At 44.3% G+C, this 121,896-nt stretch overlaps 2 protein-coding genes and 1 long non-coding RNA gene across 4 annotated transcripts; 2 read left to right on the top strand and 1 right to left on the bottom strand.

The window, feature by feature from the left end:
• The first annotated feature begins 15,320 nt into the window (after nucleotides 1–15,320).
• Nucleotides 15,321–53,986, top strand: LOC124085750 (uncharacterized). Its single transcript, XR_009225810.1, has 3 exons — nucleotides 15,321–15,846; nucleotides 33,762–33,833; nucleotides 53,904–53,986. It is a non-coding gene; the product is annotated as an uncharacterized LOC124085750 (long non-coding RNA).
• Nucleotides 42,723–59,650, bottom strand: LOC124085749 (1,25-dihydroxyvitamin D(3) 24-hydroxylase, mitochondrial). Its single transcript, XM_046433682.2, has 12 exons — nucleotides 58,985–59,650; nucleotides 58,575–58,765; nucleotides 57,337–57,430; nucleotides 55,423–55,519; nucleotides 52,972–53,063; nucleotides 52,187–52,298; nucleotides 50,822–50,967; nucleotides 47,646–47,812; nucleotides 46,825–46,903; nucleotides 46,175–46,372; nucleotides 45,965–46,083; nucleotides 42,723–44,091 (listed from the first exon to the last, which is right to left on the bottom strand). The coding sequence occupies exons 1-11, from the start codon at nucleotides 59,264–59,266 to the stop codon at nucleotides 45,973–45,975; spliced, it is 1,569 nt and encodes a 522-aa protein (XP_046289638.1). The 5' UTR covers nucleotides 59,267–59,650; the 3' UTR covers nucleotides 42,723–44,091; nucleotides 45,965–45,972.
• Nucleotides 59,651–80,269: 20,619 nt separating this feature from the next.
• Pfdn4 (prefoldin subunit 4) lies at nucleotides 80,270–102,868 on the top strand. Of its 2 annotated transcripts, none has more exons than XM_046433951.2 (4): nucleotides 80,270–80,530; nucleotides 85,804–85,911; nucleotides 86,692–86,832; nucleotides 88,990–89,671. In XM_046433951.2, exons 1-4 carry the CDS (start codon nucleotides 80,507–80,509, stop codon nucleotides 89,119–89,121), a joined length of 405 nt encoding a protein of 134 aa, XP_046289907.1. In that variant the 5' UTR covers nucleotides 80,270–80,506; the 3' UTR covers nucleotides 89,122–89,671. The 2 variants fall into 2 exon arrangements, with proteins under 2 accessions (XP_046289907.1, XP_058431515.1); XM_058575532.1 differs by lacking the exon at nucleotides 88,990–89,671 and adding an exon at nucleotides 102,677–102,868 and having other exon boundaries at nucleotides 80,271–80,530.
• Nucleotides 102,869–121,896: the final 19,028 nt, after the last annotated feature.

Genomic DNA, 121,896 nt, shown 5'->3' with positions numbered 1-121,896 from the left:
TCCATACACCCACCCACCCACCGCTCCACTCATCCATATTCCCATCCACCCGCCCACCCATCCACCCATCATCCATCCATCCATCCACCCACTCTTCCATCCATCCACCCATCCTCCCTTCTTTCCCCCAACACTTGGTACCAGGTACCAAGTGTTAAAAGTACAAAAGGAAACAATGATAAAAAGAGTTCATTTCCTGTCTGGCTTTTTACAGGGAGAAAGACTGTGTAAAACTGAAAAGACAAAAGTTCTAATAGCAGGAAACCAAGAGGGGATCCGAGGCTGGGGAGAAGATGGCCTACTGCGCCGGTGGGGAGAAAGGTCCTTGAGGAAGCATCCTATAAAGTTAGTAAAGGAAACAGTGACCTTTGGTCAGGGGAGGCCCCAGGTCTGGCAGGGAGGAGGGGCTGCTGCAGAAGCCCGGTCATACAGCACTTTGGGTGGCACCGTGTCCCCCGTCGCAGGTTCCGAGGGGACTGGCTGGCCCTGATCAATCCCCTGGAAGTTCCGATTCTCCCTGGAGCCTCCTCCCTGCCTGAGGAGCTGGATTTTCCTTTGTGTTTGCACTCTGATGTTGGCTGATGCTTGGTCAATATTACCCTGGTTTGTTTGGCACCAGGATTAAATGCCATGGTCTTACTCAGAGCAATCAACCTCTAGTATTCAGCCAGCGTGTCCACCCACAGGTGAACAGGGCCTGGGTTTTCCTCCGGCTGCTTTCTCCTGGCCCAGGGCCATCTGTTGGTAGATTCTGGTGCACAGTGACTTTGCCTGTAGACAAATGGTTGGAGGCTCTCGAGGAAGCCCGAGGTGAACCAGCCCAGTTTGCTTTTCCATCTTCTCGGCATCCCCTCTGAGCTCATTAGCCATCCCCATTTTTTTCTGTCGAGGATGAGGGTTGAAAACCATTATCTGTTTCCTTCAACCCTGCAAAGTCACAACTCTGCAGTGTGACGGTACTTAACATTTCCATCAACGACTGCAGGCAATTCAGAAAGTGTTGCTTTCAAAATGCCATAGTCTCCGACATTGGTTTTGTTGGTAAACCTAAGAAAGTGCGAATTTGGGTTTGGGCAAGTTACTTAACATCTCTGGGCCTCTACCTGTAACATTGGACATGATATAGTAGTCACATCCTGGAAGGTTTAAAAGCATACAAGTTAATATTTGAAGTATTTAGAACACGTTTTGTCATAGAGTAAGCATAGAAATATTTATTAAATATAATGACAATAAGGAAGGGGTATATGGCAGTGCTTAAGAACAAATGTGTAGGAGCCAGGCACACTTGGGGTCTAATGTGAATTCTGCCATCTCTTTGCTGTGAGCCTTGGGCATGTTACTTAACATCTCTGATATTCCATTTATTCTCTGCTAAAGTGGGGATCCCGATAGTTCATCCCCTTAGGGATGTCATGGAGTTGGCATAAAACTAATGCCAGTGGGTTTGGTCACAGTTATTGTTATTCCTCAACTTGTGCCCCAACCTGGTGGCCAAAACAAAGAATCACAACATCAGATGTGCAAAAGCAGGGAGGCCCTGCACTTCCGCAGGTCCAACCCTCGCGCACACAAAGCACCACTGAGGGTCGGGCTGTGTGCGGGCAGCGGCTCCTCTGCTCACCTGGGCAAGCCCTGGAACACAGGTAAGAGCAGTTTCGTTCCATCAGTGTGGAGGCTGAGTGAGGACCTGCCCTGGGTGGCCCAGAACTAGGTGACAAAGAGCATCTGCATGCCCACCCCTGGTCCAGCTGACAGTCTTGCTTTTGAGTCCCTGCTTTGTTACCCGCTAGATGGGTAATAGGTCCTGAGTCACCTCAGCCCCGTCAGCCTCACGTTTCTCCTCTGCACAGTGGGAGCGAGGACAGCGGTGCCTAGGGCTCCTGCGAAGGTCAAGCCAGGCGAAGGCGATTGGTGCCCTACTGGACCCCAGGGAGTGGGGCATTGAGCTTTGCCAGCAGGCCCCCAGTGTTTGCGGGAGTCAGGGGGTTCTCAGCGCCCCCCCAGGTTTCCAGAGCAGGCGTTTTGAGAGCCAGGACCTGCCTCTCCCCACCCTCCTCGCCCTCCCGGGTGGCACGTTTATGGGTTTCCAGTGAATCGGGCGTCAACTGTCTCAAGAGGACTCTGTCCTGTTGGGAAGCTGGGGACAGCTGTATGGGACAGAAGCCTGGCGAGGAGCTTCTCAGCCGCACGCCCTTGGCGCCAGGTTGTTTCTGAAGGGTGGCTTTGGACTCTTGGTGACACCTACTACTGAAGAAGGCTTGTCAGTTCCTGGGTTGTCCCCTGGCCTTTTCTCTGCCTGTGGCATTGGTGGTGCAGGTGAGCAAGGAATCCAGGAAGCATCCAGCAGCATCTCAGTGAGGGTCGAAGGGAAGTGAATGGCACATTCGAATGTGCGGGTGATTCAAGGAAGATCTGCTTCTTGAGAGGCTGATCGCCAAGGTGAGTGGCCGCACAGGTGGCAGGAGACCCCCGGGCAGCCATGCACCAGGAGAGAGTGGGATGAGGCTGGTTGCCTTTGTTGAAGGATGTGCCAACCTGAGGACCCTCAGCCACAGCCCTTCCTCTGATTTCCTGCCTGGGGTCCCCATTGGCCAATCACAATGGGAAGCCCAAGGTCACAGCATTGCATCCTGTGTTGGTGCCTTTCATTCGGGTTGGCCTCAGCAAGAGAGGGATGGAGAACGGACCCTGCTGGGCAAATGGAGGAAAGGCAGCCGGAGAGCAGAGGCCAATGAGCTGCCTGCACTGGATGGCCCTGGAGAAGCTGGTCCTGCGAGACCAATTGTACTGTTGATTGACTATTGAGCTAGCCATTCCAGGTGCCAATTAAAACTAAGCAAATCTTCTAAAACTAGAATACCAGGCTGCATTGCAATCCAAGAAACACCATTTCTGCAAGGACATGTATTGAAAAGCCCAGATAATAGAATTATTGTCTAAGGCAAAATGGACCTTTCATTCTTTTCTCCCTACAGGGTCACGGGAGGCACATCTCTTCTGTTCCCTCTGCAAACATGTGGCTCTTGTCTGGGCACACGCCTGCAGCCTATGCCGAGGACCCCAGCAGCCAGCAGCACCTGGGGTGGGGATTCCACCCTGTGGGTGCTCTTCCTTCCCCTGCTGAATCTTGTCTTCTTAACAGGACTCAGTTGTCTCTTCTGCCTGCAGCACCTGTTGGTGATCTTTGAAATAAATAATTGAGCAAACTCTAAGGACCAAAATAAAGAAAGATGTTGCATCAGGGAACATTCAGTTAAGTTGCTTTGGGGGAATGAAGCTCAGCAAAGGCCAGCCATTAAAAAATAACTGCTGTCAAATTAGTTGTGAATGTGTGTTAGGGTCTGTAAACAAGTCAAGATGGCGCCTGGCATTTTGCCAGGGGGAGTGGTTTGTGAAGTAACCAGCGAGCCATTAAGTGGGGAGATTCCTTATTGGTTGACTGCTGTATCTAGTTTATGTTAATTAAGATAAGCTGTGTGTAATGTATATATACCCCTCCTGTCCTACAATAAACGGCTCCCACTCCTGCTGTATCAATCTACACAAGTTGCTCGTCACCCCCCGGTTAGTTTGCCTAGCCAGCCGGGCTGCGGCAAACGTGGCAACTGTTAAGTGGGGAATCGTGGGCTCTGGAAGGTTCTGTTTATAATGTGTGGCCATCAGCCCCACAGTCCCCTGTACCCTCTCTCCAGCCAGTGCTGGCTTTCCATGTTGTCCAGGGTTATCCAAGGTTTCCTTCTCTCTTGGGGCTTTAAAGATAGGCTGCAGCTTCTATTCAGGGTGGGTGTTGAAACAGCAGAGAACCCCAGCTCTGCTCATCTCCCAGGGACTTCCACACACCTTTCCTTTCAGCCCAAGATGTATTCCCCTTTCCCTCTTGCACCTCAAGGAAGCCAGGGAAATCTCTACCTTGGTCTGTTAATGATACCAAGGGTGGGACACGTCCTTCCTGCCTCACCAGGTCTGCCATACTTAAAATTCCCTGAGGAATTCAATGGGAACTTTGGGAAAGCCTTCCCTCCTCTGCTCACCTGGACATTTCTCCACTTGCTGTGAGATTTGAGATGATTTCCTCCCATGCCCGTTTCTCTGCCAGACAGCCAGGTCCTTGGGGACCAGGAGCGCATCAATGTCTGGCGTCCTCTGCTGCGTTCTGTGCAGCCAAAAAATACTGTACAAATCTCTGCAGTTTCTAGAGTGTCTCAGAGAGGCAATAGCATGTTATCCAAAGTCTTTAAGTTTGAAGGAGGCTGGGGATCTAGGCTTGTTGAGGGTCAGGCTTTAAATGAATAAATAATCAAAGGCAGAAAAGACCAGAACACTAGGTCAAGGACAATGGCACCCTGAAGTTTGTTCCATTTTTCCTTTCTAATGATTTATTTCTCCACTTTGCCTGAAAAATTTATGTATCTGTAGGGAATTCTCTTGGCTACAAGTAGCAGAGTGCTCCCTTCCACCAAAGAAATAGTCAATTAAACCTTAAATCCACTTATCTATTTCTGAAGAAGTCTACAGATTAGCAGTCCCGGGACGATAATGATGTCTTAGTGATATCACTCAGGAAGGAACGCCTTTCTGCTTTTCCAAGGAACTGAGCTCAGAGCATGTGTTCTTGTCCTTATTTAATGGTGGCCACTGATCTAATGTTGTTTCCTGACAGTATCTAAAGCAGGAATGAGATCCTTTGGGACCTCCCTCGTGTGACTCTCTCTGATGCAGGAAAAGAGTCTTTCTAAGAAACCAAACAGGGTTTCCTTCTCTTGATGGTCACACCTGGACTTCCTGCATTCCTGGCCCACCTGCAGACAAGTCAGTGACAACTGTAATGTGTCCCCACATGCCAGGGTTGGCTTGAGCCAAGCCAGACCCATCCCTTAGGGCCAGATGCATCTTTGCCTGGAAAAATAAACAGGGCTCTGTTTGCAAAGAAGAGGGAAGCCAGCTGTCTGCTGCCTTGGCGAGAATCTGTATTGAAACATTTGCTTTGATGTCGGAGTTTTGTAGCAATGAGAGGGTCCTCTTTGTTCAGGTTTGCATTTCCCTGACATCAGGGTTTATGTCTCAGGATCAAAGACAGAGATTTCCAAACATTCACAAGACAACATTTAGGCTTTTCCTGGGAGGTGGAAGTGTACAGAGGCTCAGAGGAAGGAACCAGGGCTGGTGGGGGGAGAAAGGGGAGGTGAGTCCACTGTGGCAGACAGGGACAAGAAAGGGACAATCTTTCTAATGGGGATGTTGTTTCTATGAGGGCCATAGGCCAGTGTCCCCTTTGCCCTCAGAATTCCTAAAGGGGTCAGCTGTGGGAGGTCAGAGGGATCCAGCTTCTGAATGGAAAGTTCTAGAGCAGTAGCACTGGGCTGGACCTGAGCCCATGGTCCTGAGAAATCTCTGCCACGCAGGGCCACTTGGAGGAACATTCAGCATCAGGATTCTGCAGACGGCCCAGGGCCTGTCAGGAACAGAGACAATAAGCAGAAAATCAAGGTGACCTTATCATGAATCCTTGGGACTGAGCCTGTTTCCTCACCTCTAAAATGGGAATTATAAGAGCATCTCTTTCGTATAAGGAGGAATAAACAATGTGCTATGAAAGCGATTAGTAAAGTATTGGCACATGATACATAAACAGCTAAGATACTATTGGTGTTATTTTCTAATATTGTTGGATCAGCAGAAACTCCAAAAGCAAGACTGAAGTTGAATTTCTCAGCAAGTGAGTTGGTGATGTCTTGGAGCTGAAGTCATTTTATTGAGAGAAGGAGAGGTGTGACTCTCAATGTCGTGGAGCAGAGTCCCTTCCATCACAGCAGGGAATCATTCGACGTTATAAGTCCTTGTGGAAGTCATGCTCTCAGGGGCACAGCCCTGCCAATGTGACTACTCATGGTCCCAGGGCTGAGGCCTCACCCTTGCATCCAGCTGTCCTGTAGCCTGCACACTGAATTAGTCACATTATGGGTTAGCTAGTCCACCTCTCCACCTCTTTTTCCATCTTTCTACCTGTCTGGTACTCCATCTGGGACAGGCACTGTAGCATTATCCCATCAGACCTCATAGAAGCCCTGCAGGCTTGAGCAGTGGCCTTCAGGCTTTTTGAAAAAGTATCAGGACATACCTTGTTCATAGAGATGCGCATGCACACACGCACACACCTGAAAACGATGCTATGTTTACTCTGTGTGACACTTTCCACTTCAATTCTATTTCAATGTATCCAATTTTGATCTGATAAGAATATTTATTATAAGCCACAATATCAATTTCAGGAATCACGATTGGATTGATTAAGTATTCTCAATTTATGGAGAGAAAAGGGTTGGGGGAGGTTACAGACAGGATTAAAGAAAACCAAGCAGTCTCGAGAGAACTGGAATTGACCAGGGACTCCTCTGACACCTGAGCATTGACCATGATGCCCTGGGGCCTCCCACAATGCACCACTGTGGCTCAAACCTGTGTGCTGATTGATCCCAGCTTCCTTTGTGATGGACAGCTCTCAAGTCCCACCTCCCTACCTTGAACTCCGCGGTTCCTGATCCTGGTTGCATGGTGGAGCTGTCTCCACTTCCTCCCAGGAATTGAGATTCCTGCTGGATTCGTGGTGGGCCTGGCAGGGAGAGGCTATGATTTTAAGTTTCGCCAGGTCATTTCACTGTGCATCTAAGGCAGAATCTCTGAAGGGAGAAAACTTATCAGGCTCTGGCTTCCTCTTCTGTCAGTGGGGGCTGAGATTGCAATGCAGGCGAGCTAATTTGCCAGGGCATTTATTACCAAAGATTAAACAATAAGTACAAGCAGAAACATAAGACATATTATTAAAGCAGGCATGTGTGCAAAACACAGCGCTCTTTCAATTGCAGTATTGTTTCCCTCCTCCCCAGTTGGCGCAGGGGCATGTAATTCCACCGCGTAGTAGCCAGCTGGGGAGGGAAAGATGAAGCGCACTTTCCTGATTTGTCTGGAACGGTCCACTCTCCCTGCACCTTCCCTCTGGGGGGGAAGAACAATGCCATCATTGAGCTGGCTTTGTGGCTTGAATCTGAATTTTCTTTAATAATCCTGCTTTCTGTTTGTGTGTAATATTTAAATGCCCTGGGTCATGGGGTCGTCCTTGAAATTGGGTGGGGGAGGGGGCTTAGGCTCATATCTGCCATAAAAGGCCCAAAGAATATAATCGAATTGAATTTCCTCCTCTGAGTAGAATGAAGAATTTATGAATTCTAAGCAGTTTCTCCCCACGAACGATTGATTCTTAGAGCAGGAGAACTGCCCTTCGTGAATGATGAAGGAGACATCCTCAGTGAGGCCCAGTCCGATTCCGTCTCAGGCAGCAACATTAAGAATTCATGGTTTGTTTGCTTCCTGATATGGAAGAAAATATTCACTTAGCGGCATCAACTCCCGCCGCATATATTTATGGCAAATAGGAGTGACCACCTTTTACTGCTGTAGGTGTGAAAATGCCCCATTCCCATGGAGCTTTGGGAGCTCATCTTGATGGCTTCTTAGCAATCCTCCGTGTGTCCGGCTGTTAAGTGGATGACAAAACCCTTTTCCAAAGAAAGATCCAGATTTTCAAAGAAAATGGTAAATGCCAAATTTATGGCTAACCTGGAGATTCATGGCTCTGCACTTAAAAAGAACACGATGTAATGTCCTGCTACTGTGGTCTCCGCTGCACCGTGGAGATGTCTGCTGTGGAGGACTGCCTGTCATTCTGATATGGCTCCTCTTATCCTGTCCCCATCATAAGCACGTGAGATGGAAGCTACCTTAGCCCACTGTTCAGGTGGTAAAGTCGGGACTGAGCAAGATTAATGACCATTGCCCGGTCACACACCTGTACACACACCTTGCCAAGAGGGACGCACCGGTCCCAGAGCCACTGAGATCCCTGGCTTCTCTCCAGAGTATGGGGAGATGTCACTGGGGAAGAATAGGACGCTTTTGGACACCACACAAGTAAATCACATGTGTTAGAGTGAATCTAACAAATTTATCAAGTTAAGTCATACACGCAGTTTGGCAAACATTACAACCTGGGGCAAGGACTAATAAAAGCAAAATATATGGATGATAGGGAAAATCTGGAGCAAATAATAATCCAGGCAGTACCTGTTGAAAATTTTAAGAGTTTATCTGAATGACTAGGAGATAATTTTTAAATTGTCAGATAGAGAAAGTGGTGGGTCCTTGATAATATATTTTTTAAATGGTAAATTCATTATTTCTGGAATAATAGTCCCCCAATATAAGCAGAATCCCTAACTGTTTAGGGGTATAGTCACTGTTATGCTTTATCTGCAGGGCACAGTCCAGTGCTGGAGGCCTCATGGACCCTCAGAATTGTGCAGCAGTTTGTGGATGAAGGAGTCTAGGTACCCTCTGATCTGTCACTAACTTGCTGTGTGACCTCAGGCAAACCACATCATCTCTCCGTGTCCTCATTTTTTTTTTCCTTATAAAGTAAATGGGATGGGAAAAAGCTCAGTTGGTAGAGTGCTTGCCTCATATACACAAGGCCCTGGGTTCAATCCCCAGCACCCCCCCCCCAAAAAAAAAAAAGAGAGAGAGAGAAAGTCTTCGTTTAAAGTATATTTTAGAGCTGTTTCTGGCACCTCTTCCCAGGATTTTTTCCTTTTAGTGAGGTAGGAGAGCTCAAGAGCAGGGACCTTGGAGGTAGATTCCCTGGCCTATTGTGCTGTGTAACTTTAGGCAAGTTACTTAAACTCTCTGCACCTGGTGTCCCTGGGAAAATCGTGTTCACACTAGTCAACTGCCCAAATGGGAACACCTGGGATACCGCAAATGTTAGCTATTAATTTAGTTAATATGCACCAGGAACTATTGTAGGTGAGAACGGCAGCGCTGATTTCCTACCACCAAATCAATTCATCCTCCAAGGGAATAAAGAGAATGATGATAGTCAACATCTGGCTTCACTGTTTGCCAAGGTTAACTTGGCAAGGGCCCTTCTCAAGCAGGATGCTCAGACACCACATGTACTTTCAAAAATCGCCAGCAGGTGGCGGAGTGGGATTAGGTTTTAGATGGTGAGGGTTTGCCGGTATTCCCCCCTGGGGTTTTGTAAAACAAAAATTAAACAAACAAACAAACAAACAAATAGATAGGTAGATAAGTAAATAGTTTGGTTTTCTTTCTTAATACCCAGAACTATCAGCCTCTGGTTTAAATAGAGGCTCGGCTTGTCACTGCTATAGACACATGGGGTGGGAGCTCTGCCGCTAGTGGCTAGTGCTCTTGTTCTAAATCATCAGAGGTGTCAGCACCTCCTGGGTGTAGCCGGTAGGGGGGCAGCTCCAGACTTCTTGTTAAGTAAAAGACAAATGTCCCCTGTTTATGTTTCTGAGGGTTGAGTATTCTTCTATGTTATTGATAATATCTGTGATCAGAAAATCTGTGGAGTTCTGGATCCCGGGGGGAGGCTGAGTTCAGCTTGAAGCCCCTGGGTCTGGCTAAGAAAGCTCCACTCTTTGAATAGAGGAGGTGGGCTCAGGATGCTGCAGCAGTCACCCAGTGGGCCTGGGGAGGAACCCCAAGGGTAGGGCAGCCCAGAGGCTTATCAGGCTGGGAACACATCCCTCACAGAGGCAGTGTCCTGCCCACAATGCCTTGCATCCCCCAGCCCATGGGGCCCCTTGAAAAACCAAAACTTGGGTCCAGAGGCCCTCACCCCAAGACCCCTGCCTGGTGTCCTGTGGCCCCACACTGTAGCTCAGCCTCACCTGTGATAGAGACTGCTCAGCCTGCCCCAGGTGCAGATCTTTGTTTGCAAAAGAGAGTTCTTGACACACGCCCTGCAGGTGGCGCTTCACAGCCTGCCCGTCCCAGTCCTGCAGAGCCAAGACGGGCCTCATCCGTCCCCTCCCTGTGTGTCAGCATCTCCTCTGGCAAACAGGCAGCAGGTAAGGCCCTGGGACCTGCCTCCAGCTGCTCTCCGCCCAGCCCAGCTGGAGCTCTGGAGGTCTTGCTCCATCAGCTCCTCTGTCCCTGTTGCCCTGGGGACCCCCGTGGTCCATGGTCTAATAGGCAGAGACCTTATTAGCCTGCATTGCGCTAAGAGCCACCAACACTTCCGCCCTCCCCTCTGGGCCCAGTCCTAGACTGGCAACTTGATAACTGCAACATGTTGGAGAGAAATGGGGAGTGAGAAAGGAAGGAAGGGAGGAGAAGCGGAGGTGCAGGTGGGAAGAGAGAGGCACAGACCCGGCTGGACTCCACACAATCAGGACAAAGCATGATTTAAAATATATATATATATATATATATATATATATATATATATATATATATATATATAAAATAGGCTTGTAATGTTGGTCCACTTTGTGCTTTGAATTCTGTCCTTGCTGCTCTGCTACTGGGACTTAATTTTAAAAGGACATGTTTCTTTCTCTTCCTCTCTCCCTCCCCCTCCCTCACCTCTCCCCCTCCCTAATCTCAGGGGAGACAGGTGTACCTTTCTTCCCTACCCTAGGCCCTAGGCCATTATAGGTCCTGGAGCACACACCCACCATGGGGACAAAGGAATTCAGACTTGGGGACAGTACCAGAAGATCTCAGAAAGGCCATCTCCCAAATGAACAAGTGAATTACAACTGTGACACAGAACGAGTGAAAGGAGCCTTTGAATCACCTCTTTGAAAACTCCCTGTTCCCCTGGATGGGCAGAGTCACAGCCTCTGGGTCAGGAGTCCCCTGTGCTTCTCCTTTGCCAGCAGAGCAACAAAACTTCTTTTTCCTTTTCCTCAAAACCGTGTCCTCATTATCAGATTGGCTTCAGGGACAAGGATGGAGCTTTCGGTAAAGGATGATCTCACGGGTGTGGGATCAGTCACAGATTCCCTCCCAGCCCAGCCTGCCGAGGCAGACCTTTAATTCCTAGCTGAGTTTCCCCAACTGCCACCCTATTCTACTCCTCCCTCAGTCTTCAGCCTCCTGCCTGGATTCTGGAACATTCTCATCCATGTACTTCCTGACCTCACTTCGTCAGGTCTCTGCTCAATGCCATCTCTGTGCTGGCCACCTGCTCCGTGTCCACTTCCTGTCACCCAGCTCTCCTGTCCTCTCCCCTCTCAGTCATTCCTCTGGCCACTTGGCAGTATATTAAACTTCTGTATGCTCACTTTTTATCACCTGTATTTCCTGACTACAATGTCATTTCCATGAGAATGGGGGCTTGCTGCCCTCTGTCCAGAGCCCAGGTCTCAGACTGGTCACCCTTTATCACCTGGGAACTTGTTAGGAATGCAGGCTGCTGGGCCCCATCCAACCCGCGGCCAGCCCATTCAGACACTGCGGGGTACGACAGGCCTCCCCTTGGTGAGGCTCTGATCAGGTTTGACCTGAGCGCTCTGTTCCTAACGAGGGCTCAGCATATGGCTGTTTGAGCGAGGGCACAAGTGACATCCAGAGCTGCTCTTAGTTTTTTACGATGCAAGATGAGGGGATCAGCAAGGAGGAACTGGGTGTGAGCTGGAGAAGGCAGGTGACTTCTCCAGGGACAGGACCAGGTGGAGCTTCAAAGTGAATCCCCGGGAACAGGAAGCAGGATGTAGGAAGAGGAAAGAGTGGGAGTGGGGTGTTTCAGAAAGATGTCCAGAAATGACCCTGTTTTGTGAGACTATGGGATGAGGACGTCATGACTACATGTCATGACATTTGTACAGAAGAAATTCTGTATAAAAAAGTCTTGAACTGTGCAGAATTTTCCTCAATTGACAGACTTTGTCTCTGGTCCTGTGACTCCCATGGGACTGAGCCACACTGTCATGATTGAACAGAGCTCCACTATATAGGCTCCAGCATCACCGTCTTCTCAGTAAGACCTGGCCCATAGCCGACGGCTTCTGATACTGACTGTCTATGGGGAGCAAGGGCCTGAGCTTTGATCCATGTGGACTTGGGGCCAAATCTGGGACCCTTGCTTGTTCCCTGTGCCCTTGGTACTAGCTGCACACTTTGGCACTTGACTTGGCTTTTGTGAGCAAAGTGAAGCTAATAATACCGACCTCGGCGAGTTGATGTGAGGATTACCCATGTCACACCCCCTGGCACCGAGACCCATTGGCACCACTTGATGAATACTACTCCCCTTTCCCTGACCCTCATTTCCCTCTCTTAGCAAAGCTTAGCGATTGTACAACTAGGACGATTAACAGACCCCAGGTGAGATGCAGCCGACCACGGTCATATCTGCACCAAACTTCAAGCTGAGCAGACCGAGAACAAACAAGACCGGCAGGACATGGTGGCATCATCCTTTGGATATGCTTAAAAAACAAGTGAGCAGGTTTCCTGAAAGTTCTAGCAGGCGACTCCCGAAGAAACAGGGTCAGCCCCTGAAACCAGGGAGCTGCTGTGACCTTTGGAAGCAGTGACCGTCTGTCCTCCTCCGGCAGGCGCGTGTTCTCGAGGCCAGCTGGGATTTCCTGATGTGCCGCAGCGGGGAGCATAGCACATCCCCACGGGGTCACTGAGTGTTTTAGGCAATTGCTTTCTCCAGGTCATTGTGGTCACTGAGGCGTGGGTGGCACCGTGTTCCAGCCTGAGATTGGTCTGATTGATAGCAATGAGGCACGCCCTTCGTCAGTGCCCACGTGGGCAGGGAAGTGCCAGCTGCGAGGGCACCGAGAGCAGAGCCAGGTGGTGGGATGAGGAGGCAAGGATCTCGGGGCGTGTGGGAGGAGGAGCAACCCCATTGACCGAGGGCTGCACGTTGGTCAGGTGCTCCTGGGAAGCCCGGGAAACTGAGTCTCAGAGGCTCCACAAACGAACCCAGGGCACACAGCCAGGACACGATGGCACCAGGATCCCAGAGTTAGCACCACACTCCAGGACCTTCCACCAGGGGATGCTGAGAAGTGGCCTAGAAGGTGGCCGGAATGTGGCTTCAGTATTCCCCAGTGCACTGCAAAGATATTTTTGAGCAAGAGGAATAAACAAATTACTGTGTCAGTAACCCCCTTTTTTGATGACAGAAGAGTTCTTAGTATGAATATTATCCAGTAAAAATTAATTTAGTGTGGAGTGTATCTCAGTGGTTGGGTGTTAGCTCGTGTGAGTTCCTGGGTTCAACCTCCAGCACTGAGAAAGTAAGAGAGAGAGAGAGAGAGAGAGAGAGAGAGAGAGAGAGAGAGAGAGAAAGCCAACTTATCAGGAAGAAATACTACTTCTTTTTTGTTTGTTTTTGGGTTTTTTTAATCTTATTTATTTATTAATTATTTTATTTATTCTAATTTGTTATATATGACAGCAGAATGCAATTCAATTCATATTACACAAATAGAGCCCACTTTTTCATGTCTCTGGGTGTACACAAAGTAGAGTCACACCATTCGTGCCTTCACACATGTACTGAGGGTAATGATGTCCCTCTCACTCCACCGTCTTTCCTACTCCCATGCTCCCTGATGCCTGGGAACTGAGTTCCACTCTCTAGACTGCACCTATTCATTGAGATGCTATCCCTCGGGCTGGAAGAACAACTAATAAACTCTGTAGAGTTCTTGGCCCCTTTGGAGTACTACTATAAATCTTCCTACTCCCACAGAAGTTCAGGCTAAGCCAGATCGCTGCCACGTGCAGAAAGAGCAGGGCTCGGAAGAGACAGAGGCAGGCTCTGCTGGTTTTCTCATTAGACTTCAGTTAGCTCATCTATAAAATGGGGATAATTACCTCCAACTGGTCAGAATCAAGTTCAATGCTCAGTAGGCCCTGAGCGGATGGTGGCTGTCCCATCATCATTAATGTAGAAGAGGGAGAAAGCAATGGACCCTCCCCATGAGGTTGAGGTTGGCCAGCAATGTGACTTGCTATCCCTGGGCAGTGGTGGGGAAGGATAGCTCCTGTCTTCCAGAAGGTACTTGCAGGGGACTGATGGACAGGACTCCGATCTCCTCCAGAGAACCCTGTTCATCCCCTGCCCACTCACCTGCAGGCTTCGGTGGTCTCAGGTGTTGAAATAAGTCTCTTTAGATCAGTTGTGCCCAAGGATGGGTGCAGGGGTCTAAATACTACAGCAGGCGGTGACGTCGTGAGTAAGGGAAATGAGGTACTAAGAAATCATGCAGATTATCATTCATCATCACGACAGTGGCACTGTCACAGGCCTCGACGTGCCAGTGGATGTGGTAGAACTTGAAGGTGGTGTGTGGCAAGAGTGTTCCCAAACTCAAGTGGAAGACGCTTTGGAAGCATTTTATTTCATCAACCCCGAAGCTCTCCTCACCCTGAAATCCTGTGATTCTGATATTCTGGTTGTGCAGAGGGGCTGGTCCTTTAGAGGACAGCAAGTCATGACGTCAGCTGCTGGATGAGGCAAAGCCCCCTTGCCTTTTGCGTCTGGAGGCATCTACAGATAATTGTTCATGTTCCCCGCTTTGGGGTGGATATGCATTTACCAGGCCCATTTGTTCCTGTGCGTTTAAAAGGCCCACGCTGAATTTTAGAATCAAGCGGAAAGTGGCAATGCTCTTCTGAGTCCCCTGTGGTGCAGGTTGCAAGCCAACCTCAAAGCAGACCCTGAACTTGCACTGATCAAGAGAAGCTGAGACAACACTGTGACAGCCACAATCAGATGAGCCGTAGGACAAAGCAGTTGTGACGGCAAAGGCTTCCAAGTTTTGCTTTTCATTTTAATGTTGTCTTTATGTACAGCATCCTTTTCTTTAAACAGAATGCCTTTATTTTATTTACTTATTTAATGTGGTGCCGAGGATCGAACCCAGTGCCTCACACATGCCAGGCAAGCGCTCTACCACTGAGCCACAGCCCCGGACCAATAGTATCCTCAACTAATAGAACTACTAAATAGAAAAACAGTGACGGCCCCTAATGCATTTCTGGGGGACAGTGGCAAAGCTTCTGTGGAGGGTTTTGAGTCCGTGAAGTCCAGCTTGGGGAACTCAGGACTGGATGGCTGGGGTGCGGATGTGAGGTCTGCCGTGCAAGCTGCAGCTGGGCTGAGTGCTGTCCCTTGTACAGGCTGTGGCCCTCCCGCAGCCAGCTCCGGCTCCCTGCCACACTGCAGGGCTGGGGCTGGGGGAGAGTGCCCGCAGGGAGGTGGTCGCCCAGAACAAGGGTTGAGCCCACAGAATCAATTACTGGCTTTCTGCTGTTGCTTCAACTAATCAACAGCCAGGCAGGGCTGAGGAGGAAATTGGGTGTGTGCAGAGTAATCATTGACCTACTGAGGAAGGGTTCAGAGAGGCCAGGATGTTTGTAACTTTCTTGTTAAAGTGTGACTTCAACCAAGGGGATGCAGGGCACTGAGTTCAGGGATGAGATCTGTGTCAACCGGAGCAAGTCCAGCGGGGTGCCTGGGCGTGTGCCGGCGAGCACAGGAACGGCTGAGCACAGAATGTTGAAAAACACAGGCTAAATCTAAAGCAAATAACGTGAATGTGCTGTCTTCCAAGTTCCCAGCTCAGCGCTTCATGAAATGTGCAACTATGGCCACCAGAGACAGGGAGAGAGTTTGCAGCCGTTATGTGAGCATCATTCCCAGGAAACCAGAGGTGCTGTGGGCTTATTTTATTTTAGGAAGGACACTCACCATGAAATCTGTGCTCCTGGCAGATTTTTTAAGTGTGCTATTGTTATCTACAGGCAGACAGTATGTTGGACAGGGGTCATCACATCTCAGAGGTCATTCTTTCCCTGGACAGTTTGTTAAGGTGCAGATGCCTGGTCTCCACTCCCCAGTGGTGTGGATAACATATGTTTAGGCTGGGACCCAGCTACATTTTAAACAAGTGCCACAGAGGATGCTGATGGGACTGTTCTGTGGAACACACTTTGAGAAGCGCTGGACTAGGGGTAAGTGAAGAAGGGCTTCCTGGAGGAGGTGAGGGTTGAGCTGAGATCTAAGTGATGGATATGAGGTTGCTATACACGAAAGACACAAGAATCTCGAGTGCAATACTTCACAAATGTGGCCCCCAGACTGGGGCTTTTCTACAGTCTGTCTGTGGCCAGTCCACATCAAGGTAGCTACAGAGATTTAGTGTTGAGATCTTGGGTGGCTGTTTGCCAGTATCAGGACCTCCCAGTGTGATCCGTGGATCCTTCAGTGGACCCATGAGGGGATCACACAGGACATGCGATGTGAACTAGCTGCGGATCATGGATCTGTGCAGGGTGGGTTAGAAGTTAAGCCAAATGAAAAACCTCAAACTGGTTCTTCCCCACAGGGAGGCAAGAGAGCAGCTGTCTTTGAGCAGCTGAAGGATGTATATTTTTTTATTTCGTTTTTTGTTTAAATTTATTTACTTATTCTAACTTGTGATACATGACAGCAGAATGCATTTCAATTCACAGTACACATATAGAGAATAACTTTTCATGTCTCTGGTTGTACACAAAGTAGAGACATACCATTTGTGTCTTCATACATGGACTTAGGGTAGTGATGTCCATCTCATTCCACTGGCTTTCCTACCCCCATGCGCCCTCCCTTCCCCTTTCTCCCCTTTGCCCTATTTAAAGTTCCTCCATTCCTCCCACGCTCCCCCAACCCCATTATGGATATATATATACACAATGGAATATTACTCAACATTAAAAAATAATAAAATCATGGCATTTGCAGGTAAATGGATGGAGTTGGGGAAGTTTACTTCATGCTAAGTGAAGTAAGCCAGTCCTAAAAAAGCAAAGGCTGAATGTTTTCTCTGAAGGATGTTTATGGTGATGGGGCCTCAGGTGTGAGATGCAGGTAGCAGCAGGTAAACTGGAGAGGAAGGGGTCAGCTTGCTACCTGAGTAAGAAATTGAGATGTTATCCTTGTGCATGTGGAAACCCCACGTGGGCTTAAACTCACTGCTACATCTGGGCACCTGACCGCCCTGTCAGATTTTAGCAAAACCCTTCTGGGAATTTGGGTTTCCATTTCTCGCTGTTTCCAAAGCCAGGCAAGACTAGGAAAGCTGTTTGTCTGAATCTTCTACTTTTTACTTACTTTTCTTTTGGGGGTTTCCTCTCCCTTCTGAGGCTGGGCTTGGTGGTGCTCACCAGGGTGGCGACTCCCTGGCTCTGAGCCCCTTCACACCTACCCGCCAGCCCATCCCTTGCTCCCTGTCAGCTGAGCTCGGGCTCCAGCCTGGATCTCTGGCCCTACGTGTCTCACTGGGGAAGGAAGGCAGCTGGTGTCTTCAGACACCCTGGTGCTACACAAAAACCTTTCAACCTCTTGTTTCAAAAATTTCAAACTGCAGAAAAGTTGAAGGAATAACAACAGATACTACCTTTTTACCCTGCACCCAGACTCTCCATATTGTTAGCATTTTGCCATGTTGGTCTTCTATTTTGTAGTAACTATGATACACAACACGTATTATTTTTCTGCTAAACCATATGAAATAGGCCCCTTTGCTCCTAACAATTTCAGTTAAGTATCTATTAAGATTAAGGACATCCTCTTAGATCAAATCATCGAATTCAGATAAGTTAATATGGGAGCAATATTATTATGCTGTATTATAATATTGTATAATATTGTACTATTATTCAAATCTCCCCAATTGTTCCTCAAAATGCTAGTCTATGTAGTTAATTTCCAATCCAAGATCCAGGGCCATATGTTGTGTAGCTGGGTCTCTTCAGCTCCAATTCCGTGGAAGAGTTCCTCAGCTCTTTCACGCCTTCTGACCTTGGCAGCTTTGGAGCACAAAGGCCGGTTGCTCTGTGGGCCGACCCTCAGTTTGGTTTGCTCTTCTGTCGGTTCCCTCCTGATTAGACCTGAGTTAAACATTTTGACAGAGAAACTGCAGGTGCAGTGCTGTGTTCTTGGCACATCACATGATGAGGCAAGGATGTCCCTCTGTCACGCACTGGGAATGCATAGTGAGGTGGGTCCTTGACATTAAGATGCAATTCACCAGAATGAACTTCTTGCTGAGATGGCTTTGGGGGTGTACAGGCTGTGTTGGGACAGGTGGGGAAACACTTCTTCACTCTGTGTGAGGGCAGAGTCTCAGCCAGCCCCCATCAAGGGACATATGGTCAGCAGTCAGGTCACCCCCTGGCTCCCCCAGGGCTGGCATCCTAGTGAGCAAGGACAGGCAATGAGCGTAACCTCAATAAGAAGTCAAGGCCAGGAGGTTGTGATAAATGCCGTGACGGAAATAAAACAAGAGAGTGGGCCAGAGTCAGGCTGTGAGAAGGTCACCATCCACAAAACCATGCCCCTGCCCTCCTAGAGCGCCCCCTGCAGTGAGGAGGCCAGGGAGACCCCGATGGGTAAACCTGGAGCAGTCAGGTGGCTTCAAGAGCCAGGAAGAGGGATGAGGGGGTGGGTAGCCCATATTCTGCATATGGCAGGACCTTGCTTAGTAGGTGACATTTGGGTGGAAATGGGGGTCGGGGGCCCAGGCAGAGGAGCCTGAGAGCAGCACTGGAGGCCAGAGCCTCTGTAGCAAGGGAGTGAAATTGTGGTGGCCTGGACAGGACATGGGTGAAAGGAGGGGACAGAGGGGACAGGAGGAAACAGGAACCAAGATATGGCCAGGGATGCAGGCCATAGTGAGGAGGTTGGATGGTCTCCTAGTGAGCTAGGAAACCGTTGGGAGGTTGAGAGCTGGGAGCCATCATCCACATTTTAAAAGTATCACTTTGGTAACGATGTGGAGAAATCAATGAGGGAGAGTGAGCAGGGACATCAATACCCAGAAGGAAGCCGGCTTGGGGGCTTGATCTGGTTTTATTGACCGTCATCTCCCCAGGGCCTGAGATGGACGCTCAGTATCTGTTAAGGGAATGGGGGTCGGAGGGGAACAGCCGTTTTCTTCCTTCACCATCAGCATCCAAGTGTGGGCTCCTCCCTGCTCGGGGCGGGTTTGCACCGTGTCTGTCTAGCTGGGGAGGACCACATCTCCCCACATCACATTCCTCTAAGTTTCACAGTTGGGTTGTGCACGAGAGAGGTTTGCACAAGATTTACAGGCAGAAAGTGAAGGCCTGATGGTCACTACCGAGCCGACACTCTGATGGCCCTTGGCAGCCGTCCCTGGTCTGTAAGCTGGTCCCACTGGCATGAAGAGGTGGCTCTGTCCACAGCTCCTGAAGCCACCGAGGGACAACGCCTTCTGCTCTTTGAGTCCCGGTCCAGGCAGATGTGTGACTGCATGGTGAGGCATCAACTGCTGGTGCGGGTCACTCACACCATTGGGGTCAGAGGTGAAGAGGAGCGGCACGATTTCTGCAGGTCATGGAGTTTGCAGGGTGTTCCCCATCTCCCCAGTCCATGCCGTCCTCTGGATGGCCAGTTCTGCTGACACCAGCCGGAGTGTAATCCTATCACCCATCACCCTTCTCTATGGCTCCTCATGAATCCACTTCCCGGATGAGCCCTGTGCACACAGGCTGAATTCAAGCACTTCTTAACCTTAGGGTTTCTTTATTCTAAATTTTAGGGGAAAAAAATTAAAATTTTGAGTAAATTTACAAAGAAAACTATTCTGCTTCTAGTGATGTTCAACCAAGCCTACCGTGGCGTTTTCAAGTGGATCAAGATGTTTTTCTTTGCATTTGGAAGCTGTTTGGTGAAGAAGCAGTTTTTGCTGTTTGTTTGCCCCGGAAGGATCTAGGAGCACTCCTCGGAGTCGGTTTTGCAACATGTGAACCGAGTGCTCCCCGTGAGTGGTGGAGGTGGCCAGGTGCAGCTGGCAATCATTGGCAGGCCCCCGCTGTCTCTGCTCCTGAGCTGTGACCTTTCACTGAGTTCCTGCGATTAAAGTTCAGTCCCAGGGTGAGGCCAGACCTCAAAAGATCCTAACGTTTTTGGACAAATGTGGGGTGGGGGAGAATGACTTTTCAGATCCAAGCAGGAGCTTGCAGGTCAGATTCTAATGCTTTCTGGAGCTAGGAAAGTGGATTAAATGAGTAGAAGGGACCAGTGGTAACCTGGGACAGACCTATCTCAGGGGCAGCTGCGGTTCAGCCTGCCCATTCTTTCCATCCAGAGACGTGCAGCCTTGGTACACAAACCTTCCACTTAATTGATTCATTTTATTTTTCGATCTGATTTTTTTAGCTTGTAATAATTGTAGACATGAATGAGGTCCAGTGTGACATTTCAACACGTGCATTCAGTGTGCATGGATCGAATTAGGGTAATTAGCATTTCCAGCTCCTTATCATTCCTTTAGTCTGGAGCCTTTGATCTCCGCTCTCCCACAGCTTCATCAAATAAATGACAGGACATTGTGCACTATGGTTGTCCCATTGCACAGTGGAGCACCAGAGCCTTTTCCTCCTATCTATCTGTGTTTTGGCACCTGTTTCTATTCTTCTTTCATGCCCCTCCAACCTTTAGTAATTGCTAGTCCACACGCAGATTGACTTTTTATGGGGAATGTGTCTTTCTGTGACTTTGCTTGCCTTTTCTTCCCTACTGTCCTGAGTTCCTTCCCTTTGGCTGCAAAGGACATGATTTCATTCTTCTTTGTGGCTGAATAATATTCCATTGTGTACGTACACCCACATTTTCTTCATCCACTCATCCCCTGATAGACACCTAGGTTGTTTCCATACCTCAGCTATTTTGAATGGCACTGCAATAAACATGAGCAAGCAGGTGTTTGATATGCTGATCTCATCTGCTTCCACACCTTCCTTTTGAAATCTGGAATTCATGTGAAATGTTACTTTTTAATTTTAACAACAGATTATACTTTTTTTTTAAATGCAAAATGAGCCAAATGCTATGTGTCTGCAGGCTAGACAAATCCCAGTGGTCATTTATGGCCTGCTCAATATAAGAGGCCACTGTGGTGGCAGCACCTGCCTGCCTCAGAGCAGCTGCCCTTGGTGACCAGCTGGACCACTCATTTTTTTTTGCTGAGACTCATGTAAGCAAAACAGGAAAACAAGACTGTTCAACCAGTTGGGTCCTTGGGAGAGTGACTAGAGAGGTCAACCTGGAAACCTGGAGATGTCAGACAGGAAGGAAGGACAAAGATACGAGAGGGACTAGGCAGTCTCCAGGGAACAGACAGATTCTGTTGGCGGGGTCAAGAGTAAGAGGGTGAAAGAAGAGAACACAGAACTTGAAAGGTGAGTCCTAGCCCCCTAGAAGGTTCCTACACCCAGAAATGCTGGGACGTTAAGGCTGAGCCTCTCTTCCTTCCTTTCCCATGACATTTTTCATGAGCACAGGAAAGTACTTCTTTTGTCGAATTTTACTGTTGAAGAGATCTACAGGGCTCTTTATTTTTTCAAACTTTAAAAACATTATTTATTTTTGTCTTTTAGAGGTAAATGAAATGAGCTCTAGAAAAGCTTGCAAGAGGCCCGTAAAGGGATGGGTGGGAGGACGAGCCCCCTGAGAGGCCCGGCTGGCCAGGGGGGGCTTCTGTTACGCAGCTGTAGCCCCATGCGCCAAGTGGGAAGCCCACAATTTTGCATATGAAATCTCCAGATTTTTAAAAGTTGTGGGTGAATTCAAAAGTTTGAAACACCATGCAAGCCAAATAAGGCTCATCTACAGTCCACATTTGACTGGGAATCACTGCCAGCCTGAGATCTGTGCTAAGGAACCTTCTGGAACCCAGTGTTTCCTGGCAAGGCACGAGGTTCCCACTTAAGTCCTTGTTGTGATCGCCTTTCCCTCCTTATCCTGATGTGGACTTAGAGAAAGACCGGGTTTTACCTCTTTTTTCTCGCTACCATTCACCAATTTGTGCTTATTCTGCAGAGATTCAGGAACTGTTAAGAATTAAAGAACATTAAAATCTCATGCCAGCACCGTTTTTTATTAAAGAATTTTCTTTTTATAGTAAACTAGGAAGAGGATGTTCAGAGTCCAGGTTCATAAGGTGCAGAGGGTTTTTTTTTTTTCTTTTTTCTCAGCAGAGGCCAAAAATAGAATTTAAAAAATTCTATTTGGTAAATGTTTAATGCCAAATACTACTCTGTCCCCTCACTAATGCAGCCGCTGGAACTTTTTTCTGCCTCTGCTCTTGGGATGCAGTGCTGTCCGGGAGGCTGAGTCCACCTTTCAAGCCCAGCTGTTTCTATTTCTTGATTCTTTTTGAGCATCTTTAATACAAAAAGTAAAACAGCAGCACAACACCTGGCTTGATGAGTCTTTCTCCCGATTTCCACGCAAACCAGGAGAACCAGTCAGAGAAGAGTTGTGACTGTGGACTTCAGTTTCAGGCGAAGAGCGTCCATGAAGACCCGGCAACTTCACCAGCCTCAATTTTTTCCTATTTAGTGAACAAATGTGTTTGCTTGAAAATACAAATTAATAGGGTCACTGAACAGGCATTGTCCTTTCGAGAAATACTAAAAAATGTTATTCTGCTTCCAACTATTTAAAATAGGAATTTTAATTTACTAAATGGGGAGAGAAAATCTGAATTTTCATCCATTAAAATTTAGGTCTCAAGGCACAGGGTGTGAGTGTACACACACACACACACACACACATTTCCAAGACATAGGTAGTGGGCAGGTGTTCGGTGAGACCAACCACATCACCCCATACAAACAGACCCCATGTACAAACAGAAGGCCCAGGAGGCCCACTGAGGGTGGAATGTCTAACTCCTTGTCACTCCCTGGCCTCTGGCTGTTCAGTGAGGCAGAGGCGATTGCTCAATTCACGTTCACACTCTTTCCATGACCACAGCAGGTGTGGTGAAATTCATAATCTGAGTCCACTTTCCACATCACTCTGTAATGAATGGTGAGCCTGGGAGAGTATCTCTTTAGAAGTGACTGTTTGGCCAACAAAGACCCATATTTCTGGTTATATGACCTAGAGAGCAGATATTCGATGTGAAAAGACCAGTGGGGATTAGAATATCTCTGTTGGGATCATCAGAGTCTCAAGGGAAGAAATAGTTTCCCCAGATTGTGTTTAGTTAAGTTTTGTAAGCAGCTGGATGCTAGAACCACAGAGCCTGGGGGTGGATTTCTGGTTTGCCAACTTCATTGATTGGTCAACTGGGGTTGGTAAGATGAGTGAGAAGGGAATAATGGTGCCGGACCCTAACCTGGTTGGTTGGGAGGATTAAGTGAGCAGGTGGCCCTGCACAGCAATTCAAGCTCATCTGAGGGCTGATGTATTCTGAGTCCTCAAGCTCCAAGCTTCAGACCTGGTCCTGAAAGTGCACACATACACCCACCATTTGGTGGTCTTTTAGGGGTTCTCCTTGCATCCTCAAGTTAATGTCCTCTGTTATAGAAAACACCTAAAAGAGACACAGAACGGTGTGTTTACTTACAAGAACCACCTCAGTCCTGGTCAGGACTCCTTAAATCTCTTACCAGACAAATAGGTAAATGGGTAGAGGGAACCAGCCTGGGCTCCTTTTTCAAGGGGCTTGAAAGTTTTGTTTTGTTTACGAGGAGGGATTTTCCAAGTGGTAGACTGTTCATCCGGCTCCTTCAGGGAAGGAAATGGAAGGAGTCAGGAGAGGAGAGTGTTTATCCTGGGCTGAGCCTGTGAGCTCAGCAGGGACTGGCCTGTGGGCACCTTCTTCCTGGTGGTTCCCAGCATTCCTTACGGTGCTCTGGAGAAGGCCCCTCTCCATCATTCTGTGTTCAGACCCATCAAAGGCAGGCTGCCTATTAATCAGGCTCTCCAATCCCAGGGAGGAGAACCAACATGGTAGCCTCCGTCTGAGTCACTCAGAACAGCAGGAGGGGTGGGGTGACCAGGTTCACTGGGCCTGATTCCTGGGAAGGCGAAGTCATGTTGCCTCTTGCTAAAGACAATCAAGTAAGGAGGCACTGTTGATTCTGAGTCTGGCTCTTGGTGCCAGGGCAAACCCAAAATGGCTTTGAAAACCTTGATTAGGCTTAAACCTTGAAGAGGAATGTGACCGTCACTCAACAGTGTAGGCGCTCAATAAATACCTGAGGCATGAGTTCAAAGGAATACACCATGAAGATGGGCCACAATTAACGGAACTAAATTAGTTCAGGCAATTAATGAAAGTAAACTAATTAAAAGAAATATGAAGAAATTGGATGAATAGCAAAGATAAAATGATGGTCTTGGATTGTTCTTCAGAAACCTGATCCAACGAACAGTTAAATCTTAGACTCTCTCACTCTTTTTTTTTTTTACAAATTTATTTTCCTTCAATTCAGGTTTCTCTTAGATCTGGAATGTTCTACAACATCCCCAAACAGATTTAATTCAGTCATGTCCCACATTGATCATGCTTACATACACATACACACGTAAGCACTGCTTTGCTTAACCGTTGATTATGGCTTAATGGTTGATTATTGACATAGGTTTCTATTTGTAGATATCTAATTCATATCTATTACATGTGATCTTGGCATTTTTTTTTCCATTAGAAATAATTTCCCCAGGTCTCAGTTATTTTATAGACCCTGATAAAACTTGATCCTAATTCAGAGTCATAACAGGGCTGATATGAGCAACCCTTAAGAGGGTATATGTTTTATGGCTCCATCAATAAATGAACTCATTCCTAAGGTTGTTCTGAAGCAAAATGATCCTCAAGATTATGTACTGGACTTTATATCCTTGATAAATCCAGGTGGCTCCGCTCTGTACCTGGGTAGCTAGAGACGAGGCTGTTTAGGGCTTGTGAGGGACAGATGAACTCCCCCATGATCTAAATGCCACAAAAGAAATGGACAGTTGACAGCATGTGTACTGGGATCCCCAAAGGGAAATTGGGACCTCAGAGGAGCATGGCTTCAGAGAGTATGTGAATTTATGCAAACTGATGCTCTAGGCAATGCCATCCTCAAAGAGGGACATCTAACATTCCTGGGTCTCGTAGGAGTGGCTCCCAATGACCAGACACTTTCAGTCCTGATTGGAACAAAGCCCGGCTGAGGATGCTAGAACCACAGAGAGCCCCTTGCCTGGCTCCTGATTGGGTAACATTGGCTAAGAGTCCTCCTCTCCCACCACACAGGGCACTGAGTCTGCTTTTGCAACTCCTATTTCACCTCCTGCACCAAGCACAGGGTCAGGCACACAGTAGGTGTTCAATAAACCCTCTTATCTACCACTTTTCCGGAGGAGGACATTATAGTATAGTCACTGTGTGTGGCTTTGGAGTCTGAGCTGTAGCTATGTCACTAACCTACTGCCGATATCCAGGTGGTCACTTCTGCCTGTGCGTTGGTTTCCTCAACTCTGAAATGAAATATCTGCTTCACAGGGTGGTTGCCCTTCCTTTTTATGAAGCAGTTTTCTGAATATATAATACTATTTAGATTCATGCTGACTTGATGCTTTTAAGTATTTTTTAAATGTGCTATGCTTTTTGTGATTCTAGAGTTAAAATAAAAGTGATTTTTATGATTTTTCCTCTATTCCTAATAAGCAGGCCAAACTTTGTGTCACAGGAAAGAGGGAGAGAGAGAGGGGGAGGGGCGGGGAGAGAAGAGAGAGGGAAATTTTAACTTGCTAGTAACTTGTGTCAAGTCAAGCTTCAACTATTTGTGACCTGCACATATTTAGTTCAAGGAAACAAGCCCCAATTTTAAATGTGAAAATGTATCTTGGCTATGTCTTCAACAGCACTGGATTTTGGAAAAGATGATGACTCTTCAATAAGACACTTGACTTTGACCTGACGCCTTCTAATTGTGCCCCAGAACACATTGGTGTATGTGTTCTAATTGTTACCAGGGTGTGTGCCCGAAGCTCAAAGAGCACCTAGAGGATAAAGGAAAGGAAAAATGTCTTTAAAGTGGCCCCTGACTGGACGCATGCTGCAGGTCATGGAGGCCATGCTTTGGGCTTGTCATCTGTGGTCCTTTGCACAGCAGGTAGCTGGGGGGATGAGAAAGTGCAGGCATAGTCCCTCTTGGGAACCTGTCGTCTTTGGGTCAAGTATAAGTTCCTCTCCCCACACAGAAATACTACTGAGCTTCAGGGAACCCCGAGAAGGAAGGGGCAAAGGAATCTGGGTGTCCCCAAGGCCAGGCACAAGTCACTTGGATGGGTTTCTTGGACGGGCAGTTTGCAGTTGCAGAAATACCTTCCTGGGGTGCACCAGGATGCCCCGTAATATTCTCTAGTTATTCCAACTTGTGTTGAAGAATACCGTCAGGCCCCACGGCAGTACCATCAATCTCTCAGCTCACTGCAGATGCTCACTGGCTTCAGCCAGTAGGCCCCAGAGATTCCTGCATGTCGCAGTACATCATTTCCTTCAAGAGAAACAGGATTACTGTCAATTCACAATTGTTTATAGCTTTTATCTCATTCAGTCTGACATATGAAAGTCTTCAACCCAGAGGCATATTTGGAATTTATGGAACTGTTTCTTCAAATCTCTCCTCCATGTCCTTTATCACTTAGAGTTGGCCAATTGGGTGTTTTTTATTATATTTTTTTATTTGTATTGATTGTCTTTAAAAAAAAATCAGTCTGAGAAAAACCATACCCAAATGTGTCCAAATCCAGTGTCAGCTGAGGGTGTAGCTGAGGGTAAAGTAGGAAATGTGTCTTGTGACCTTGTTCACAGTGAAGAACTTTGGTCCCACCGCAGTGGGATGCTATTTTCCTCATACTGACATTTTCCCCCTCTCCATGGAGTTCCTGGTGAGCTCACCCACTTGTTCTGTCACAACTCTGTTGGGAACAATGATTCCTGGACCATCATTGAACTCGGGGGTCTGTAACCAGGACCCCTGGAAGGAGCCCCACCACTGCTGAAGACCCCGGGCTTGTGTTTCGTGTCAGCACGGCCCTGAGCAGGGCTCTCAAACCTTCTGGGGGCTGCTGTTCCCAGCTCTCTTCCTTTCTTGGCCTGAACCAGCTGTCCTGAGCTGGTTTCTGGGTGAAATTTAGAAGTGGGGCCTCGGATTCCTATAACCTGCCTTCCTTAAACCTATGTGCCTTGAGCTTGTGTCCCTGGCAGCTGAAGTAGGACTGACAAACGAGGGAATGGCCCTCCAGCCTCTGCCAGGGGGTGTCCTGAGGAAAGCGATGTGGAAATATTTCATCTTTTGGTCCTGCTATCTTAAGCATATAGGTTTTCCTAGGAGCTGTCTAGAAGTCCTCCTGGCATATCATGTCAGCCTAGAACAGGCACAGGCAAGAGGATCCCCACTGACAGAACTGGTGAGGAGCAAGCAGTACATGTTCCCCAAGCACAGTGCCAACAGAGGGGGATTTAACTAGTCTACTGTGGTGGTCTCCCATTCTCCGGTTCTTCCCTCTTCCTCTCTGCATCTCCAAGTCCTGCATCAGGATGAACTGGGCCACCAACACCCAAAGAATTGGCTCATAGTGACTTAAGTGAAGATATGCCATTCTGCATAACCGCAAACGCAGAGGAAAGATGGTTCTGAGAATGGCTGATTTGGCAGTGAAACAACGTCATCTCTTCCTGGCTACCTCACAAAGTGTGTACTTAGCAGCCCTGCGATGGGCTGAGATCTACTCTGTGGGTTGCGTGATCCACGTGGAGGAGGAGTTGGGCTTTGCACCTTCACAGTCTAAAGTTGTTCAGCTGCAGAAACTGAGCAGCTTGCAGTTGGGAAGAACATCCTGACCGTTCCTGGGTTGGTCCTGAATGGTTAAAAATACCTTGCCAGGTGCAGAGGCTCACACCTGTGATCCTGACAACTTGGAAGGCTGAGATAGGAGGATTGCAAGTTTGAGGCCAGGCTCAGCAACTTGGTGAGACCCTGTCTTAAAATGAAAGAGAAAAAGGGCTGGGTATGTGACTCAAAGGTAAGGCATCCCTGGATTTAATTCCCAGTACCAAAAAAAAAAAAAAGAAAAAAAGAAAAAAAGAAAGAAAGAAACAAAAAAAACCTGTGGTGTGTTAATAGTTTCTAAACTCATAATTCATAATTGGGGTGAGGCTGCTATGGGATTTAGTTGCCAGTAAAGCATTAATATTAGGTTCAGGGTGCCCAATTAGAGTGGAACACAGAGAGCAGTGGGTGGTAGTCAGGGATACAAGATCACTCATGTTTTTGTGGGATTTTCTTTGATGAGCACTGTGTTCTGTGGAACCGAGGCAGATGACATGGCTTCCCCCTGTGGCTGTATTTATAGTGGGAAAGCAGGCATGAGGCCTAAATCTGGGTGTTTCTGGAGCCTCACAAGTCAGATTGGATGTAATGTAGCATAGAGGGTTGGTCAGGATGAGATTCCTTATGCCTATTCCCCATCCCATCTGAGTACTTGTGGGTGGGACCAACGTGCTGTTCCCTTTCGGGGCCAGGGTACCAGTTAGTGGGGCTTGGCTTCCCTCCCAAAGCTGAGTCACAAATGGGAGCTCAGAACCCTCCAGGGCTAAAGGTGTCTTTCTTTGCTCAGCCTCTCTGTTGCTACTTGCCAGCGTCCTCGGTTGGGACCTGACTGGTGCTTCTGTTAGGACTCTGTACTGCTGTGGAAGTCCAGGTTCAAGCCATTCCCTCTGCTTCTTTTTATCCGCCCACTCATGGAGCAGCGATTTGTGGTGACCCTGCTAAGCGATGGCACTGCTGACGATGCTGGGGAACACAGCAGCGAGCAAGGTGGGCCACGAGGCATATCTTGTTGAGATAAGTGGAAAGGCAAAATCATCTTAGGCCGTGCTTCAGACACGAAGGGGGTAACATAGGGTGTCCTTACAGAGCTTTGTGGGGCGGGGGGCACAGCCATACCTGACAAGGCTATTCTCTCTGAAGAAAGGATTTTTATCCTAAGACCCAAATAACGGGAAAGAGCCAGCAGTGGAATGATCCGGAGGAAGAATATTCTCTGGCAAGAAATCACAACTGCAAAAAAGCCCTCAGGTGAGGATGAGGTTGGTCTACCCAAGAAATGGCAATAGCCCCACAGAGTCCATGGTGTGGGGCCCTGTGGCGTGAGCAAGAGGGTGAGGAGCAGGAGGTTATGCCAGAGAGCCTCAGGAGCCGGTTACAGAGACCAAGCCATCGGCATCGTCGCCCCTGATCACCTGTTCCTGTCTCTTATGCAAATGTATCAGCAATTCCTCTTTGTCCTGACCTCCAAGTATATCCCCAATTCTACTGTCCACCGACTTCATCAATATCCATTGGAGCATGCAATGACACACCTACCTCCCACCTGGGCCATTGTGACCATGCCCAGCAAGTTTTGCTGGGTCTGTTCCTGCTCCCTCTAGCCTGTTCTGCATACAGCACCCAGAGCTTGGAACACAGCACCCTCCAAGAAATATCACAACCACATCCAAAATACGAGATAAATCACAATGGTGGTTATAAGTAGTCTTATACTCGGGTACAAATATTTTTAGGGTCTTCTCAGCAAATAACAGAAGCTAAATAGGAGACCTTGATGTGAGCACAGAACTAGAGGCAGAGCCCAGAGGCGCACAACTTTTCGGCTGTGAGGACCCTTCACCAGCTGGCTGTGAGTTGTCGAGGTGCCTTTGGGCGACCTGCTCCAAGGTTCTCCTCCACTTCCTGCAGGCAGCTCTTGCTTTGTGCAACTGGATGCCCACACAGACAGGAAGTGCTCCCTCACTTTGCTGGCTCTGTGGTGACTGACGTCTGCTCCTTTTGCCATACATCTGAGCCCTTGAGAGCCGTTTAAGAAAATACCTTATTCTGGGGAATTATAAACAACAGAGATTCATTGCTCATAGTTGGAGGCCTGGGAAGTCCTGGACTAAGACAACAACAGATTTGGTGGCTGAGGAGGGCTGCTGGCCTGCTTCAAAGAGGCACGTTCCTGCAGTGTCCTCACGCGGTGGCTCTCTGAAGCCTCTTCTATAAGGTCACAGATCCTGTTCATAAGAATGAAGGCCTGTGGCTTCATTGCTTCCCAGAGACCCCACCTCGTAACACTGTCATACCAGCTGTCAGGTGACAGCCCACCGATTCCAGGGCACCAACATTCAGAACATTGCAGCCCAGGATCCTGCAAAGTGAGGGAGTGGTGGGCTTTTATCTACACAGCACCATCCAAAATGAGGCCTGCTATAGCACTAAATCGAGCCTTCCCCTTTTTGCTTTGAACTTGAACTTCGCTGGTGTCTACTACTCTGACGTTTGTCTTCAGATGCTCTTTGGAGGGCACAAATCACAGTGGCTGTGAGCTCATATTCTGGGGTCACAGAGAATATTGCGTTCAAAGGCCAAGCATATCCCTCCTTAGCTTTGTGACCTTCAGCACATTCCTAACCTCCCTAAACTTGTATTTCCTTATCTGAAGAAGGGAGATAACCCTACCTCACAGCTCATGATGGATGTGAAGTTGAAAGAGATAATGAACTTAGTCATAAGAGATGGCATACAAAGTCTCACTATGTGTTAGAAACCACTCCCTTTACTACTCTTGATTTTATTATTAATATAGAGCTCAGCCCTTCACTGAAGTGTTTCATCAAGTTCAGCGCCATTCTTACACTTCTACAAAGTCCAACAGAAAATCAGGTTGACTTCAGGAACAGTGTGAACTTGGTGTTTTTGGTGAGCCTTGGTAACGCTCACGAAGGACGCCAGCTGCTCAGGCCTGTCATGGTTTGGTAAAATTTGGCAGGGTCAGCAGTCACCTCTACATGAGTCAAAGGTTGAGCTGCTGGCTCAAGAGGAGCATCTAAGTTCAACTCCAATGCAAAATCAAGTCGAATCCAAAGTCAAAGAATGAGTGAGGGTTCAGGTATTCATATCAACAGGTGTTAAGATATTATTTGGAACATGGTGGAGGGTAAGAAAGGAGATTTCGGATCCATTTCAGAATTCTACTTCTTATAAGTCACCTAGGCAATGACTAATAAACTTTAAAGATTGATTCATTAAAGATTTCTGAGTGGCTACTAGGTATCAAATAGGAGGCTCAGTTATGGTAAAATAGCTGTGAACAAGAACTGAGCCCCTGCTTCCATGATGTAAAAAAATTATGCCAACAGCCAGACTGAGCATGTAGCCCTCATGGCCCATCTTGGTGCTTTAACTTGCTATTAGTTTTCAGAAATTGCTAGAAATCTGAAGGATTTCCATCTCTGTATTCAAATGCATTGCATTACTAGTAGGCAAGTACCTACACCTCATTAATCAGAAATTTCTAGTTATGGAATGATAAATAAAAATGCATTACTTATTGAGACAAATGTGTTTCCCCAAGCCTTCATCTAGAACTGAATTACCCACACATGGTTTGAGCAGTAATAACCCCGGTCACAGTCATTTTTCTCAATTGACTTTCTGAGTGCTAACACAAGATCCATGGAAACTGTTTGTATTTCAAGATAAACACTTATTAAGGAATGATCCCCAAAGCCATTTGAACACTGGTATGGAAATTGATACATTCCCCAAGCTTTGCTTCGAAGACAGATGAAATTCCTTCTGAAGTGGGTAAGTCGGTGGCTCTTTGCCCATCACATCTTGTATTGTAATACAAGTAACTCAGGTGTTCCTGTGGTTCACAATTTGGTCAGCCTCATCGGGCCCAGAAAACAAATTCCGTTGCTAATCCCCAGCACAGATTTTAATCTCCAACATTAATATCTCATTCCCAAATATCTCCACGGCGATGACTACCAGTGTAGGTAGGTCTCCAGGGAGACAATATATGTTTGGGGGATGGATTCTTGCTCCTTTTAAGATTCCCAGGTCAGTGGGTAGAATCTATACACAACACTTGAAATGTTGTAATATACTTCAATGGTATCTCAACAGAGAAAAATCCTAGTCACAGAGAGATCTAGAACATCGTTCTCAGCCAGAGGTGATATCACCCATACTCCAGGAGACATTCGGCAAAGTCTGGTGACATCTTTGGTTGTGACAGCTGAGAGAGGGTACCATTGACATCTAGTGGATAGAGGCCAGGGAGGCTACTAAATTGTACCATGCACAGGAAAGCTCCCCTCAGCAAAGAATTATCTGGCCCTAAATATCATTGGTACTAAGTTTGAGAAACCTTGATGTACAGGAAGTGCTTTGTGAAGACCAGTCTCTAACTTGAATAATTTTGTTTTAAAAGTTCCTATGAAACCAACTAATATACCATTTTCAAGACATTGGGCTCTATAATCAAAATCCTAGATCCATGTCTGAGCTCCTTTTTAACCAACAGATGACTTTTATTCTAGTTTCTTAACTTACCCACATCTATTTTTTTAATTGTAATCCTGGGGTTGGTAACAGTATCAACTTAGAGTGCTTCCTGAGTTCTTAGGGAATGGCTATTGCTCCTGAGAGTATTGTCAGCTTCTCCATGGGGAGAGTGAGCCATGGTAGAGGTCTTCAAGGGTTCTCAGCAGGTGTTCCAGCCCTGACTTGTCCCCTCCTGCACTGAGCAGGGTAGACCTGTGTGATAAACCGGATATTGTGGAAGTGACAATGTGGCTTTAAAGCTGTGTCCTAAGAGAAAATGTGACTTCTGTCTTGCTCTTGCTTGGCTTACCTGCTCCCCAGTCTGTGATTGTATGCAAGCAGCCCATGGACAGGTCCATGTGGCATGGAGCCTGGGCTCCCCACCAAGGCCAGCAACGTGCCTGCCACCAAGTAAGCCATCTTGGAAGGACATGATCCAGCCTCAGGCTTTCAGGTGGTTGTAGCTCTAACCAACACCTGGGTGGCAACCCATAGGAGACTCCTACCAGATCCCCTCAGCCTGGTCACACTGAAATTCCTGGCCCCCAGAAGTTAGGTAAGGCAATCTCTTCTAAGTCATTCTGTTTTTAAATTTCTTGTGCAACAACAGTAGCTATATAAGTACTTCCATTGTTTCTACCCCAACTGGCATCATTTTGTCTCCTAATCTCCCAAGCAGGCAAAGAAGAATGGGGAGCCAGGCACAGTGGCAAACACCTGTAATCCCAGTGGCTTGGGAGGCTGAGGTAGGAGGATCGTGGATTCAAAGCCAGCCTCAGCAACAGCGAGGCACTAAGCAACTCTGTGAGACCCTTTTTCTAAATAAAATACACAATAGGGCTGGGGATGTGGCTCAGTGGTCAAGTGCCCCTGAGGTCAATCCCTGGCACCCCTCCCTCCAAAAAAGAATGATGAAGACCATCCTGTTTTATCTGGGAAGAATCGAGGACCTGGAGAAAAGGCCTCCTGCTCTGACAATGGTTCGGAGCCTTTTGACCCAGGACAGACTGAGAGCATCCACCCAGGAAGACTTGGATCTGAAGCCCAGCTCTAGCAATTTCTAGCCAAGTAACATCTCCAAGCATTGGTTTATTAAGTCTGGGAATAACAACAGCCCCTGTCTGATAAGGTTGCTCCAGGAATTATAAGAAATAACCATGGATGGTGCTCGGCACAGGGAGTGGCTGGGGGTGGGTGATCTACAAACGTTTACTGAGTAAATACATGTTATTGTTATAGGAGTGAGGTTTTCTTCAAATCAAATAATTCACTGTTGTTGTTAACACTTATTATTAATTGTGCAACAAGGTTAATTTGACGGTGGCATTTCTGCACATGCATAGATCACGCCTTGTCTGGCCCACCACCCTCCTCAGTCTTCCTGTCTCCCCCACTTCCCTCCCGGTCACTAATAGTCCCTCTTCTATTTCAGGTCTTCTCCTTCTCCTCCTTCCCCGATCCCTCCTCCTCTTCCTTTGTGTGTCTGGCTTATTACACTTCTTAACAAGATGTCTTCCTGGTCCATCTATTTTTCTGAAAATGACAGGGTTTCCATCTTCTTTATGAATGAATAATACTCCATTTTATGTACATGTACATATATGCATATGTATATCCATATATGTATTTATAAAAATTTCCTTTATCCACTCATCAAATAATTCTATTTTTCTAATCCACATCTTTGCCATTCAAAGGTTTGGAAATGAACCTCAAAACCTGTGACTAATGATCTTCACGCATTTTGCTGAAGTTGGAATTGGAATCGGGTAAGTTACCAGGTGGGCTTGGGTGAAAGTCACTGAGCTCCCAGCTTCCTTCTCCAGGGCTCTTCTGCAGCTTTTGTGGCTTCCCAGAGCTGGGGCATGGGAAGGTGAGTGAAGCACTCATTCTGGGTGAAAAATTGAAGGGGTGCCCGACCATGCAAAATCAAGATGAGTAGGCAATATGTAAGAAATCTAAATCGGCAAATTGCAGACCACAGACAGGGCACTTGTCTACTCATGGAAGTAAATTCAGTAGCTCTTCAAACATTTTAAAAGGATTGCTTAAAAAGTTTTATGTTGTCATTATTCACAGGGGCAATTAGTGCACGGCAGTGACATTCACAAGTGTGAGCTGTTGTTGTGAGGTTAGTGGTATTGGTGCCTCAAGAAGGGCTGGCATGAATCTGGAAGCTGTGGTAACTTGCTAGGGACAGTATGGTGTGAACAGCTGTGGCTGAGAGTGCAGGAGGGTGGCTCACACACCCCTTCTCATCCCAAGGCTCCTGCTCCTGCCTCACTGGCCCAATTTGCACCCCAAGTTTTGGAACTAAAAATATGTCCTTGATATTAATGATCTTTGGAAAACAAGATTTCAACTCCTATTTTCAAGTTCAAGGCTATGAATATGGCTGGGCACAAATGCCGCAGTCTGGCTGGGCACACAATCACAAGCCACCACACAGCTTGTAGATTCAAACAGCAACTCTTTATTCCCGAACTCACACCAGCCGTCTACAATCACGTTCTGGGGAAATCCACGTTCTTTGCCCAAATCCCCTCCACTGGGCTTCTATCTCCCAAAATATACTGTCTGAATCCCGTGAGAACTCAAGGGGAACTCAGGCAGCAGGATACGCCCTATTCCCAGCAGGAATAATCTTAAACCTTAAACCTGGAACCTAAACTGGGAACGCCCTAAACACGATTATCTTAAAACCGGGAACACCCTAATCTGCCTTGGTCCTTGAGCAAGGTCACGTACATTCAATGTCACTGCAACATGTCAGCAACATGGGGTACGCTGGCAAGGAAATTGTCATACCTACTTGGCTAATGGCTCCCAGCATCTCCCCCCTTCTGATTAATTAAACAACAAGCAATGTGGCTTAAGGACCGTGCCTGGTAGGTTGTCCAATTCAACATATGGTTCTTACCCGTCATCGGAAAACTGACCTTTAGGCGTCAGCCTCCTGTCTTAGGTTGATACCACTGCAATTGAATCATACCCGTCACTGACTACCTGTCCAGCATACAGCCATACTTGTGGATAGGTCTATGCATCAGTGGGGGGGGTGAGGTTCTTTGCCTCACCTCTGTTGGCCCCCAAATTTGGCCTTGGTGCCAGTGGGGGAGTGAGGTTAATGTGAGAAAAGAAATAATAGACATGAAAGCATCAATGAATGAAATGAAAATTGAAAATCAAAGATTTGTTCTTTGAAAAAGCTAAAGACATGGATTTTTGCTCAGATACACAGAGCACAAAAATAACACCAGAAATAAAAAAACTTATAATTACAGTAGATATTTTAACAATCATAAGAGAATGCACTGAGCAACCATGTAACAACAAAAATCTAACAATCTGAAACTATTTTCTAAGAAAAAAAAAAGCAAAAAGAAAATCTGAATAAAGATCAAATACTTGTACCCTGAGCCAGGGCTGGCTCCAGGTGTGTGGGTCCTCACCTGGGGGTCACCTGATCTCATGCTTAGGAAGGTCCTCTACTGGTTTCATACTTTGCTGCCACTGTATTGAAATAATAATTCTTCTTCTCCTTCTTCTTCTTCTTCTTCTTCTTCTTCTTCTTCTTCTTCTTCTTCTTCTTCTTCTTCTACTTCTTCTTCTTCTTCTCCTCCTCCTCCTCCTCCTCCTCCTCCTCCTCCTCCTCCTCCTCCTCCTCCTTCTAATAAGGAGCCCCACATTTTTATTTTGCACTGGGCCCTGGAAATTACAGCCTATTCTTGTCCATGCCTGTACAGTTTTACAGGTGAATTTTACAATTACCTTTTAAAAGACAGATAATACAAAACTTTTCCAAAAACAGGGCAAGAAAGGCAAGTTCACTTTAGAAGATCAGCATAACGTTGCCAACTTCCAAGTTTTCTTAATCGAAATCACCTGGAAATTTGCAGGTGAAATGTGATTTCATCAGATCTGCCAGACTGGGAATAACAACCAGAGTCATTCATTACCTAAGGAGTTGGATATTGACCATGCCACAGAATTGTCCTCTCTGCAAGTGAGGTTGTTTTCTAGTTCTTTTTTCTGCTTCTAACAAGGAACATGCTAGACAAGCTTTTCCCAAGTTCATTCTGGGTTAGTTGATGAGTTAACTATCTTAAGCTCTTCCGGCACTTTTAGACTTTTAAAGTCTTAATAGGAATTTTTTTTTCCAGTTCACTTACTAGTGAACCTTGGAAGGATTTGGCAAATTGACTTTATGCTTATCCAAAGTAGAACTCAGCATGATTTTCCGGAAGCTCTGTGGGGGGAAAATTGTAATTAGTGTCAGGAATCTCATTAAGAGCACCATTTCATTCTGCATTTCTGGAGTTCTGATCTAGCCACCACTGTTCCTTTAGAAGGCAGCCATGAGCTGATCTGTGGCCTTCATGTTTGTGATTTCAGTCATTGGTTGGAATTAGTAATCTGCTTCTGTGATTTAATGAAAACGAAAGACTACCTCATTGATGTCGCAGAAAACATCAATGCCTCTCTTTCTATTCACTTTCAAGTTTTCTTCCTCACTCTCATTTTTCCATTTTCAATGAGAAGTGAGATGACACATACATGGGGTTTTCTTAGAGTCAAAGTATCACTAGAATTAAAAAATATTAAAGGTATTTGAGCCAGGCAGGCATGCACATCTATAATCCCAGCTATTCACTTGGAAGGCTAAGGCTAGAGGATCACAAGTTTGAGGTCACCCTGGGGAACTAGTGAGACCCTGTCTCAAAATAATTAAATTAAATTGGGCTGAGGACGTGGTTCAGAGATAAGGCAATTGCCTAGCATGTTGGAGGCCCTGAGTTCCATCTCTAGTACTGCCCACCCCTGAATCAACAAAAGGCATTCAAGAACAATGATCTTAGACAATTTGCTCCAAGTTGGTACTAAAAATAATACATAAATCCTAGCATGAGAGCTGGGATGAGCTTGTGCCTGTAGTGAATGGCATTATAGAAAACAGGATTTCTACAAGGGAACAAGAGACAGCTCTCCTAATCTGAGAACAAAATTCCTGTAGTATTTAACCAACTCATGAATTCTGTCAAAAATTAAGTATTTGGTAGATACTTGTTGGATAAATTAATGCACATTACTGATTCTGATTCAGGACCCATGGTTTTCTTACATTTGGATTTTCCTTTAGATAAGAGGCAGTGCTCTGTTCTTTGCTGTCTGGGCCTCCCTGCGGGACCCCTGGCTTCATCCAGGCCAGAGGGATGTTACAAAGGGACAATTTGTTTGTGAGCCTTCAAGACTGGTTTGCACACATATCGTGTATGACATTTATTCACTCTTAACTAAAAGCTAAAAAAAGAAATCAAAAATCAATGTAATACATTTACTATGATGCCAAGCACACAGATAACTCTTGATAAATGTGATTCTTATGACATACCTGTAAGTTTGATATCGAGAATACATTATGGATAGGGTGAACAAACTGAAGAGTCTTCTAGGACTCGTGGCAGATGCTGACAGTTAATCGTGATCCTCTATCCTGATATCTCTGGACCCACCTCGAACACTTCTCGGTGGTTTCAGGCAGCTGTCACCAACAACTGGTGTCAGCACAAACCGGAGGTCAGCTGTAGCCTTCCTTAGCTCTGACCCAGCGTGGAGAGATCCAGCCATATAACTGAAGAAGCGGCAACAATAAATGAACTGAAAAGGGACATTGATGTGTTAAAAAGAAAACAAATGCAAATGAAAAAGCAAAGCCTTTATTTTTCAAGTCTGTGTGGTGGGCTCTCTGGCCTTCATGCTAATTCTGGCTTCCTGGCCTCTTTTCTTCCACTGTCTGCCGACACCCACCACCCCCTCCCGTTCCCTCTGCCTCAACTTTCTGTTCCACATATACAAAAAATATCACCCACTTTTTTCCCATTAAAACAGAACAAATTTGGAAGGCAACGTTTCAGCTGGACAAATCTTCTGTTAATTCAAAAGCCTTGTACTGGGAGTGGATGCCCCTTGAGAGACCCCAGGGCACGTCATCCTGACGATTAAGGTTCTCAGGGATGATAAAGGGGGTTCAGCAGGACAGAACAATCGCAGAGCACAATAAGTGCTTTCACCATTGGGGTCAAGGTCCAGCCTAGGAGATAAGAAAACATTCAGCAAATCAGGCTGAATCATAATGCAGCCAGAGCTGTTCATCAGCCTCACCCCAAATGCTTGTGAGAGCCAGACTGACTGACCCATATTGGTTCTTGGCCTCCAAGAAGGGAAGTGAGTAAAGGATGCAGACAGACCCAGGTTTCAGAACAAGTTTTCTGCTTATGTGTTTCTCTGATCAGGATATTTAACTTCTCTAAGTTTGATACAAAATAAGATTCCCAGCTTCTGTATGAGGAGTGGTTGAGATGAGGGACAGGAAAAGAATACAGAACTGGCTCAACAGAAGTGGGTTTTCCTGCCCAGGTATTCATGCATGAAGGTTTACCAGTGGGACTCAGAGCCTCTAAAGACTAAAGGAAAAATCAAGTAGACTTCTGAGCTGTGCAAAATAAAGGTTGGAAATGAGGCAGGCAGGTGACATGGAGTCAGGATGCACAGAGTGCTGGGACAGGAACACGTGCCCAGCTAGCAACACCTGCTCAGCATGCTCCAGCAGATGGCCTGTGGGCTTGTGAGCCACACAAACCAGACCTGATTTTCGATGGGAACCAGAAATCTTAAAAAGGTGCGTCTCCTCTCAGGACTGTCCAATCTTGGCGCATGATAAAATAAACAAACAAGCTGATACTTCTTGTGGACTCAGAATGGGCCTGGCAGTTTCTAAGAGTTTATCAAATTGTTTCGATTTATTTTCTCAGCTATGCCATAAAGTGCACTGTGATCATTATCCCTGCTTTGTAAATATAGCACAGAGAGGTCACCATCATTTGCCCAGTGCTACACAGCAGAGGAACTGGGATTTAAATAAATCCATCTGCTTCCAGCAATTCTCAACCACCTCATTAAACCACCACTCGATTTGTTTTAATGATTTATTTTGACATTTTCTCAGAAAGATTGCAAGATACAATACAAAGAATCCCCATAATCCATTCACCCCGATTCCCCAAGTGTTCACTTTTTGACAATATTTGCTTTGTTCCTCTCTCTTTCTCTCTACATACATACATACACACACACACACACACACACACATACACACACACACCACTGCCCAGCTCTGAATGCTGAAAGTATCCAAAAGCAATGACATCCCAGTGACAGTGAGCACACCCAGGCCTAAAATCCTGGTTTCTAAATTCCACTCTTCCCTGAAACAACTAGGATTTCTTGGAAAACAGGTGGTTCCTGGACTGGGTGGGTGCGGCACAAGATCAGCTTGGATTGTCTTCTTGTTCTAGAAAGTCAGGAAGTGCTCAGCAATGATGGCAACATGTCAAGGAAACGCAGAAGCCTATTTGAAGAGGTTCCTGAGCATCAAAATGAATCCTAGTGAAACACTATCACCCATTCAAAGAGATGCATCCAATAAGCCCGGGTCGATGCAGACAAATTAAGGAGAAGAAGAGATTTTTCTTGACAGAATGTCAACAGCTGGAAGTGGAAGGGTTTCATGGAATTCAGAGAAAAAAAAATCCCTATTTGGCAGCCATGTTTGAGACATAGAACATGTCCCCAGGTCACCTGTGGGTCGGTGGTTTCCAGTGTTTAGCACACAGGCTAACGTGGGAGGCTACGGAGTTGGTGGGGAAAGTTTCTTTTAACTTCTCCGGTGATTCTCAATTATTCCCATAAAAACTCTAAATAGAAAGCAAAGCTTCAGTGCCCCTCTGGTCAGAACCCGAGGGTGGATCATGTCCAGATGTTGATCTGTTTTCCCTATGTGGGCCCAGAATACCCGCCCTGATGGGTACTCCCTCCCACAAAGGGTGCTCTGTCCCACAAAGGGGTCTGCTCACTTTTGTGCCTTTGCTGCCCTCCCTGCTCTGTGTCAAGCACTGAGAAAGGTAAAGTTCAAAAGTTCTAAACCTCATGAGAATACTTATTCATGAGATATGTTAGCCTCCGTTTAGTAGCTGAGGCTCAGAGAGGTTAAGTGAAGTCCTCATGTCACACAACTAGGAAAAGAGTCTTCTATTATGGAAACCCAGGTAGGTGGACTTTAAATCCATGTTCTCCCTGCTGTACCAGCATGCAGGTAACAGAGAGTGGAACTCTGGTGAGTTTCATTTGAGTAAAGGAACATTGGGGATTTAGGTTTGAAAGTTGACCAAGCAGTGGAAAACTTCCTTAGACTTAGGATAGCCTTCACAGACTGACATTACCTGGACAGGGCATTGTCCCAGCAGCAGGAGGAAGGTTCTGCTCCTTTACTGGACGAGGGGGTGAAGTAGCTGGTTTAGGTCTCGGGCTATGTTGCAGAAAAATGCTCATCCTTAAATCCTGGAACCGCACACAGGGCAGCAAGATGCTCATGCTTAGGGACATGCATGAGAAATGAGGCAGGACAGGCCACACCTCCCGTCTGTCTGCTCTCACTGGGCTGTGGCTGTGGGAATCACCTGTGCAGGTCACCCCATGGTGGGCCCTCCACTTCAAGGGCAAGTGGTGGGATGTGCGTGGGTCACCTGTGCAGAGAGCTCATCGCACTCCGTCACCTGCTTAGGTGTAGCTTCCCCACAAAGAGTTCTCTGCACCCAGGAAGCAGTGACAGTCTGTAGAGTCTAGTCACAAACATCTAGGAAGTCCCTGGAGCTCTCAAGTTTCTCCTTCCCGCCTCCCTTCTTTTTCTTCTATTTTTTTCCCTAGTCTCTCAAAAAATTATTTGGGCATCACAAAGCTGAGTGGACTGTGATCTCAACCAGGGACTTTGGTTCAAGCTAGTTGAGGCTTCCTGGTGGCGGAATGGGGCTGGAGAAGATGTGACGAGCAGCCGTGTGCAGGTGTCAATGGTAGTAGCTCTGAATTACCCTGCGACAAGCATTAAGTTGTACACTGATCTGTCAGAACTCGGAGGACATTTACCTCTGGCACGAGTCCTGGGTCAGCCACATAGCAACAGGTGTATGACCTTTGGAAATTCATACAGCTCTCTCTGTCATCAGAAAGGGCTGTTATAGACATTGCGGGGGGGGGGACAAGGTTGACAGTGGATATCTATCATGGGCCAAACACCACGCATCACAGATACAATGGCAAACCAAAATAAGCCTGTGCCTTCTTTCACTGCACTTTATATTATAGTGTGTGTATGGGGGGTGGGGAGTGGGGATGGCAAGTGTCAATCAAATAATCACACAAATGCATATAAGCTTGTTGTGTGGCATGTTGTGAAGGACAAGTTCATGGTGTGTCTTTGATAGGGCCCAGATCCTCTCCACCTTTGCTGGGATTCTGGTTCCTCTATGCACTCTCTGATGATCCTCAACAGGTTACTGACCTTCTCTGAGCCTGTTTCTCAGGTGCGACATGAGAAGCATTGTCCTAAACACTGTGCAGAGTGATGTCGTCTTAAGCAGTAGGTGCTCAGCAGTGCTGGGGCAGGCAGAGCTGATGATATTATTAACATGATCACAACCCTGTTGGTATCAGGGTCTACTCTTGGAGAGCTGCACAGGGAATTGGGGGCAGCAGGCACCTTCTCTGCTGCACCTGGACCCTTTCAGCCCTTTTGCCCACTGTGTGCCCTTCCCTGGCTTCTGCAAACTCTGTTCTTGGTGCTGCTCTTCAAAGACTACTTTGGCTTTAGTGCTTTCTTTCTGGATGCACAAAGAGCCAGACATACCTGGAGTTAAAGCTCCACCATTGCAGAATTGTGAAAGGCCCGCTCCCTGGTCCTGAGAGCAGATCATGCTGCTACGTACCCTCCAGAACTCCCTGCAGCTCCAGCCAAGGCTGGAACACCTGAAGTCCCGCCCTTGTTGGCTCCCTCCCTTCCCCTTCCTGCTGGCCCCACTGCCTCAAGGTGTGCCCAGGAATCACTGCCCAGGGAATGCTGCTCTACGGTCAGCTCCTGTGGGATGTAGGTCATTGAGGAAAACTTCCTGGGGGAAGCTCAGCTCCACAGGGTGCATGGAAATGGGGCAGGAAGGGAGAGTGTGCCAGGAGGAAGACGGCAGTGAGAGCACTCGTGGGAGGAAAGCTTTGGAGGAATAGAAGAAACTCACAAAAGCCCGTGTGGCTGGAGTCCCGAGGCATGGCTGGTGGATGATGTGGGCTGAGGCCGCGGTGGTGTGGGGCATATTTTGCAGGGCATGGAATTGAGGCTTGCAGAATTGGATCTTGATGTTAGAGCAGCAGGAAGCCATAAAGCAGCCCGAGATGTGGTCAGGTCTGGGTTTGGAGAAGACCAGTGAGGCAAGTGTGAAGGGGATGGAGGGAGGGGAGAAGGGTGGGTGGGGATCTGGTGTTGCATGAGTGGCCCAGGTGAGAGATCCTAGTGGTGCAGCCAGTTGGTGGGGATGGTGCTGAGGACAGAAGTACATGACCTCAAAAAATCTGTGAGCAGCAAAAATTGGAAAATTTCTTTGAGATTCAAAGAACCATCTTTCAGTAAAATTGCTATCAAAGTCTAGATTTTGGTGAGGGTAGATTTGTGATATAAGGCTTGTAAAATGGCCACATACGAAAATTTCATACCAGTAAGACAAAGATTGAATTTTTAAAATTTTGAGATGATAGATGCAATGAAGAGGAAAAATGTCTTGAGTATTTAAAAACTTTTATTTTTGCTTTCAAAGTATTCAAAGATATGCAGATGAAATCTGATAACACATGTGGATTTATAGTTCCAAAAATAATTTCATAGTACCAAGAAAGCATAGACTCATTTTAGCAATATGGACATATGTATTCAAATACAAAGACATAACACTTCCAAAATGTTCTAAAAATATAACCTCGAAAAGGAAATATCTACCAAATATACACAAAAATACAGTATGCTTTTAGGAAAAGCAGTAGTGAAAACATGCTCAAATAAACCATATGTAAACAGCTTTAAAAGTCTTATATGTAAGGCACGAACCTCTATGCACTTTGCATTTATGAAATAGTATTTTTCCAAAGAAGTTTAGTTCACATAACAGATGTTCCATAATCTTTAAGGAATGCATACCTTCCTATTGCCCCATTAGGTAGATGGGAAGATCAAGGCAGAGAAATCATTTTATTAAAGTCACAATGAGTATTTTGAAGCTGTAACTGAACTTCAGTACATCACCCCGCACTACAGATCCTAAATTAAGCACCACATATTACCACTAGAAAGAATCACACACACACACACACACACACCCCAGGATGTACCTCTGCGGTCATACTACAAACTCTTGACCCATCCATTCTATGGTCCACTGCCATAGAGTAAATACATTAATGAAATAAAACATTTCAGGGCTCTTTGAGTAAATGATGTCATATTAAATCATTAAGATATTCTTGTATAAGAAGTTCTGACTTAAACTACCTCTTAAAACAGAAATATTCTCTAATTTTCCAATATTTCCACTGAATGCAGGAAAACACAGTTTTGTGAGGACCTGGTTGCTTTAACCAACATTCAGCTTTGCTAACATTATTAAGCAGGTATTCATGAAACAGAAAGACAGCAAGTGGATTATCAGTATCACCCCGATATAAGACAGACACCTTACACCTTTCACTGAGAACCATGAGCTTACTCTGGAGAATTGGCAGTGGGTCTGGCAGGGCAGGTGCAGAAACACCTGGCAACCTCACCTGACTGACTGGCAAGTGCTCAGCACCCTTCATGCCATGGAGGATACAAGAGAAAACAGGCTTGTGGGGACCTTGGAAAAGTGTAAGCAGGGGTGAACCCTGGAGAGCCTGGTGTCCCAGCACTCAACTCACTTCCCTGGGTTGGACTTACTCTTAGTAAGTGGCTTCATCTAAACAGACAGTACAGTTCTAGAACAAGTGGCAGGGGGAGAGGAGAGACACCAGGGCTTAAACATTCTTCATGAGCTGCTGCTGCTCTGCTGTTGGCTTTCCAGGGATGCAGAAGCCCAAGCACCATTCTTGCAGGAAGCTAAAAAATTGCTCTTCTTGATCCTGGTAGGAAAAAAAATATGGAAAATAAATGATACCCCAAATACAAAGAATGAATTACAAAGAGATAGATTACTAGCAAAAATAAATACTAGAACTCAAACTGTCAAGGACTCTGGCCCAAGGTATGGCTTGCCACCATGAATGTGCTGTCCTTGCTGTAGACTGGGGGTCTTGTGATCAAGCTGGAATTCCTCCGATGCCCTACTTTGTTTAACTCTGTTGGTTTGGGTGCTCAGAGTTTGATGAATTGCCTAGTGGTACCAGAACTTGGGGGAGGAATAATAAAATATTCATTTGGACCTTATTCAGAAACTTTATTTGTAATTACACATCTCTCTAAGTGATCTCCCCACCAGCAGATGCCCTTCACTTTTGCAGCTGGAAATGACCACTGGTTCTAGGCAAAGGCCAGGGATGCTACTGAAAAGTCAGGTGATAGAGTGGGTTTGAGTGCTGGGGGGGGGTGATTCCATAAGGCTGCCTGCTTCAGGAGCCGTGATTCCACAGCAGACGATGCTGGGGTCTCCAGGCTGACTTGTGGTCCCTGTGAGAGTTCTGAATTCATTTTAATGTATTAAGAGAAAGCTCCTAACTTGAGTTTGAGGCTTACAAACTCATCAATTCATTAAGGAAGTGACTGCTCTCAGGACAAGGCTAAAGTGACAAAGTCCAAGTTAATTGAAAGAAGATAATCCAGTAAACAGACCTGGCAAAAGTTGTAAAGAGGACAGGAGAGAACTCCTCCACTGACAGAAGTGGTACCGAATGGCACGTGGCAGTGTAAAAGTGTTGCATTGCACTTAACACAGGCTACAAGTACCTACATTGACACTACATGGCTCTACACAGCATAAGCTAAGACCTGAGGGCCAAAGGCAGCTTTCCTATTTCCATAAAGTTTTTTTGGAACACTGCCTTTTTAGCAGAATAATGGCCATCTAAATACATCAGAACTCCCATCTCTAGATGGGTGATTGTTACCTTACATGACAAAAGAGACTTTGCAGAGGTGATTAAGGATCCTAAGATGGGTAGACCATCTTGGTTAATAGCTTGTCTGAGAGCTGGGTCATAGGAACATGAGAGGGACTCAGCTGCTGGCTTTGAGATGGCTGGAGGAACACGACCAGGCTCTAAAAGTTGGGCACGGCCTTCAGCCAAAGTAGCAATCAAGTGGGGACCTCAGTCCTGTAGCCATAAGGAACCAAATTCTGCCAATAACCCACATAAGCAGGGAATGAATTCTCCTCTGGAACCGCCAGAAAGGAATAGGGCCTTGTGGACACTTTGATTTTAGCCTAGTCAGAGCCGCATTGGACTTCTGACCCACAGAACTGTAACATGATAAATCTGTGTTCTTTAACCCACTAAATTTTAGTAATTTGTTAGGGCAGCAATAGGAAGGGAATACAATAGCCATTCATTATGGTCCTCTGTGGCTGCCTGCATTTTTCAAGATAACCTTAAGTAGATGTGGCAGAGACTCCACAGCCCACAGATCCTAAAATATTTGCCAATTGGCCTTTGTTAGAGAAACAGCTGGTCAACCTCTGCTATTCTTACATAGAAACTGTTAAGAGCAGCTAGCATTCACTGAGCACTTATTTGACATCCAGGTCTGTCTGAGCTAAGATTTTTGTATTCATATCAATTTTCTGCCACAGGTACTATTCTGGTCCCCACTCTCAAATTTAAAAAAAGGGGGGTTGGGTGGGGAAGGAAACAGAGGGAGAGGGCTAGGGCTTAAGTAACTGCTCCAAATTGCCCTGTGAGTCAGTGGTGGGCAGAACTCAAACCCAAGCCAGGCTGACTTCAGGGCTCAGCTTGGTCATTTGCAGCACCTTGCAGAGAGCACGGATGCCCAGATGCTCACCTGAGTTCTTATCGCTGGCAGAATGCAATGGGGAGCTGCCGGCTGGGCACCAGGATACCCAGGTGCAGCATCTCAACAGGCTCCTTGTCTGTGGCCACGATGTCATATTTGCGGACGATCTAGAACACACGTGTACAAAAAAGCAGAATTACCCTTCCTTTCTCCTGCCTGTGGAGTCACATGGCTGCAGAGATCCAGCAAGGAACTTACCCAGCAGACAGCTAAGTGGAGTTGGAGCTCAGCCAAACGGCGGCCAATGCACATCCTTTTCCCAAGGCCAAATGGAAGATGTGCAAAAGGATTAATCTTTTTCTTCTCCTGAAGCCAACGTTCAGGTCTAAACTGACTTGAATCCTCAAAATTGTCTTCATTGGACCCCAGCACCTGGGTATTCAGCATCAGCACTGTCTAAAAACATGGGGGGAGGGACCCAGCATTTTAAATAATCAGAAAAGAATGTTTTAATGGCAAAAATTATAAAAGTGATGATCTTTACACATGCTTAAAATGTGCCAAGTAATAAATAGGCACAGAAATTCAGTGTTTTTACTTCCTATTCTTGGAACAACCCCATATGGCAGATTCTATTTTCTCCCCATTTTACAGATGAGGAAGTTGAGGGTCACAGATGTTATGTGACTCACTCAAGAACACACAGATAAAAGTGGAATTAGATTCAGGTCTCTATTTCCATAGGCATGCTCCCTAATTCTGTGCTACATAAATGCGAATTATAATGCTTCCTGCTGTGGATTTCCCAAATGCTGTCTTGGCAAAAAGTTTCAGAGAGATCTGTTGAATGTTTGGAAAGCATATCTTTCAAAGTTTTGTAAGGTACAGAATACACAAGTTCTACTTACTCCTTTGGGTAAAACATAGTCACCCAGGACTGTTGCCTTGTCAAGAGTCCGAGTTGTAAATGGTACACTTGGGGTAAGCCTGAAAACAGAAAATCAATTGTAAAGGTGGCCACTGACCAAATTCTGTTCAAAATGTCAGTGAGAATGGAGATCAGATTAAGTACATGTTCAAAACTGGGGTAGCCCCTCATAAAGTCCTGTCTTCCAAATATTCATCTCCCTTGTTGCTTTTTCTTGTCATATTGTATTGGCACAATCCCTAGTGCCAGGCTAACCAGTAACTGCTAACAGTGGTTTTCCTGTCTCATTCCAGACTCCACTGTGTAGGTTTTTTGTGTTTCACCCTGAAGTCTGATGTTTGTTCTATATTTCTCCCATCTACCATTCTTTTCATAATATTTCCTTCTACTTTGAAGATGTTGTGAGTTTTGATTTCCAGAAAGTAGGTAAAAAGAATTTTCAAAGAACATTTTATATGAGGAGCTCAGAAATGAAGGTGAATGTGTCTTGTTAGTAATATCGTGGTCTCTTGCCAAGGAATCGCCTCAGGATCTGCAGACATGCCCTGGTCTTCTTCAGTGTTCAGAGCATCTATTGATGTGGTCATTCCTTTAAAGGGGAGGACTGACATTCAGATTTTAATGGCATTTGCCCTAATGACTTAGGGAATATGTAACAGAAAAGAAATGTGGTCCAAAGACTCTTCTTCCAAGTTTGAGAAATGTTTATAATCATCAAGGATAGCTATCTATGAGAGGGCTACCTTTGTTAAGTATTTAAGAGAACAGTATTCCAACATAATTATATTGGCTTATTCATACCTCATAGATTCTTTCAGACAGGCCTTTAAATATGGCATATTCTGCAGATCTCCAGCCCGTGGTGTTTGATTCTCAGGCAACACACTTTGAATTTCCTTAAGAAGTTTTTGTTGCACTTGGGGATTACGGGATAAATTGTAGAGAATCCACATCAAGCTGTTTGCTGTCTGAAACCCAAACAGATACAAACCTGAATTTCTGTAAATAAACTGCCTTAAACTACTACGAGCTAAACAAAGGTGATACCTACTGCCTTGCTTTGCAAATATGTTAGTGATTTTTTTCACATGGTCTTATTTGCTGTGCCCTAAACAAACCCAATATTTGAAAAGTCAGATTTATTTTGTGAAACGTATCAATTCAGGATAGCTTACTTGCTGAGGGAATCAAATAGAATCCTTTAAATAACCAGCTGCATCAGGACATTTAGAATATAGTTGGATCCAATAATTGCTTAAACACAGATAAATGTATATCAAACTGGTGGAATGAGAATAAGTTGGTAGATTATATCAGTGCTGACGTGTAGGTTGTAATGATGTTTTATTGTTAGGCAGGATGTTACCCCTGGGGGACACTGGATGAAGGATACAAGGAATGAATCTCTATTCTTTTTCTTAGAACCAAATGTGAATCTATGATGATCTTAACATTAAAAAGTTTAACTAAAATTGCTTAAGGTAAAAAATAAATTGATGTAAAAATTGAGTAAAGAGAGCAGGTCGGAGATCCTTGAAGTGCTCCTCCTAAGAGGCTTAAATTTCTATTTTTTTTTTTTTTTTGCAGAGCAAATGCACAAGAAGTGAGTATTTTTGAAACTTTAAAGTTCTTTGGGCCACACCCTGGGAAATTACCATGGAAATGAAAAGGCATTCTCAAAGTTTCAGCCACATGCAAAGAACCCTCATAGGGGGATGCCAACAGCAAAGAGGAAATGCTAGCGCTGAGCTGAGGGTACAGGAGGACCTGGTCCCCTTGGCCCATTCTAGGACCTCCTTGGGCACATTGGTGCAACCAGCCATTACAGCTTTTAGCTACATAATAGCCACCACCAGTGGGCACACATGTTTGTTTTTTAGGCCTTAGCTAATTTAAGTTAAATAGTCCCCTAAAAATGGTCACAGTGTCCTTCCCTCCGCAGACTCGAAGACGCTGTCGCCAAGTGCCATCTGCCACTCACTTAGATGAGCAAAGTGCAAGGCAACTCAGAGCCCATGGCTATTTATTATTTTTGGAAGAAGATGCCTCCAAAGTAGGCTTCTGCATGTCAAAGGACCGGTGGCCTCAGCTGCAAATAAACCCATGGTGGCATTATTATAAGAGTCCAATTTACAAAACAGGAAGAGGGTGTAGCCACCAAATTAGAGGCACTCAAAGTTTTCTGATTCTCCAAAAGCGACTTTCAGAACAGCTGAGACTAAAAAAGAAATGGAGATTGTGTATAACCATATCAGTCAGCTCTTCACCACAAGTACCAAATGGAGCTCCCAGAAGAGGTGCCATGTGAGACCAACTGAGCATGTTAAGAAAGACGCAGGGGCCGGTTGGAGGGGAAGTGGTCTGGGAAACCTCAAGGGCACAGGCTATCCCGGCTTGACCTCGGGAGGAGACCCATCTCCTTAACTGGCCTGCTTCTACTCTCCCTGCACTAAGTTCCTTCTCCACCCACCAGCCAGAGTCCGCTTGTCAAAACAGAAATTGGACAGGTGACTGACTCCTTTGCCTAAAATGTTCCAAGAGCTTCTCCTTATGGGCGTAATGAAACACAAAGGCCTTACCAAGGCTCACGAGGCCTTGCAACCTCCAGTTTCAACTCCTATCACATTTGCTCATTCTCTAGCTTCAACCCTCTGTCCTCCACAGGGCCTTTGCATGTGCTATCCTTCCCTCCCTGAAGTGCTCTTTCACCAGGTTTCCACATAGCTGGATCCTTCCCTTCATTCCAGAATCAACTCTGGTATTATTTCCTCAGAGAGGGACCCCTAGCCCCACTCCCATCTCTCAATATCCTTCTGATGACTTCCTCTGTGGCACATGACACTAATTGAAATGATCGTATCTGTTTGATTGCATGTCTGCTGTCTGTCTTCCCACCAGCATATGTGTTCCCTGAGGCATAGGACTTTGCCTCTGGTTCATGATGGTCTCTCAAGGACCCGCAATGGTCCCTGGCACACAGAAGACACTCTATAAAACCTGGTTTCTTTCATTTATTCCTTAAGCATTTACTGGCCACCTAGCACACGCCAGGCTCTGTTCTGTACAGGAGTGCACTCAGTCATTGCCCTTACAGAGCTTAACAGTTGAAAAAAATAAAAAGAAATGGAAATTTTAGTTCTATCACTCTAAGAAACCTTTTAGGGTTTACGATTCAATAGGAAAATGAGATACAATGAATTTTTGCCTGTATCAGCCACTCGGGCAGAGGAGAAAAGAGGATGTGACCTCTGGATGGAGAAAACCCTCCTCTTTCTGTGCACAAGAAACACTAGGAAAAAAGAAAATGGGAAAATCAGCAAGCTGACTTGCCTTCTGAGACACTTTAAGGTGTGTGCACTGTTGGATTTATGGGGAATATCAATATGCATCACTCTCATGATGGCTCGAATATTGACTCAAAGACAACTAAACACACCTATGTGCATTTGCCAGTATTTGCATTTGGAATTGGACTATATGGAGTATCTACTATGAGTGTAAGCCATCCTGGATTGAAATAAACCTGCTTATTTCAATTAGAATCATACTGTCTCAAACTAACTATGTCCAAACTTCCAAGCAGGAAAAGCATTATTGGCCTAGAGCATGGTATTTCAATATTTTTACAATACATATCACCTGCCACGGGCAAGCACTTTGGAGTAACATATGCAATGACCTAAAATAATCCAACCTTAAAAAACTTTACTGCTTCCAAATCCCTGTAGTAGTTTGCATGTTTGTCATGGCCATGACCAGATCCTATTCTGATTTCTGTCACTGAAGCAATGACGTCTCCGCCATATGCTCGCAGCTATACCTTTCGTCTCCCTGCACCATCAAGTGCAAGACTTTGGAGCTTCGCTAAGCTGATGCTCAGTTAATCTTGGTGGAAGGAGTGAGTTGAAAGACTACCTCAAATTCTTGAGGAAAACACCTGCACAGACTGTGCATTTGGCAGACTGGCCCCTCCTTACCGTTTCTACAGCAGCCAGCTGGAGCTCTGTGACAGCCGCATAGAGTTCCTTCCTAGAAAGCTGACTGTGCTGGTAAATATCACAGAGGAAATCAGCACCAGGCTGTTGAGAGTATTTCTCCAGCCGGCTGTTGACACAGGACTTGACTATTAGAGAAGAGAGAGGGAAAAAAAAAAGACAGTTTAATATTAGGATGAGGAAAGAACCCGAGGGAATCTCAGAACAAATCCTTGCAAAATCTGGAAAGTCTTTTCATGCTGGAAATTTGCTAAATAAGCTCGTACTGCCTTCCTGTGAGGCTGGCGAGAATATCTCAATGCCCACATAAGCAAGGTGCCTCAAGATGCCTCGGGCACTTTCTTCAAACTCAGACCCAAATCAGGGGTGGGGGCCTGGAAGTCTGCATTTCTCACAGGTGGCCATGATGCAGATGCTGCTGTTCTGTGGCCATATTTTGAACAGCAAGAGCTCAGAACCCAGGAGGGATCAGCAGATGAGGAAGTGTGAGCGGGTTCCTATTCAGAATCAGAATTTTAGACCCAATATTACTAAACACACACACACACACACATACACACACATACACACACACACGTACCTACAGACCCCATACATGAAAATATAGTGCCTGTGCCTGTTGGTAATAATGGAAAACATAGAATACATCCTAGGTACCGGTCTCCCTCCCTTTGATACAGTGTGCAAGCAGCCCCAGACTAACAGTGACGATGAGCTCAGTGACAGGGGTCACAAATGAGTAGAGAGCTTGAGTCCTGAAGCCCTTCTGCCCAGCTCCAAACTCTGGTTTTGCCAGAACCTCACATGTAGTCTTGGGAAGTGTCTCAGGCACATCAGTTGGAACTCATAAAGGACCTACCATGGAGGTTAGTTATAAGGATGAAATGTGTGCGTGTGAACCTAGCACCAAATATTCCCTCCATCGTGTAGCAGAAATGGCAAAGCCCTACCCACTGAGGTACTGTGACACGCTAGGTCTTCGTGTCCTCTGTGTCGGGCTTAGAACGGCTCATGCAGGTAGGTTTTACCATTGTTTGCTCATTTAAGAGACCAGGCAACACAGGATGACGCGGAGACAGCACTTTGGCCAAGCTGCCATGCATAGGGAACCCAGGGACCTCTGACTCCAAAGCTCTGCTTTTAGCCACTTTCAGTTCCCGAAGAAGACCGTAGAAAGCCACCTCTTGTCTTTCTCTGAGATTCATCTACACTTGTGTATTTGCAAAGCTTAAAGGAATCAGGAGGGGCGACTCCACAGAGAGGTCAAGGTGGCTGACCCAGGAAGGCCATTCCAGCCCTTCCCCAGCTGGGGCTTTGTGGGCCCAAAGTGAAGGGCAGCCCTCGTACCTGATTTGAAGATGGTGTCCCAGGCCAGCGTGTGGGCCTGCCAGACCTTGGTGTTGAGGCTCCTGTGCAGCTCAACTGGCGTGACCATCATCCTCCCAAACGTGCTCATCATCTGTGAGAAACAGGAGCACCTCTTCATTCCAAATTCTCCTCTCCCTGGAGGTTGCTCCAAGCCCCGCACCCTGTGCCTCTCCGAAAGCCGGAATTCAAAGGTGCCCTGCTCTCTCACACCGATCCCAGGCACAATGCCTACGCCCCACCTCCCGTGGAACATCAAAAGCAATCTTGGGGTGACTTTCCGCTGTGTGTTTAATAAAAGGTGCTAGGTCTTATGACCCAATTAAAAAAACATATAAAACCATAACTTTCATATTCACTTCAATTTCAAATAATTTCCTAAGCTCGGCCATTCATTCCAAATCAAATTCGACCGCATCCACACATACCTAAACCATTCAAAAATTTAAAATCTGAAAAACTTCAGGCACTTTAAAAATTTTTTTTCCTTAACTGAACATTAATGGGAATACTAAAAATAGGTATAAGGTCAATTTCTATTTTGCTAAAATGACCCTGCGTAAACAAAGCAATAATGGGTTTAACATGCTTCTGAATGACATGGGCACCTATGCACATACTATATTAAAATACATTATCCACATCAAGGTAAATAAGCTAACTTGAAATAAAGCCTTGGCATATGCCACTGTTGGGAGACAGTGCCATGCACATGAATCTTGAGGCCACTCTGTCCTGTGAGCTGTCCTCATGCAAGGGCTGCTTACTGTTTTGATGGCCGCGATGAAGTTCAGAGCATCTTCCCCAGCATTCTTCTGAAGGAGCCCAAATCTCTTCTCATATAACACGAGGCAGATACCTATTATTTAAGATAATCGTGACTGTTACACAAGCTCAGCCACACTGGCGTTTATGATTAGCTGGCTCTTAAAGACTTGATTCTGTGTCTCATAAAATCATGTTTTTGCTAAGGAACATACGACTCAGAAATCCAAGAACATTAAGGGAAAGCAAATGGTCTGAGAGAAAGGGGCGAAAGCACTCTCCTCCCTTTCTAGAAATCGTTTCCAGCACAATGAGCCACCCCTTTAGTCTGGGTCTCGAAGGTCACCTGAAGATGTAAGGCAAAGGTGGTGTCAGGGGCCAGCTCTGCTCTGCCTCCAGCTCAGCTGGGTTGCTGAGCTGTTTATTGGATTCTGCTGCCCCACATGGCCAAGGGGAGGCCATGGACCAGCTGAGCAGCCAGTACCTGCTAGTCCTGAGCCAGTGCTTTGTTGACTTTCCCCATTTAATTATTTTATTTAGGCACAGTCTTTTTAAAAATAAAATTTCCAACTCCATTTCAAAAGTTTTAGATACAGAAAAATTGAAAGATTAGTATAATCGATACCTATGTCCTCTGAGCTCGGAAGTAGTTATTGTTAACATTTTGCTACAGTGACTTTCTCCTAGGGCCAATGTATACATTAAGTCTCTGTGTGTCCCCGTGTGCTGAAAGTGATTTTTGACCTTTTAGATACTTCAAAATTAAATAAGTTAGCAGATATCTTCTAAGAATAAATACATTCTCCTATGTAACCACAATGTCACTAATACCCTGAGAACATTACCCATTCCATGATATGCCCATGTGCCCATTTTAAAATTTCCCTCATTGTCCTAAATATTGTCTTCTTAACTGTTTTCTTTTATGATCCAGGATCACTGCTGTTGCTGCCTGATTTACAACCTGGGTCAAGAGGGTGAACCACTGGCCTCAAGTCCTCCAGCTGAGAAGCAGGGTCAGTGCGAGCCACGGGTTTCCAACCACATCTTACTTTCCAAACTCCCCCAGTAGAGGACAGCCTTTCATTTTGGAGGAGGAGGAGGTGGGGGGAGGGGGAGGGGGAGGGGAGGGGAGGGGGGAGGGGGAGGAGGAGCTGGGCCTTCAGCACAGGGCTGCACCCCCGCAGCTGAGGGCCTCCTTCCTCCAGGCTTCTCAGGATCCAGGTGTGAATGTTAATCCACCTCCGCCCAGTTTTCTTTAGTGGGCAACTAAATGCCTTGGATAGTCCTCAATCTGGGTACTTCTAGGGGTCAATTTGCCAAACATCCACGTCATGTCTCTCTGTCAGTCTTTGCTTTTACTCCTCTTTCCCTTACACTATGGATGTCTTTCTTGCATAAAGCTTTCTAGGGTGCTGAGACGACAGGTCTGGAACTTGAAAGGTGGTTGATCTGAAGGGGGAGACAGGTCTACAAAAGCCCCCACCTGGGGGATCCCTGCCGAGCCCTCCCTTCAGCAGCCAGAAGGATCCAGCAAATCTGACAAAGCCATCCCCTGCGAAAGTCACTCTACTGTGGCTCCTGGCTGCTCTAGGTTCAGCTCCAACCTCCCGTCCCGTCCCGTCGCATCTATAAAGCCTCCAGAGCGGCCACTGCCCTCCCCCGTCCCCTGTCCTCCTGCGTTCCTCTCCACAGAACAGCTACAGCTTCCAGGACGCCTTTCTGTGTTAGAGTCTGTAAACAAGTCAGGATGGCGGCTGCAGCCGGACTGCGGCATTTCTGTCCCTTCCACGCAGCACTCCTTACACTGGAACATTCCTCCTTCCCTCACTTTCTACCTGGTAAATCCCAGCTCTCCATCAGGTCTGGAGTGTCACCTCCTGGAGTGTCACCTGACCAAGGCTGGCCTAGGGAGCCCTCATGGCTTCTCCCACAGCCCTGACCTTCCTCAGCCCCCCTGCTGCATCCCTGTGGGCAGCGAGCTCATCAAGAAGGGGTCCACCTTGAATTCCCAGGCTGAATCTTAAGGAAAGAGCGCCTGTCCCCATCTTTGGGGAAACCCTCCACGACTCCCCCTCTGAACCTGACAGAGGATCAGATTCTCCCCAGGACCTACTGGCTCTGGTGATCCGGAGCCTCCTCTTCTTCCTGTCTTTTTGGTTTCCACAGCCTCCCCACCCTGCTCAGCACAACTCATTCGCACCAGCATTCTGGAAGTTTCTCAGACACCCTGTGAGTGTGCATGCTTCTACCTCAGGGCATTTGCACCTCCTGGCTCCACTGTGGGAACACTCACATGCAGATACCCCAGGGACTTTCCCTTCCCTTCCTTCAGGATGGGGCTGTCTCCTTACCGGAGAGGACCCCTCCCACCTCTGCTTGTCACTGGAGTGAGATTTTATCCCCCAAACCACCTACAAAACTAAGCGAGGGAGACTGCAGACACTACTCACTTTCAAAGGACCATTTGTTGAGCTCGCGGTACAGGTCTTCCATGCAGCCTCTTTCATCACAGAGCTCATCTATCCTTCCCATAAAATCAGCCAGCACCTGCAGAGCAACCGGGAGAGATCGCAGTGAAAGTCATGGAAGGAAACAGGGTTCAAGCTGAGGGTGCTGAAGGGTTTGCTCTATCTGTGTTCTCTGCCCCAGGTGTCTCTGTAAAGCAGCACTAATTACAGGATGGCCTTGGGAAGCTGCCAGGCCACACCACCTTGTCCCTGGTTATCTCCTGAGCCCTTCCTGAAGCCACCCCAAAGCTTCAGATTCCACTTTTGATCTAAAAGTAATTCTGACAATTTAAGAAAAAAAAAAGCATTTCTCCTCATCAGAATGAGGCAGGGAATTGGCCTCATGTCCCTGGCAGGGACATCACCTTGAGGACGGTGAGGCTGTGACTGTGCTGAGGTCTGCACTCCACACTTCCATATCTGGGTAAGAAATTGTCTCTTTTTTTGGTTGGTTGTTTTTGTTGAGTATGTTGAACTTGGAACCAAATCTGCAAATCCTGGATGCAGTGCTCTCCAAATAGCCCAGTGTCCTTGGACAGTCACATAAGCTCTCTGTATGACAGTTTCAAACACCAATATTTTTGGTGACGAATGCCTTATAGTTGACAACGGCTGTAAAGTACCATCCACTGCCCGGAGTGTGCTCTCAGCTGACCCACAGAGCAAGCCCGGGAGGTGGGAGGCACTGCAGCTATGGAGGCTCTTTAGGGAAGCTAAGTCACTCGCCCACGGACACTTAGCTGATTACTTGCCATGCTTGACCCTGGAAGAAGGTACATGTGACTCTAAAGCTTGCAAATGTAATCAATGGACATGTATAATGTTCTCACATAGTGTATTAAAAAGCATTTTGAATTTTTTTTTTACCACTAAAGAATCAAGAGATTTCACATAAATGTATGGATTCTCTACTACTTGTCAAAATAGTAATGATGAGGTTATTATTACAAGGTGACACTGGCTGTGTGTTCCCATGTGGCAGTAATTTGCTAGATCTGTGGCAGCCATCCATGCATGTGGGCATGCACTCTTCTGTTTGCTGAATTCTTTACGGGACCTGTCTTACTATTCTGTATTAATTATCCAGCTCCTGGACACTTCTAAGTTTGCAATCTCTCATCTATATGATTCTGTCTGGGTCCAAGTCCAATTTAAAACAAACATACAAAGGTAACAGTAGTAACAAGAGATTACTTAAAATCCCCTTTGGCCTCCTGTTGGCTAAAGGATATTGTCCAAATACTTCAGCAGGGCATAAAACCATTGTCAAAGCCTCCTGCCTATCTAGTCACTCCAGGGAAAGCCTCGGTTCAGGTGCATTGAATGCTGTTCTCTAAACATAGGGTGTCTCTTCCCATCCCTGCATTTTCAGATTGTTCTCTCTGCTTAAATGCTTTTCTCCACCTTATTTTTCTTGTAAATCCTACTTATCCTGCAAAACCCAGCTCAATGTCACTACCTAAGTCCTTTATAAGCACTATCTCATTTAATTCTTCCAGCGAACATGTAGGGTAGGAACTGTTACATCCATTATATATAGATTGGGAAACTGAGTCTTAGGAAAAGTGACATAGCCAGTGAGGGAAAGTCTGGAGCTTAGATCCAAGCCTGGTGAGTACCAAAGTCTGTGCTCCTAATGGTTGGAGAACCATTAAGTATTATTTTTAAAGGGTTTGGGGGAGAAAGGAATGAGGATTGGGGGAAAGAAGGATGGAGAGTGAGGTAGAGAAAAAGAGAAGGCCCTGGAATTGTCCAGATTGCATGCTTTTCCCTCTACACTTTGAAGGTATGAACTGAAGCTCCATTTACATCCCTCTGTCCCCAAGAGACCCAGAAAGCTGGCCCCAGTCTGCAAACCTCATTGATTTTGTTGTCCAGCTTCATAATTTCCACTGGTTTCATTAGTTTCTTTTGAAAGGCACTCCGCACCCTCTGCCAGTCTTCTCCTTCCCTGGGAGAGGAGCAGGATTATATTTAGAGCCAATGAAAAGAAGGGAATTGTAGAAATAACTCCAGGTACAACTTCATGAACCATGAAAGCAAATGAACCTTGAGAATCATGCCAAGAAATATGCACCAAATGTTAGCATTAGAATATTCGGGGCTGATTTGACTATAGGATAAAACAGAAACCTTTCCTCCTAGCCCAAGACTGTATCAGGAAGGTGAAGCCCAGATGAGTTGGGCTCAGGGCTTTGGGTATGCCCTTCTGGACCTAGGGCTGGGAGGCTGAGGGCCTCAATTTTCACCAATAAGAGCCAACTCCATGGATGTACCTTAGCCAGCAACTTGGGTTTGTTTGAAAAAAAAAATCCGTTTTCAACTCATCAGCTTGTACATAATAACCAGAGAAAATTTAGAATTTTGCCATTGCCTCCAAATGATAGCATCTAGTCAGAGTCACTGGAGTTGTGAAAAGTCCATACACCTTATGAACTTGCCCCAAGGCTGACCACATAGCTTATGAAGCCCCAAGTCTTATCATGGTTTCCAATGACAACTGTATCTTGAAGAACACAGCTTCTAGGTATTACAATATGGGGTTAAAGAAAAGTGCTACTTGTTAAATGTCCACAGTTAAAAACCAGAGGAACCACATCATACTGTGGCTTTTATTTCTCTAGAATGTGACCTTGGCACCTGTCCTTATCCACCCTTGCAGAGACATAGCTCTTAACCCCAGATCCTTTCCAGAAAAGAACACTGTGGAAACAAAAAAGGATAATTTCCAGCTTTTGAGTTTATGGGGTGGGGGGAGGACATCAGGGAATTTTAAGGGGTTCTTTTGTTTGTAAATTATTTGTCTGGCACACTGACTTCAGAGCCTTATTCTCTGGAATAGTCTGAACACCAGAATTCGTGTGACATTGCTTTTGAGGGAAGGCTGACCTGCAGGAGAGCAAGTACTCTCTGCTGCCTCTTCCCTGGACCCATTCTATTCAGCGGCGCAGGATTGCACTTCCTGCAAGTAGGGGCTTTGGTTTTGTCCGGCATGAGAAATACATCACTCCAGGGAACTCTTAACTCCCGCCCCTTCCCAACTTCCAGGCACTTCAGACCAAACTACCTGTCTGCGTTCTGCGCACTGGACTTACAAGATCAGCAGTCCGTAGCCCTCCTTGCGGTAGTCGCGATAGGCCTTCCATGGCTTGATCTCCAGCCGCTGGGGATACGCGCTCTCGGCGCGGTACAGCGCTTCCAAGAGGCATGGGGAGCCCAGATGCACTGAGTCGAAGGAACCCAGCTTCATTCGAAAAATTTTGCCATACTTCTTGTGGTACTCTACCTGCAGCGGGTAGAGCGAAACTTTGGAGTAAGCGCGCATCCTCCGCAATCCCAGGAACGCTGATGACTCCTGCAGTTTAACCAGTGCACTAGTGCACCTGAGCGCACCCAGCGCACCGCGCGCCCCTGGCCTTGCGCCTTAAGGAGAGGTTGAAGCGATACTGGGAGAACAGGGCAGGGCAGGGAGCAAAAGGGAATTGGGGCATGACAAAATATTTACCAGAGTGTCATGCTGTTTCTTCAGGCCCCCTTTCCAAAGAATCTCCAGCAGACTGCCCAGCAGTGGCCAGTTGGTGGGACCCGGCAGGGTGTCCGCGTTCTGCGTCTCACCACGTGGCATCAGCGGACAGAGGGGCACCTCTCGCGGTGGACGGGGCGCACACGCCCTAGATGTCATGCGTCTGGGGGGCTGCCCCAGGCTGCGCAGCCCCTGCTTGAAGGCGGCAGGGGAGCGGCTCATGCCAAGGAGGGAGCTCATGGCAGCAGCGGAGACGCGGGGCATGGGAGGACCCAGCACTGGGGAGGGCAAGGCTAAGAGTTGTTAGCGGGATCTGGGGACTTGACGATTCTGGGAAATTCAGGGCCAGCCGATTGACAGAGGAGGGTAGAGGAGGATCAGGGAGCAGAAGGGACCTTGGAGAGAATGCAAATGCGGCAGCCTCCGGTTGCAGCTGCCAGGGTAGCGCTGGAGACAGGGGCTGAAGGAGCGCTGCCGGGGTTTGGTGGCTCTTGGAAGAGGAAAGGAGCCCCGTGGGTCCGCGGTTTGGTCTGCAAGTCTGACTTCTAGGGTCTGGAGCCACAGATGGGAATGCCCAGGAGGGTGAAAAGGATGCTGTTGGCTCTGTCGTTTCCTGCTGTGCCTCTCCATGCTCCAGTCCCGGGACCATGTATTTATGGAGACAGGCAGGCCCTGAGTGGCCAATGAGCACTCTGACTAGGGCGGAGTGGGCCCGGGCTGGCCAGGCCCCAAGGGAAGTGGGACGCGGGACGCGGGACGCGGGCGGGGGGGTGGTGGTGGTGGTGGAAAGAGGATGGAGTCAGCGAGGTGAGCGAGTGCACCAGGGTCGGGTGACCGATGCGCTGCTTCTGGGGCGGGAGAGCCGTGGACTCCACCCCGGAGATAACCCTGAGGTAGGCGCTCGAGCCAAGTTCACCGGGTGCGCGCTGATGCGCCTCCCCGCCCTCCCTTTGCGGGCAGCAGCCTGCAGTGGCTGCAGCCTGGCGCTTGCACAATAGCCATCCTGGGTGGCGAGGTCTCTGAGTGCGGTCCGGGAAGGGTGACGGCTCCTGCCAAGGGCGCGCTGCCTGCTCACCTTCTGGAGAGACAGGCTTCCCCAGCCTGGACTGGACTTCCTTCAGAGGAAAAAAAATGACTTTCTGAGCCTCTGCAGGTGGAGAGGATTCGAAATTCACTAAAATGCATGGAAAGAATGGATTTCACCTTCTATTCTTGGGCAAGAGGACCAATTGAGTTTGTAGAATTTCCTTCCTGGCTGCTTCATTTTTGGTTGTTATAAGGATTAAAGGAATTCTTCACGTAAAGTGCCTACAACCTAGTCTTGTCCATGGTCACCACTCAATAAAAAATGCTGTGGTCATTATCTCCTCAGGTGGTTATGGAATGTGCTGTGAGGGCATAGCTTGCAATGGCTGCCACCTCCCCAACTCCCCTCAGCCCCCTCCCTCATGTGCATTGACATTTCACAAAGCAGAGACACTCACAGGTCAAACCAGGCCCCTCAACCATCCCCACCACCTCTACAAGGTCCATCCTAAGCCCAGCCATACACATGCTCCCAAACACACCTTCACTAGCCCAGAGTACAACTCACCTTCATAATTCAGAAAGGGAAGTTAGAAATTTTTGTTGATTGTGACTCATATTGTCGCGTTGCTGATCCAACATAAAGTTCCCAGCTCCCAGGGAGGAGGTGAAACTGTTTCCTCTCCCAGTTTCCAGTCACCTGAGTGGTTGTTTTGACCTAGGATTAACAAATCCTTCCTTGATAAGTCTCTTGTAAACATTTAGTTTGTTTCTTGAAAACCCTTTGTTCCAACTTGAGTTGGAAAACAATCATTTTAGATTTGTCCTCAGAAGTCAATGACCTTATGTTAATAAAAATAAAAGCCATTGAATATAGAGTTTATGTATAATTATTATATCTATTTATGCATGATAGACTAGATATTACACAGCACATACTAGAGATTTATATAGCTTATGTAATATATACTATATACAATATGATTATGATATAGACAACATTATATATGTGTGTCATATGTTATATATTTTACAAAAGAAAGCTTTGTTATATAGTACACACACACACACACACAAAGCTTTCTGGAATTAGTGAAAAATTAATTTTTCACTAGGCACAGAGCTGGACATATTTACATCCATTTTTGCATTTTTGACTTCGTTCTGATGTCAACAAAGAACAAAAGCAGAAACCCAACCCCATGATGCTTAGAGAGTTAAATAATTTGCTCAATGTCATAGACCTTAGTAGTGGCCTAGGTGGGGTTCACACCCAACATTTTCTAGTTCCAGACTAAGCCGGTAATATAAACAGCATATACATTTTGTCATGTTGTATCATCTTTTCACAAACATATATCTCAGGATATTGAAAATAATCCTTAAATGAGAATATTTCCAAGCAGGCATGGGATCAGAATGACTACCATGGCAGTGTCAGGGGGCAGTGTGACATGTGACATGAATATCTTATGTGTTGAGAGTGGTTAAACAAAAATGCACCCCAGAGAAGGTCCATTTAGGTCTCCACTGTGTGTCCTACTTGTGACTGCACATAGTGGATGCTCAGCGAATGATGACCCGTGACTTTAACTAGGGAGTATTCTTTCCTCTTGCTCTCAGCAGGTGTGCTCAAGAAGAAGGGGAAGCATTTGAAATTTGCCAGGGTCTCCTAGGAGTTTAGTGCTATATTGTTTCCTGTATTCCAAACAGATGCTTAGAAGTGCAGGTAATCATTTCTAACATAACAGCCAATTGGAAAAGTCCTGTTTCTGGGGAACTGGTTTCTCTTGTTGGAGGGAGACCGTCTCTAATAATTTTAATATTGACTTGCAGAGGGAAGTACAACTAGCTCTAGTTCATTGAGGACAATACTTACCCATTCTTGACCAGGTACCATTAAATAAGAAATGACTGTTTTGAGCCCTGTCCCAGGAACTCACCACTCCTCCCTTGGCCCATCCCTCAGTCACTGCATATGGAGCCTCTGTGATTCCCCGGGCAGGGATGCTGTCGGGAATCCCTAATGAGAGATCTCAGAGAGTCTCATAAATGCTGGGACAAGCCCAGGCCCTCTGTCTGGTTCTGGGAACTCTCACCAAATCCTGGATGGGTAATTACACTCCAACCCTCATTGCAAGAACCACAGATGGCAGCATGTGTGCATGTGCACATGTGTGCACACATGTGTGTTGAGGGCTGGGTGGAGGAGTGTGTTGGAGGGCAAGGCTGATTTCCCTGTGCTGAGAAGTACCATGTGTGAAATGGAAATATAGTTTTGTGCTTTGGACTTGGCTAAACTGAGGTGTGAGTTGGAGATCTTCCCTTTGTGGAAACTCGGAGGACTGCCTATGTATCAGCTGAATGGACAGTGTCAGAACCGACCTACAGTGAAGCTCAAACATCCTGGGAATCTCAATAGCAACAAGAGCCACTCTCTCAAGGGTCCTGGGGGAGGGGGGACAATGCACACAGAATTCTTGGCATAACAAAGTGCCTAGAGACTGCTACCTCCTAGTGTTCTGGTTTGCAGGCCTCAGTTTTTCCAAACTACATAGAAGGCAGGCAACTTAGATGCCTCAGTTACTACACTTGGGTTCAACTGAAGAGTTGTTTGGGGAAACTGATCATAGGACAAACACCTGCTGGTGAGTTCAAATCCTACTTTGGCCACTTAGCAGCCAGATGAGCCAGGGAGTCTACTGTCCCTGTGACCTCCTTCCAGAAGCGGCGCTAAGGGGAGCACCCAGTTCCCAGGGCTTTTCTGAGGACGACAAAGTGCTGAGAGACCTTGGTGCAAATGTCAACGTTACTGTGAACTACAGGGCCTGACCTTTCACATCACTAGGGCCTTAATCTCCACAGTATGTCTCCGGGGTTCTCTGCCCAATTAGACAAACCTCAGAATTATAAACATTGTCTCCTTGTGTTTTGTCTCTCCTAGAGCACATGACACAGGGCTGCTTATGTTGGCCAGCACCCAATAAGCAAATAATAGGTAATTGATTATTGATTATTTCCTCATTCCTAAGTGAGAAGGAGAAAGATCAGTGTGAATGTGTCCTTTGTTCTCTGAGGGAACTATTGGTAAACCTTGGAGGACTTGTTTGGGTGTTGTATAGAAAGCAGTCCTATAAGACAAAAATAATAGTTTGGGTCCCAACAACTTGGGTGGAAGCCACACTCCATTGCTCACTAGCCAGGTGGCCTTGGGAAAGTTATTTTATTTCTATTTTTTAGCTCTAAGTATATCTTTATTTAAAAATTCTGTGGTAATGAATGAATGGAAAACCTTGGCTAAAAAAATTCTATTAGTAAGTTGCCATGATAAATGAAGCAAGACTTGGTTACATCTAAATAGTTAAAGGACAAGTTATATACTTTGTGTTCAAAGATTTTAAAAATTCTAGAATATTCTGAGAATGATGGTTCAAAGCATTTACATTTTTTGATTAATTGTTTTTTTAAAAAGTTTATTTGTTCTTTTTAGCTATACATGACAGTAGAGTGTATTTTGACATATGATATGTACATAGAATATAACTTCCCATCCTTGCAGTACATGATGTGGAGTTATACTGGTCATGTATTCATATGTGAACATAAGAAAGTCATGTCCAATTCATTCTGCTGTCTTCCCTATTTCCATCCCCCTCCCTTTCCTTCATTCTCTTTTCTCTAATTCAATAAACTTCTATTCCCCCACACACTTATTGTGAGACAGCATCCACGTACCTCAGAGAAAATTTGGTCTTTTTTTTTTTAGGATTGGCTATTTCACTTAGCTTGATAGTCTCATTTCATCCATTTATCAGAAAATGCCATACTTTCTTCTTTATGGCTGAGTAATATTTCATTATATATATTTATATTACATTTTTTATTCATTCATCTGTTGAAGGGCACCTAGGTTGGTTCCATAGCTTAGACATTGTGAATTAAGCTGCTCTGAACATTGATGTGACTGAGTCACTGTAGTATACTGATTTTAAGTATTTTGAATATATATATATATATATATATATATATATATATATATATATATATATATATATATATATCCTATATATAGGATAACTGTTTCAGTGGTGATTGCACTGTAAGTTTTTCTGAGGAATCTTCTACGGCTTTCCAGAGTGGTTGCACAATTTGCAGTCCTTGGGCAAATGAAGTAGCTTCTCTGAGCCCAGTTTTCTCATTGGCAAATTGAAGGTTATTATACTCATGTCTCTGGAAGGCAAAGATGAATGTTTAAAATATCAAACTGAAACACCAAGTGCTTGCTTGGTTTATTTCTGAGCAGCCTTCAGTTGTATTGGTGAATTAAATTTGTAATTCAAATATAATGGAAAAAAGTATCTGACATCTCCCAACACATATCAACATGGGAAGAACTTTGGAACAGATTCACCATTAAAAGAACAGCTCCAAGAGAACAAACAACCCAATCAACAAATGGGCCAAGGACCTGAACAGACACTTCTCAGAGGAGGACATACAATCAATCAACAAGTACATGAAAAAATGCTCACCATCTCTAGCAGTCAGAGAAATGCAAATCAAAACCACCCTAAGATATCATCTCACTCCAGTTAGATTGGCAGCCATTATGAAGTCAAACAACAAGTGCTGGCGAGGATGTGGGGAAAAGGGTACACTTGTGCATTGCTGGTGGGACTGCAAATTGGTGCAGCCAATTTGGAAAGCAGTATGGAGATTTCTTGGAAAGCTGGGAATGGAGCCACCATTTGACCCAGCTATTCCCCTTCTCGGTCTATTCCCTAAAGACCTAAAAAGAGCATGCTACAGGGACACTGCTACATCGATGTTCACAGCAGCACAATTCACAATAGCAAGACTGTGGAACCAACCTAGATGCCCTTCAATAGATGAATGGATAAAAAAATGTGGCATTTATACACAATGGAGTATTACTCTGCATTAAAAAATGACAAAATCATAGAATTTACAAGGAAATGGATGGCATTAGAGCAGATTATGCTAAGTGAAGCTAGCCAATCCCTAAAAAACAAATGCCAAATGTCTTCTTTGATATAAAGAGAGTAACTAAGAATAGAGTAGGGTCGAAGAGCATGAGAAGAAGATTAACATTAAACAGGGATGAGAGGTGGGAGGGAAAGGGAGAGAGAAGGGAAATTCCATGGAAATGGAAGGAGACCCTCAGAGTTATACAAAAGTGCATACAAGAGGAAGTGAGGGGAAAGGGAAAAATAATACAAGGGGGAGAAATGAATGACAGTAGAGGGGGTAGAGAGAGAAGAGGGGGGGGAGGGGAGGGGAGGGGGGATAGTAGAGGATAGGAAAGGCAGCAGAACACGACAGACACTAGTATGGCAATATGTAAATCAATGGATGTGTAACTGATGTGATTCTGCAATCTGTATATGGGGTAAAAATGGGAGCTCATAACCCACTTGAATCAAAGTGTGAAATATGATATATCAAGAACTGTGTAATGTTTTGAACAACCAACAATAAAAAATTAAAAAAAAAAAGAACAGCTCCATTTGTAAGGAGAAGAACAATAGTGTGTGAGCCCAGTTAATGGATCCTGTCGTAACTGCTGCAAATCACAGTTTACGAAGGAGCTTCTGTGTGTGTCAGGCTATCTCTGCCCACACAACAGTGCTGTACGGTGCTAGTTCCCATTTTGCAGTGAGGAAACCTCTCTTTCCTGAAGATGTTAAGCAGACCTGGGTTTGAATCCACCTTGCTACACATGACCGTGTGGACCACACCACTTTACCTCATCCTCACCTATACAAGGAGAATGACGCAGTGGCTGTTATATATCACCATCATATTATCATTGCAATATTATCAGATGAAGGTTACAATGATGTGACTTAAATTCCAGCTGTGTGCAGGATGCCAGCTCCCTGTCACAAAACGGCTATTTGTCTCATTCTCTGTTCTAATCCTGTTACCTATAAGTAGGCCTGAATCTCCTTAGGTGCTCAATAAATATTTGTCAAATAATACATTACAAAAATAACAGGGAGTAAGTGCCTTGCTTATTATAGCTATTCTTGTTTAACTGACACTATAGTTCAAGTGAAACACAGCCCCTGTTAAAAAGTGTCTATGAAAAACCTTATTATAAAGAAATTTTGTGCTTTTTTTCTTTTCTTTTTCAAAATATCTAGGAAAATAGGGTTCTATGTGAGGAAGATGTGCACTCTTTAAATAACAGACTATCTCCTCATGAAAATGAGAAATGATTAAATGAATTAATATGTGTGAAATATTTTGAGTGGTGTTAGCATTAGCTGTCGTTATTAATAAAAACTCTGGAAGATGTAGATGTAGTTATCTGATCCAGAATCAAGTTAAACCAACTAATTAAAAAAAGTCTATGGAATTTTACAAATTCCATTGGTACCATATGTGTTTCGTAATGAGCTTAAAGATTAGGTCATCACATAGATATCTGTGCTGTGCTTCCTCACATGATATAACTTGGCTAATTCCATCAATGTGAAATTCAGAGAAATTCCAGGACAGAATTATTATCACCAATTTTGTTGATCCCAAGTGGTGTCCCTCCTGTAGGGGGAGGGACTTCCTTGACACATCTTATGTGGCTGCTGACTTGGATGGAGCACCCTTGAGCACTGACTATTTTGTTGGAGCTTAATATGAACCAGCAAGCACATACCTGGACAGGTGAGTGGCACCCGAAGGAACTGGTAGAAAGCACCTCCATGGGTAGGATGAGTAACTCCAGGAGAATATGCAGACAGATGACATTTTTTTTTGTTAGTGATCATAAAATAGGCCAAATGAACAATTCTGAATGAAGAAAACTCTAGAAGAGCCCTTTTGTCTTTGGAAAAGAAGAGTTCAGATGGCAGAGTACTTCTGCAGCCTTTGTATGGTAGCAGTTGCTAAGATGTCCTTACAGCCTGAATTTTATTACTTGATTATTCACAGAAATCAACCAAGCAACCTCCTAGAGGCAACAGCAAATGGTGAGGAAGTTCTCAGGGTGCAGCACTCACTACTGCAGCTTGAATAGAATAATGCGGGATCTTGTGTGTTTACAGGAACTCTCAAAGATCCCTCTAGATTAATGGGACTTTCCACTGAGAGGTGGTAATGCACATTGAATCGACAGTATCTTATTTTTACTCCATTCAGTTAGAGTGGTATTCTTTGGAAGTGGAGTTATTCAACAGGTAGTTATTGAACACCTACTATGTGCCAGGCACCATTCCCAGCACTTGGGATAGTGATGAACAAGACAGGCATGGCCCCTGCCCTTTTGGATCTCATATCCTATTGGAGGAAACAGATAGCACATGTGTAAACAAAGAAATAGTGTAATTCCAGATAGGCATACAACTGACACTTAGCCCAGAATGAAGTTCTGAACAGACAGCCTCACCAAGCCCTGGAGGAGAGAGGAAGGGGCCCCTTCGCTTGGCAGCTTGAGGCTCAAGGAGACCCACACACAATCACACAGAGAGTCCTGATCAGAAGCAAAAATATATGTTATTTATCCTATAGACAAAGGCACAGTATTTTCTACTGTCATCTCCAAATCTAACCACCGGGCGGCTCCTGGCTGCCATGTTCATATATGATAGAGGTGTGTTGCTATTTCAAGGTAATTTAGTTCAGTGGTGCAGGTGTGGAATTTAGGGCTCTTTAATATTCATGCTTTATTAAATAATAATAAAACTGACCAGTGTCATTAGTGACCTCTTTAACTTTTCCCAGTTCCCAAGTGCCACAAGCTTCTCTGGTGTGTGTGTTGAAAGAACCTTGGTCGAATTCTCAGTCGCCCCAGTGTTGCCCTTAGAAACTTGGGTCATTTAATCAACTAACCACTGCACAAGTACCCTGAGCACCCATACGTTTGGCTGCCTTTCTTCTAGGCCCTGAGAAATCTACTGGGCCTCAGTATGTGCTCAAATAATACAAAATACAGCTGGAACCTGATGACCTTTCTCGGGTTTCACTGGCCCAGCGATCTAGTTCTGTTCAAGGAATCACTTCTCCTCTGGGGATTCCTGTGCGGATCTTGTGTGCCTGATTGCACACTCCAAGGGAGAGCCCAGAGTTTAGGGCCAATCTCTCACACTGCAAGGGAGAGCCCAGGATTTAGGGCCAATCTGTGTGTCCCATCCTCTTAGCTGAGGTGCATTGTGTCTATCCGGAGTGCATCCATGTTCCAGGTCAGTCACACCAGAGTGCCTCTGGGGACTTTACTGGGACAACTCAGAAAGGGAAGATCTTCCCAGTGGGAAGCTTCCTGGAGAGTCCAGGTTTGCTGTCGGCCACCAAACAGGGAAGGCTGTCTTAATTGCCAAGCCGGCACAGGAGGAAACACAGCTAAGAGATGAGGTGAAGGCAGGGAAGGAAGCAGAAGGTCAAATTCTAATGGCAGCATTTGAAACCATCCATCCAGCCTGGTTCTTGGACATTCTCTTTAAAATTAGGGAAAATAATATTTATCCATAGCATTATTATAAGAATTAAGAAAAGTCAATTGCTGAGCACAGAACTGGGCAGAGGATAGGCCCTGGATTGGTTATTATTATTCGGTAGACAACATGACATGTCTGATGTCCCATGCTCCAATATGGGATTATTTGTGTTCACTACATACGCTCCTTTCCAAATCGCCCACAGGCCACGGTCGTTCCCATCTGTTGCTCAGTTTTTCCTTTTCTCACCTCTGCTGGAGAGGAGTGTCAGTTCAGCAGCTGCAGCCGGTTTGGGTGATTATGAATCGCCTGGCTGCTCTGATGCACCTGAGACACGAAAAGACTGGTTCCTGCATCCTGCTCTCCCACCAAGCTTAAGAAAGATGAAAGAAGCAGCTGAGTTTAGGAAGACGCTAAGCCACGCAGCAGGGCAGCGCGATGTGAATTCCCAGAGCCACCTGCCTGTTCTGAGACTGCCCTTGCCCTGCCTTCCCACAAAGAAGGCGAATAACTTGTAGGGGTTCCAATCACATGGCTTGATTTGGATGTGAAGAAAGAAAACATTTACATGGTGGTAGGTGTGTGGAGATTTCTAAGGCCAATATAGAGAGAGGGCAGAAGAGCCCGAGGGCAGAGAAGCCCACAGTTCTCAGTGCAGCATTTACCTTTTTTGCCCAGTCAGTGGGAACACGGGACAGGTGCTCCACCGCTGAGGGGCGTGGCTGAGTTGGGTGCTGTCTCTGAAGTGAGGCCCTGGGTGCAGACACTGGCAACCAGCCCTGGTTAATTTGAGGCCCCTTCGGTGGTGTGGTGGCTGGAGGATGCCCCACTGTGGGTGACAAATTCAGAGCCACAGATGCCCTGAGCCACGTGCTCACCCTCCCCTGGGTGCCGTGGCAAGAGCGTTTCTGGGGTGGAAAGTGGGGCTCTGACACCCCTTGGGGGATTCTCCTTATCTGTCACCTGCCGAGCTTTGTGGTAGGAAACAGAAATCTTTCATTACTCTACATCTTCTCACCTGGGAAGAGACTGGACTCAGCCAGGTGGTCCTCAGGTGGGTTCCGTGTACCTGCAGAGCCCCTGGTGACTCAGAGTTCTCCAGAGGCTCCTCACCCTCATCTTGGAGGTGGAACTGGCTGGGAGCTGGGGTCTCAGAAGTCTGTTAATGGCATAAGGTAGTTCAAGTTTGTTTTGATTTCTTGACAGATAGTCAACAGGAACATGGGACTCCAAGATGTTTGAATCCTTGAAAGGAGAGACTTACAAGAACCTAGAGTACAAGCTTCCACGTGAGAGTTATCAAAACTGGACACCCATACTTTTGGGGAAATGGCTGATATGGGCTGATATGGGCTACACTGTGACTGGCTTGGGATCTCAGAGCCGAGTCATATCTCGTTGGTGAAGATGGGATCTTCCCTGAGGCCAGTCTTCAGCTAAGCAAAATCTCCAGGGGGACTTTGAGACACTGGGTCACCTTCTGCCATGGGACAGACAGTCAGGACACAGGTCTCTTTTAGGGCTTGAGGTCTGGTTGGAGCCCATTTGGTATCTGTACGTTAGTTTCTGCTTGAGTTTTTCTTGAACTCTCCCAGCAGTAAAACCTGTCTCTGATATATTATGGGGCATCCTTGGGAATCACGGGCTAGGATGTTCAAGGGAGTGCAGTGTACATTCTGACAGCAGAGTGGTGGCATCAGAGACAAACACCGGCAACCGTGAGGGCAGGTAGATCATGTCACAGCACAGGCAGGAGCCAACCAAAGGGTAAGACCTACCCCAGAATGCACCATATGGCATGCTGAAAAACTCCAGCAGTAACAGGTAAAAATTTGGTGAGAGAGGGATTAACACCAAACAACAGTTTGGTTTATATGCAATAGACCCAAGCAGAATGATATTCAGCTAGTACCATATGAATACCGTGGGATAATTTAATAACTTTCTTGTTTTCAAAGTCTTAAGAATCAGATTACATAAGCATTTTTCTTTCTCAAATTAGCAGATGAATTAATGTTCTGGTACATCTTATGGACATCTTTGCTTGCGACCCAACATGGCTTACAAAGTTCACCTTCCCTGGTTCACAGTCGGAGCATCTGGTGTCAAACACAGGTTATGCTGAAGGATATACATGGCTCCACAAGTTTGTCCTCCCAGGAGTCTGCTCTAAACTTTTTAGGGAGCCAAGACCCCGGAAATAAATGGAGGTGGATTTGTAATGTATAAGAATTCTTTTTAAGATGGTCTCGGTACATTTCCATTTTTTTGTTCTAGGTAACTTGGAATCTATTGAAAATGTGCTTCATTTGCTAAGGACAGTGATACTCAGTTTGTGGATGGAGGGGGGCTTTCCCTTCCCAGAGCCCCAGGGGGATGGCATTTGAATAATCAGATGCTCATGATGTGATCTCAGGGACAGGTTTACGAATTGAATCGGGGTTCAGAGACTGAATGGAGGCCTTGCAGCTCAGCCCTGGCAGTTAGGAAACAGCAAAACTTAAAATAATCTAAAAGAAATTCCCTGAGTCAGACCACTGTGAGATGACTTGGTGGAACTGCTTTGGAAAGAAAGCTTTTTTTGTAAGTATAAAATGGGATCACTTTTGAAATAAAAAAAAAAAAAAAAATATATATATATATATATATATATATATATATATATATATATATATAACTTAATTATGGACTGTTCTATGCATCATAAAATTGAACATGAAGATTATACGTTGGGGTATGAATTGGAGATTTTTAAATTGTAATGTGCCTTCAGACATAATTTTTAAAATTTCTTCTACCTTAAATAGGATTGCTTCATAGCATTTCGATCACACTCCTTTTTAGAATTAGTATCTTCAGAGAAAGATTTTAATCATTAGCCTACTGAACTATCAAAATATAAGTGAAAGTAAAAGTACTTATAGATAAGAATATATGAGTAATTCATATAACCAACGCGGTGGAGATAGTCTCCTATAGTGTAAGCAGTGTTACCATGGTGACTGGTGGGGAGGTCCCACGAGGATTAGAGACACATTCCTTATGGGACAATGGCTCCCATGTTGCCTTCCATCACCTCCCCTCTTTATCACCAAGTTAATCAGTTTCCAAAGAGCTGAGTCTCTGGTGAAGCCTGTGCTCTCTCTTTCTCTTGCTTTGTTTTTCCGCTGTCACACCGATGCCTGGTTATTATTTTGCTGTGGTGGCACTGTATTGGTTTTGGAGGTTGTTGTTGATTTGGATGCCCCCTCAGCTTGTGGCTCCTCATCAAGGTCTAGATCAGTTTTACACAAACACATCCTATTTCAAGTTACATGAATATGTGATTTATAAAATAAAAAGCCAGGTAGTTGTGATCTGTGTGCCGCAACAAGGTGGGAAAGGTGATTTTTCTTAAGTTAGAATTTCGCCTCCGGACTGCGTTCATCTCACAAAAACCTAAAGAATATTGTCACATTTCCCCTTCCTGATTGTCTTGGCCAAATTTATAATGCTGAAGGACGAGGGGCTCCCTGAAATCCATCATCAGTCTCTTCAGGGTTCTCTGTGGCAAACAACACAATAGAGCCTTTAGTTAGATTCAGCATAAGAATGTGGAAAACTAGGAAAAAATGGGCAGACTTTTCCTGAGAGCAGGGGAAGAGGGACCCAGAGTGAAGGCCAGTGTCTAGGCATGGCAGCGAAATCACCTCTGTACAGCTGATGGCTAAGATCCTAGCACTCCTAGCCAGAGTGCCTGAGGCCAGGGTGATTTCACTAGCACCTCTGTTGCTGCTGCTCAGCCCCCCAGTCCTTGCCTCCAAGAACCATTCTCCTCGACACCTGCACCTTCCCTTATTGTTCTTTGAGAAACTCTCAGCCTAGTGACTCTGATTGGCTGGATCCAGGCTTGCGTCCTACCTTAAAGGGGGTTGAGGTAGTTGAGTTCTGACTTCTCAATGGAGAGGTAAGATTGTGGCCTTGAGATTTCCTTGAAGATAGAGAAAAATATTCAAAAGACATTAGGTGGTCATAGACAGGTAAGATGCCCACCTCCCTGCAAATCAAATCCTGCTATCAGCAGCTTCCCTTTGAAGTGGCTGCCTGGCTTACAGCTAAATACGTTCTAGGTTCTGAATAAATTCTTGTTGAGTGCATCACACTAGGGAATTTGGATTTTCTCTCAAAGATATTCTGTAACATCTATTTATAATAAATAAGCTGTAACTCCTTTCTCAGTATCAAAATTGCTATAAGCATATACTATTGACATGAACAGGTTACAGAATGGCCTATTTTATAAAGGTCTAAAAATACTGTGTAGGTGGGAAGGTTTTGAAAAATGTACTTTTTGACAGGCAAAAGCAAAATTAAGAATGATTACATTTTGGACCAAAGTCAGAGTGTTTTTCTTGATTTTGTGTCATCTTGCTTTGCAGAATGTACAGTTTCTAAGGTGTTGCAGAGAATAAAAAGCCATGTTCTGGAGTCATAGCGTCACCTGGTGGATAAATGAAAGGTTGCCGAGGCAATGGGCCATCACATGACGTAAACAGTGAATGTAAACATTCATGGACTCTTACACATTGTAACTGAATGAATTCACCAGCAGCTCTCTTGTGTTATATATTGCTATTAAATCCCTAAATACACAGTGATTCATTCATTCATGCATTTATTGATTCATTAATAAATATTTATTTATTTAATATTTATCCAGCACCTGCTTCTCTGTTGGTGCCACCGCGAGAATGTCCACGGTCTACATTCCTTGGTGTTCTGAGTTTCATGGGGGAGACAGTTAAAAAGGAAATGCAGGCTGGACATGGTGGCTCATACCTGTAATCCCAGTGGCATGGGTGGCTGAGGCAGGAGGATCACAATTTCAAAGCCACCCTCAGCAACTTAGGGAGGCGCTAAGCAATGTAGCAGGAGCCTGTCTCAAAAATAAATAAATAAATAAAAATAAAAAGGGCTGGGAATGTGGCTTAGTACTTAAGTGCCCCTGGGTTCTATTCCCAGTTACTGCCTCCCCACCCCGCAAAGAAATATGCCAGGGAAGGCTGTAAACTTGTTTAAGGGAGTGGGGGTGTTTAAGGACAACCCCTGTCTTACTCCTTGTGCTGCTATAACAAAAATACCTGAGACTAGGAAATGTATACAAGTAGAAATTTATCTCACAGCTCTGGAGGCTGGGAAATCCAAGATAAGGGGTCAGCAGGCCCTGGGTCTGGAGAGGAATCTGGCCTCTCTTTCCAAAATGCTGCCTTGCTTCTGCCTCTTCCCAAGGGAGGAACAGTGTCCTCCTGTGGCAGCAGGTGGAAGAGAAGGAACCCACTCCTCAAGCACTTTCATAAGGGCCTTATCCCATCCATGAGGCTGTTGCCTTCAGATACATTCTGTTCTCGAAGGCCTTGCCTCTTAATACCACCATGCTGGGGATTTAGTTTAACATTTGGATTTGGGGGACACATTCAGATCATAGCAGACAGATTGATGTAGAGTCTGAGTCTTAGGATAAGTAGAATTTAGCTGGATGAGTAACAGCAGAAAAGACACCATGAGCCACAGGAAAAGCAAGTGCAAAGGCCCCACGGTAGGAGAAAGCTTACAGCATTCATGGAGTGGAGGCCGGGAAAGAAGGAACACAAGGAGGGAGGGGGGACAGATGACATAGAACAAGGTGGGAGAGGGAGGAGGGGCCTTGTGAGAAATAACCTAAGTGCGGTGAGAAGATGCAAAGCCTTTCAGACACGGTCATGGCAAAATCATTTACAAAATTGTGGATGCAACTTGACATGTCCTAGCATAACAAGAAGATTCAAGAGAAGTACAAAAGAGGAATTCATCATTGCCATGAACCTTGGGCGCCCCCTTCAGGCACTGAACAGAATTAATTCCTGACAGTGGGGGTTTGCCCCTCCCTGCCCCTCACTGGGCATGAAGCATCCTCTCAAATTTCCCCTGCAAGTTTTAGAACCAGGAGCCCAAGTAGAGGCTGCAGATTGGAGGCGACCGCCGCCCACACACGGATATGGAATGACGTGATGATTCACTGTCACTTTGTGATGGAATATGAATTATGCTAGGATGTATCTGCACAATTTTGTAGCTCACTCATCAATTCCAGCAGGTTTTGGTTTTTCTTCTCAACTTTCCAGTCAGTGTATTGATCACTTCTGTCCTTCTGTCTTCCTCCTACAGTTCTCATGCTGTTAGTCACCTAGGCATTCATTATCATCTTATGTGTCCTTGTTGGAGTGCTGAGTCACATTTGTACTAAGAACACTTTCTGAATACTGTATAATTCTCTTGCCTATTTGGGTTATAGTCTGTCCCTAGCACTGGAATGCAAGCTGTGTGAGCACAGGGAATTCTGTCTATTGTTTTGGCTGCAGCAATCCCAATGCCTGGCACCTGTCCTTCTTGGCCCAGTCAACAGCCACCAAATCCAGAGTCTTTGTTGACCTCTGCAGCCAGATATGAGTTCTCCTCCCAATTGTGGTCCCAGGGGTGCAGCTTCAGGGGCTGTGATTTGTGGTGGTTTAATGTGTCAATCCTATGCTCCATGACACCAAGAGCCGTGACTGATTTATTTGCAGTTGTATTCAGCATAAATAAATAAATAAATTCACCCCCCCCCCCCAGGTAGGTGTGTTAGAACAGAAGCCTTGGGGTTACAAGTTCATACACCTATGCTGTGAGTGGGGCTCCACGGGGTCCCGGGGAGGGAACACTAGCTAAATTTGCCATGCAAGGGTACACCAGTAGCTGCCACCATGCAGGCATGCAGGCAGTGTCACCAGACCTCTGATTTTTACAAGCTCAAGCAAAACTAAAAACCTGATATTGTTGAGCAAATTTGACCAACTTTCAATGATTGGTAAAATTAAAGAAAAATACCAAGAAGGTAACATAAGGCATACCTTGGATCCAGTCAGTGGGTGGCCAGACAGAAGGGAACATCTTCAGTCACCCTCAGGGGGACAGTGTTTACAAGTGGTCACTAGTGATTCTACTCCCTCACCTGCAGATCTCCATGCTCTGCTTCTCCCTTCTCCCTCAGGCTGGCCCCAACAGCTAGGGTCAGCTTCCAGCTGGAGAAAGAACCAGAGAAAAAGTTGGAAATGCTCAATATCAGAAAATGAAAGGATTTTTAATTTTTTTTATTCTAATTTGTTATATATGACAGCAGAATGCATTACAATTCATATTACACATATAGAGCACACTTTTTCATATCTCTGGTTCTATACAAAATATATTCACACCATTTGTGTCTTCATACATGTCCTGAGGGTAGTGATGTCAATCTCATTCCACCATATTTTTTATACCTCTTGCTCCCCCCTTTTCCTCCCTCCCCTATGCCCTATTTAGAGTTCCTCTAATCTTCTCATGCTCCCCCTCCCAATCCCATCATGAATCAACATCCTTATATCAGAGAAGACATTCGGCATTTGGATTTTTTAGATTGGCTAATTTCACTTAGCATTATATTCTCTAACTCCATCCATTTATTTGTAAATGTCATGATTTTATTCTCTTTTATGGCTGAGTAATATTCCAGTGTGTGTGTGTGTGTGTGTGTGTGTGTACACACACACACACACACACACACCATATTTTCTTTATCCATTCATCTGCTGACAGGCATCTAAGTTGGTTCCACAGTTTATTGTGAATTGTGCTGCAATAAACCTTGATGTGGCTGTGTCCCTGTAGTATGCTGTATTTAAGTCCTTTAGGTATAGACCAAGAAGTGGGATAGCTGGGTCAGATGGTGGTTGCATTCCCAGTTTTCCAAGGAATCTCTATACTGCTTTCCATATTGGTTGCACCAATTTGCAGTCCCACCAGCAATGTATATGTGTGCCCTTTTCCCCACATCCTCACCAACACTTATTGATGTTTGTATTCTAAATAGCTGCCATTCTGACTGAAGTGAGATGAAATCTTAGAGTAGTTTTGATTTGCATTTCTCTAATAGCTAGAGATGTTGAACATTTTTTTCATATATTTGTTGATTGATTGTATACCACCTTCTGAGAAGTGTCTTTCCAGTTCCTTGGCCCATTTATTGATTGGATTATTTGTTATTTTGGTGTTTAGATTTTTTAGTTCTTTATATACCCTAGAGATTAATGCTCTACCTGATGTGTGAGTGGTAAAAATTTGCTCCCAAGCTATAGGCTGTCTATTTGTCTCATTGATTGTTTCTTTTGCTAAAAAGAAGCTTTTTAGTTTGAATCCATCCCCATTTATTAATTCTTGATTTTAATTCTTGTGCTATAGGAGTCTTATTAAGGCAGTAGGGGCCTAATCTGATATGATGGAAATTTGGGCCTACTTTTTCTTCTATTAGATGCAGGGTCTCTTGTTTAATTCCTAGGTCCTTGATCCACTTTGAGTTGAGTTTTGTGCATGGTGAGAGATAGGGGTTTAATTTCATTTTGTTGCATATGGATTTCCAGTTTTCCCAGCACCATTTGTTGAAGAGGCTATCTTTTCTCCAATGTATTTTTGGAGCCTTTGTCTAATATAAGATAACAATAATTTGCCAATGATATGATTCTATACTTAGAAGACCCCAAAAAATTCCACCAGAAAACTTGTAGAACTAATAGATGAATTCAGCAAAGTAACAGGATACAAAATCAACACCCATAAATCAAAGGCATTTCTGTATATCAGTGACAAATCCTCTGAAAGGGAAATAAGGAAAACTACCTATTAACAATAGCCTTAAAAAAACAAAACAAAACTGGGAATCAACCTAACAAAAGACATGAAAGACCTCTACAACAAAAACTACACAATGCTAAAGAAAAAAAATTAAAGAACACCTTAGAAGATGGAAATATGGAAAGATCTACCTTATTCTTGGATAGGCAGAATTAATATTATATTATCAAAATGACCATACCACCAAAAGCATTATACAGATTGAATGCAATTTCAATAAAAATCCCAATGACATTACTCATAGAAACAGAAAAAGCAGTCATGAAATTCATCTGGAAAAATAAGAGACCCAGAATAGCTAAAGCAATCCTTAGCAAGAAGAGTGAAGCAGGTGGCCTCACTATACCAGACCTTAAACTATACTACAGAGCTATAGTAACAAAACAGCATGGTATTGGCACTAAAATAGACTGGTAGACCAATGATACAGAATAGAAGGCACAGAGAAAATAAAAGAATTTTAAGCAGGAGACTTGAAGTCCCCTGGCCATGGGCTTGCAGGGCTGGGTTCCCTGCTGAGAAAGAGATTAGCTGAAAACATACCAAGGGCTGCAGTGGGGGAAGTGGGGTGGGGGGTAGGGAGGTGGAGGGGTGGGAAGCAGAGGAGATGCTCTGAAGCAGGTCTCCAGAGGGAGCCAAGTCAGCAACACAGCTTCTGGGGTCAGCCCCCATCTTCTGTCGGGATGGAATGGCACCACCCTGTGCCTAGACTCTGCCCAGCTCCTGTCAGATGCACTCCAGTGAATAGCTGCCGCCTGACGGCCAGACCTGCATGTGCAAATCAACTTTGGTGGGCGACCCAGCAAATGATGCCTCTTTCTGCCCCACCCTGCTTTCAGAAGCCCAGCTGTGTTTCAGCAGCCAGATTTCCTACTGTAGGAATTAAGCACAGTTGTTTAAGGTACCACCGGATCTCATCGCTGTGACCAGTAATTGAGAAGATAAGACAGACATAGTAGGGAGGGGCTTGGAGCATTCTGGGAAATGCCATCTACTGGGGATGGTGGGAGTGAGAGGAAATGCAGACTGAGAGAGGGCACAGAGAAAGGCAACTTCTACCTTCTCTCTCCACTCTCACATGCCCTCAGGACCCATCCTTGGAGAAGCACCAGCCATCTTGTGATGATGAGGGAAGTCCAAAACCCGAGCTTCTGATGAAAGCCATGACTTTCTGAGCTGCTGATCCAGCCCAGCCGTCCCTTACCTCATGTCACTTGTTACATGAGACAGGGATCCCTGTTACATAAGCCACCCTCAGCCCTTCTGTCCTTGGACCCAGGCACTTTCTGGTGCCATTTTTTTTTTGGCTGGAGAAATAGTTAAGGAGGGACAAGGGTGTTGAAGACTTATTGTGATAAGCAGCCCCGGGATGGAAAGGCTTCTTAGTACTCCTCAGTAGCACAGCATGTTAGCCTCTGGCCCCATGTAATTTTAAATGCCTAAAGGAATCTGTGGATCTCTCTTGGGTACATCATAAGCTGAATTTTTGAGTCCGCTTTATGGGCCTCTGTATCAGTCAATTCTTATGTTGTGTCGCTTTAGATCCTTTCAGTTTCACCTGCCTTTGTCCTCCGTCTCTGGCCATTTGCTATATTCCAGTGGCTCCTGGAGTGGATAGCTGCAAATGGGCCATGGCCAACTTCAGGTGTGCAGTTGCGGTTCTTTCCTGACTCAGGATGGGGACACCTGGACTAACAGCTGCTCTGAGGTAGGATGAAAGAAATAAGAAAGGAGACATAAAGGAAGGATAAAGAAAGAAGATTTTAATTTAGAAATTCTGTAAACTTTTCCAAGCCTGTGTCACCAGTATCTTTCCCAGGTCCTTTATCCCAAATTCCTGGAAAATGTGTAAATCTACCTGAGTACTGTGAATTAACCATCCCCAATAAAGTGTGTAAAATTTATTTTTATTTTGAGAATCCTATAATTTAGGGAAACAGCAGTATCTACCCATCAGATAATGAAGCCCACATCAGTCTAAGGAGATTGACCAGACCACCAGAAACTGTCTTGAGATCACCAGCAGATATCAATCCCACTTACCTCCCCACACCCACCCTTCACCAAGATGCCTTTAAAAAAAATACTCCAGAAGGCATCTCTCACTCTTCAATATGTGTACTTGCTTTACCCCCAAAGCTGATTCTTTTCTGTTAGAGCTCCCCCTTCTCTCCGGAAACTTCTCTGACCCTTCTCCAGAGACACCTCTTCCCCCGGAGGGTTCCTTATTCCAGTGCCTTGTGCTTAGATCTTCACACTTTCCACTTCCACCCAGGGTGTCTCTGTAGGCTGCTTAGGTCAGGGAGGCTATGGGATCAGCTGTGGGTGAGCAACCTGCTCAGACGGAAAGGGCTAGTCTTTGAATCGGAGGAGGGAACTGAGTCTTCCCCATTTTCCCTGACTAGACCTTCCTGAGTCATGCGTAAAACGTTCTCTTAGAGTCTCTTAGAGGACAGTCCCCAAAGACAAAGCCTCTGGCTGTGCTTGAGCCCAAGCCAAGGTCAGCTCCGTGCTGTCGGCTGTGTGCGCTGTGCGCCTGCCCCTCCTTCTGCTGCCGGCGACTGCACTCCATAGCGAAGCAGACGCATCTAAGCCATTGCCTCGGCTCTGCTCTCAAAGATCCAGGCTAGGGTGGCTTCTGACCACGGTCACCCTTCTCTCCAGGGCACTTTCCAGTGTCTACACATCCGAAATGGATGCCGACGTCTAAAAAGACAGCACCAATAGTGTCATAGAGGGAGGTGGTAGTAACGCTGAGCCCGCGGCAGTTCCTCGTCTTGAAAGCTCGAATTTTGGGCAGAGGAACTTCAGAAGCATCTAGGCTGAGCTAAGAACACCATTACGAATCAGAGGCACTAGTGTGAGGGTGCCGGAATTTTTCACCGGAATTGCTGAATAAATTACAGGAGCGCCGCCTCCTCTGCGCCCTCTGGATTTCCCTCTAGCCAACCTCCTTTTTAGGTGATGAACAGGAACCTGCCCGGCCCTGGCGGCCCCGCCCGGCGCGCCCCCTGCTGCCCACGGCGGGCGTCGGCAGCCGAGCGCCACGCCCCCGTTCCTGTCGGTTCACAGGGCGTTGCCTGTCCCTTTAATTGGCATGTACCAAGTCCTTCCAGGGTTCATCTGCGCCCTGAGTCCCAGCTATGGGGAATTGTGGGTAAGGGATCCTATAGGAAGGAATGTGAAGACTGCGTTGTATTTCAAGCAGCGCTCCGGGCTAGCAGCGAGAGAGTGAGCGCGGGCACGGAGAGACGCGCACCACAGCCGCCCTCCCCGCCGCGCCAGGTGGTGCGGCCCCAAGATGGCGGCCACCATGAAGAAAGCGGTGAGTGCAGCGCTGGGGCGGCGGGCGGCCGGCGCGGCCTGGGCGGGCTAGGGCGAGGGTCGCAGCTCGGGCTCGGTCCTGGGGGCACCCTGGACACCTGGGCCAAAAGCCGGGACCTTCGGGGTCCTAGGCTGCCTCCCCCCGGGGACCGCGGCCCGGCCTTGCGCTGGGTGCGGGAAGCCCGAGGCCCGTTGGCCGCGGCGGGGTGTGCGCGTGCTCGCGTTGGCCCTCCGCAGGCCGCGGGTGGGTGCCCGGGGCCGTGTTCACCGCGAGGAAGCGGAGGCCGGGGAGGCAGGTCGCGGGGCCCGGGAGCGGGAGAGCACAGGCAGCGGTGTCCGGTGCACAGTCCGAGCCCCGGGGTACGGGAGAGCGGAGCAGGTGGTGCACGTGCACAGTCCGAGCCCCGTGAGCGGGAGAGCAGAACCGGCGGTGTCCGGTGCACAGCCCGAGCCCCGGGAGTGGGAGAGTAGAGCTGGCCCGTGCACTGTGGACTGCCTGAGCCCCAAGAGCGGGAAAGCAGGCGGATGCACGGTGGACAGCCCCAGCCCGGGGAGCTGGAGAGCAGAGCTGATCCTTCACTGTAGGCAGCCTGAGTGGTGCCCTTCGCCCTGCAGGGTGAAGCCAAGGGTCTGTTGACGATGGGCTATCATGGCCCAGCGGCCGCGCATCTGTCATCTGCGGTCCTCTTGCGACTCGGGATGGGGACACCTGGACTAAGAGCAGGCTGTAGTCCCGCAGTGACCCTGCTGCTCCAAAGCAGAGCTGGATGTCAGATTTGGTCATTTTATTTTCCCCACAGCTCACTTTCCAAATATTTATCTTAAAAAGGTATATGGTAATTATATATATTTATAGGGCATAGCGTGATATTTCATCACACTGTTTTACTCAAAAGCAAGGTAAACTTCCATTTGGGATTTGTAACTAGCAAGTCTTCCTAGCTATCTAGATAGAAGAAAAAGGAAATCAGGGCGGGGGAGAGGGGAAGTAATAACAGCTAATAAATATTGATGTTTTATTGTGTGCTAGGACAGTTCTTAGCCCATTTCATTTATTATTTATCTTGGTTCACTACTCTTGGGAGATAACTGTTTTTATCCTTATTTGGCAGAAGAGGAAACGGAGGCAAAAGCTAGGATTTAAAGACATTCTTACTCCAGAATCTTTTTAACTGTGAAAGGTGTTTCTTGCTGAGAATCCTCTAGCTGATGGGATTTGTTTTCACTCCACTTTTAAAACTACTTTTAAAATGTACTTCTTTACTCTCCTGCTGTTTAGTATCACATAGTCTATAGCTTCTATGATGCTGTTGGGTTATCCTACCTTGCCCAAGATCAAGGGACACCTAAACCTGGGAGTCAGGATGCATTGCTCACCCTGTGGTCCGTCCCTTATAAATTCTTATTTAGGAACAGAGTAAGGTCTGGGACCCTGGAGATTTCAGGCAGGTATGAAACTGAGGTTCCCTTCCCCTTTGTTTTGTTAAGTTGCATCCTCCCTGGTCATATGGCCTGTAATTCCTTGGAAGACACTGGTTGTGGGTTCATTCCTGTTGTACAGATACGGAAAGTAGTACAGAGACTATGAGAACATTGAGAAAATGGTAGAAGAATGATTTGAACCTTGGACATATTACCAACCTTTTTCCTCTTTCATTCATTGAATACATTTTTTTGAGCATGTGATATGACACAGTCTCAGTTTTAAATGATGTAGATAACAGTGTGGGCATTAAGAAGTTCTTATCCTTGTGTCCTCCCAGTGGGGTGAACTCTTGGGGGAGAGGCAGCCAGTAGTCACACAGGAAGCTGAACTTTCCATCTCTGATGAGAGCTGTGGAGGGAAAGGGCTTGCGAGATGAAGGGAGATCAGAGCACGTGGTTAAATAGTGCCAACAGTGAAGATTTCCACCCCTACACTGTTTATTGTCACCAGCATGGTTATTGCCATTGAGCATCATCTTGTTCATCTTGTCTTTTGCCACCTCCCCCCACCAAATGAAAGCTGGCAGGTATTAATGAGGGCAGGGTTGAGGCTCTCTTGTCACAGTGGCTGGCACATAGGAAGTACTACTAAATAATTGTTAAATTCATGACTGTGTGCTTGAAAGGTGCATGAAAGTACAAAGCAAAAATCACATACAGAGTCTTGGTAGATACCTTTAAAAAGTAAAAACCTACTGAAACTGGCCATTTTCTTTCTGGGGACTCAGCTGTCACTACTCAAACTCAGTGGAGAGCATTATTGAGCATGGTTCACTTCCTCCTAGAATCCCATAAGATAGTAACTCTTAAAGATAAGAGTATAATCAGAGGTTGGGGAATTTTAATTTTCCCTTGAACCCTGAGTAGTCATATTTCTCTTAGGCCTAGCAGGATTTCCTTCTATACCTGCATCTGTTCTTTGTAGTGAGTTTGGCTAAAGAGTGTTCAGGAGGTAAAGTGCTTAGCTATCATTTATTGAACAGTGACTACATCCCCAGTCCCTGTGCTCAGTACTCATTTCATCACCCCTGTAAGGTAGAACTAGCTTCTCATTTTAGAGATGACAAATCTGAGGTGGTGTCAAGAGAACTGAGTAATTTACCTAAAGTTCCTGCTTGGGTGTATTGGCATCCACTGTGACTTTCCTCCACTCTGTGCTGCTTTGAGTACTAGAAAATCGCAACACTGGCAGTAACTACTTTTGGTTTCTCTTAAGGAAGTGTTCCTAACCTTTTGGGATTGTGGATCCCTTTGAAAATCTGTGAAAGCTACCAAGACTGCTTGCTTGGGTGCACATTAATATGCATGCCACTTTGCATACAGTTTCAGGAGTAAATTTACTTCTCAATGTTTTGGACCCCAATTAAGAATTATTCTCTCTCAGCCAGGCACAGTGGCGCACTTCTGTAATCCCAGCAGCTTGGGAGGCTGAGGCAGGAGGATCAGGAATTCAAAGTGAGCCTCAGCAAGTTAGTGAAACCCTGTCTCAAAAAATAAAAATGGGCTGGAGGTGTGGCTCAGTGGTTGAGCACCATGGGTTCAGTCCCTGGAACCAAAAAAAAGCATTACCCTTTCTGCCAAAATGCAGGTTCAGGAAACATAGAAGTGTTCTAGAATAGCATTGTACAACCAGAAGCCACTGCCCCTGGCCATTGAAGGTGTGACTTACCCCTGCTGTGAACCACCCCACAGGGCAGTGTACAGTAACATTGGTACATACCCTTTTGACACACCAGTTGCAGCCCTGAACCCTGGTGGGAGAGCCCCTGTTAGGAGTTGTGCACCAGGGTCTAAGTGCCTACTGGTGCTTGCCTTTTGGTGGGTCTACAGCAGGAAATGTCTGTTTTGAAAAGAGCAGTAACCAAGTTCTCTGCAGCACTTTCACTTTTTTAAGTGTTCAGAAGCCCATGTGCACACGTATATTTGAGTCTGATTCATCATGATTTAGATTCAAATTCAGAAACCATTAGCTTTACTTGTGTCAGGCAGCTCTCCTACGTACTTTTACATGAATTACCCTTTAAAATCCTCATGATAGCAAACACAGCTATAAATACATATGAAGTGTTCTGGAGCTCAATATTTAACTAAAATGGCATAAACTTTTTAGGCAAGCAGGAGCTCTAGGATTCTCTATTCTCTGCGTAGGAGATTGGTAGTTCTAATATAGGGAGAATTACTTAAATGCCAAGACACCTGCTTATAGGTGTTCCTGTGGTTTCTTTAGTATAGCTCCATGTTTCCCACTTTATAAAAACTGTGTGGGGTTGAACACTCAGAAAGCTACACAATAATGATGTAAGGGATTTCTTAGGATGTGCTTGGGATCTGGTGGTGGTCCTAATGCATGTGAAATGGCTTATTGGGAAGAGAGCCTAATAAAAGGGAGGGCTCAATTCTGGTTTCTGCCTTTATATTCTGGCCACTGAGCCGTCCTGCTTGAGACTACAGGTTGACTTTCAAGTACTGGAGAAATAAAAGTTTTATGTTTTATGTCATGGGTCACAAGAGACAAAGGATGGAGTGTGGATATCGTGAACTCATTCCTTTCATCTTTCATTGGCAAAAAAGCTGGTAATCCTTATGAAGCTGCATTTATTATATAGTTATATGATAAACTAAATGTGTTAATAGATATAATAACGTAGCTTCAGTAACAACTATTTTTATACCATACATTGTTAGTCCTTTATAATAAGAGCACCTGTTTATAAAGGAATCTCTAAGGAGAGTCTGGTATTTAATTATTTCTTAATATATAGAGCCCATTTGAGAACCTGATGAAATCCAGGAACTTCCTGCTGCCTCTTCTAAGTATGCAGAAACTCATGTACGCACGTGCACACAAGTATATGCGTATACTTTTGCATTCCAATTCTTAGAGCCCACAGGCATGTCTTGGACTCTTGGGACCAGGCTGCCTTGGTAAAAATCAGACTCCTTTATTTTCTGGCTGTGCGACTTTGGGCCAATTATTTAAATTCTGTGCCAGTTTTTCCACCTGTGAAATAGCAGTGACAATCCCCCTTATTAAGACTGGTTGGAGAATTAGTAGAGATGATCAAATGCCTAGAAAGTTCTTGGTGTATAGTAAGGGCTCAATCAGTGTCAGCTGTTAACTTTAGTACTTTATGCTTTATGACATCCAAGCACTCTTTATTTGCAGATTTAATCACATTATATGCTAAGTTTTTAAATATTAAGCTTTTGGATTTTTATCATTTTATAAACATTTAATCTTTATCATTTTATAGTGAATTGTGCCTTATGAAGACATATAAACAAGCTTCACATTATAATATAATTTTTACTATGTACAGGGTATAGCCATTGAATATCAGTTTGATTAAAAACTAGAGACTCTCATATTTATGATCTTAACAATATGCTTATGCACGTTTTAACTCTATGGGGGAAAAATCTAATATGAGGCATTAACATTATTTGACCACATATTTTTTGCTCCCTGGGTTATTTTGATGAAAGAGTATTCTGCCTTGGGAAAGTCTACTATTGGCCAAAGATGAGCTGTTTCTTTTTTCTGACTTACTAAATGTTGTTTATATTTGGAATGTATAAAAGTTAGGCACTATTTTCTATAATGTTAAAAAATTTATAGATTTATGAACAAATTTTAAGCTCATGGAGCAAAAACTAAGGCATTTGTGATATTCTATACGTTTTATGATTCTGGACTGCATTAGGATAGTTTATTGATATTTTAGTAAAATAAGCTAATCTATAACTTCTTCATTAAAATTCTACAAAAAATTGAAAACTTTTTTTCAGGCTGCAGAAGATGTCAATGTTACTTTTGAAGATCAGCAAAAGATAAACAAATTTGCCCGGAATACAAGTAGAATCACAGAACTAAAGGAAGAAATAGAAGTAAAAAAGGTATTTGTCTTATTTCGGAAAAATAAAAAGTTGTTTATTTTTAAAAGTTGAGCACAGTTAAGTATATCTCTGTGGGCTTTTGTTGTCGGCGACACAGTCTACCCTAAGTAGAAAGTCATTTTTTTTAAGGGATGGGAGAGAACAGAATTGGTGAGGGCCTTGGGTCTAGACTGAGGGTTCAGGAGCAAGTTCTAGATCTGTGTCTGAGGGAACTTGACCAGGGACGAAACTGCTTTTTCTCCACTGATCCCAGAGCCAGCAGCCTCCTTGGTGAGGAGGAACACCGAGCTGCTGCTACAGCAACCCCATGTCCCTGAGGCCTGTGCCCAGCTTCTCCTGCAGCTTTCTCAAAATGTCCAGTTCATGTGCATTCCGTTGGTGGAAATTAAGCTATTATTCCCCCCAGCCCCCATCTCAGCAAGCAAGGCTGAGAAAGGTAGATTTGTTTGGTTTTTTTTTTGTTTGGTTCTTGTGAGAAGGCAGGCTTCACCAGCGGGGAATTGTTTAAAGTGGAAATGTTGAGTGATCTCAGATACCGGCAGTCCACGTAGGGTAGGATGCTCATAGCAGTCTGGAAACATCCAGAGGACGATGTGTTGGCTCCTCAGTGATTCCAGGTGAGGTGTCATCTAAGGGTAAGAGTTTAGTCTTATTTTTAGTGTGGTGATACCTTTGTGAAAGAGCCCCTCAGAAAGTTGGTGTCCCCATATTGAACCTGGCTTTTAGTTCTGTTGGGGAATCTTGAGACATTTTCATTGCTGTTCACTTTTGCACTTATAGAAACAACTCCAAAATTTAGAAGATGCCTGTGATGACATCATGCTTGCAGATGATGACTGCTTAATGATACCTTATCAAATTGGGGATGTTTTCATTAGCCATTCTCAAGAGGAAACACAGGAAATGTTAGAGGAAGCAAAGGTATGTGGGAGTCTTTCCCTGGGTGACAAGGTCTAATTCTTAAATTAGGACTTACATCACTTTAAAGAACGTGTAATTTTGGATGGAGGAAAATAATGGATGTTAAGTAACATTAAGGGTTGTTATACCGTCCCAGGCAGGCTCTCAATGCTTTGCCAGCGTAATTTTACTTAATCTTAATGATGATCCATTTTTATCCCAATTTGGAAGAAAAATAGAGGCTTGGAGAGGTTACAGTACTTATTCATAGTGACATGTAAACAGTGGTCTTCTGACACTGGAATCTTCTCCTAACTGAAAGTATTTAGAAAGTACAGCACATTTTAAAGCACAAAAGAGAAACTTCCTGTAATCCCACTGTCCAGAGGTGACCATCCATAGGGAACATGCTCATGTATCTTGTTCTTTTCCTCATTCTCTGTGTAGTTTTGCTCCACACTTTGGTTACTCACCTAGCACATGTTCATTGGGAACCTTCTTGGACTCAGGCAGACTTGTGTCATTTTCTATGGCTTATTTACTACCATCTTTAATACCGTATAGTTGGACATTAATTTAGCTTACTGCTCTTGTTAATATCAACTTGTCTCTGATATTTTGTCATAGTATTGTCATAGTGAGCATTCTTACACATAAATTTTTGTTTACATTTAGAAAATTATTTTGAGGAAATGATCAGAGACCTGTACTGACTGGGCCAGAGTGTGGGCTCTTTAGCACTGCTTGAGACAAGGGTGCATTATGTGCAGTTGCTCACTAACTTGCATGCCCTCTCGGCTGTCGATGAGAAACAGCCACAGAGCTAGCGTGTGAGAAGCCAAGGGCATTCAAACATTTCCTCAACTTTAGCTTTATTAACTTGAATATTACTTAAATTGATAATCTTCCTTATTTATATGCCTAAACAAGCATTAAACCCACATCCAATAAACCTGTGAAAATAAGATGGGTAAATGAATTTTCACGACTGTGCTGCAGTGAAACTTTATAGAAACGAGCTTCAGGCTGGATTGGCCTGTGGGCTGTCATTTGGTCCACCCCATCTTAGAGCAGAGGATTTTGAGGAAAGGGGGATATGATGGACTTGTAATTTAAAAATAATCTTCTAGTCTTATTTGGTTGATTGGATTTTCTGATATGGAAATTTTCTCTTTTTTAATAGGTACATGTCTTGTTTCTATTTCTGTGTGTGTGTGTGTGTGTGTGTGTGTGTTACTGGGAATCAAATCCAGGGATGTTGTACCACTAAGCTACAACCCCAGGCTTTTTTATTTTGAGAGGGTCTCCCTAAGTTGCCTAGGCTGGTCTCAAACTCTTGATCCTCCTGCTGCAGCCTCCCAGGTTGCTGAAATTAGGGACATGGCCACTGCATCTGGCTATTTCTAGTTTTTGTCTTGTAATAATTGCTCTCAAACTTTTAGCAGTCTTTAGAATTAGAATCTCCCATGGATTTGTTAAAAATTGATGTTGTTGAGCCCAACACAAAGAAATTCTAACTCATGAGACCTGGGGTAAGGCCTTAGAATTTGTATTTTTAATAATTCCAGGTGATTTTTGCCCCAATACTGGGCAGAGGGCCACACTTTGAGAACCATTGGCTAGACTTCTAAAAGAATAACATTGCTAAAACTAAGTGTTTGTCTTTGCTCCTGAGGTTAACATGTTAATGGGTATGCCATCTGTGGGAAAAATGGCTGTGTCTTGCTCTTCTCTTCCAAAGTTTAGCCCTAGAGGCTTCATAGTGAAAACTGCCAGATTTTGACTATAGGCTGTTATTCTTAACTATTGGTGATTTTGTGTGTTTTGATGGGACAGGTTGTGTTAGAAGGCAGGCAAATTCATGGTACATGTTTACAGAAGTCTTTGTATGTACTTCTTTCTTTATTAGGCTATGGTAATTTAAGAATTAATTTTCTTTTAGCTGCTTCAGTTTTTAGACTAGCAAAGCCGAGAAACAGTCATGACTTATTCTGTGATTAAATAAGTATGGGCCTGAATTAGACTTTTGTCTCAGATCTAATTATCAGTGTCATTTAGCTGCATGTCCAAGTTTAGAAAGTTCTTGACCTGAAATTCTTTCCAAATATTATTTCAGACACAGATGCTCTGAAACCAGCCAACTGAATAGAATTAATTTAAACTATTTTTTTTTTCCAGAAAAATTTGCAAGAAGAAATTGACGCCTTAGAATCCAGAGTGGAATCAATTCAGCGGGTGTTAGCAGATTTGAAAGTTCAGTTATATGCAAAATTTGGCAGCAACATAAATCTTGAAGCTGATGAAAGTTAAACATTTTATAATACTTTTTTTATTTGTTTAATAAACCTGAATATTGTTTAAAATGATAATTTCCCTTCTTCAAATGATATGGAAAGGAAAATTTTCTCTTTTTAAACTTTTCATTTATTTAATGGAAACTTGCCTATTTTCACATGTCGTGCTTATTTATTTTATATTTTTGAAAAAGACAGTATTCATCTATGTATTTTGCATAACTGTTATATCAAGTTTAGGGGCTTTATGTCATGTTATTAAAATCAGTTAAGCAACCGTCTATGTTTCTATATTATTTAGAATACTTGTTGCAGTTTTCATTGATAAAATTTAAGTTGTGTCCCCTTTATGAATCTGACATCAGTTGCTCTCCGAGGAAGGTGGAAACCACAAAAAGATGGGCAGTCTTGCACTTGCTTGCTCAGTTCACAGTGAAAACTTTGTCATTTGCTGCAAAAAATGTGTACATAAATATATGTAATAGACATAGTTAAACATATATCAAACATACTTTTTACATATATCACTATCATAGATGTTGCTAAATAAAGGGGTAATGTCCAGACATGTGAGGCATGTCAAACTTGTTTTGGTCTTGGTGATTGAACTCAGGTGCAATCAACCCCTGAGCCATACGCCCCAGCCTTTTTATTTTTTTATTTTGAGACAGGGTCTTGCTAAGTTGCTGAGGCTGGCCTTGAATTTGGGATCCCTTGTCTCAGCCTCCTGAGCTGTTGGAATTACAGGTGTGCACCACTGCACCTGGCCATGTCAATCTTCATATAAATGTAGAGCAAACAACAGAAGAACAAAGAATATTTTAGAAACCAAGAGATGTATGTCTGTAGAGAAAAAGTTTAATTTTTTGAAATTATAAATTTTAGGCTTATAATTTCAGTGCTTTGTAATTAATTGGGGGTATATATTGACAATGATGCAGAAAATGAGCAGCTGTATATTTAAAAGTACGACAGATTTTTAAATAAAGAGAATTTGCCTTCCATTCTTTCCCCAAAAGGACACATTTGGGAATTTAGAAGACCTAAGTATACCATCCTTCCCAGCAGATGGCACTGATAAGCCAAGATACCAAGGGAAGTGTTGTAATATAAAGATGATAATTTTTTAGGGTTTAAGATTCATAATTTTAGAAGAAATATTTTTTCCTCTTCAAAGCTATACATATTGCAAATATATATTTCTGGTTAAATGTTTATAAACATTAATTCAAGCTTAAAGATAGAGGAATATGTGATTTCTAAAATTCTTAATATGAAGACAGACTTAAGATTGCTGCAAAATCTCCAGCAGTGATATTCAGATTCTAGAAAATAATTCTCATGGCGATATTTCTTCTTGAATGCTTTTGGCTAATGTTCAGTTAGATTGAGGCTGGAGTAGTCAGATTGCCACAGGAAGTGGAGAACATGCCCAAGTTAAAATAATTTGAGAAAACTGAAGTCAGGATCACAATGGTAGAGGGGGACCCTCAGAGGCCAGGTTAGCGAGCACCTGCCTCTCCCCTTCTGGAACCCAGGAAAAGGCTATCTTCATTAGGGAGGAACGTAGCCACCTGTGACCTGCAGTGATGGGGAATGAGAACCCTAACCTCATTCTCCCTCTGGAGTCCAACTGGGCCCCACCATTGGCTAAACCCAACCAGAATCCAGAGATGGCCCATAAAAGTCATTAATGATACAGGTGGTGAATGGGTGGATCTGGAAGTGCAAATGGTGGATCTGGCAGAGGAGGGCAACTCTGTTTGCCCATTTATAAATTTTGATGACAGCTCATCTGACTTACGTGCTTGGAACTGGAATTATGCACCTGGCTGAAATTTTTTGTCTTGCATGTTACCAAGTAAAGCTAAAAAAATCTAACATCAGTGGGAATAGAAAGGTTATAGTATGCCCATTAAATTTGTTTTCCTCCATTTACCTGTGGAATTTCAGCATATCAGGAGTACTGGTTCAATTCATTTCTAAAGTTGCCCATAGCCCTCTCCTACATTTGTAGTTATACCACTGGACTAGATGAAGACTGTAAACATTGGGCTCCAGCCAGTAGTCACCATGTAGACGTTTTGATCTAGATTTATCACTGGTATTTGTTTTAAGGCAAGAATTCTGATTTTTATGTGCAATTTTTAGACAGTGCAATTGCTACCTTTTCAAAAGCAGCACAGGCTAAACAAAAGGTTTGTAAGACAGATTTGACCCCCTGGCTGCCAGTTTGGAAACTCAGGTGCGCGATATGATATGTGAAGTCCAGGCTTTTGATAGGAACAAGATGAGAAATAATTAGCTCTGTACTGAAATTTCCTGTTAGGCTGTGCTGCAGACTTTACTGCTCGAAGCTGTTCATCTCTTTCCATCTCCACAACGGCTGTTACCTTTTCCAAGGCTTGAAAGCTATAGTCAAAAACAGGATCAGTTAAGGGAGGGAGGAGATGGGGGTTTTGACAGCTGGAGGCCAGGGTAGTCTCTACAGGGTTTGGAAGGTAACATGCATGACCAGAACAGTATTTTAAAATAATGTGGCAGTTGCTAGGTAGGTTTCACCTCACAGAGGTGGAGATGGAGATAACCTGATGTCCCTGCACCTTCCTTGGTGCATCGAGTCAGCTGGCAGAAGAAAGGGAGGGTTGGGACTCAGAGGTGGCTAAATAGAAGTATTGATAGTAACAGATGCTGAAGGGAACAGAAAGCCAAAGAGAACTTGATTTTGAGCATAGGTGAAATTATAGCCTACACTTTTCTTTTTCTTAATTTTTTTTTAAATTGAATTTTTGGCCACAATAAAATTCAGAGCACTCACATAAAAATTCATAGTTTTGGAACATTGAAACCATATTTCCAAATGGCAGTCTTCGGCTGCTTGTCCATTAGACAAAATAGGTGTCTCAGGTCATCCTGGTCCACACTGAGCCCATGGTGCTCATTTTTGTGGCCTGCCTAACAACTGTCCTCATTTGGCTTTATGAGCCCTGGTACCCTGCTGGTGCTGTCAACAAACAAAGGTCAGGGGTGTCTGGTTTGCAGTGGGCACAGAGGGGCTGGGGAAGGGGAGGGGAGGAGGAGCATGAGCATGGTCTTGGATGCCTGGAATTGCTAGGGCATTGACCATGTGGAGACTTAACTGGCCATTCGGATGGTGCCTTGAGATTTAGGGTATGTGGGCTGGGGAGGTATATTTGAGAATAATTTCTCTTAACATTTAAAGCACACAAAAATCACCCGGAGACCTTTTAAAAATGTAAGTTCTGGTTCAGTGTGTTGGGCTAGGACCTCAGGCTGCATTTGTAAGGGACTCACTAATGATGGTGGCTGATCCAGGGGCTGTGCCCTGAGCAGCTGAGGTGGCTTTTTCCAGGAGAGACTGGAACTTAGAAAAAGTGCTGGTGGGAGGAAAAAGAGCTGGCAAAGGAGAGAGATGCAAGAGTGTAGGGTCCTAGGGGCCAAAGCCAGAGGGTTGAAGCAGGAGGTAGTGAGGACAATGCCCAGTGCTCCAGTGGCCTACAAGAGCTTGCTGATCCCTGCCAACCACCCCAACCTCACCCACCCCAGAAATATTGATTCCCTCCCCTCAGACACCAGAGCTGCATAGGCAGTGATTCTCAAGGGGCTACTGGATGTTTTGAAAAAGCCTTCCATGTGATGTGACTATCGTCAAGTGCAAAGGCTTGCAATCCATTAAAGCAGCTGGTCTAGTTTGGTGGATCTCAGGGTGGACTCAGGGCCAGCACCATGGGCAGCACCTGGGATCCTAGGAAGGGTGAGAGTCTCACAGGACTAAACCTTGGAAAAACTTCTCCATCAAATGATGGATGATGGCTGATGGACCTGGTCTTTTAAAGCTACACAGCATGGGAACTCTGGGAGCAGGTGGAGTGTTTTCACAGCAGCCTGATTTCAGCGTGTCCCCCAAAGTTCATGCATTGGAACGGAACTTTGTTCTGTTAATCCCCAATGTGACAGTGCTGAGAGGTGAGGCAGGATTGGGTCAGAGGACTCTGTCCTCAGGCATGGGCCGTTATGACTGCAGGTGGATTCGTTACTGAGAACTGTTTGTCATAAATTGAGCCCTTCGAGCTAACCCTTGCCAGCTCTTGGCCTTCCACCTTCTACCATGGGATGTCTCAGTGAAGCCTTTGAGGGCCAGATGGCATTTGTGCAGTCTGGACCGTGCGTCCTGTTGTGGGAGTTGAATCAAGTGACTTTCCGTTTCCCTGAATGTGTCATCACGTTATGGTCTCCATGGACGCCCAGTGTCTTTGTTTCCAGAGCTTCTTCCTCAAAGGCAAATATTAAAAAGTGCATTTTATAACTGCAGACCTATCATGACAAACATTGCCCAGGCTGGATTACATTCTTTTTTCCTTCCTGATTTTAAAAGAAATTAAAGATTTCATGGCCCACAGGTGCCCTGCTCTTAGGCACTTGGCCATGGTCTTGTGTTAATGCAGTTGGAATGTCAGGTGACAGGAGGCCGTGGGTGTCTATGGGTTGTGGGGGGTGGGTCTGTGATTGAAAAATAGAACTCAGGGCAGCCTTCTTCCTTGATGAGAAGAGATCCTACTTCTCTTGTTCCTTTTAAAAACAGCCATAGATAAAAGATTCAGCCATCGACATAAAATGGCATTTGGGTTCAAACGATAGTGAAGAGTTTTTGACTTAATGAAAAATTATAAAACAACTGGGGGGGGGTCAGGGCGGAGAGAGAGTGTGATTCATGGAAATGATGTTTTGTGCAATTTCTATCTGTTTTTGAAGGGGGGTTGAGGAGAGGAATCAATGAAATGCTACAAAATGCTAGCGTTTAAACAGGCCCTGATGTAAATTATGAGTCCTGCTTTCTAGCTTTGAGCAGAAAGCACAGCTCAAACTGTCGTCTATGGCAGCCAGCTGACTACTGGGGACGGTGGCATCCACTGTGGCCGAGAATCCGAGTTTCCTTGAAAGTGTTAAATTACCTGTTTGCCTGCTATCGGAATCATTCTGGAAGCCCTTTGAAAAAGCACTGAAGAAAAAAATATCCCTCCAAGAACATAGATGGTATTTGGCCACAGGGTTTAAATAGCACTTAGCTACTGACTGGTGCTTGTAACTTTTATGGAAGTCTTTAAAGGCAGGCAAACACGCATGAACCAGGGACTAGAGGAGCACATAGAGCAAGTTCTAGATGTTAAATGGGACACACCAGGGTGCTTAGACATCTTCCTTCTGTGTGCTTAATGACAGTTGTGTGCCAGGCAGGACAATGAGGAAGTGTAAAATATGGGTTAATTTTGGCATCGCAGCTGCTATTAACACAAAACCAAGATAACACACCTCCCTGTTCTGTCAAGATTGAGGGTGTGATTGCTTCGAAGACCAAGTAATATGAGGAAAGCGAATAAGAAACCAACAGGAAAGCCAATGTCAATGCAAAGAAAACGGGTCAAACCACTACATAATTATCTGATGCCTTCTGCCCTTGCAAAATGATTCCTTTAAAATCAGAAAAGAAGAATGAATATAATCCAGCCTGGTTTGTGCATGTCTTTATAGCTCAGCAGTCATAAAATGCACTTTTTAATATTTACCTTTGGAGGAAGAGGCTGTGGAAGCCAAAACACTGAGCGTCCCTGGAGATCATAACGTGGTGATGCATTCAGGGTAACTGAAGGTCACTTAAATTCAATGCCTACAATAGGACTCATGGACAAAACTGCACAAATGCCATCTGGCCCTTGAGGGTCTCCCTGCAATATCCCATGGCAGAAGGTGTTCAGACCAGAACGCCGTGCCCCACCCAGTGCCTCACCCACTCATCAAGAATGAACGAAGCAGGCTGGAAGAGTAGCAGCTGCCCAATTTCACAGTGACAGAACTCTCTAGGGCATCAGTTTATACCCACCCCACTATCTTCTCAACGATGAAGTCACTGGCTTTTATGGACTTTCATTTTTTGCTTATTAATAGCATAGTTGTTAGAGCACTTGGGAGTTGGGGAGATGGTGGTGACAGACAAGGATGTGCCCCACCAAAAGAAGGAAATGGCCTCTTTGCTTCAGCCAGCTGTCACCATGTTGGAGCATGTGCCGGAGTCACCAAGCCTTCCTGTAGCTCAGGGAAGTCGGAAATCTAAATTTCTTTCAGTGTGACATCTCCTGGTTTTTAAAGGTTGCAAATCATTTAAAGATTTAAAAGACATTAAGGAAAACAGAACAAGAAGGGACAAATGACAAACATCTGCTAACTCCAGTTCACAGGCCACCAACTCATAGCTAATTCAGAAGGGAGCAGGAACATCTGTAGGATCAATGAGGGCTGACGAAAGCCCTGTAATTAACAGTAAAGAAGAAAATCTTTCATTTGGAATTTTAACCAAATATGGCTCTTCCGCAACGTGCTCCCTCTCTTCAATCTGAAGGAAGCATGCCCTTCCTTAACGGAAAGGAAAGCAAATACACCCGTGTCAGGGATTTAAAAAAAAACAAAACAACAACTTATTTCTTACAACATCAATAAACTGTTAAATGTGGTTTTTAGTTGATGTCCTGCTTCATTACTATAATGGGCTAAAAGAGATTCCAGAACATTCCTCAAAAGGAAAGGAGTGTGAACTTTCCTCAGTAGATGAAAAAACGGTAGTGGACAGATTTTTTTTTTTTTAATAACAGTCAAGAAAACATCTAAACAAACTTAAATACCACAGAGAGAGTTTGCCAATAAGTCCATAAAGTGAAGGGTTATTAACCTCAAGACAGAGCTGCTGTTGGGACCACAGCAAAACCATCTGCCAGGCACCAGTTTTTATTGACACTTCAGGGTAAACTAATAAAATTCTCCATTTCAATTAAATTTTGTGCTCTTTCTTTCTCAAATGCTGCAAACTGGCATTTAACCACAGTGGCCCCCTTTTCCCTCCAAGTTCCCCCTGGCCCAGGAAGCAGAGCCAATGGCATGTTCTAGTGTTTTCCTCATTCTGGCAGGGGAGGCTGTGAGATGTCATGCTGGGGATGGGGGAAAGGTTCCAGCCATCTGGCTGCTGCAGGTGAGCTTGTATAGGTGTCAAAGGCAGCTCTGCCGCTGTGTACCCCTGAGCTTCTTAGAGGCTCTTGGAATCCTGTTGGAGCCAACAGGGATCTTGGAAAATTACAATATAGTTTTCATAGACTGGAGAATGGAGGCCCGGAATGGCTGATTCCATCAGGGTCAAAGGGCAAAACAGTGAAATCCCATTCCACGCCTTTCTCTCTCTCTTCTTGTGTGCTTGCTTTGCTGAAGTCAGCTGGGGAGGCCCGTGTGAAAGAACTGAAGGAGCCCATCCACTTGCTGCCATTGTGGAATGGTGGCCCTCAGTCCCATCACCCTGGATGGAGTGAATCTTGCTGATCACCACACAAATGAGCTTCCACTTGGATCCTCCAGATGTGCCCGATGCCCTGGACATCTGGAGTGCATCTTTGCAGAATATCCCCCTCCAGAGGTGTCCAGCTACATGGTTCATAGATCCCCAGCACACAAATCTGTGAGGTAATCCACATGTGTGATTTCAGCTGCTACATTTTGGAGAGATTTGTTACACAGCAATAGCAATAGTTGATCTGATTCTTTTTTATTCTTTTAAATATTTTTTTAGTTGTAGATGGGCACAATACCTTTATTTTGTTTATTTAGTTTTATATGGTACTGGGGATTGAACCCAGGGCTTCACACATGCTAGGCAAATGCTCTACCACTGAGCTACAACCCCAGCCTGGTTGATCCAATTCTCGACTCCCGTGCTAGTGTTCTCTGCCTGACGTCTGCCATTGTAGTCTTTGTAGATATCTTTTGGATTACTTTGTCCACATCATATTAATAACCACTGGCAGGATGCTGTGCTGGGTGACATCCAGGATACAAAGATGATAGCTGTCCTTAGTCTCACAGTCCTTGGCTTCAGTACTAGAACTACATTTTAAAGTGGCTGTCTTGGTGGGATGTAAAAGGGCTTCCACATAAGACTGGATTCCTCTCTGGGACAATGAGCAGAAGAGTGTCTACAGGGTTGGATCATAAATGAGAAACACTTCCGTGAGCTGCATGTTTTTGTTAGAAGAATAAAACCAGATCCTTTCCCCCTGCACAAAAGTCAACTGAAAGTTGATCAAAGACCTAGGAATTAGACCAGAAACTCCACCGCAACTGCTAGAAGAAAACATAGTCAATACTTCAACATATAGGCACAGGCACTGATTTTCCTAAAAAAGACCTTAAAGCTAGAGAAATAAAACCAAAAATCAATAAGTGGGATGGCATCAAATTAAAAAGCTTTTTCAAAGCAAAGAAAACCATTCAGAGTATGAAGAGAGTCTACAGAATGGGAAAAGATCTCTACCAGGTACTCCTCTGACAGAATATATAAAGAACTCAGAAAACTTAACACCAAAGCAAAACAAAACAAAGCAAAAAACAAAAACAATTAACCCAGTCCAAAAATGGGCAAAAGAACCAATTTCTCAAAGAAAGAAATACAAATGGCCAACAAACATAGGAAAAAAAATATCCAACATCCCTAGCAATCAGGGAGATGCAACCCAAAACTACATTTAAATTTCATTTCACTTCAAGAATACAATTAACAATAAAGGCTGATGGGGATATAGGGAAAAGTTATATTTCATCCATTTTTGATGGGACTGTAAATTAGTAAACCACTTTGGAAAGCTTATAGGGATTTCTCAAGAGACTAGGAATAGAAGAACCACAACATGACCCAGCTTTCCCACTCCTTGGCATTTATCTAAAAGAACTGAAATAAGCATATGATAGTGATACAGGCACATTAATGTTTATAGCAGTGTAATTCACAATAGCTAAGTTATGGATCTAGGCCAGGTACCTGTTAACAGATGAATGGATAAAGAAAGTTTCTTTCTCAATGGAGATTGGCTCAGTCATAGAGAGGAACAAAATTATGGCATTTGCTGACAAATGGATAGAACTAGAGAACATCCTGCTAAGTGAAATAAGCCAGATGCAGAAAGTCAAAGGTTGAACGTTTTTTCCCTCATATGTGAAAGCTAGAGATAAATAAGGAGAAAAAGGGGGAAGGAAATCCAATGAAAATTAAAGGAAAACCAGTGGAGTAGGGGAAGGGTAACTGAAGGGAGGAAGGAGGGAAGGGAAAGGGAGGAACCACAGAATAAAACAGACCAAGTCATGTTATATAAATATATGAATATACCACAGTGTTTTCCACCTTTATACACATAAACAATTAAAAAAACTAAATAGAAAGAAGACTGGTAGAGTAGAGGAAGGGGAGCAGGAGGAGGGAGAAAGGGAGGGAAGGAGGAAGTACTGGGAATGGAAGTGTATTCCATGCATGTGTCAATATGTCAAAATGAACCTCACTAATATGTATAGCTATGAGGCACTAATAAAAACATTTTTTTAAAAAAATCAGGATTTGCTAATCAAATTATCCAGATGCATGGAAAAAGGGATCTCATTTAAATAGAAGGGATGGTGGAATGAGATGGTCATCATATGACTGCACATATGGTGTGACGTTACCTCATGTACAATCATAGAAATGTAAAGTTGTGCTGCAGTTGTGTCTAATGAATCAAAATTAAAAAAAAAATAGAAGGGAGACCAGTGAGGTAGAAGAAGGGGGTCAGGGAGGAAGAGGGAGGGCAAGGAAGTGTACTGGGGATAGAAATTGATCAGATTATGTTATATGCAGTCTGAATATGCCACAATGAAACCCACTCTTCTGTATATTTATTATGCACCCATAAAAAATTATTCAGCTGAACAAAAAGAGAAAGGGACACTTCAACAGGCAGTACTTCCTGTGCGCCAAGCACTTTATGAATCTTGACTCATTCAGTTCACAGTTTTATGAGGACAGCATCACCTCTGTTTTATGGGCAGGGAAATTGAGTCATAGAGATTTAAAAAAGGTGACACTGGTGGAAAGGGACAGAAGGAAGAACCAAATCTGGGGCACTTGAGTTCTAGAGTCTGTGTTTTAATGGCTTTACTCTCCTGATTCTAGAAAAATAAAGACTAATGGCATAACATATACAATGCTTCAGATAATACCCAATACCTATTAATTGCTCAATGGTTGCTATTATTATAAGAGATATGCTTCCATTTTTGCATTGGCTGACAACATTTAAAATTTGATTTGGAGGAAAGCTGATCCAAAGCAATGAGACTGTTTGGGATAGTTCAAGTGAAAAGGCAAGCATTCTAAAAACGATCACTCCTGAAGGCATTAAGACACTCCCTGTTGAATGGGATCTAAGGCAAAAAACCAACCAGCCCAAAATGTCTCCTCAGACTGACTGAAGCCCAGAAGAAAATTCACTGGTGCTCATAACAGGCTTCAGAGACAGGACTGGTGTCCAGGGGTCACATGGTGCCATCCGACTTTACCTCTCTTGCTGTCTGCAGGACAAGGCCACAAGCCACAGCAACTCTATCTGGGCTCTCCTGTCATCCTGCATCATGGAGAAATGATCTCAGTGGCTCCATCTTTATATCCTTTTAGGTACATGCCACAAAAATCAATCAATCAATCAATCAATCAATAAAAATAAAAACCTTCCTCCTGGAGCTTAAAAAAAATAAAAAAACAAAAACTAGAGGTTTGTCGATTGAACCAGCTTAGATCCCATCTCTGCCTGTCAGTGGATGATCTCCCAGGCCTGGGTCATGAGCTCTATTCCTGGAGCTGTGAGTGGAGTCACAGTGGATGACTCCAGGAATGGGGACACTATCCAAGGTCCTGGGAAACAGTGAACACTCACCAAGAATGAAAAAGCCTGGAAACGTCTACATATTCAATGACCAGTTCATTTCAGATGGAGAGAACATTCATGAGTCTTGCAGCATTTTGGCCCTTCTTGCATCCTGTGGTTCTTTTACCATTGTGTTTAGGATTCTGCTTTCTCATCTGACTCTACAGTTACAATTTTATTCTAGCAGGTCCTTTTTCACGTATCTGCGTGAGAAGAATCTACTACTTTCCCGAGAAAGTGTCTATTTCAAAAATGAAGACTTAATAATGATCTCTTTAGTTTTCTTGTTTAACCTCTTACAGTGCCTTCCAGCTTCCCCTCTTCCTAAGTTTATATTTTATCTCATTTGAAACAAGTGGAAAATGAGATCAATTCTTGGCACCCAATGGAGATGAATACCTAGAGAAATTACATCATTCGGGAAACTCAATGAATGAATATGAATGACCACACCACACTTCAGCTTCCCACAACCGGATTCACAGTTGAAGGCTTTGCACGGTTGACAATGTGGATGTCACACGAGAGGTTCAGTTGCAATTTGTATTAGTTATCTATGGCTGTATAGCAAATCGCCCTGAAATCTAGTAGCTGGAAACAGCCAAGATTTACTGACGCACAGATTCTCTAGGTGGAGAATGTGGGAGCAGCTCAGCTGGATACCTGTAGCTTAGTCTCTCATGAGGCTGTAACCAAGGTGTCTGCCAGGAGCAAGGTCATCACAAGGCTTAACAGGGGGATGGTCTGATTCAGAGCTCACTTAGAGGCCACTGTCAGATCTCAGAAGAACCACATCCAAACTCAATTGCATTAGGTTCTCAACTGCTCTGTCTCTAGGGATGTCATGTCCCTAGAGACAGAGAGAGACCAAAGTGAAAACCACAGAATATCTGTCACTAGATCTCATCTTGAGATGTTCTGTTTGTGAGAAGCAAGCCAATAAGTCCAGCCCTCAAGCCAGGGGATGGGATAACCCAAAGAGAGAAATTCCAGGGAATCAGAAGCAGGACATGGAGACCCATCTCAGAAGCCTGCCCAGTCACATCTCTATAAGAGGTCTCTACTATTGGAGAGTATAGGCATTTATTTTTCAAAACTGGATTGGTATCTTTCCTGCCTAGCTAATATCTTAGACTCTGTGGAAACAATGCCAGCTTAATTATTGACTTAATTGAAAAAGCCTTTTAACATTTGGTGACTCCTGGTTATAGTTGGGATTGGAAAAAAAGACACACAGCTATGAATTCACCAAATGAAGAAATGATTTCAGTTTTGTGAAGTCTGCTTTACAGTTCTGCTCATAGGAAACATCTAGAAGACAAATGGAAAGGAAGCAACTTGGACACACTCAAAAGCATTAACAAAGGGGGTGTGTTTCCAAAAAGACTGTTGTGTTTACTGTTACAGAAAATTGTAGAGCCGAAGCTGCTTCAAAATGGACAGATATTTGGCAGGTCTGCCATTGGTCACTCTGACATGCTACCATGATTCATTTCTATTCAGTCTGACTTTCCTAGAAAAGGAGAGAAATAGCGATCAGAAAGTTATTCATTCCTTTTTATGTTTTGGAGTAGAAGAAAATGTGTACCTCTTTCTGAAGATATGTGTGTGTGTGTGTGTGTGTGTGTGTGCCTACAATCTTTCCTTTCCACTGAGGTTACTTATTAGGCACATGGAAATAATGGAATTAAATTTCCTCCTTTTCTTGTGCTACAAACCTTTATAAAGGTTGCTATAAATGTCATAACTACTTTGTTTCATGAAAAGCAATTTTCCTGTCAGTCTGATCTGTTCCTTGGAGATACCATATTATTAGTCTATGATGATTTCTTTAAAGTGCATCAAAGTATATGCTCCCGTGTCTTTTATCTTTGCACTACCTTACCGTGGATTTTTTTCACTAACTTCAAGGCTCATTTCTAAGTCACTAATTATTCATAAAGGCTGGCGAGATTGCTTTATTTTATCCTCCTAATGAAATGCATTAAAGTTTAAGGAAAACCGTTAACAGAGCTTAAAATGCCAAAAAGAGCTTAGGAAATGAAAAGTCATTTCCAGCTAAAATGTGAATCCAAAAAAAAAAAAAAAAAAAGCCCTGCAGCTAAAGGCAGACCATGCTTAGAAATGGTGACATGGTGGTGAGGCAGCTAGAGAGGTAGGTAGAGGGGCAAGGAAGAGCCCAAGGTGGGCTCTCAGGGCTTCCTCATCACCACCATTCACAAGATGCACAAAAAAGTCATCCTGGAGGTAATGGACAGGGCAGGAAGACGAGAGCCAACACAGGGCTCTTAGAGCAAATTGCCCAGACTCTACTTTATCATCAATGTCTCTGAGGTCAGGAAGAATATTCCCCAAGAAGGAACAATGCTTAAAAGTTTAAGAAAAAATAGAGTAGGGGAAGGGAGTCCAGGGGAGAGGAGGTAAAGGAGAAGCACTGGGGACTGAAATGGAGCAAGCTGTATTATATGCATGTAAAAATGTGTCAGAATGAACAACGCCGCTAACTATGGATAACTATAAAGCACTAATAAAAACATTTAAAAAAATCTGCTATTTCTAGTTGTATGTCAAGAAATCGTTGGTTCAAGCTCACAAAATGCAATCATCACATATTCTAGTTACTCAAGATTTAACCATAACAATCTTTAAATAACACTTTTAAATAGGACATGAACACTTTGCATTATACAACTTAATGTAATTCATTTAGAGTCCAGGAGAATAACCAATTTTCTTTTCTTTTCTTTCTTTCTCTCTCTCTTTCTTTCTTCTTCTTTTTTTTAGAGACATTGATTGAAGACAAAAAGCAGTAACTGATTGTGTCTTTGGAGGTCAAAGATGAAATGAAGAGAATAAAGTGTAAAGAAGAGAAAGAAGAAAACACATAAAAACACATTTGCACATGAGCACCTATTTCTGAGATTAAATATTTTATGTTCCCCAAATAGTTATCTTCAACAGAGCTGTTCTGATTCAAACAAACACATACAGAGAATTTGTTTGTGTGTGGTTTAGCTGAGCCTGTCTGCAAAATAAACAAGAGACACAGAAATAAGAAATAAGATGAGTGAGATAAACATGCACCTTGTCTTCCTCTTTCTGGATGTTTAGATAGAGTCTTCTTAAACACCCCAAATCTTGGAAGGGTTTTAAGATGCTTTTAGAATCATTTATCTAATTGGACATTCTAGGAATACAATGACTTCTTGAAGAATGAATTAATTCTGAGAAAACTGGAAATTGTTCGTGATTACAATAAATGGGGTTTTCTGCCTCCTTTTGGAATAGATGAGCTCACTGGCTCAGTTCCTGTGCCTATGCATCTTTATCTTTCCTTTAAACCTCCTTCATTATCGCCTTCATTATCTGCTATTTACTAGAGGTAATCACTGCTGTATTAATCACCGCTTGACTAGCCACGTGGGACTGGAAATGAGCCTGCTGGGGAGGGAGAGCCCACAAGTACCAGCCCTGGCTCCAGCTTAGAGTGTGGAAGTCCCTCTTCCCTTGGCTTCCATGAATCCCTCCTCGCATGCAGGTGTTGATGGTGGCCAGAAGTTGCCTGTGTCTGATGCCTGGAGAAGGGGAATTTGAAGACGTGTTTCAGAAAAGATCCTCATTGTGTTTCGGAAAAGATCCTCATCGTTTAATCAGGAAAAACAAACAAACAAACAAAACAAAACAAAACAAAAAAACCCAGTTTTCTTCAAGAGTAAAGCAATACATGTGGTTTGGAAACAAAGGTTCCTTCAGTATTAGGTTCGTCTTTCAAAATTAGCAATGTGAGTTTTTTTTGAAGCTGGCAATTATATTTTGTTTCTAAGAACATAGTTGAATGAAGCCTTATAAAAAGTGTTTGGACTTCAAGTAGCTTGCTGCAGAGTTGCTGGGGACATGGTCAGCAGATAGCTTCCAGCTTCCTGCCCTCAGTTCCTTCAGGATCTGGTTTAGCCACAGCGGGTTTTCTTTTCTTTTCTTTCTTTTTTTTTTTTTGAGGTTTAAGCATTATGAGATTATTCAGGATATTCTTGTACATTTCTGCTTCAGTCCTGGATCCTTCCATTTGTTAAAGGAATTCTAAGTTCTTATAATAGGCAGTTATATTTAGGGACCATAATCTGGGTGGGGAGAGTGCTCATTGTCAGTGGTTTTGGTTATGTTCTAAGTCTTTCCAGTGTTCAGAAATGGGATATTTAGAAATAGGACTACAGCACTGTTACTTTCCTACAGAGGCCAAGAAGTCCAACAGTCTGCCATCTGTGATGGGGAGACCCAGGAGTTCCAGTGATGAAGTTTGAAGGCATGAGAGCTGAAGGGCGGATATTGTAGATTCCAGTGTGAGTCTCTTCAGACTTGAGAGCTAGGCACGCCACGGGCAGGAGAGAATCATCTTCCTGCTTAAGCAAACAGGCAGGGAGCAAACTCTACCTTTTTATTCTAATCAGACTCTCAGGGACTTGGATGTTGCTTTACTTATGTTTACTCATGTTTAGCCAGCTATCTGGATATCCTGTGGCCCAGATAAGTTAACGCACAAAATGAGCCATTGTCTTGTGGTCTGTAAACCGCCTTTGGTTTTACCAGGGAGCTTGTCAGAGACTCAAGTTCTCAGGCTCAAATCCAGACCTATTAGAATTAGAATCTGCACTTTAACAAGATCTCCAGGGAAGAAGTTTGAGAACCACTGATTTCATTTATCCTATCTTGTTCTTTCTCATATGTGTCATGTTAAGTATGTCATCTGCAGTCATTCTTGAATGCCTCTTGTCCTGTTATTATAATAGCAAACATTTTTAATGCCAATGTGCAATTGTGCTTGTTCATATATAGCACCAAGTGCTCTTATAATTATTTAATCCTCAACAACCCTTTATTATATCCATATAATAAAGAAGAAAGTATGGCTAAGAATGATTAAGTGACCTGCCCAAAGTTACATAGTGATGGTAACTTCAGGAGTGAAAAATGGTCAGACTCATACAGTATATTCTTAACTATGAAGAAGATCCCTGGGATCCCCCTAATCTTTCAACATATCAGTTAAATTTTATTTTCTTCAGTCCTTTTGCAGAACTAGCAGTTCCTCCATGACATCTCAGAAGCTGATAATCGTGTCTTTAATAATAATCCAATCAGTCTTTCTAAAACCCCACATTTGTGCACTAACAAGTGCTCGGTTCTACCAGCAAAACACACCTGGAGTGTGGCCACTGTTCATTATGGTGTCCATGGCCACCTGATTAAAGCCACCATTGTCTCTTGGCTGGGATATAGAACAGCCTCCTAATTGTCTTCTGGCCTCTGTCTCCCTGCTCACCCCGCAGCATAGTGCATTAAGAAAATTCATCGTGATATTTAAGAAGTAAATTAAGTAATATTGCCCCCTCTGCTCAAAATCCTCCAATGGCTTCCAACCTCACTTTCAATAAAACCCATACTAGTTACCAAGGCTTACAAAGCCCTAGATCATAGGTAAGAAAGCTACAGGTCAAATCTGACCTGCCACAGATTTCACAGATACAGTTTTATTGGAACACAGCCACATCAAATCATTTACATATTATCTGTGACCAGACTCCCCTCTCTATGGTAGTCGAGTAATTGTGACTAAGACCAAAGGGCCCTCAAAGCCTAAAATAGTAACTCTCTGACCCTGTACAGAAGGAGTCTGTCCACGTACTCTAGGTGGCTTGGCCCTGTCCACTCTGCCTGCAGCTCCCAGCTCCCCACCATGTGATCTTGGTCCAGAGTTTCCTTGTTGTTCCTTGCACAGGTGAGCTTGCTTCTGCAGCAGGGTTTTAGCACACAATCTTACTGTTCCTCTTTCTAGGAGCCACAGGGCTCACTTCCTAACCTCATTCTAGTTCTGTTCCATTGTCACCTCTACGTGGTCTTCTTTGACAGTCCTGCCTTCAACCAATGTACCCAGATTCCATAATTTTTCGCTCCCCACCCTGCTTTAAGGCATTTGGCAAGAACTGTCATGCATCTTGTTGATTATTGATGTATTCTCTCTCTTCTTCCACCAATTAATGTATTCTCTCTCTTCTTCCACGGAATTAAGGATTTGAATTGTTGAGTCCTCAGTTGAAACTCTAGCACTCTAGACCATCGTAGATGCCCTCAAAGTATTTGTGGAATATGTTAATAACTAGCTTGTATGTGTGGCAGGTGCTATACTAGATACTAGGTGTACAATGGTCCTACCTGGGACCTGAACACAGTTCTGAGGAGAGCAAGAAAGTTGAGCTGAAAAGAATCTGTTAGCAAAGGCCACAGGAACCAGCACATCTGTGAAGCGAGATCAGGGATTCTAAGGCTGGCATTTGTATTTTTGGATTTCAAAAAATAGGACACTTTTTTTTTTGCCATTTTCTTTTTACTTCTAGAGAACAACATGAAATTGCCAACTCAATTATTTCGTCAAATAGTATGTTTGCAGTAATAAATTTGCTAGCTGCAAAAAAAGAGCTTCAAAATGAGTGAGAAAAATTTAAATATGGACTCAATATTAGATGCCATCATAGAATTGGTGATTTCTAGTGTAACAACAGCTTTATGATTATGTGTGAAGATGTCCCTTTTGCTTAGAGAAGGCACAGGTTGTAGTGTGTAGGGGTGGAAGGGCCTGAAAGTTGGGATTTGCACTAAAATAACTTAGCACATAATCTTACTGCAACATTGGCCGGACGGGGAGGGACAGTGTTATTTCAGTTTGCAGAAAAGGAAAGGGAGACTTCCCGGAGGACTTATTCATCGACATCACACAGCTGTTAAGTTCTGGAGCTAAGACTGGAACCTAAGACTGGAACTCAGGTAACCTGCCCGTCAGTACCAGTGCTACTAACCACACTAATGAAGATCTCCAACAGAACTTGTGGCTCTGTCTGGGGAAACCACAGCATATAAAGACCCAGCTTCCCTGCTCTTGCTCTCTGGTAGATCCTCCCACCTCATCTTCCCTTGCTCCTGCCTCCACCCCCACCTCAGATCAGGAAATCCAGGCCTCAGGACTTGGCAAAGCCGTGCTTGAGTTGAGAGACCCTCTCTGTTCAACCTCCAAAGTTCTGGTGTTTGTAGCCAGATTACTGTTTTCATTTTTCTTATCCTTCATCTCCGTGGTGTTCAGTGGATGCAGGACATAAACGGACAGATGGTCTGAGTGGGCCAGTGTCTTAGCTGAAAGCCAGAGTGGTGGCCGTCAGTCCCATTCTGCCTCCCTCTGAGCATAGATGAGCACTTAGATTGGCAGCAACCGAGTCACTGCTCCCCAGCTCCCAGCAAGCCCCAGGGAATCTTTCTGGCATGTTGTTGAGAGATAAGTCCTATGAAGAAGACTCAGGACCCACAAACCTTTTCTGGAACAACCTTCTCTTGCCAAGATCTCTTGAGGGCTGATAGTGACACCAACTGCAACCACCAAAATGCATCTTGTGCTTACTGGAATCAGGTGATGCGCCCACCCAGGACCAGCAGAGGTCCTCTCCTTTCATCTCCTCGCCATTCTGCTCCATAGCGACCGTCAGACACATTGTGAGATGAGAAAACCTTACAACCAGCTAACACGTTTACTTATTCATTCCCTCCGCCTTTCCTTCAATATTTATGGAGAATCTACTATATTTGAGGCACATTATGCACAAAGTATTACAGACTTTCAAAGAGCTGTTTAGCCTTAAAATAAAGATTGGTGACAGCAAATAAAACTGGTTATTTTGTTGCATTTATGCATTCTTAACCACATGCCTTCATATAGTGCTTTAGACAATCTCCTAGGCAGGTTAGGTCTGAAATCACAGGTTTACAGAGTGATCAGCACTTGGATTTAAGGCTAGAAACCTGTTTCTACATCGACATAACTAACCAGCTTGCCACATCCATGCCGCAGTCTGGCTGGGCACAAATAACCGGGAGGTCACAAGCCACTTGTAGGTTCAAACAGGAACTACTTTATTGCCAGAACCCAACGGGAATTCCACGGGAACTCCGTGAGAACTCCACGGGAACTCCGCGAGAACTCAAAAGTAGCGGGCACCCGAGGTAGCAGGAGCCGCCTTATTGCCGGACAGCAGAGGTTTATATACACAACTGAATACACAGCTTGTTTCAATTTAGCATCATCCAGTTACAGCAATCAGTCATTATCTTAATAATTATACACAGCTTAACTTAATTATCATCATCTTAATGGCTCGCTGGTGTTACTTCTCAACCACTCCTTCTGGCAAAATGCCAGGCGCCATCTTGACTTGGTTGTGGCTCTCAACACATCCATGTCTTCCTATTTCAGATGTACACAGACACACACACACACACACACACACAACCAGTCATATGCACCAGCTCAGACTAGGTCCTACTTACCCTTTTCTCCCTGCAATGAGATTGTCAACATTGTTGGGCAGAGGGTCTGATCTTTCTGTACACAGTACCCAAGAGCCATGGCATGGTGGACAGTGATCTTGATTCCCACCTCCTCACACTCCTCACACCCCTGCCAGGGAACACTGGGTATCACAGGGACATTTCTGGTGATCACACTTCAGTGTGGGTGCTGCTGGTGTCTTGTGGGTGGAAACAGGGATGCTTCTAAACCTCCTCTCACACAGGACTGCCTCCACCAGAGAGAACTAACTGCCCAGCTCCCAATGTCTGCTGTGCCAGGCTGAGATGCCCTGACCCGTATAGTGATGAACACAGAAGGTGTTCCATGCACATTTTTCTAAGTGAATCCCAAACCACGTACCAAGAACCTCCACAAATTACCCCAATTCCTAAAGGGTAAGCCCTACTTATCTTCCAACCCAGTTCAAGCATTATCACCTTTTGGAAGCCTTTCTGACACCCTAAGACAGCTTTTTCCCCCCCTTCTTCTTCTCTTTCTTTTTTATAATCCTGGTAAAATATTGGCTTATTTCTCCAACTTTCTCGTCTACCACTCTCTGAGTCAGCCCTTCTCAGGAAATGCTAATGTCTGCTTTAGGATGACAGAATTAGGCCAAAAGCATGTTGCTTAAAAAGCTATGTGAAAAATTTCAAAGTATAAAAAAAAAGTTATCTGTGGATTTTTCATGGCTTTGTAGATTGGATTTAAATCATACATTTCTGGCCATAGCAGTTATCCAGTTTTTAATGAAATGCAAACCAGTTGCTAAATCTCCTGAGGTGGGTTCTGTTTTCTTTGGCTCTCAGTAGAACATTCTTTTATTTTTTTTCAAGTCAGTTTATTGAAGTATAATTTGCATACAGTAAATCCACTCTTTTAAAGTGGATGGTCCTATTTGTTTTGACAAGTGCACACATTGGTGTAACCATAGCAAAGACAAACTATTCACACACATAAACTGTTAATAGTGAATGTTTTATTTTTGACTACATATTTATTTATTTATTTTTACAAGAAGTATGTATTGATTTTATCAGTATTTTTCTATCTGGTGTATCGAAGTATAATTAGAGTAAAATTTAAAATCTGCAGTTTCCAAGAGTTTTGACAATTGTATATATTTGTATAGTCATAGCCACTCAGGATGATATGTTAGCTTTTTATCACTGTGACCAAAATACCTGATAAAATCAACTTAAAGGAGGAAAGGTGTATTTGGGCTCATGATTTTAGAGGTTTCAGTGCAGGGGTGCTGACTCCATTGTTCTGGGCCTGGGGTGAGGCAGAACATCATGGCAGGTGGGGCAGAGCAGAGCTGGTCAGCTCCAGGCAGGCAGTAAGCAGAGAGAGGGGGAGAGGAAGAGGCTGGGGAGAAGAAATATTCTTCTGTGCAATATCCCCACTGACCTACTTCTTCCTAGGAGGCCCCAACAATGTCATCAAAGTATGAATCCATCAAAGAATTAATCCACCGATGAGGTCAGCACCCTCCAGAGACAATGGCCCTCGTGTGAGTCCTCCTCTGAACATTGCTGCAATGAAAATAAAGCCTTCAACACACCATTTTGGGGGACATTCCAGATTGAACTTATAATAATAAAGAGCATTTCTCTTACCTCTAAAAATTCTCCCATTCATATTTGCACTTGTCCTTTGCCTGTTTTGTGTTGCTATTACAAAATGCCTGAGACTGGAGAATGTTTAAAGGAGGGCTCAGGGTTCTGGGGAGTCTCAGAGCATGGCAGCAGTTTTTGGTGAGGGCCTCAGGGCAGATGGCACCCCATGGTGGGAGGGCATGTGAGACAGACATGGAGGAAGCAAGAGAGCCTGCAGAGAGAGCCAAGCTGGCTGTGTATAAACCGTCTCTCAGTAACCAGTCCAGTCCCACAAGAGCTAAGCCCCTGTGATGAGACAGTCTGATGCTCCCAGGGTCCACATCACCTCCCTGGGCTCTGCTTTTAAAGGTCCCACTGACACTCTCTACCATTACCTTGGGGCCCAACTTCTAGCACATGAGCTGGGAGGTTAACTGCTTTCCTTCCCCCACTGCCAGCCCCTGAGTACCCCTGGTTAGCTTTCTGTACTGATAATTTTGCTTTTTCCCCAGAATGTTCTATAAACAGAGTAATATAGCAGCATAGGGTATTTTGTGATTGATTTCTTTCACTTAAGATAATGCTTTTGAGGTTTAACCTATGTCGTCGAATGCATCAGCAATTTGTTCTTTTTATTGTTTTTTTATTCCACTGTATGGATGTACCACAGCTTTCTTATCTATTTGATGGATAAGTTGATGCATGTGTATTTGTTGGATAGTGAATAAATCTGCTGTAAACATTTGTAAGCAGGGTTCATAGGGACATACGTGTTTATTTTTCTTGAGTGAATCTAGGAGTGAAGTTGATGGGTCCTATGGTCAGTGCAGATTTAAATTTATAAGAAGCTGCTAACCTATTTTCCAAAGCACTTATGCAGTTTGGCACTTCCACCAGCAATGATTGGCAGTTGCAGCCATTCCTGTCTCTGCCACTACTTGAAATTGTCAGTGGTTTGGAGTTGAACTGTTTCAATAGGTGTGTCTCAGTTTCACAGTGGTGTTTTAACTTACATTTCCCTGGTGGCTAATGATGCTGAGCTTTTTAAATGTGCTTATTTGTCACCTGTATCTCTTTAATGATTCAGTGTTTACTTACATCTTTTGCTCACTTTTCAATTTGGTTGGTTGCTTTCTGATTGAATCTTGGTAATCTTTTGTATATTCTGGATACAACACCTTTTATTAGCTGTGTGATCTGAAAAAACAAAACAAAACAAAAACAAAAACCTCCTGGATGTAGCTTATATTTTGATTCTATGAATAGTCTTTCAAAGAGCAGAAGTTTTTTAACTTTGATTAAGTCCAACTTACCAACTTTTTCTTTCTGCGTCCTGTATTAGGAATAGTTAGGACAAGGAGTTTGGCTCAGTGGTATGGCATTTGCCTGTCATGCCAAGGTCCTGGGTGTGTCTGTGACACTGAAAAAAAAAAAGTTGCCTAGTACCTCCTAAGTTCTCCTCTCGGAGTTTTCAATTTTAATTTTTCTTTAGCTCTATGATCCATTTTGAGATTTGCATGTTGGGTATGGTATAGGTCAAGGTCTTTGATTTTTGTACATGGATAATCAATGATTCCAGGAGCATTTGTCAAAAAGAAGCCTTCTTCATTGAATTACCTGTACACCATTGTCAAATATTAACTGACTGTGTGTGAGGGTTTATTTCTATATTCTTCAGTTCATAGGAGCCTTTCATCTGTTTTCTTGAGCAAACAGTTCACGGCACTGTACAAATCACTCTTTTAGTGCTGATGGAAAGTGCTTCTAATGATTCTATTTTCTGGGAAAAGAACCTGAGGCATAGAGAGGTTAAGTAGAATTCCTAGTGGAATGCGGCCAGTAATTGTTGGAACTTAGCTTGTGTTTTCTGCTCTCTTTCATGTAGTTGTTGGTTTAGTTACCTGAATTCTTCACTAGTTTTGAAGCTCTTTGAGGCTAGAGATTATGCCTTTTAGCTTTTTAACCCGAGCAATTAGCTAACGCCAGCCCCAGAGAACATGATCCATGGAGGTATTTAAGTGCATAAAAGAATGCTCAAATACAGAGCAGGTACCAAATAATGCTTTGAAGATTATATTCTTTGGACCCTTGGTCACTGGCATTGCTTCCAAAGTACAAGACTGACAATGACCCAGACAGAAAGTGAGGTCAAACTGAACACGCAGGTCGTACCCACAAAATCAGAGAAAGTGTTGTGCTGGGAGTACGGGGGTTTCCTCCTTATGTCCAGTTGGCCTTTCTTTGAATTCAGTTTTCTATGGTCTACTTCAGTCCCCAAAGAGTAAATGGAAAATTCCAGAAATAAACAATTTGTAAATTGCAAATTCTTGCTGGTTTGAGTAAGGTGATAAAAATCCTGAGACCCCTGCCTCCTGCCCCCACCCTGGGATGTAAGTCATTTCCTGATTTGGCATATCCCTCCCTGCCAGGTAAGCTACCAGCTCATTAGTCAGTTAGCAGCCGACCTGGTTGTTAGATCCACTGCCCTGCTATAGCAGTGCTTTCGTTCAAGTCACCCTTCCAGAGCCTTAGGCCTGTGTCATTCTATCTCCTCACAGGAAGATAGGTGAGTACAGTGCAGTGAGATATTTTGAGAGAGAGAAAGACTACATTTATAGTATAATTATTCTGTCTTCTAACTAGCTATTGTTGTTAATCTGTAACTGGGCCTAATTTATAAATGAAACTTTATTATAGATTTGTATATATGTTAAAAAAAAAAAAACCCAAACCCTACAGCGTATACAGGTTGGTACTGTTGGTGGTTTCAGGTAGCTGCTAGGGGTCTTGGTTGTGTGTGTCCCCCATGCACAAGAGGAGTGCATGATGGTCCTGCTGTGAGCACATCAACTTGGCTGGAGTGAGGCTCTTTGCACAAAGACTTATGCTTGGAGGCCACTCTGGAGGTCTCACCCAGGGAGGGTATGGCTGCCCATTCACCTCTTGTGGGAAACAGGGAAGTGTAGGGTGAGTTGCAGGCAGAAAGGCAGCAGTGAGACTGTTATAAACGTTGCTGGTGGAGTAGCTGAGGCTCAGGAACCGGCCAAGAATATGAAGCTAAGGAGAGGAAGCTGCGGGAGGGAAACCCAGAGCATGCCGCTAGCTCAAGGGGAGCTTTTTCTTTCTAGGACTGAAGGATGATCACTTTGGGTGACCTATGATGACAACTGTCAACAGAAGGAGAGGGGAGAAAACAAAAAGTCCCCCACACCTCCTTGGCTCCCTGAGGGCAGTTGATAAGATCTTCATTGGATTCCAGAGATGGTTCTGGGTACTAAAACTACCTATCAGGCTTTTTTTTTTTTTTCCTGATCCCCTTACTTCCTGGAGTCGTCTTACTTTCAAGCTTTTCGAAAGTCTCTCATATTTCAGAAAGCTGCTTTCCTTGTTTCAGTTTGGATAACAATGGCTCTGTCTTGTGCGCCTGAGCTGTAGATTAGTCTAGTTCCATCTTGTTTTTGAGTGATGGGTGCCCAGGCTCTGCCCCAGAGAATCTCAAGATTCTGCCTGGAGGGTAGCCTGGGCCTTGGCACGACCCCCAGGTGATTCTGCCATTCAGCCAACATTAAGTTCAGCTGCACCTTACATCAGGTTGCACCAGAATCACTTGATTTCCCTTATGATTACCCAGGCCCCTCTCAGAGAGTGAAATTCAATCTTTGTAGTATGGGGGCCAGGAGGTGGTATTTTTTTTGATGCTCCCTGGATGCAATGAGGGTTAGGACTCACCACTACTTGAAACTTTTGCAGTCAGGGCTGGGGTGGGGGATACACACAGAGGGCCCCGACATGACGGCTCTTGAAGCGGGCAGAGATGTCGAACCAGTGCTACTCACTCTTGTATGTAGAGCTCACAATTCTAAGTAGAGGAAACCATTCACAAGCCACATGAAAATTATTTTAAAAGGCAGAATCATGAACAGTGACGGAAGTGGTCATGCAAACCTACCCATAAGAAAAGGGGAAAAAGTAATTTTACTTTTATGTGACTGGTGACTTGTGGCTGGAGGTCTTACCTCCAAGGAGCTTGTCTCTCATTTAAACAGTGGACTCAATCTGCTCTGGGTGACGGTGTTAGTTTGTGCTTCTCAAGTTGGAAAGTGCACAGACACCATTAGGGCCTCTCTTGACCATGCGGATTCTGGCTGATTCTGATTGGGTAGGTCTGGGGTTCAGCACGTCTTACCAGCTTCTGGCAGATTCCCAGATTGGTCCTGGGAAGACAGTTAAAGTAGCAAGATTGCTCAGCATGTGGCTCTAATTTGTGGAGAGTTTGAGTACAATAGTTTTGTGGAACCAAACTTCTGAGTGGAACATATTTCAAATTGACTTTATCATTTTCTGTACATATGATTCCAGTGGCTATGTAGAACAGATGAGTAGACATTGGATGATCCAATTATATACCTGATGATTCAATTATATAGATGTGTATAATATATACTATATGTCTATAGCAGTTGACCCAAATGCTTTTTAAATTTACTTTTAGAATCTTTTCACTAAAAATGGGGATTCATTCAATTTGCTGGGTGGTTGGTTCTCCTTTATTCTGCCACACAGTGTGGCTCAGAGGCTGTGTCCATAAACACAGATGGCTCAGTGAGTATTGAACAGGAGGTGGGATGAAGAAGCAAGCCAGTGGTGGAAATCATTTGGTCTGGTTAGCAGCACACTCACCTGTAAAATGTGAATGATATTAAAACCCACCCTATAAAGTTCAGAGCATGAAATGAGGGCATAAATATGCAAAGCACAAAGCCTCCTGGCTGCCCCACATGGACACCCCATAAGCCCTGCTGGTTTGATTTGTATGTTGTCAGGCACTCAGGAGGGCCAAGGATGTCTGAAAGCACAGTGGACCCTTGGAACCAAATGGATTAAAAATGTCTTCCTTCACTAACAGCCATGCTTTCATAATTGCATGTGGATTCATACATGTGAGCATCTCATCAACACCTTTGTTTGTTAGTCTTTTTCTTTTCCTTTGCTGCTCGAGTCCTCTATCCTCATTTTATTAGCACCCCTCCTACTCCTAGATAACCCAGCCTGGTAATCTAGGACACAGTTTTTTTTTTTTTTTAAATAGCATTATTGAAGTAAAATTAACATATAATGAAGTACACCTTTAGAGTATAAAATATAAGTTTTCACACACACACACACACACACACACACACACACACACCACTACCTCTATAAACCCGTCAAGAAAAATGAAATTACATTAGTCATGTCTTCCCAGAGTTTTCTCATGCCCCTTGTAAGTCCTTTCTCTTGTCCTTCCTCATACCTCTTATAGGTCCAAAAAACACAGATATGTCTTCAGTTGCTACAGAGCATATCACATTTTCTAGAATTTTGAAAAATTGGAATCATATGGCATGTAATATTTTTTTGTCTGTCTTTTTCCAGTGAACATAATTATTTTGAAAATCATCCTTGTCGGGATCATTGATTTGAATCTTTCACCAGGTGTTTGGTGCTATATGTTTCCCTGGAATTATTGATTCAGCAGCATTCCACAAATACTTTTTGTTGTGTTTTCATCTTCATTCAATTGAAAATATTTTCTAATTCCTCCTTTTATTTTTTTCCTTTGGCCTTATTACATTTTGAAATATTTATGCATTTGTCAGATATCTTGTTTTTGATTATTAAATTTAATTCCATTATGATATGATCAATGTTTTCTATGAATAAAATCCTTTCAAATTTGCTGAGCCTTGTTCTGTAGCTCAGAATGTGTGTTGACCTTGGTAATTGCTTAACACATACTATGTTGTTCTTAGAGTAAAAAAAAAAATCAATTAGATCAAGTTGGCTGATGGTATAGTTCAAAAAATTTATTTTTTATATTCTCACTAATTTTCTGTCCACTAATTCTACCAATCACCAAGGGATATGGAAATCTTTTACTATAATTGTAGATTTCTGGTTTTTCTTGCAACTGTATCAGTTTTTGCTCCAGTGTATTTTGAAGCTGTGATATTAAGTGTAAAAATGTTTGCAATTGTTTTTTTTCTATTGATGGATTGGCCTTTTGTCATTAGGAAATGGCTCTCCTGTCCTGGGTGGGATTCTTGACTCTGAGCTACCTGTTCCTCATAGTAACAGAGCCATTTCCGCTGGTTTTGCACTGGTGATGGCATAGTATATTTTTCCAGTCTTTTATGTTAACATATTTGTGTCAGGATACGTAAAGCTTCCTTCTTTTTCTTTCTTTTGATAGCATGTATTTGGGTGTTGTCTGTCCTGCCTGGATATTTCTATCTGTTAATGTAGTCCTCAGGCTGATTGTGGTGAGTGTGACTTTTGACCTGGTTGGCTGGACCCTCTTCTTGGTTGGACCCGCTTATCTTCCTGTTCTCTGTTGTGCCATCTGTCATTTGTTCCCTTTCCGGGTTCCCTCTCTTCTTCTGGAATGTATGCAGCTTCATTGTGTTTCCTTGGTGTGGGCTGGGGTTTCCATCTGGCCTCCTTCCCCGGCTTCAGAGAGGACTTCTTTAGAGGTCCCTCTAGTGTCTTCTCACTAACCGTTTCTGCAGAAACCTGCTGCCAGGTTATAAACCTGAAGAATCTTTTTTCTTTTTGTATAATGTATCTTTTTTTCATTGTTGATTTTAAGCACTTTGATTAAATTTGTCTTGATCAATTTTTCTTTATATTTCTTGGAGTTATTGAGCTTCTTTATGTATGGGTTTATAGTTTTAATTGAATTTTGAAAGTTTTCATCTCCTATTAAACTTTTTTTGGGGAGGAGGGTATTCTTCTTATTCTCTCCTCTGGGGCTCCAGTTACACTCTGGGCTATTTGAAGTTGTGTCTGCCTCACAAAGAGTCTTCATTTTTTCTCTAATTTTTCTTCTATTTGTGTTTTATTTTGGATAGTATCTAGCATTATATTTTTTAGGTAAATATTTAATTTTTTTTACTGCAATGTTCAATCTGCCATAAATTCCATCCTGTGTTTATTTTGTCTCACATTTTATAGCTTTCACTTCTAGGAGGCTTATTTGGATCTTTCAATGTCTTTAGTTATAATAACGTCTTTTTGTGTCATTCTCTGCTAATTCTAAGGTTGTCAATTCTAACATCTGTTAGATAAACTTTTAACATTTTTTTTCTCCTCATTTATGTGTCCCATGTCTGCTTTTCTTCATGCTTACCAAATTTTTAATTGAATGCCAGATCTCATGACCTTACTTGTGGGTTCTGGTTATTTCTGTGTCTCATGAGGATCTTAAGTTTTGTTCTGGATGAAGCTGTTTAAGGGAAATGGTGTCCTTGCAGATCTTCCTCTAAGATTGGTTGGTTTGGAGAAGTGCTCGGTCTTGGATTATTTCCTCTCTGAAGCAGGCCTCTCTGTACCCTAGTTAATGCTCCATGATTCATAAAGTCCCTTTCTTTTTTCTTTTCTGGTGGGAACAGGGTCTACTCCTGGCCCTGCGTGAGCTCTGGGAACTGTGACCTTATGCTGCTCCTGGGTGGTTCTTTCTTCCCAGCGAGTGTGAACTGACTTGTTCTCAGCTGAACACTTGAGGGGCGCCCCCTGCTGGTCTCCTGCGCTCTTTCTCTGTGGCTTCTCCTGTCATAGACTACTCTGTCCCCTGAGCTCCAGCCAGCTCCACCGCCCAGTGGGTTCAGGGGCACAGTGCTGCATTGGCAACTCGGGGACTTGACCAGGTTCCTGGAGGCTCCTCAGGGACCAGGACCTTGGGGTCTCTCAGGGCATCAGTGGGAACTGCTGTCCTCACTTACTTGACCCCAGCTCTCCGGGTCCTTGCCATTGTCTTGAGAAGTACTGTTTACATGAGATGTCATGAATTATCATTTGTTCTGTTGTTTGGGGAAGGAGTGTAAATTAGTCCGTGTTGCTCTTCCTTGGTTGAGAGCACTGGTGTGGCGTGTTTTTTCCACTTTCTTCGTGGGTCTGCAGCCTGGTGTAATTGTATATGCTTTTGTGCCCTCAGACATAGGCACATGTACATGCACCTAGAATTGTCTTTATTATACCAAATTGGACTGTATACACATACAGCATTTGAATTTCCACATTCAGAGATTCCTTGAAAAAAATGCTCCCAATGAGTGCAATTATATTCAAACCTTTTATTAGTTCCCATGCAGTATTTTATACTGTGAATATGACATAGCTTTTCAAACAGTTATCTATTAATGAACTCTCCCTTTATTTCTAATTTTTGATACTTAAATTTGATACTAATTTTTGATGCTTTATTAGTAGTAATGAATGTCTTTATATACATATCACATGTACATACATGTAAATGGATATTCTATGATATCCTAATGAACTAAAGCCAAGAGGTAATAACTTAAAATAAGATTGAAGACAAGTAACATAAAGACACTTATGACATAAAGACATTGGTTTTTTATTGTTGTTTTTTTTTTCTTTTTTCTTTTTTTAAAAATAAATATTGTGAAGTGGGGATGTAGTTCAGGGGTACAGCGCTTACCTAGCATGCACTAGTCCTGAGATCAACCTCCAGAAACACCAACAAATAAAAAAGAGAGAGAAAACACACACACACACACACACGTTAAAATAATACTGATGACAAGCACATGATTTTTTGAACCCATATTTAAGGGCTGTACATGTATAAATCATTTAATCCTAACTTTTTGAAGTATGCAGTATGCTATCCCTACTTTACTGGAAGGAAACAGTGAGAACCACTTGCCCAAAGTCTGCAGCCAGTAAGTAGGGGAGCTGCCCTTGGAAGCCAGTCTAGCTGAAGTTGAAGCCTCGTGCCATTTACATTTTAGAGACCTGACTGCAACTTGATTGATTTTATTTAATCTCGTGACATTAGCACTTACAGATGATCTCATTTTCTCAGCTGTATTGTTTGCCTGTACCAGAATTTATTTCTCTGGTCTCTATTGATAGACACCTAGGTTGTGTATAGTCTTCTGCTCTTATAACCAATTTCACAATGAACACCTTCACATGTGCACATGTTAATTTCTCTTTGGGATTCGTGCAAGTGTATCTGAAGAGTGAATTTTCGCATCATAGGGTATGTGAGGTAAGTTTTTTACTGTGCTCATCTCCGTCATGCTCCATAGAGATGAAATCAGTCTATATGCTTAAACTCTGAGCAGTAATGTGGGTACGGGACAGTGATCCTTTAACGATATTCTAAAGAAAGCTGTGCACGTAGTTCTCATGCTATTTCAAAACGATAGGTAGGGTTTCGCCTTCTTCTTGCCAATATCAGCCCTTTTCTATTTAGGTATGAAATGGAAAAACCCAACAGTCCTGTTTTGTTGAAAATAAATCCTTAGATTTTTTTCTTTTTAGAGGCACTGCCTTAATTTTGTGTATGCAGCAATTATATCAACCACAAGTTAGATTCAAACTGCTGGCTTCTCTAGAAATGTTCCTAATGGGGACCAAGAACATTTCCAGTTTCCTTCGAAGTGCAGGGTATTAAGGGTCGTAGGAAAGTGACAGCCTTTCATTTATACAGCATCTGAAATACAGCCGACAAGAAACTGAGCTCAGAGCTGGGACCTCAAGGTGGGACAGTTGGAACAGCAAAGATAAGCCTTAACTTCCAGTCCTCTGGGTCCCCACTCTGTCTTCTCTTTCCGTTCTCTGCTTGGACAATTTATGTGCTTGACTACTGAGGAATAAACAGCGTATCTCTAATCCAGTTAGTGGATGGAAGGTATTTCTTTTCTTGTCTTCCTCTTTCTAACGATTTCATTAGACACACTGCTTAAATTTTAGTAGGAAAAAATATCATCTCTCTTTTCTTAAAATAGTTGGGCATTGGACATTTTGTGTAAATAATGAATCTACCTAACTTCATAAATTCCTGAATAGAAATAATAATCTTGGCCCAATAATAATAACAGAAGAATAGAACCTTATTTGCCCTGAGGGGCACTCAGTAGGAAAATTTGGTAATTATAGTCAGCAAACAGCCCTTTGCCAACAGAATGTCTTTCTTAAGAGCTCAACAAAATATAATTCTGGGGAAAATAAAAAGGCACAATCTGCGAAATGCTGAATACAAACGACACCACATGACCTGATTAAGCAGACTGCTGTGGAGGCTTTTTCCAAAATATTCAATAAAAATGAGCCTCATTATGGCAGTTTTGGGGAAAGAGAGTCTGTTTGTTTTGAAGGTGCAAATGCCAGATAATACAATAGTAAAAGAAGGTGGATTCAAAAGCAAAAGAGGTAACTGTGAAGAGCAGATAAATGAGGCGGAAGCCTGGAGCATAAAGAGAGATTTTGCTCCACAGCTGCTGTATCTGGAGCGGCAGACACATGTCAAGTGGAAACCTTTTCACACTGAAGATGTTATGCTTAGATTGCATGTTGTCCCTCGAAGATCCTTGATATAATTCTTAATGATACTGGAAGCCTTGCTACTCAGCACCCTGAGTCTCAAGGTAGAAATCTGATCTAGCCACGAGCATGAAGAGTGGAGGGCCAAAGAGACGATTGCTGCCTTACAGTCAGTCAGCCCATCCACCATCCATCTACCTGTCCATGTTTTCGTTCAAATGCTTATTGAATATTCTCCATGTCTCTGGCACTGTTCTAGTTGCTAGAGATATAACAGGAGGTCCTATTTATATGTAGCTTATATATTAGCGAATTTTGAGTCTGAAGAAGATAAAAAGCAGAGAAGTAATATGTACTTTATTAGGTAAGAGTAGCAGGTAAGCTGGGCATCGTGGTGCATATCTATAATCCCAGTGACTGGGGAGGCTTGAGGCAGGAGGATCACAAGTTCAAGGCTAGCCTCAGCAACTCAGCAAGGCTTTAAGCAACTTAGCATGACCCTGCCTCAAAATAAAAATGTTAATAGGGCTGGGGATGTGGCTCAGGGGTTAAGCACCCCTGGGTTCAAAACTACCCGTGGTACCAGAAAACAAACCAAAACAAAACAGTAAACTGGTAAGAAGAAAGATGAGCCTGCTAAAGAAGTCCAGCAGGAGGGAGGGATGTGTGTATGCTGCTTGAACAGAAAGCATAAGGGGGTTAAAGGGAAACCTCAGAGAAACCTTGAGGCTCTCTGGGGAAGGATCTATGGAAAAAATGAAAAGGCCGTCAGGTGGGAATGGGCTTGGGACATCTAGGTATGACAAGGAGGCCCGTTTGATGGATACAGGATATTCACGAAGAGCCACAGCTTTTGTGAATGGAGAGACAGCTTAGGGGTAAGACCACATAACCAGGGCTGCCAGGCAACAGATTTTATTCTTTGATAGATGGGAGGCCCATAGGGGCTTAATTGGATTTATGTTTTAAAATACTTCCTCTGGCACTTTTTGAAGTGACGGCCGTATCTGTGGTTGCCATGGTAGTGACACAACTGTAGTTGTCAAGACTCACATAAATGCACACCGAAAAGGGTAAGTTTCACTGTGTGCAAATTATAGCTCAATAAGCCTGAATTTAAAAATATTTCTTCTAACTGTTGTGTAGAAAGCACAGAGTGAAAGCAGAGAAGAGGTGGCTACTGTAGAAACTCGGGTGAAGGAATGATGGTTTCCACCAGGCTGGGAGCACAGATTTTCATGGGAAATATCTGGGTTTGGGGAAAAATTTTTAAAATAGAAGCATTGGGATTTTGTGCTATATTATGTAAAAATTCTCTCATTTCCTATCCTTCCTCTATGAACTAGTTATTCCAGCCAAAATCTGACAGTCATCTTCAAGACCACTGTCTTTCTTATTCTTCACGATCCGACCCACCACTAACTTCTGTGGGTTCTTTCTCTAAGACCTGCCCTGACTTTTTCCATTCTTCTTCATCCTAACTGTACCTCATCCAAATCCCAGCACTACCAGTACAACTGCATCAATCCCACTACCTCGTCTCTGTATCTATATTCTTCACCCATTTGGAATCCATTTTCTGTACAGAAGTCAAAGTATTCCTTTTGGAAATTTTATTTAACAAATATTCATGAAGCACCCACCATTAGCCTGGCTGATTTAGAACCTGGACATTTATCAAAGAAGAA

This window comes from Marmota monax, unplaced genomic scaffold (assembly GCF_021218885.2).
Source record: "Marmota monax isolate L192 unplaced genomic scaffold, Marmota_monax_Labrador192_F-V1.1 WCK01_AAM20220418_F8-fsc00014, whole genome shotgun sequence".
Taxonomy (NCBI): Eukaryota; Metazoa; Chordata; class Mammalia; order Rodentia; family Sciuridae; genus Marmota; species Marmota monax.
Note: the sequence above shows the minus strand (reverse complement) of the source record. Positions and strands in the feature narration are given on the sequence as shown.

Excerpts from the sequence above, each read along its gene's own strand:
- Pfdn4 (XM_046433951.2), top strand. The coding sequence starts at position 80,507 with ATGGCGGCCACCATGAAGAAAGCG. Across the intron at positions 85,912-86,691 it reads AAGAAATAGAAGTAAAAAAG|AAACAACTCCAAAATTTAGA; the intron begins GTATTTGTCTTA and ends TTGCACTTATAG. Across the intron at positions 86,833-88,989 it reads AAATGTTAGAGGAAGCAAAG|AAAAATTTGCAAGAAGAAAT; the intron begins GTATGTGGGAGT and ends TTTTTTTTCCAG.
- LOC124085749 (XM_046433682.2), bottom strand. The coding sequence starts at position 59,266 with ATGCCCCGCGTCTCCGCTGCTGCCATGAGCTCCCTCCTTGGCATGAGC. Across the intron at positions 58,766-58,984 it reads AGAAACAGCATGACACTCTG|GTAGAGTACCACAAGAAGTA; the intron begins GTAAATATTTTG and ends TACCCGCTGCAG. Across the intron at positions 53,064-55,422 it reads CAACAAATGGTCCTTTGAAA|GTATCTGCCTCGTGTTATAT; the intron begins GTGAGTAGTGTC and ends CTTAAATAATAG.